The sequence below is a fragment of the Trichomycterus rosablanca genome, chromosome 9, assembly GCF_030014385.1.
Source record: "Trichomycterus rosablanca isolate fTriRos1 chromosome 9, fTriRos1.hap1, whole genome shotgun sequence".
In the NCBI taxonomy this organism is placed as follows: Eukaryota; Metazoa; Chordata; class Actinopteri; order Siluriformes; family Trichomycteridae; genus Trichomycterus; species Trichomycterus rosablanca.
The window spans coordinates 23582474-23703244 of NC_085996.1; the positions used below are offsets into that span (position 1 = coordinate 23582474).

Consider the following 120771-nt stretch of genomic DNA (forward strand, 5'->3'; position numbering starts at 1 on the left):
AGTAAGACAATGCCAGGGCTCATTCTGCATGTAACAGTGTGGCTTTGAAGATACACAGTAGATACACAATAGATACACAGTGCTTGTCCTTGCTGGCCTGCCTGCAGTCCAGATCTGTCTCCTATTAAAAATGTATGGTATGTGGAGAATCAGACAACACCGTCCACAGACTGTTGAGCAGCTGAAGTCTTGAATCAAGCAAGAATGAACAAAAATTCCACTCGCAAAACTGCAATAATTAGTGTCCTCAGTTCTGTGTGAGTGTGTTGTGTTATGAATGAGCACAGTCCATAGTTTATTTGGCCAGGTTTCCATGTGGTGTTTGAACAACCGCAACAGTAATTCTGATTAAGTGATAAGTAAATTTAATTTAAATGAAAATTTCTTCAGAGTTATTTCTATTATTTATTTCTATTTCTATTTGGAGTTATTGTTAATGAGGATTAAATTTCCTGTTTAAACAAATGTAAAGATCCAGATTACACTTTTATAATATTTGCTTTTTATAAAATCTCTATTTTAACAAAACTAAACAGAGATGTACTAGTCTCCATGACTATCATAAATACTGGGATTTATGAAAAACAGGATGATGGGTTACTGTAATGGGTAAAGGTAAAAAATATGAACAATTGTAATCATTGTAGTTGACTTTTGGAAAGTATTGCACTTGTATTGAAGTATTAAAATCTATTCCTCAAAGTCCTGTATAGACACAGATAATACTGATTCATCTTTGAATGTATAAATTTAAAAGATCCTCTTTATTAAAACACAAATGTTCAAGGCCTGATGGTTCTAAAAAATGCTCACATCTGAAATGACTGAGCAGTGAGAACATTATCCACATATGTGTGTCCATAAGTGTCAACCAAAAAGTAAACTGGCAAAGAGGACTGTGTCTAAGCCAGATCCCTGATAATATTGTGCAGTATCTCAGGATCTACACTCACATCTTACCCAGCATGCATAAATATCATCTTGCAACAAGTTATTCTCTTTGTGTGTATGTGGCACCATCACTGCAACCGTTCTTAATAACACACTGGAGAAATAAGAGATGAAGCTCAGATCGGTAGAACCCCACTGGGAAATATCCTCCAAATCTTAAAATGAATAAATAATCTGAGAATTCCCCTGTAAAACGATTATCGCCTTTAGATGCGAGCATTGGATTTTATGTTGTTCAGTTTTGAGGATTACCTTACTCACAAGGTTGCTAATTACGCCACTAGCATAACTGTAAATGTCAGCATGATTATTTATTTGTAAGGATTTTAACGTCATGTTTTACACACTTTTGGTTACATTCATGACAGGACAGGCATTGATGGAGGGTTTGGCAGACTTTAAACCAAAAATGCATTGCAAATAATACCCTAGAGCCTGTGATTTTCTTTAGTGGTAAACTTGCCTTGCATGCCTTGCTTTAGCTGCCTTGGACAACTGTAAATGCTGTTGTTGTGATGTACGCACGTCTAGGTGGCACAGTAGTGCAACTAGTGAAATGGGTGCTGCCCTGCAATACTAAGTTCTGAGGAATTGGGTTTAATCCTTGCATCACTGTCACTGTATGTAAGAAGTATGTTCCTGTTTGTCCAGAGTTTTTTTTCCAACTCTGAGTATGTGTTATCCAGCAATGAATAAGTGCCATGTTCAGGATGTATTCCTTTCATGCAACCAGTTATTTCAGGTTAGGTAGGACCCACCACTACCCCAACCATAATAAAGCTGTTAGTAAGGTTAGGTTTTGAAAGCAACGCAACAACAGTACAACAACTTACATGGAGTTTTCATCAAGCAGCATCAAGTGCAGAGCACATATTCAATTAATACACAGACCACTCCTGCTATATCGTTTTACATCAAACTCAAAGTAAAACTTGAAAACAGACATAAAATGCACTATGCACTTAGGCATTTGTAATACCGCTATTTACATAACGTTCCCCACACTATTCCAAACATTAAACCTGTTTTAACCCTTAAACATCCATCTGCCAAAGGGCTTCATGGGTTGCCAGACTCCCACGGCCAATGACACATGCAGGGGAAATAATATAATACATATACGAGGGTGTTTCAAAAAGTTTCTGCACTTTTTAAACTCTATTTATTAAGGATTTCAAAACAAATGACATCACTTTTCTAAATAGTCACCTTCCGATGCATTTTTTCCAGTGTCATCAGCAAAAAATGTTTTTGGTTGAGCGCATAGCAGCGCTGCTTTCACATCATCATCACATGAAAATCTTCTTCCCCTTATAGCTTCTTTGAGTGGTCCAAAGAGGTGGAAATCAGATGGCTCTAAATCCGGACTATAAGCTCTCTCACTGTCTCTCAGACACGACCAGTTACTACTCCTCGCATCCTCACCACTTCCAACGAAAATATATAAGTGCGGAAAGATCCCTGATATATATATATACACATGTACATACTGTACATATACATACTGTATATTTACACATTAAATAATTAAAAATATTAAACTCAAGCTGAATGAAAGCACATGCCACAGTGCAAATATTTCTACTTAAAGGTCTAATTTAAAGTGCCCGATGCTCCCTCAGACAACAACCTCTGACTGACCTTTGATTGATGTTGAAGAGGAGTGGGAGTAATTTGTTGGTAACATTTCCTGTTCCTAATTGGTTTTTACATCTTCCTTCTGCTCTACTCAATAATCTCTCTATCTCTGGCCACAAAATGAAGCTTTGAAAACAAAGACATTTTACCACTCCCTGAAATGACTCACTGAAAAAAGAACTTATGTGATGACAGCGATAAACAGAGATGGTAAAACCTTTAAAAGAAAATGGTTAAAATCCATTCCAGACTAAAATTAGCCCTTACCCCTCTATTTTATTCCTTTTTACCATGCAAACACACTTCTGCTTTTAGTGATTAAACACTTAATGAGCTTGTTTTTAATGTTTTTTTTGTTCTGTAAAGAGGACTGCAGCTTTTTATAGCTAAACATCTAAGATCATTGTTTGGAAAAAGAAGAATCTATTTCACCTTGCTCTGACCTCTTTGACTCCCAAATACAGTATTTTTGTTTCTTTTGTGTTCCACTATCCATGTTGTTATAGTCTGCTTGTATTAATGGTGGGGTAAATTGCCCTATTGTTTTTTTCTCGATTTATGTGTTGTGAAGTTCCTCATACTAAGTGTACCATATCACACAACAGCTACTAACCTAAGTATGGTCATAGACAATGTTTACACACAAGAAGATATTCTTGTACATTTACATTTACATACACCGATCAGCCATAACATTAAAACCACCTCCTTGTTTCTACACTCACTGTCCATTTTATCAGCTCCACTTACCATATAGAAGCACTTTGTAGTTCTACAATTACTGACTGTAGTCTATTTCTCTACATACATTTTTAGCCTGCTTTCACCCTGTTCTTCAATGGTCAGGACCCCCATAGGTATTATTTAGGTGATGGATCATTCTCAGCACTGCAGTGACACTGACATGGTGGTGGTGTGTTAGTGTGTGTTGTGCTGGTATGAGTGGATCAGACACAGCAGCGCTGATGGAGTTTTTAAATACCGTGTCCACTCACTGTCCACTCTATTAGACACTCCTACCTAGTTGGTACACCTTGTAAATGTAAAGTCAGAGACGATCGCTCATCTATTGCTGCTGTTTGAGTCGGTCATCTTCTAGACCTTCATCAGTGGTCACAGGACGCTGCCCACGGGGCGCTGTTGGCTGGATATATTTGGTTGATGGACTATTCTCAGTCCAGCAGTGACAGTGAGGTGTTTAAAAACTCCATCAGCACTGCTGTGTCTGATCCATCCATACCAGCACATCACACACTAACACACCACCACCATGTCATTGTCACTGCAGTGCTGAGAATGACCCACCACCTATGTAATACCTGCTCTATGGTGGTCCTGTGGGGGTCCTGACCATTGAAGAACAGGGTGAAAGTAAGCTAAAAAAAGCATGTAGAGAAACAGATGAACTACAGTCAGTAATTGTAGATCTACAAAGTGCTTCTATATGGTAAGTGGAGCTAATGGAATTGACAGTGAGTGTAGAAACAAGGAGGTGGTTTTAATGTTATGGCTGATCGGTGTACATACAGTGGGGCCAAAAAGTATTTAGTCAGCCACTGATTGTGCAAGTTCTCCTACTTAGAAAGATGAGAGAGGTCATTCATCATAGGTACACTTCAACTATGAGAGACAAAATGAGAAAAAAAATTCCAGGAAATCACATTGTAGGATTTTTAAAGAATTTTTTTGTAAATTATGGTGGAAAATAAGTATTTGGTCAATAACAAAAGTTCAACTCAATACTTTGTAACATAACCTTTGTTGGCAATGACAGAGGTCAAACGTTTCCTGTAAGTCTTCACCAGGTTTGCACACACTGTAGCTGGTATTTTGGCCCATTCCTCCATGCAGATCTCCTCTAGAGCAGTGATGTTTTGGGGCTGTCGTTGGGCAACACGGACTTTCAACTCCCTCCACAAATTTTCTATGGGGTTGAGGTCTGGAGACTGGCTAAGCCACTCCAGGACCTTGAAATGCTTTTTACGGAGCCACTCCTTCGTTGCCCGAGCGGTGTGTTTGGGATCATTGTCATGCTGGAAGACCCAGCCACTTTCCATCTTCAATGCTCTCACTGATGGAAGGAGGTTTTGGCTTAAAATCTCACGATACATGGCCCCGTTCATTCTTCCCTTAACACGGATCAGTCGTCCTGTCGCCTTTGCAGAAAAACAGCCCCAAAGCATGATGTTTCCACCCCCATGCTTCACAGTAGGTATGGTGTTCTTGGGATGCAACTCAGCATTCTTCTTCTTCCAAACACGACGAGTTGAGTTTTTACCAAAAAGTTCCATTTTGGTTTCATCTGACCACATGATATTCTCCCAATCTTCTTCTGGATCATCCATATGCTCTCTGGCAAACTTCAGACGGGCCTGGACATGTACTGGCTTAAGCAGGGGGACACGCCTGGCACTGCAGGATTTGAGTCCCTCTCGGCGTAGTGTGTTACTGATCGTAGCCTTTGTTACTTTGGTCCCAGCTCTCTGCAGGTCATTCATCAGGTCCCTCCGTGTAGTTCTGGGATTTTTGCTCACCGTTCTCATGATCATTTTGACCCCAAGGGGTGAGATCTTGCGTGGGGCCCCAGATCAAGGGAGATTATCAATGGTCTTGTATGTCTTCCATTTTCTTACAATTGCTCCCACAGTTGATTTATTCACACCAACCTGCTTGCCTATTGTAGATTCACTCTTCCCAGCCTGGTGCAGGTCTACAATTTTCTTCCTGGTGTCCTTCGACAGCTCTTTGGTCTTGGCCAGGGTTGAGTTTGGAGTCTGACTTTTTGAGGCTGTGGACAGGTGTCTTTTATACAGATAACGAGGTCAAACAGGTGCCATTAATACAGGTAACGAGTGGAGGACAGAAGAGCTTCTTAAAGAAGAAGTTACAGGTCTGTGAGAGCCAGAAATCTTGCTTGTTTGTTATTGACCAAATACTTATTTTCCACCATAATTTACAAATAAATTCTTTAAAAATCCTACAATGGGATTTCCTGGATTTTTTTTTCTCATTTTGTCTCTCATAGTTGAAGTGTACCTATGATGAAAATTACAGACCTCTCTCATCTTTCTAAGTAGGAGAACCTGCACAATCAGTGGCTGACTAAATACTTTTTGGCCCCACTGTACTTGTGCAAGTTATTTAGCAGGTTAGTTTAATAAATCACAACAAAACACATGATATCATACTAAATTACATAATATCAACAGTGTAGGAATAAATGACATATTATTAGGTATACAGTACAGTTTAACACATACTGGTTTGGTATTTTGTTCCACACTCCAACCAAACGTTCCCCTTTGCAGTAAAAACAAACAAACAGCACAAACAGTTTCTGATTAGTGACATCATAGTATAGTGGGGTTACATGAAGCTGGCAACCCAAATGATGGTTTAAATTTGTGTTGCGGTGTTATTGTTAAAATAACTAATAGATCTGCAGCTGAAACCTTTGGTACTGAAGCAGTAACTGAATTAAGGAAAATCCAAGGCACTCAGGTTGTGCAGAGGTAAAACACACTAGCTAACTCAATGGTTTGAAACTCAGCTGCCATCCAGCAGACTGGGTGCCTACATAAACAACAATTGGCCGTTGTTCAAGGGGGTGCCGGACGGGACCTCATAACTGATGCAATTATGATCTCTGCTGGCTGATTGATGGCGCCCGCACAGAGACGAGGGATAATGCGTTGATCAGGGTGTGGTTGTCCGTACACAAAGCTGATCCGTATATGAATTCGCCTTGTGCAGGTGAAAAGATGCAGTTGGCTACTGCACATGTGTCGGAGGGGGTGTGTGTTAGTCTTGGCTCTCCTCAACATCAGAAGAGAGGAAGCATAATGCAAGGGGTAATTGAATACTAGTTTGGGAGGAAAATTCTATTTCTCATGTGTAGTGTACAATGCTCACAGTGTATGCTCACAGTGTCAGTGTTGATGTGTTGTTTTGATTATAGGGGACTGGTGTGGCTATTTCATCCAAGACGTAGGCATTTTGAGAAATCTATTTTTTAATTAAACTGTCCACTTTCTGCAAGACCAGTGAAGTTCCAGTGAAGCAAAATAGCAACAAAGCACAATACTACAACTTAAATAGTTTTAAGTAGTTTTCCCACCCAAACATACTTCTGGCCAAATAGCGCTTTGTCTTTCTGACCACAATGTTGTTAAGCTTTAAGGTGCTGATTCTGGCAAAGTAGCTTAATGTAAAGCTACAGTAACTTGACTGTAAACTGTGGCACCTGTATCCCAGCCAGTCAAAACCCCTAACACATGCCAACACACCACTAACACACACCGACACACCACTAACACACATTAACACACCACTAACACACACTGGCACACTTAAAACACACACTCACACACCACTAACACACACCGACACACTAATAACACACACTAACACAACAAAGACTCAGGAACAAGAGAAACCTGCAAACGCAATTACAATTAACCAAATTACACAAAGACTCAGAATGAAATATCTGAATTATTGGGAAACTGAAACTAAAGTCCAAAGTAAAATGCAGTGTAGCACAGTATCCGACCCTAAACTAAGAAACACCTTGACGAGGTACAGCATGAGCACACACGACCTGGCCGCGGAGATGGGGTGACACACCCGGTCCTGGCTGCCCTGGGTGACCATGTTTTATTCTATTTTATTTTATTTTTCTTTGCACCTGTAACTGTTTTGTTTATATTTGTTCTTATTGTTATTTTTCTTTTCTCTGTAACTGAGCTTTGGCAATACGAATGTCCTTCTTTGTCATGCCAGTAAAGCTTCCTTTGAGTTTGAGTTTGAGTTGAGTCTGTATTCATTTTAATGCCATTATGTTCACAATTTTCAGATTATTGTTAAGGATTTTCTATGCACCTGCAAAAGTGTCCACCACCTCACTTCTCCACTCACTCGCCAGGCACTAAACAGAGCTTTCTCAAAGTAAAAACAACTTGAATGACACGCTTTTTCCACTGTATTGTGCCAGCTAATCAGCTATAAGGGCTGGGTTCTTTTACTTTAGTAGAACTGTGTAATTACGCGTGGAAAACAAATTGATTGACGTGTGCCCTCTGACCTAATTGGCCTATTGATTACAGTAGGTTTGTATGACCCAGTAGCCTCACGAAAAAAAAGAATGAGTCAGTAATGAATTAAGTAAGTGATTATACAGTGGCTGACTCACCCAAAAGTTTTTACCAGTTTATACCACTTTCCCTCTATCCTGTTATTTCATTTATCCACTTCTGTCCAAAAATGTTGTTGTTGATACATAAACTATAGTGTGTCATATTTCCAGAAATAAACACACTAGGGTATGTTTCTAGCTCAGTGATATACATCCTAACTATACAGTTGGGGGGGATTAAACACTCGAATCACTCTTGAATTATTTGTATTTTTGCATCAAACTTATGTAACAGTAAGGAAGATATTAAGATCTTTCTGCGATTACCTACATAAATTGCCCTCTTCAGGGCTTGGTTGGGTCACAACCCTATTTACTGTATATAATCCGTATGCAAATTTCTTCTGTCACAGAGGGTTATGGGTAGTGTGTTGTTTGTGCATTCCTTAGCATGTAGTTGTAAGAGGACCTTGACATTTTTCTTCTAATAACTTTTGTCTTTCACTGTGTCCTTGTCCAATGCCGCTACCACACCCAATTCATGCCCACCAACACCAAATCCAAGGAGATCTATGTTCACCAGTTTCACATCATTGCCACAATAGCAGGATGGAGTAAGTTGGCAAAGGCACTACAGGTAGCAACTGCCTTGAAGGGTCCGACACTTTAAGCATTGTTGGGTCTTCCATCAGAAGTCAGCCTTTCAGAAGCCATAAGTACTGCTTCTTGCAGAAGAGGTGGAAGCCATACTGGGCAAGTGGTGATGATGCCAAGAGAACTGAGGTAGTGGAGTGTGGTTCAGATGATGGCGAATCAGCCCACGGTTTCCACACACTGGGCAAGTGGTTAGGGCCAGCTAGACAATCCTGGGTACCGCTGCAGCAGCTACAAGCGGGGGGAGCTGATGGAGAGCGTGGCAGTAGACATTTTGGGCCCTCACACATAATGGACTATTTCACAAAGTGAAAGACCCTGGAGTGACGGGCTCTCAAGAGTGTCGTTGTGTAGGGGTGGGGTTTGGAATATCTACTGTCTATGACTGTGCACTTTTTTTAGGCTACTGCCTGTTGGTTGTGTGTGGGTAAAGCTAGCTGGGCTAGATAAATGCTAGATAGATATTTACGTAGCTATGTTAAAGAACATCTTTTCTTCTGTGTGACTCCTGTTCTGGCTAATAAAGCAGGGTTAACCCAGACCAGCATGGCAGTCTCAAGCCTTTGTGCTATAATGTTTGTGCAGAGGTATTTGTTATTATGATTGTGTCCTTTTAAGTAGTTTTTTCAGGACACTGCGCTTTTAAGGAGAAAATAATATAATAAGATATCAACAATATAAAGCAATATATAGCTAGGTCATTATTTTAATAAGTCTCAAAAAATAAGTGACATGGCTTACATTAAAAAAATTACCAGCAGCAGAGTTTATGTGCATTTTTATAGTGTATCTATAGCTTACACTTTTCACAAAGTCGCCCAAAGGTTCATATTTGTTTTTCAATCTGGACTGTGAATAATTTAGATGTTTAATAATGATATGAAAAAATATCACAGTATGTGTTTTAATATGACAAATAGGTGTTGCCATTTTTTGGGCAGTTAATGCATAGATTCAGATTGTTCTTTTTTAGCTAGATGGGTTTTTACTGTATTCTGTCCCTATAAAGCAGTCTAGCCTTGTCTCTATTAATGTGTGCTTTAGGTTCTGTTCTTGTTTGTTTTGGTTTTTATACCAGCTGTCCTTAGAATGCAGCTTTGTTCCACATAAGTGCTGAAATGCATCATGTACAAAACACAATTTGCCAACGCGCTCTAAACAGTCGTATTCCTCGGTTATAAAACAGATAAATGCCTCTTACGTGCTGAATCGTAGCTACTGCGGCTGTATTTTAGAAAGTTGTAATGTTAGTAATTGATGATAAGTGACTATAGCGCAAACTTTATTTTGAAACAAAGGATGCACAATTGTGCCCAAACGATCAGAGCTGTTTTCTTCACAGCTAACATACAACAAACATCAAATACTTACGGTGTCATTAAACCCTGGTAACAGCTTATAATCTAAGGCTCTATGCTTTAACTGTTTAACAGTTATGTATTTTGAGTATGTCAAGCTTATTTCCATAAAGAATAATAAAAAATAAAAAATCCTGCCATCATCCTTATTGTTAAAGCTAGAGAGGGAAAAAACCTGTCTCTGACATCATTCTTTCTAAGACCCACTGACAGGAGGTAATTAACCTTATCAATATGGCAAGCAACTGACATTATTTCCTTCCTGAATCATACTGAGATTGAAAAGATTGATAATTTTAAAGCATGTTGAACAACTATTCATTCTAATCAGGGTCATGTGTGAACACACACTTAGGCTGCATTCACATGATGAGCTTTGTTCACTGCGAGGCAGGGTGCATATTGCCGCTTACCACAGTGCAAGTCTTTCACATAATACTGTACATGGCAAAACTGTTTTCTGATGGTTGTCCCAATGAGCATCAAGCTTAAAAACAATATGCTACATTGAAGTATTGGCTGAAAATGTACATGCAGTTTTGTATGAAATGTATTGTATTTCAAGCAGTGGTAATTATGGAGACATCAGAAAATAAAAGTGAGTTTATGAAACTCAAATCAAAATTCAATATTATTAAAGAGGTACAGACTTACAACAAGTAATTCCAGGATTAGTAAATGCAGAATTGAAATCTATAATGCAAACCCGTTCTTCTCATTTGACAGTTTACTTGTTTACTAGTTCCAGAACAATTCAGAGTTTGTAAAACAGTGAGAATCAGTTTCTTGGCATATATCAGCATATACTGTTTATCTGCATGAGACTGTGGCAACACTGGGCAGCTTCTTCAGCGACAGGCTTCTTCACCTGCGTTGCTCAAAGGAGAGATACTGCAGCACCTTTCTTCCTTCTGCTGTAAGGCTACAAAACCAGCACCGCCCCAAGCACAGACAATTACCATCACAATAACTCATATGGTTTTATATTTGCACTAATTTTAATGTTAATTAAACCTTAACAATGTGCAATAAATTTTTTTGAGTTATGTGCAATACTTGTCATACTCTGTACTATTCCATGGGCAATACTTTTTCTAATCATGTGCAATACTTGTCAGACTATGTACAGTTCACTTTATAAAACAGTGCAATATATGTCTTCTGCTTTTCAAAGACTGTGTTTCTTTTGTAATTTGTATTTTTGTATTTTTTATCTTTTTTATATACCCCTTGTAATTTTTTATATATGCTTACATTTCTTACATTTCTTCTGTTGTATGTATAAAACTTTTTATATCTGTATATTTTTGAAAGATGCTGTAACGTTACAAATTTCCCCTTGTGGGATAATAAAAGGCTATCTTATCTTATATTTATCATATATCATTTATGTTTAAGACGAAAGTTTAAATATCACTACTTTGTGACGCCAAGCCACAAAAGGTTTTTTTTTACATTGTAAGTGCTTAACAGAGTGTTTAATTATTACACGAAAAGTACAAAAGTTGCACGCTCAGGTGGCACAGCAGTAAAACACGCTAGCACTCCAGAGCTGACATTTTCGAACTCGTCGTTTCAAATTTCAGCTCTGCCATCTGGCAGGCTGGGCACCTATATGAACAACGATTGGCTGTTGTTCATACACATTGGGAGCTGGACGGGGATTGCACATAACTGAAGCAATTACGACCTCCGCTGGCTGATTGATGGCGCCTGCATGGAGTCTAGGGATAATGCGTTGATCAAGGTTTCGGCTCTCCATACACATAGCTGATCCGCATATGAACTCGCCTCATGCAGGTAAATGCAGTTGCAGTTGGCTACTGCACACGTGTCGGAGGTGGCCAGGGTGGAGATCAACATCAGTAGAGAGGAAGCATAACACAATCGGATAATTAGATATGCTAAAGTCGGGAGGAAAGGGGGAGACAATGCATAAACAAAATAATTTAAAAGTACAAAAGTTGCGGGTGGCCATGACTGCAACATGCCCACCTGCCATGCCCATGTTGGCTTGAGATTGAGCTGCAGACTGAAAGCATAGATCTCTTTAAACTGCACTTCAAAAGCATTCTTTCAGCCTCCAACAGTGATAGGCTTTTTATAAATGGCTTTCTACAAAACTAATTGCTGGGTCCTCTCATTTTTTGCATATTTAAATGTTGTCTGTTGCTGTTTGTGGGTCGTTACATTGTGGTTCGTTTACATTGAGACTAGAGTCAAATTCAACAACCTGCCTGGTCATTTTGTCCTTTCTTCTTCTTCTTTTGCTCTTGTGGGGCGATTGCCTGGCTTGTCTGTGTTTCTTGCTGATCGCAGGGAGTTCAGTGACTATGCTGCTGTAGGCTGGCTTTTTGTCTGGCTTGTCTATTCTTGTGAGGGTTGCTGGTTGAAGCCCCTCCACTGCCACTGTTGGAATCATAAGCGAGACCCATAACCCTCAACTGCTTGGAATTTATTGAGTAAAAACTGTTAGTCACTTTGGATAAAAGCATCGTTAAATGTCATAAATATAAAAATTAGGTCAGTTATTATTTTTACTCCATTTATTTAGTGGCGTTTTAGCCACAGTATTGTTCTGTTTTGAGTTTACATTTATGGCCTACTTTGCAAGGTGCTTACCAAGCCATGAGGCATGACGATAATAGTGCAGCGGTTTAACATGCTAGCACAACAACTCTAAGATTTCAAACACTTAAGTCCAAATTTACTGTGGCTGTGTCTAAGGAGGATGGTTTAACACTATGCAGCATCTACATGAGAGATCATAGATTCACAGATGGTAGTACTGTCTCCATATGCAATAATGAGAGGAGATTAAATAGTCAATAACATTGTGCCAATGTTGAAGGACACATTTTACCATTTTATTGTCTAAGGACCTCCTCGGTCGGGACGGGGTAGGTAGTTACAACTAGGGAATTGAATATGACTATATACTGTATATATTTTCTTTATGCATTTTCTCCCCTTTTTCTCCCTTTTAGCGCATCCAGTTGCCTCATTGCATCATGCTTCCTTTCCACCAATGCTGATCCCTGCTCTGATTGAGGAGAACCAAGCTAACCCACGCCCCCTCTGACACGTGGGCAGCATGCCGTATGCATCTTATCACCTACACTTTGACGAGTGCAGTGCAGCTTAACTGCGTGTACGGAGGGACACACCCTAAGAGCACTCTTTTCTCATCTCTGTGCAGGCACCATCAATCAGCCAGCAGAGGTCGTAATTGTATTAGTTATGAGAGAGAGACCTTATCTGGTTTAGTCCCACCCACATAAACAACAGGCCAATCTTTGTTCATGTGGCCGCTCAGCCTTAGCCGGCAAGGCAGAGCTGAGATTCGATACGATGTATTCGAGATCCCAGCTCTGGTTCCAGCGTGTATTTTTTAGTGCTAAGCCACCTGAGCGGCCGAATATGACTTTATTTGAAGGAAAAGTGGAAAAACGCAAAAACAGAAAGACTGCCAGGATATGTACTGTATATCTTACACTAGTGTGTGTAAACTCAGTGTATACCATAAAATGGCCAGGATATGTATTGTGTATACTATACTAGTATCCTATACTAGTGTGTGTAGGGCTTTACCTATTTAAAAGTTAAAATTTTTTGAGTTCGGTTGACACCAATAATTGTTATGTGTAGTAATGTAACACAGTGAATCAGCCACCCTAAAATAAACTTACATAATGTACTTAATGCCCAAGGTTCATTTCTGCAAATGTCATTTTGAATAACAAATGGTTGAATCAAATATAACTTTTTACTTTTCTTGTGCTACAATTGGTGCTTTTTTTCCTAATTTGGTTATAACAATAATCAAGAAGCACTCTAATTGTCATCAATGACTTCAAGCACACACACACTAATTATGCAGTGCTCATATGTAACTATTTTTTTGCTCTCAGATTTCATTTTATGCTCCACTAATTGCTTATAATTTTTCCATTCCCTTTTGTGATGCTGAAATGATAGTTTAAGCCATTTTAAAATGTTCCAGTCATCAGGTTTTAAACGTGAACATCCTTTCCTGTCTTTGTTGTTGTTCACGTGTCTAGGAGGGCTAACAAAAATTCGACATGGGCTTTTACTGCAGGAGGATTGTGTATTTTATTACCAGTTATATACTGGTTGCTATGTGTATACAATCAGGTCTCATTTCACATTTTATTTTAGCCAAATTAGTCTCCAAGCATGTAAGGAGATTTTTTTTCAGCTTCTCTGTTGGCAATATCTTAGTTTAGAGGATAGCCCTACCTCTAAGTAAATATACATAAGTTAAAAACAATTCATACCCACAAACAGCTATATACACAAAAATACAGGTGACAATTATTTCTGCTAGACTTTTAAATCACAAACCTGCTAAACCCATACATTACAGTGTAAATAGCACTCAATTTCACACCATCAACACAACAGCTTCTCTTGGTGTGACCCCAGTTAGCAGTGATTTCCCAAGAGTATTGCCCATATTGAATGGGTTATTTTTGTTTAAGAGTAGGTGAAGAGTCCATATATGGGCTACCCAGCAAAAACAAAAAAGGTGGGACAGGGGCATAATATAGTTTATATCAGAATATATCGGCATACACACACGTTTTACAGTATTTCTGACCTTATCGTTCTCTACAAAACATAACACCAAAGTTGCATTGCAAAAAATATTTATTAACCTCCAACTCACTATAGAACAATCCATGCTGTTCCTATTTTTTCTCCTTGATTTTACGCTGCACATCAGCGCACAAACTTTGATCGCTCGCTACTTGTTGACGTGCATTTTTGGACGTGATATCATTAAACCCCTCATCACTTCTCGCATGTGTTTTCGTGACAAAATGTAGTTTGGGAGACCAGACAAGCTCGCCTGTGATTCCAGTTGGTGATAGATTGTGTAGTGTGAAACCCCCTAATGCCGATCAGTCGTGTAGTGTGAAAGCCACACCAACTTGAAAGACTCCTGATTACAAGAGATTCAGTTGTGTAGTGTGAACTGTACAGCAACCTGACGACTTGGAAAGTCGTGTAGTGTGATCTTGGTATTAGTAGAGAACATCTAATTGTTTTACAAGGCAAATGAATGAAATATCGTTTATAATAATTTTTCAAATTCTATTCATTAAATTAGTTTACTGGAAATACTGATGCTGATACCTAGAGACAAGCTTGGACAATAAAACGAAACACTTTTTTAATACAACATAAAAATCAGTCTTGGCTAGTGCAGGCCTGGTTATGCCTAGTGTACACTACATGATTTTTGCCCTGATTATCGCTTGCCGACTGGTTGCCGCTAGATTTGCCGGCTCGAAGGCAACTCAGCGTTCGCACGGCGATCTCTATGTGTCAACTGTTCAACGACTTGATCCGAGCGGCTTGCTGAGCGCTCGCCAACTGAAGAGAGATATCTAGCATGCTAAATATATGGATATCAGTTGGGCGAATGGCAGGGGAGGAGTTGGGACAGGGACATAATATCATAATAATGTGGGACAGGGACATAATATAGTTTATATCAGAATACATCGGCACACACACATTTTACAGTATTTCTGACCTCATCATTCTCTACAAAACATAACACCAACGTTGCATTGCAAAAAATATTTATTAACCTCCAACTCACTACAGAACAATCCATGCTGTTCGCGTAGCCCAGTCCACTCAGATTCATTTATTTTTTCTCCTTGATTTTACGCTGCACATCAGCACACAAACAACTTTGATCACTTATTGTTGACGTGCCTTTTTGGACGTAGTGTAGTTAAACCCCTCGTCACTTCTCACGTTTGTTTTGGTGACAAAACGTAGTTTGGGGGACCAGACAAGTTCACCTGCGATTCCTCCTAATGGTAGATTGTGTAGTGTGAAACCCCCATTGCCGATCAGTTGTGTAGTGTAAAAACAACGACTGAAAAGACTCCCGAGTGCAGGAGATCCAGTTGTGTAGTGTGAACTGTACAGCAATCTGAACAACTTGAAAGTCGTGTAGTGTGAACTTGGCATTAAACGTTAAATTAAAAAATCTGGGCTTGAGCCTTGAATCAGACATGTGCTTAGCTAAAGAGCTCTCATACCATGATTCCTTTACCTGTTACCAATTTACCTGCGTACTGTGGAATGTTTTAAAACCCTGTAACTTCAATATTTTACAAACTTTTTACTATTATTTTGCTTGTCCCAACTTTTGTCCCAACTGTGCTGAATCATAGATTCTTCTTTTTATTGCATTTTACAAAATGTGCCAATGTTTCTGGAAATTGGGTTTGCAGTTTGTGCCCGGGCATCCCATATAGCATCAGATCCATGGCAACTCTGACCAAAATAAGGCGATTAGTAAAATAAATAAAGGAGCGCTTACATTATGTTTACAAATTGCAGTGGCTGTTAAATGTCAGCTTTTGTGAGCCTAATTGTCTTGAAGTCATACCAATTATGCTAGACATAACTGAGGTTTAAAAGTCTATTTTTATTTATTAGAATTTTACATCATGTTACCAGGACAGGTAGTTACACAAGATTCATCAGTTCAAGTCTTTCATTTCAAACACTGTCATGGACAATTTTGTATCTCCAATTCACCTCACTTGCATGTCTTTGGACTGTGGAAGGAAACCGGAGCTCCAGGAGGAAACCCACACAGACACGGGGAGAACATGCAAACTCCATACAGAACTACTGCTATTTTGACCTCTTACAGCCTATAACCCTTTGGCAGAATAAGACATTGTGAGCACATGTACCACTAGAGGCCCTTATCACTTAAATAGAAAATGACCTCCATCTGTACTCATGAAACACTTTTAAAGTAACAGTTTACTTATTAAAGCTGGAAGCGACAGGCTTGTGATGTGTAAATGGGTTATCACATGGCATTACTTGGTGCTGTGCGTTGATCATTTTGTTCACATTTTGCCAACAAAATATTAAGGTGAGGAGTTACCCATGTATCTTTGCCATCGTCCTAAAGAGTGTAAAAAGTTTGAATGAAACTGTGAGGTTGAGGTCAGGTAGTGGGTAGCATCTTTGGCGAAGTAACTGGAGCATAAAGGTATTAATGGCAGAAATAATGGGCTGCTGCTGCTGCTAAGAGTTTATTGAAAGGACATGGAAAAGTGGAGATTTTGACTATGCTTTCAACAGATAGACAGACAGTAAAATTGTCTTCATTGTGCATTATTCAGACCCATCTCATAGACACATATAATAATAACTACAAATGACCAAATTGGGCTTTTAATATTTTTAGGGCAGCACATTCTCAATACATCTGGGCTGTTAGATCACTCTCCCTTTAGGTAAATGAATGAGTTGGGGTAGACAGCCTTCTTAGGTGAACAAGAGATGATTTATGTTGATTATGATATAAAAAAAAAAAGCTAATAACAAATTATTAGATTAAATAAAAAAAGGCTAGTGACAAACAATTAGCCTATTCATAGACCTAGTTATGAAAGTCAGCTCACAAAAGATTGATTCACATAATAAATAAACTCTGTGATTATATGAATAGTCTGCTTACAAAACACATATTATACTACTGATGTAACATGAAAGGTTTATCTAAAGACAGTGGCAAAAGGGAACTGTACATACTGACATGAGTAAGTGGTTCACCCTAGTAAAACAAAACTTTCAACAACATGTTTGTTGAATCTACTAAGTATTTACCTGACAAATTTTTGTTTGGTCACAATGGCAAATATGCAAACTAGCTTCTATAATTCTCTTAATTCCCTTAATTTAAATCTTAAAATCTAAATGTTTTCCAGCAGCTGAGTAAACTTAGATTTTTCCAAGCACATACAATTACACAGATTACCAAAACATTAAGACCACTCCCCCAAATTGTGCATGGACTATTTTGTAACAGCAGTGCAGGTCAGGGTCAGAGATATAATAAATGTTGGGCAGATGGAAGTTACTCATAGTACACATGTTGAATGCAGCAGAAATGGGCAGGCATAAAAACCTGAATTACTTTAATAAGGGGCCAAATTGTTATGACCCAACAACTAGGCTGAAGTATCTTAGAATTAACACAGGCTGCTGTGGTGAGTACCCACAAACAAGGTTCCCACAAATCAGGGTGGGACAAACCACAAATCACCGACAAGTTGTTTGACAGTCTAGTGTTACTGGTGTCAGAGGACATTAAGACTGTGGCGTCTGGTCCAAACCAACAGAAGAGCTGTGAACAAAGCAGCGAGGAGCAAATGTGGAGATTATTCAGTGTGGCTGTCCTGTTTACAAGCAGGAATCAGCTTTATAAAATATGAATCAGCCCATTGATCCCGAAGTTATACAATGAGGGTAAAATCAATAGAAGAGGTAAATCTGATCCAGAAGTTGAAGGGAACAGACCATTGTGATCAGTGACAAAAATATATAATATGATACCAATGGCCAAATAATCATAAATTAAATATTATAATAGACTGAATGGCTAAAAATGACAGTAGTGGAAAAGACAACCAAGAATTTGATGGCCAGTGGCGGTAGAACACACCAGCGCCAGAACCAGAAGTCCCATGTTTACCCAAGAAATGCACTGTAGAATGATGCACATCACAACGTACAAAGGTTCAAGAACCTGCTGGTAATGTTTTCACCTTAGAACCTAAACACTTTCATGTAGGTGCGTTGACATCTCTAAATTGCCCCTTGGTTTAAAAAAAAAGGGTGTTGGATTTTTTACCTTTTTGGGTTGTGTTCTTGACCTGCATCTAGTGTTTTCAGGTGGACTGTGGATCCACTGTGACCCTGACTGACATAAATTGGTTTTTGAATGATGAAAGATGAACAAATGGTGTGGAGTCTGGCCATTGTTGTGTCTCCCAGCTTTGAATAACTGTAAAATAATGCCTCTTAGTGGTAGCTGGTGATTACTGCAGTGCATATTTACTGCCGCCAGCTATTTACTACTTAGGGTTTATTTTAATTCTTTATTATATATATTTAATATTTTATAATTAAAAAAAAAAAATTGTTTCACATAACAGGTGCACATAACTTCTGCTGCTAATAATGTGTAGTGATTTGAAGGCCAGACTGTGTCTAAGGTAAAACTGTAAAACTGTAAAAAGTTTCTGTAAAACATTTTTTAAACATTTTTACTAGAAACAGGTTGTTTTTACCAACTGCTTAATCTTGGTCAGAGATGCAGTGTCCAGCACCACCCATAAACACGGCAAGGCAGCATAACACCCTGAACAAGGCAAAAAAAATAATGAGACACCACAAATAAATAACATTAAAACTTAGTAAGTATTTACTAAGTACTTACTAAGTATTTGACAATAAATAGTTAGCTTTTTACAGCATTGTGTTTTAATTTTGCCCAGTATTTTTGGCAAATCATCTCCAATTTTGCACCCTTAAATTAAAGTAGTAGATAGTCAGAAGATTAGCTAAGCTGTAAGCACCTTAACATTTTGAGAAAAAGTTCTTTTGGCTGTATGTTAGGTGTTTCTCTCAAGATTTTAAATTCTTCTCCAAAATTCTTTATGTACATTACAATGTACATTCTTTATGTACATTACATTACATCAATGTTTTCTTTACTGATGCTTAATGTCCCTGCATTAGTTATGGTGTTGTGGGCTTTTTGTAATATAATAAAATATAGTAGTAGCCGCTCAGGTGGCGCAGTGGTAAAAACACACACTAGCGCACCAGAGGTGGGATTTCGAATACATCGTATCGAATCTCAGCTCCGCCATCTGGCTGGGCTGAGCGCCCACATGAACAACGATTGGCCTGATTGATGGCGCCTGCACAGAGGCGGGGAAAGAGGGTCTGTCTCTCCCTCTATTCGCATATATGCACTCGTACCTTTGGGCGATTGGGCGAAGCACCACCAAAGGGTGAAAGGGAAGAAATTTTTCTATCACAGCTGTGACTGTTCTGGACAGTCTGTCTTGCCTGGGATATCGTAGTCCAATCAGCGCCGAGTTGTGTTCCGTACAGTACCGCCCCTTTCGGGGCAATTTCAGTCTGATTGAAAATCGCCCCGGATTGCTCTGATAGACTCTCATGTTAAGGCTCTTTTTTTCGAACTGCAGGCGCTGCAATACAATCTGAATGGGTTCCGGGAGGGCTCGCACTTACGTGCTTGCGTCACACGTAACCTGGTGTTGCGATCTCGTCACCATGACTACCATTACCTCAGTTCGGAGCAACTCCATCGTGTAATCAGGATAAATTAGCAACTTAAGAATTAGGGCCACCCAGACCAAATCTACAAAGGGGGGGAAATCATATAAGTTACAAGTAAATTACAAGTAAGTAATGTAATTTTTAAATAGTGAATTGTGATTGCACTTATTGTATCTCCCTGATTGTTTAATTGTACTTCTTTATTCATTGCACATCAGCCCCGATGCCAATATTTATTCTGGATCTGCTGCAACTAAAATAAAATGCTATCTGATGAAGACTGAATGAAATTGTTAGTGTGAAGGCTTTACTTCATTTTATGATTAATGGTAAGGCTGCTCTCTTTCCATGTTCAAGAGATTTGGCAGGAGTCGCCACTGATGCACTCGTCTAATGTGGATGACAAAATGCGTACGGCTGCTGCCCACGTGTCGGAAGGGGCGTGGGCTAGCTTCGTTCTCCTCAAATCAGAGCGGGGGTCGGCATTAGTGGAGAGGAAGCATGACGCAAAAAGTCGGGAGAAAATGTATAAACAAATATATATACATACGTATATATATATATATATATGTATGTATATATATATATATATATATATATATATATATATAAATTAAAATTAAATATTGTATTAGTATTAGTATCTAAAATACTATCTAGTGCACTATGTAGGGAACCTAAATCCGTTAACTAACACGCTACCTAAAGCATTATGTAAGAAACACAAGTTTTTTTATTTAATTTATCTATTATCTAGTACACTATCTAGTGCACTAAGTATGGAACATACATTCTTTTCTAATATACAATCTAGTGCACTATGTAGGGAACATAAATCAATCATCTTTCACACCCTCTAGTGCACTATGTAGTACACATTTGTGACGGGAACAGTTAGCTTAGTAGCTCAGTTAGCAGCTCCTAAAAGTTGTTATTACCCATATCCTTTGGTGTGTGCGAGAGGTTTTATAGTTTGTTTGTTTTTTTGTTTTTTTGGCTTGGGGGGTCGGGGTCGAGGTCCGGGGGTACCTCCCTGAAATGAGTTTTTGGGATGTCTGGTTTCGTCGCGACCCTGACCAGCGGTTTGTGAAAGTGAATGAAGAAAACCCGGTCCAGCGGTATAGACACTTTTTCAAACGTCTTCGTCAATGTTCTCACACTCCAAGTCTACAGATGGCGCTGTACCAGGAAGTGGATCTGCTGAGCTCGGACCAAAAGCAGCTGTTGTGGTGCAGACTGGGCTGTGTTTTAGTAATGAATAATGTTTTTGTAAAAATAATTATGTAAAATATTATTTAATACAAAAGTAACGTTTAAATACATTATAGTCTTTACTGCGCAGAGCTCTTTTAAGGTAAGCTCCTGTCATTAACCGCAGTTTAATAAAGCTTGTTAAAATGGCCTTTCCTGTATCCGCTATTGCTAAATGTATTCATCTTGACGCTTATTGTTGTGTTCAAATGTCTGTTCCACATTAACATTACTAAATACCCTACTGGTGCCATTACTGTACTATTAATACTTTACTGATACTATCCTAAAGTACTGTTAAATACAGCAGTTTGGAAGAGAGGTAGACTGTCATAACTAAGCTTCTCATTATAAGCAGTGTCTGACAGATGACTTCTCAGTGCAGAATTTAAACAAATACGAGCTGTTACTGCTCATACCTGTATATTAAGAAGCTGTCAGGTTTTTTAACCAGTCAGTTATAATTGGTATATCTATTAATGATAGCCTTTGTTTTGATTATGCAATAACGCGTTTGCATTTATGGTTTGGTGTTATGACGTCACACTCTGGCTGTCCACCTTATGCCCAGCGTCACTCTAGCTACCCAACAAGCGCCTTCTCTATTGTAGAATTAGTGTTAAGTTGTTGTGTGCTGGAATACCACAGGTATACGTTTAAATGTTGAGGTAAAAGAACAGAAAGGGAATGAGGTCTGTTTATTTTTTACAGACTGTTCATGATTAACTTAAGTAAGAATGTACCAGTCTGTATTACAAACAGCACCACATGCTCACAATACAGATTAAAATAAATAAATAAATGTACACACTTCAAGAAAAAAACATACATAGAAAAAAACATTTAATAACTTTTTGTAATAATGATGTCTCACTAGTGGCTATGAGGGTGAATTCATATCAGTCTTTCAGTTCTTTAACTATTGGCTTAATACAGGGGTTGGACAATGAAACTGAAACACCTGTCATTTTAGTGTGGGAGGTTTCATGGCTAAATTGGACCAGTCTGGTGGCCAATCTTCATTAATTGCACATTGCACCAGTAAGAGCAGAGTGTGAAGGTTCAATTAGCAGGGTAAGAGGACAGTTTTGCTAAAAATATTGCAATGCACACAACATTATGGGTGACATACCAGAGTTCAAAAGAGGACAAATTGTTGGTGCACGTCTTGCTGGCGCATCTGTGACCAAGACAGCAAGTCTTTGTGATGTATCAAGAGCCACGGTATCCAGGGTAATGTCAGCATACCACCAAGAAGGACAAACCACATCCAACAGGATTAACTGTGGACGCAAGAGGAAGCTGTCTGAAAGGGATGTTCGGGTGCTAACCCGGATTTTATCCAAAAAACATTAAACCACGGCTGCCCAAATCACGGCAGAATTAAATGTGCACCTCAACTCTCCTGTTTCCTCCAGAACTGTCCGTCGGGAGCTCCACAGGGTCAATATACACGGCCGGGCTGCTATAGCCAAACCTTTGGTCACTCGTGCCAATGCCAAACGTCGGTTGGTGCAAGGAGCGCAAATCTTGGGCTGTGGACAATGTGAACCATGTATTGTTCTCTGATGAGTCCACCTTTACTGTTTTCCCCACATCCGGGAGAGTTACGGTGTGGAGAAGCCCCAAAGAAGCGTACCACCCAGACTGTTGCATGCCCAGAGTGAAGCATGGGGGTGGATCAGTGATGGTTTGGGCTGCCATATCATGGCATTCCCTTGGCCCAATACTTGTGCTAGATGGGCGCGTCACTGCCAAGGACTACCGAACCATTCTGGAGGACCATGTGCATCCAATGGTTCAAACATTGTATCCTGAAGGCGGTGCCGTGTATCAGGATGACAATGCACCAATACACACAGCAAGACTGGTGAAAGATTGGTTTGATGAACATGAAAGTGAAGTTGAACATCTCCCATGGCCTGCACAGTCACCAGATCTAAATATTATTGAGCCACTTTGGGGTGTTTTGGAGAAGCGAGTCAGGAAACGTTTTCCTCCACCAGCATCACGTAGTGACCTGCCCACTATCCTGCAAGAAGAATGGCTTAAAATCCCTCTGACCACTGTGCAGGACTTGTATTTGTCATTTCCAAGACGAATTGACGCTGTATTGGCCGCAAAAGGAGGCCCTACACCATACTAATAAATTATTGTGGTCCCTAAAACCAGGTGTTTCAGTTTCATTGTCCAACCCCTGTATAAGGCTTTAATATTCACACATAAAAATAAAAGAATCACCAAATCCAGATCAGATGTCCAGTTTCCATATAAGAATATTTATTGATTCATACAAGCAATTTTAAGGACATACGATAACATAATCAGGTGCTCGGGTGGTGCAGTAGTTACGTCAACCCACCACTGCTGAGATCTGGGTGTTGAATCTGAGTGGTGCTACACACAGACATGATTGGCGGGATTGGTGTATTGGGATGGGTATTGTTGCCTTGCACCCTGTGTTTCTAGACCCTGACCAGGATTAAGAGGTTGAAAATGAAATCAACCAGCTGTTATTAGTTGATGGTTTTACCAATAACTGACAAGCATCTACACACATTCATCACATGAAAGTGTAACATGCATCAAACATGTTTTTAACTACAATTTACTGTTTTTCATTAAATAATGTGGCATAATGTAAAACATTCAACATGAACATTTAACATTTCCAATTTTGTTGTGCAAGTGTACAAGTACAATGTGCAATGACAATAAAGGATTCTTATTTGTATTCGTAATAAACACTGAGCAGAACCAGTTTAGCATTAACACAAAGTAGGTAGTGAACACTGTTTCAAGCGCTATTCAAAATGCATATTATAATGCTCTTTCTGACTGTTAGTGTTGTAATTATACGATTATAAGCAGTGTTTTACCTTTATAGTGACGACATGGCACACAATCGCCGCATCATTTTTGTAAAGAAATAAAGTTATACACGGATCCACAGTGCAGAGCTTAATGTGCAAATTCAATACTGACACAAAACACTTCACTGTTTGTAATGTTAATGTGTAATAGTTCTGTCATTATGTTTTCCTGTTTGGGGTAAAACGGGTAAAACACACAAGAAAACTCAAAATAGAATTTAGCTCTTAATGCAGATGAAGCACCAGCTGTTTGAAATGAATTCAGATGACATTTTTAACTGACAGCATTAACAGAAAAGCAATTTCTTCATCACTTATTGGTTGACTGGTTAACCATTACCATCCCTAAATGCAACCATACAATTATAACATGCTTGCTATTTAGCCAGTGTTTCTGTCATGTTTTTATTTTTAGCAGTAAAGATTGTGGTGAATTAAAGACTCATTGAAAGAATGTGTATAACATGATTACCAGAAGGACTGTAAACAAGAAGGCTCGGCTCTGTGGTTTTTTAAATGCTGTAATATAGCTGTTATATTGCTGCCTACATGTTTTGTTTCTAGGTAGCAAGATGACCGCCATAAAGCACGCTCTCCAGAGGGACATTTTTACTCCGAATGATGAGCGCTTGCTCAGCATCGTCAATGTCTGCAAGGCAGGGAAGAAGAAGAAGAACTGTTTCCTGTGTGCCACAGGTATACCAAAAATCTACAAAACTATTCACATTTGCCTTTTTACTTATCAGGGAATCAGCATTGGTTATAAAGAGTTTCGAACTGGGATGTTGTTCTTGTCAAACTGCAGGTGAAGTACAGAGAGTCACTGAAACAATCTGGATTTACTTTTGTACTAAAATGATTGCCAAATTCTTTCAATCATTAGCCGACTGTTATGGTCGACTGTTAATAGATCATGCCCACCTAAATGTATGTACATTAATTGATTATTTTATAAGCTGCATCTACCATACAGATAAACTGTTGCTCTGTTATCAAATAATCAATGAATGTATGTACCAGATCAGTTTACCTAATAAATTGCTTGGTGAGTGTATATATATATATACAGTGTATCACAAAAGTGAGTACACCCCTCACATTTCTGCAAATATTTCATTATATCTTTTCATGGGACAACACTATAGACATGAAACTTGGATATAACTTAGAGTAGTCAGTGTACAGCTTGTATAGCAGTGTAGATTTACTGTCTTCTGAAAATAACTCAACACACAGCCATTAATGTCTAAATAGCTGGCAACATAAGTGAGTACACCCCACAGTGAACATGTCCAAATTGTGCCCAAATGTGTCGTTGTCCCTCCCTGGTGTCATGTGTCAAGGTCCCAGGTGTAAATGGGGAGCAGGGCTGTTAAATTTGGTGTTTTGGGTACAATTCTCTCATACTGGCCACAGGATATTCAACATGGCACCTCATGGCAAAGAACTCTCTGAGGATGTGAGAAATAAAATTGTTGCTCTCCACAAAGATGGCCTGGGCTATAAGAAGATTGCTAACACCCTGAAACTGAGCTACAGCATGGTGGCCAAGGTCATACAGCGGTTTTCCAGGACAGGTTCCACTCGGAACAGGCTTCGCCAGGGTCGACCAAAGAAGTTGAGTCCACGTGTTCGGCGTCATATCCAGAGGTTGGCTTTAAAAAATAGACACATGAGTGCTGCCAGCATTGCTGCAGAGGTTGAAGACGTGGGAGGTCAGCCTGTCAGTGCTCAGACCATACGCCGCACACTGCATCAACTCGGTCTGCATGGTCGTCATCCCAGAAGGAAGCTGACGCACAACAAAGCCAGCAAACAGTTTGCTGAAGACAAGCAGTCCAAGAACATGGATTACTGGAATGCCCTGTTGTCTGACGAGACCAAGATAAACTTGTTTGGCTCAGATGGTGTCCAGCATGTGTGGCGGTGCCCTGGTGAGAAGTACCAAGACAACTGTATCTTGCCTACAGTCAAGCATGGTGGTGGTAGCATCATGGTCTTGGGCTGCATGAGTGTTGCTGGCACTGGGGAGCTGCAGTTCATTGAGGGAAACATGAATTCCAACATGTACTGTGACATTCTGAAACAGAGCATGATCCCCTCCCTTCGAAAACTGGCAGTTTTCCAACAGGATAACGACCCCAAACACAACCTCCAAGATGACAACTGCCTTGCTGAGGAAGCTGAAGGTAAAGGCGATGGACTAAACCCAATTGAGCACCTGTGGCGCATCCTCAAGTGGAAGGTGGAGGAGTTCAAGGTGTCTAACATCCACCAGCTCCGTGATGTCATCATGGAGGAGTGGAAGAGGGTTCCAGTAGTAACCTGTGCAGCTCTGGTGAATTCCATGCCCAGGAGGGTTAAGGCAGTGCTGGATAATAATGGTGGTCACACAAAATATTGACACTTTGGGCACAATTTGGACATGTTCACTGTGGGGTGTACTCACTTATGTTGCCAGCCATTTAGACATTAATGGCTGTGTGTTGAGCTATTTTCAGAAGACAGTAAATCTACACTGCTATACAAGTTGTACACTGACTACTCTAAGTTATATCCAAGTTTCATGTCTATAGTGTTGTCCCATGAAAAGATATAATAAAATATTTGCAGAAATGTGAGGGGTGTACTCACTTTTGTGATATACAGTGTATCACAAAAGTGAGTACACCCCTCACATTTCTGCAGATATTTAAGTATATCTTTTCATTTGACAACACTGACAAAATGACACTTTGACACAATGAAAAGTAGTCTGTGTGCAGCTTATATAAGAGTGTAAATTTATTCTTCCCTCAAAATAACTCAATATACAGCCATTAATGTCTAAACCACCGGCAACAAAAGTGAGTACACCCCTTAGTGAAAGTTCCTGAAGTGTCAATATTTTGTGTGGCCACCATTATTTCCCAGAACTGCCTTAACTCTCCTGGGCATGGAGTTTACCAGAGCTTCACAGGTTGCCACTGGAATGCTTTTCCACTCCTCCATGACGACATCACGGAGCTGGCGGATATTCGAGACTTTGCGCTCCTCCACCTTCCGCTTGAGGATGCCCCAAAGATGTTCTATTGGGTTTAGGTCTGGAGACATGCTTGGCCAGTCCATCACCTTTACCCTCAGCCTCTTCAATAAAGCAGTGGTCGTCTTAGAGGTGTGTTTGGAGTCATTATCATGCTGGAACACTGCCCTGCGACCCAGTTTCTGGAGGGAGGGGATCATGCTCTGCTCAGTATTTCACAGTACATATTGGAGTTCATGTGTCCCTCAATGAAATGTAACTCCCCAACACCTGCTGCACTCATGCATCCCCAGACCATGGCATTCCCACCACCATGCTTGACTGTAGGCATGACACACTTATCTTTGTACTCCTCACCTGATTGCCGCCACACATGCTTGAGACCATCTGAACCAAACAAATTAATCTTGGTCTCATCAGACCATAGTTTGCTGAAGACATGTCAACAAAGGACATGGATTACTGGAACCATGTACTGTTTGCGGGCTTTCTTGTGTAGAGACTTCAGAAGAGGCTTCCTTCTGGGGTGACAGCCATGCAGACCAATTTGATGTAGTGTGCGGCGTATGGTCTGAGCACTGACAGGCTGACCCCCCACCTTTTCAATCTCTGCAGCAATGCTGACAGCACTCCTGCGCCTATCTTTCAAAGACAGCAGTTGGATGTGACGCTGAGCACGTGCACTCAGCTTCTTTGGACGACCAACGCGAGGTCTGTTCTGAGTGGACCCTGCTCTTTTAAAACGCTGGATGATCTTGGCCACTGTGCTGCAGCGCAGTTTCAGGGTGTTGGCAATCTTCTTGTAGCCTTGGCCATCTTCATGTAGCGCAACAATTCGTCTTTTAAGATCCTCAGAGAGTTCTTTGCCATGAGGTGCCATGTTGGAACTTTCAGTGACCAGTATGAGAGAGTGTGAGAGCTGTACTACTAAATTGAACACACCTGCTCCCTATGCACACCTGAGACCTAGTAACACTAACAAATCACATGACATTTTGGAGGGAAAATGACAAGCAGTGCTCAATTTGGACATTTAGGGGTGTAGTCTCTTAGGGGTGTACTCACTTTTGTTGCCGGTGGTTTAGACATTAATGGCTGTATATTGAGTTATTTTGAGGGAAGAATAAATTTACACTGTTATATAAGCTGCACACAGACTACTTTTCATTGTCTCAAAGTGTCATTTTGTCAGTGTTGTCCCATGAAAAGATATACTTAAATATCTGCAGAAATGTGAGGGGTGTACTCACTTTTGTGATACACTGTATATATATATACACAGGGGTTGGACAAAATAACTGAAACACCTGTCATTTTAGTGTGGGAGGTTTCATGGCTAAATTGGACCAGTCTGGTGGCCAATCTTCATTAATTGCACATTGCACCAGTAAGAGCAGAGTGTGAAGGTTCAATTAGCAGGGTAAGAGCACAGTTTTGCTTAAAATATTGCAATGCACACAACATTATGGGTGACATACCAGAGTTCAAAAGAGGACAAATTGTTGGTGCACGTCTTGCTGGCGCATCTGTGACCAAGACAGCAAGTCTTTGTGATGTATCAAGAGCCACGGTATCCAGGGTAATGTCAGCATACCACCAAGAAGGACAAACCACATCCAACAGGATTAACTGTGGACGCAAGAGGAAGCTGTCTGAAAGGGATGTTCGGGTGCTAACCCGGATTGTATCCAAAAAACATAAAACCACGGCTGCCCAAATCACGGCAGAATTAAATGTGCACCTCAACTCTCCTGTTTCCACCAGAACTGTCCGTCGGGAGCTCCACAGGGTCAATATACACGGCCGGGCTGCTATAGCCAAACCTTTGGTCACTCGTGCCAATGCCAAACGTCGGTTTCAATGGTGCAAGGAGCGCAAATCTTGGGCTGTGGACAATGTGAAACATGTATTGTTCTCTGATGAGTCCACCTTTACTGTTTTCCCCACATCCGGGAGAGTTACGGTGTGGAGAAGCCCCAAAGAAGCGTACCACCCAGACTGTTGCATGCCCAGAGTGAAGCATGGGGGTGGATCCGTGATGGTTTGGGCTGCCATATCATGGCATTCCCTTGGCCCAATACTTGTGCTAGATGGGCGCGTCACTGCCAAGGACTACCGAACCATTCTGGAGGACCATGTGCATCCAATGGCGGTGCCGTGTATCAGGATGACAATGCACCAATACACACAGCAAGAATACACAAGTGAAAGATTGGTTTGATGAACATGAAAGTGAAGTTGAACATCTCCCATGGCCTGCACAGTCACCAGATCTAAATATTATTGAGCCACTTTGGGGTGTTTTGGAGAAGCGAGTCAGGAAACGTTTTCCTCCACCAGCATCACGTAGTGACCTGGCCACTATCCTGCAAGAAGAATGGCTTAAAATCCCTCTGACCACTGTGCAGGACTTGTATATAATAATAATAATAATAATACATTTAATTTGTAATGCACTTTACATTTGTGTACAAATCTCAAAGTGCCACAAGACAAAGACATCACTACAATTAATAAATAAATAAATAAATAAAATAGCTACAATCACTACATAAATTAAAAATTATTCATAGGTTCTGCTAAAAAGAAAGGTTTTGAGTCTCTTCTTAAAAGTCCCAATCGGCTGTGGTGCCCTCAAATGGTCAGGGAGGGATATGTCATTTCCAAGACGAATTGACGCTGTATTGGCCGCAAAAGGAGGCCCTACACCATACTAATAAATTATTGTGGTCTAAAACCAGGTGTTTCAGTTATTTTGTCCAACCCCTGTATATATATATACAGTGTATCACAAAAGTGAGTACACCCCTCACATTTCTGCAAATATTTTATTATATCTTTTCATGGGAAAACACTATAGACATGAAACTTGGATATAACTTAGAGTAGTCAGTGTACAACTTGTATAGCAGTGTAGATTTACTGTCTTCTGAAAATAACTCAACACACAGCCATTAATGTCTAAATGGCTGGCAACATAAGTGAGTACACCCCACAGTGAACATGTCCAAATTGTGCCCAAAGTGTCAATATTTTGTGTGACCACCATTATTATCCAGCACTGCCTTAACCGTCCTGGGCATGGAATTCACCAGAGCTGCACAGGTTGCTACTGGAATCCTCTTCCACTCCTCCATGATGACATCACGGAGCTGGTGGATGTTAGACACCTTGAACTCCTTCACCTTCCACTTGAGGATGCGCCACAGGTGCTCAATTGGGTTTAGTCCATCACCTTTACCTTCAGCTTCCTCAGCAAGGCAGTTGTCATCTTGGAGGTTGTGTTTGGGGTCGTTATCCTATTGGAAAACTGCCATGAGGCCCAGTTTTTGAAGGGAGGGGATCATGCTCTGTTATAGAATGTCACAGTACATGTTGGAATTCATGTTTCCCTCAATGAACTGCAGCTCCCCAGTGCCAGCAACACTCATGCAGCCCAAGACCATGATGCTACCACCACCATGCTTGACTGTAGGCAAGATACAGTTGTCTTGGTACTTCTCACCAGGGCGCCGCCACACATGCTGGACACCATCTGAGCCAAACAAGTTTATCTTGGTCTCGTCAGACCACAGGGCATTCCAGTAATCCATGTTCTTGGACTGCTTGTCTTCAGCAAACTGTTTGCGGGCTTTCTTGTGCGTCAGCTTCCTTCTGGGATGACGACAATGCAGGCCGAGTTGATGCAGTGTGCGGCGTATGGTCTGAGCACTGACAGGCTGACCTCCCACGTCTTCAACCTCTGCAGCAATGCTGGCAGCACTCATGTGTCTATTTTTTAAAGCCAACCTCTGGATATGACGCCGAACACGTGGACTCAACTTCTTTGGTCAACCCTGGCGAAGCCTGTTCCGAGTGGAACCTGTCCTGGAAAACCGCTGTATGACCTTGGCCACCATGCTGTAGCTCAGTTTCAGGGTGTTAGCAATCTTCTTATAGCCCAGGCCATCTTTGTGGAGAGCAACAATACTATTTCTCACATCCTCAGAGAGTTCTTTGCCATGAGGTGCCATGTTGAATATCCAGTGGCCAGTATGAGAGAATTGTACCCAAAACACCAAATTTAACAGCCCTGCTCCCCATTTACACCTGGGACCTTGACACATGACACCAGGGAGGGACAACGACACATTTGGGCACAATTTGGACATGTTCACTGTGGGGTGTACTCACTTATGTTGCCAGCTATTTAGACATTAATGGCTGTGTGTTGAGTTATTTTCAGAAGACAGTAAATCTACACTGCTATACAAGCTGTATACTGACTACTCTAAGTTATATCCAAGTTTCATGTCTATAGTGTTGTCCCATGAAAAGATATAATGAAATATTTGCAGAAATGTGAGGGGTGTACTCACTTTTGTGATACACTGTATATATATATATATATATATATATATATATATATATATATATAATAATTTTGCTTTGTCACAGTTGTTTGAAGTCATTGTCCTGTTTGTGTTTTAGTGACCACAGAGCGTCCTGTGCAGGTCAAGGTGGTAAAGGTAAAGAAGTCGGACAAAGGAGACTTTTACAAGAGACAAATGGCATGGGAGCTTCGTGACTTATCAGAGGTTGATGCCAAAGATGCCACCAAGGTTAGAGCGTAAATGTAAAATAATTGAAAAAGGGAGTTCTCAAAGCTGTAACTATATTATATGTATCTGAAATGTTTTCCACAACTAATATTTTACTTCACTGTTATTGTTATTATTTAATCAAAGTTCCTGGGTTTGTGTGCAGTTTGACTCATATTGGTGACCGAGTGTTTCTTATAAAGGTATAAACGGGAGCTCAGGTGGCGCACTAGCACACCAGCGAAAGGATTCTGAACACCCGGGTTTGGGTTTCGGCTCTGCTGCTGGTCGGCAGGGCACCATCTGGCAGGAACAATTGGCAGTGCCAGCAGCAGACAAGATTGGCCACTGAGTCTGCTGTGTGGGAAAAGGCCTGACTTAGTGAGTGGGTTCTTCTGTGGATGTGCCCCCTCTGCTCACCTGCTAGGGGCGGGGTCTCGCAGTATGCATGAGGGGAGCCAGGTACACCTTAACTGGTCAGCAGAGGTCTTAATTGCCCAGCGATGGGGAACCCTGTTTTAGCCATTATCCCTTCCCCTACAGACACACAGCCAGTAGTGTGTCTATGTAAGCAGAGCTGAGATTCTACCTCAAGAACTTGAAATCAGCATGTTTTACCGCTGTGCGACCTGCGTGTCCATATACCTCACTCTTTTTGTTGATCTTCCTTTGCCCTGTGCCTGTAGGAGAACCCAGAGTTTGACCTGCACTTTGAGAAGGTGTATCGTTGGGTGGCTAGCAGCACAGCGGAGAAGAACTCATTTATCTCCTGCATCTGGAAACTAAATCAGCGCTACCTGAGGAAAAAGGTGGAATTTGTCAATGTTAGCTCTCAGCTGCTGGAAGGTAAAGTTTCTTCAAACCAAAAGCTATTGTATATTGCTATTGTGCATGTGAATATTGATTTAAATGGTTCTGATTTGTAACTATAAGGATGCATGTAGTACGAGCTTAGTAAAGCATTCAGTGCATGCAGCATAGCTGGGAATGATTTGGAATTGTTATTAATGCAGCCAGAGTTCTTTAAGAAAACACATAACACTTTTCTCTTCATGTATCTTTTACTAAGTGGCTTTATAACCTTGCTCTGTTCTGCACTCTTTTCCTCAATTCTTTCACTGGCCAGAGCTTCCAGAAGGTTGGTACTCTACCTGCTGTTCCACAGTCATTTTCATTTCCATTCATATTTTTATTTTCCGTTCTTTCTTTCATGAGTGATTCATGAGGATTTTCTTCTGTTTGATTTTAACTTAATTTATCTACACTTGTTTTGACATTGTTATGTGCATATAATTACTGACTCTGTATGTGAGTGTATGTATTTGCATTTACATTTATTCATTTTGTGTGTATGAGTAAAAGAGTAGGTGTAAACATGTACATTTCCTAACATTTCAGTTAATACTGATCAAACAAAGGATGCACCAACCCAATTTGTGGAGGCAACATTCATAGCAAAGCTGTATTGGGGCAATAACCAGTTATGAACTAATATTGAGACAATATTGACTTTATTGACCATATTGTTTATGGAATCAGTTATCTAAATCTTAAGAGACTTGGACTCACTCACACTGTCCAAAGCATGATTAAAGACTTGGTTCTTTGACAGAACCAGTAGCAGCAGTGTATATAGAGTTGCAATAGAAATAGAAATAATTAATTTTAAGAAAATAAGGATAAAATAACTTTTCTGCAGAGCTAGATTTGGCCTACTGTTGTCTGTATGACCTACAGTTGGGTGACAACATGATTAATCTATTGGAACTCAATAATCACCCTTAATTTGCTTCAGCTGTGGTGTGTTATATAATAGCCATCTATAGATTAACATGTTCCATGTATGACAGCCATGGTAAAAACTAAGGAGCTGTCACAAAAACTGACCAAAAGGGCAGTGGGTATAAGAAGATTTTTGAGACACCATTGGGAGTATTGTATATGATGCTGCACCAAACCTGCCTGGCTGTGGGAGGAAGTCCAAATCTGCATCCAGGGCCTAAGCAGTCTCATCAGGACAGTAAAGAAAAACCCAAAAGACGTACAGGATGACCTGATGAATGCTGGGACGAATGTGTCAGTCGCAACCATAAGAAGTCACTGCAGAGATCTTGAGTGCTCTATTTTGATTCTCAGCTCTGCTATCTGTCCTTATACAAAGTATTGGACTGGTGCATACCTTTAACAAAGTGACCAACATACACCTTGACCCTACACATAATACTGTCCAATTAACTGTGTGTGTGTGTGTGTTGTAGATGCAATAACAGATTATTAGAATCATTTGCCGTAGCTGTCCTGCAGTTGTTTCATAACTCATGCCTTTTTCACAGAGTCAGTCCCCAGTGGTGAGAGCCAGAGTGTTGCCGGTGGCGATGAGGATGCTCTGGACGATTACCAGGAGCTGAATGCTCGTGAGGAGCAGGATATCGAGAACATGATGAGGGTTTGTGAGTACGCCATCTCCAATGCTGAGGCCTTTGCTGAGAAACTTTCTGGCGAGCTCCAGGTCTTGGATGGTGTAAGTATCTGTGATTAAGACTCATGGTGTTCATCACTGTTTTTTTCAGCATGCTTTTTCCCATACACATTTCTCTTAGATAACTGTTTTCCCAACTTTTCAGGCCAACATCCAGTCGATCATGGCATCAGAGAAACAGGTGAACATCTTGATGCAACTTCTAGATGAGGCACTGGGTGAGGTGGACGCCATTGAGGGAAAGCTGCTAAGCTATGAGGAGATGCTGCAGAGTGTCAAGGACCAGATGGACCAGATCTCCCAGAGCAACCGCATCATTCAGATTAGCAACACTAACAATGGGAAACTCCTTGACGAAATCCAATTTCTGGTGGTAAGAGACTATAGTAGGCTTGGGATAGGGGCATCAAAATGACAGAGGATAGACAAAAACACCCACTATTTGCACTATGCTCTTTTAACTATTCCACAACAAGGTGCCATTTCTAAAATCAAAGTAATCAATGTACTTTCTTGACTGTCATGTCATACCCATTCCCTGAAAGGGTATGTATTCTTTCAGTTTTTGATTTGATTTGAAATCAGATTTATGACTTTCACATTATTATGGGTGGTTAGGTGTAGATTGGGTGCTGAAGTGGTAAACTGCGCTAGCTCAGTACCACTAGGATCCAGGGTTCAAATCCAGCGGCGCTATCGGGCGGTTAGGCATCTACATACAGACATGATTGTCTATGTCTGAGGAAGGGGGATGGATGAAGCCCCATGTTGGATTGGTGTCCTTTCCTGGTGGTGTTACTAAATTGTGCCTAGTGATTCTGTGGTAGCCGGACCCAAAATAAAACCAGGTTAACATTGGTGGTAAAACATGAAATTTAAGTGAAATGTGACAAAATATGGTAAAAATAGCAATTATATCACAGCACGTTAAAGTCCACAAAAAGTCAAGAGGTGTAAATTCTTTCTAAAGCCACTGTAGGATGGTCAGTAGGTAGTTTAACACACTTTTTGATTGTTGTTCTCTCTAGAACTACATGGATCTATCAAAAGGACACATCAGAGCTCTTCAGGAAGGTGACCTGTCCTCACCCAAAGGGATTGAAGCCTGTATTAATGCCTCTGAGGCTCTGCTGCAGTGCATGAACATTGCTCTCAGACCAGGTGCGTGTACAATATGCATTCAGAAAAACCCTCAGTAAATACAAACCCTATTTTCATAAAAGTTGGGACATTTTGTAAAGCACAGTGAAAGAAAGAATCTGTGATTTGTTCATTCTCTTGAAATGTTATTTAACTGATAAAAGAAGAAGAATGTTCTCACTGATCAACAACATTGTAAAATTCAAATTTAGAATTTGATGCCTGCAACACACTCCAAAAACTTGGAACTGAGATGGGTTTACCCCTGTGTTCCATTACCTTTTCTATTAATGAGACTTTAATGGTTTGGGAGGTGAGGACACTAATTGTTGCAGTTTTGCAAGTGTATTTTTTTGTTTTCATTTTTGCTTGATACAGGACTTTAGTTGTGCAACAGTTAGTGGTTGCCATTGTCTGATCAGGCAGGCTAGTCAAGCACACACATTCTGAGTCTCAAATGTTGGCTCTTGCGCCTTTCACTGATAACAGTCTGGATGGTCCTTTAAGTCATTGGCAATGAGAACTCGGTGTCCATTTTTCTCGAAAACAAGCTGAACTGTGGAATAATCTGACCACTGCACACGTTTCCACTGTCTTTTAGACCATCTGAAATGAACTTGGGCACAGAGAACTCTGAAGCATTTCTGTATACAATTGCTGTATGTATTTTGCTTTGTCTGATACAGTTTCAGGTTGCAGTGGAACACTGTGTTAATTGCTGAAGTACTACTGAACTCATGTTGGTATATTTATCACAGGAGCATGATGGTTTCTCATGCGGTGCTGTCTGAGAGCTCAAAGGTCACCCAAAATTAAGAGCAGTTTCTGGCTTTGCTCTACACATACTGAGATCTCTCCAGATTCCCTGAATGTTTTCACAATATTATGAACAGCAGATGGTTAAAGACTCCAAAATTCTTTTTAAAATGATTGGCAGTTCTTTTCTTGGTGAGCCACGACTCATCATTGCTTGTAAAGACTGATCCGTTGGCAGTCTTTTTGTGGAACACTTTGTGGAAAAATGTCTGTAAACTCTTATTTTGCCAACTTTTTTGGAGTGTGTTGCAGGCATCAAATTCTACTACTTTTATCATTTAACAAATGAATTAACAAATCAAAAACTCATCTTCTTATTGCATTTTACACAATGTCCCAAACTTTTTCCTAATGTTGGTTGCAAAGGTGAACCATATTAAGAAGCACCAACATTTACCAAACACAAGAGCAATTAATCTAATGCAACACCTTATAAACACTTGAATTAAATGATGTATAAAGCCAGAGACAAGTGACAGAATGGTATTTTTAACTAATCATCTAATCAAATGTTACACTTTGTAAAAGTTACAGCCGTTGTTCTGTTTGTCTTTTACTGTTATAATGTGAAATAGTCACCACAAAAGGTGCAAGTAGGTCATTTGATAAATGGCGGTAAATTCCTAGGCTAGACTGCATTTATACATAAAAAAGAAGCTTAGCTTGTGAACATGGAAACTTAGTGTACATCATGAAAAGATTTAAACTGGAGTTGTTTTCTTATTGGTTTCAACTGTTTGTGTGTATGTGTGTGTGTCAGGTCATGATAAGCTCTTGGCTGTAAAACAGCAGCAGCATTTGTTCGCTGATCTGAGAGACCTTTTTGCCAGACGCCTTACCAACCACCTCAACAATGTCTTTGTGCACCAGGTAACACAAACTGTCCTGTATTGTCTCTGTACCTCGTTATAATGTTCATTACCTCAGTGTGTTCATATTTTTATTTTTCTTGATTATTTTCTCACTGTTTCTATTTTTTCCTATGACATTAGTGTTACCACGTTTCTTTTTTATTTCTACAGCTAGTTTGCTGATCTGATTAATCTTTTCCACTCTTTGAAAGTCTGCTGTTGTTCTGTAACTGTTCTGTCTCTTTGTGCACCCTCGCCTCACCCTGTCAGTTCAACCACTTCAGTCACTTCAAAATGACCATCCCTCAGTTCTATAGGTCTTCCTGTCTGTCACTCCCTGTGAGTACACCCTCCCCTCTTTGACACGTCCAGGCTAACCAGACTTGCGACCTCTACATCACTCATCTAACTACCATTGAATGCTCTTGCTTCCACAGAAGCATGTGTGTGTTCATCTCAGGATCCCTACAAGATCATAAACACACCAGTAACAGCAGCAGATTCTGCTGAATGTCATTTTCTCTCACTGTGTGTTGTGAAGGGAAAGAGCTCTGCATTGTTTTGCTGTAGTGGGAATTGCTTTTATCCCTCTGGTCATGTTGTTTGGCTTTATATCATGGCATGGTGTGTTTTTGACCTACAGCAATTTTCAAATGTCTGGGTAAGATTTTGAGGTAGCATGATGCTGGATTTGGGAAGGACAAGCATGTTTGCCAGTGTCAGTAAAGTAACTTGATTCAGTTCCAGAGAATCAGAGTTCGTACAGATAATAACAAATCTTTTTTATATTTACATTTGCAGCATTTAGCGGATACATTTATCAGTCCACATACAATCCAAGCAATAACAGGTAAAGGGCCTTGCTCAGGTTCTCAACCATTGCAACCTGGCTGTTCATTAAACCAAAGGCCTTCTAATTACTAGTCCTGCACCTCAACTGCTGGGCTAACACAATCCAAAACAACACACACACAAAATAATAACAAAGTCCTTAAAAGCTGTAGTTGTTTTTATGTTTGCATTGTATATTTGACTGATTATAGACCTCTTGAAGACTGATATACTGAAATACCATCCAAAGGACTATGTGTGGCACAATGGGTGGCAGTAAGTCACTCTGAAGACAAAACAATGAAATGAAAAGAAAGATTCTAACATTAGGCAATAAAAAGTAGCAGCACAGACGTGTCAGTGTACATGCTGGAAAACAGAAGTGTTTCACGGCTTTGTATTATGTTGGACATGAGATTATGAGAAGAATCAATTCATTAGAAAAAAAACAATCTGGTTTGAAAAGGTTAAATGTAAAAGAGGAAACGGCTGCTCAGGTGGCGCAGCGGTAAAAACACAAGCTGGAACCAGAGCTGGGATCTTGAATACATCGTATCGAATTTCAGATCTGTGTGCCGGCTAGGCTGAGCGGCCACATGAACAACGATTGGCCTGTTCAGATATGGGTGGGATTAAGCCGGATGGGGACTCTCTCTCATAACTAATGCAATTACGACCTCTGCTGGTTGATTGATGGCACCTGCATAGAGATGAGAAAAGAGTGCTCTCAGGATGTGTCTCTCCGTACACAGTGCTAAGCTGCACTGCACTCGTCAAAGCGTAGGTGATAAGATGCATACGGCATGCTGCCCACGTGTCGGAGGGGGCATGGGTTAGCTTCGTTCTCCTCAATCAGAGCGGGGATCAGCATTGGTGGAGAGGAAGCATGATGCAATCAGACAACTGGACACGCCAAAAAAAGGGAGGAAAAGGGGAGAAAATGCATAAAGAAAATATAAAAAATGTAAAAGAGGAAGAGGACAGTCAGCAACAAGATGAAATTAGAGGAATAATGAATAAGCCATTAACAGCACCTAATAATAATAATAATCTTTACCCAATATTTTTTTAGATGCAAAAGATCTCATCAAGACATTTCTTTAATATCGATTAGGTTAGATCAGCAAAGCTGAAGCACTCGGGTGATGCAGCAATCAATTATACTAGCCAACTACCGCTGGGATCCAAGGTTTGAATACTCAGCTGTGCTATCGGCCAGTCAGGCGTCTACATACAGACATGATTTGCTATGCCTGAGGGGGTTGAGCGACCAAGGCCCCGCAATAGATTGGCTTCCTGTTTGAGGTGTATTACTGCATTGCACCTAGTGATTCCGGGGATATGACACATGAAAAAGCTTTCTAATGTAGATGTTAATGATGTATAAATTTAAAGTGGTGCAACAGAAAATATCTGCCCAATCATCTGGAAATTTTGCAGTTGCTCTTTAGAGCAGGGGTGTCAAACTCATTTTCACCGAGGGCCACATCAGCATTGTGGTGGCCCTCAAAGGGCCGATTGTAACGTATCCTGCTTTGAATGCAGTCTGCTGTTTTTCTTGGAGGCTGAATTCTGTGTTTGGTGTCAAAATGTCAAATTTATACAGTATATTTATAATGCATATCTGCATTAATATTGTCCTCTTTTACCACAGACACGCCTCATAACACAAGAAACTTGTTTTCATTTTCATTAAAGTTTATGTAGGATTGTACAGTGTATTTTAAGACAATTGTTCTGCCCTTGCTAGAAGTTTTCCCCTTTTCTCAGCTAGACAGACCCCTCCAGAATACAGTTATGACAGTTTTATTTGCTTCCCAACCGTACACTGTGTGCATCAGAATAAAGTCAAACTACAAAATACAACCAATAAAAACAATAAAAACTTAATACAGTACAAGCACACAGCTGTAGTTACAGTAAGTGTTACATCTGGTACAATATGAGATTCAACCAAACGTAAAATAGCGCTAACAAGTTAGCATTTTTGTAACGATACTAATTCCTATAGTAACGGTAACAACTGTATTTAATTACGGAATTACGGTAAATTTGTAACTGAAACGCTGTAATATACTCGCTACACATTTACAAACAACTGAGAATGTAAACGCCACTACTTACAGACGATGCTTCTGTATTATATTGCAAGATAATTATTATTTATTTATTATTATTGTTTACGTTACTGACTACGCTACCCCGCGTTCTTTTGCCGTAAAAGTCACATGGCTTCTTAGCGAAGGTCAAAGTTATGCCAAGTTCACACTACACGACTTTCTGATTTGTCGGGTCGCTGTACAGTTCACACTACACGACCGAACCTTTTGCACTCGGTCGTTGTATATTTCACACTACACGACTGATCGGTGATCACCAACTGGAATCGCAGGCGAGCTTCTCTGCTCTCACAAATATCGTTTTGTTACAAAAACACACGCAAGATGTGACGTAAGATTTAATGATACCACGTCCTAAAATGCACAAGTAGCGAGCGATCAAAGTTTGTGCACGTAAAAACAAAGAGAAAAAATTAATGAATCTTAGTGGATTTGGCTTGGGTTGTTGTGTAGTGAGTTGGAGGTTAATAAATATTTTTGCAATGCAACGTTGGTGTTTTGTAGAGAACGATAAGGTCAGAAATACTGTAAAACTTGTGTGTAACACCTGTGTATTATGATATAAACTATATTAAGCCCATGTACAGCTTTTTACACTCCTCCCCTGCATTTCTTCTCACGCTGTATCTTGAGTTCTCATTGGCTGTTCGACATAGCACTCATTGCCAGTCAGGAAACACCCATTCAGATATCTGACATGCTAGATATCTCGATCCGGTCGCCGAGCGCTCGGCGAGCCGCTCGGATCGAGTTGTTGGTTAGTTCACACTTAGTGATTAAGAGCCGAGTTTTGATCGCCGAGTGAACGCCGAGTTGCTCCCGAGCCGGCAAATCTAGCACCGACCAGTCGCCGAGCGAAAATCAGGGCCAAAATCGTGTAGTGTGAACTAGGCATTAGTTGCCATGACTACGATGTCACCGGTTGCCGCTTAAAGGCGCAGGTGTCCCATTAAATTATAAGTGCGTCTCTGTAACGACTCGAACCATCATCAACAATCGTACGTCGTTTAAGCTCTCGCGGGCCACATAAAATGACGTGGCGGGCCGGATTTGGCCCGCGGGCCTTAAGTTTGACACCCCTGCTTTAGAGATACCTCAGCGAGCAAGTTAAAGGGAGTCTAATATTTTTCTGAGGTTAAAAAGTCATGACTGTCTACATAGAAAGTGTTAAAGCTGAATTGTACATCAGTAAAGCTGTACGAATTCTGAAAGACTAAGGAATGTTAGTTTAGTGTAACTGCTTGAAGTTTTAACTGAATCATCATAACAGCATCCTTTGTGTTTCCATTAACAAATGATTTCCTACAGTGTTTATTTCATATGCTTTCATATTGACTTGTCTGAACAATCCTTTAATGTGTGGGGTTTTGTGTGTGTGTGTGTGTGTGTGTGTGTGTTTGTGATTAGGGACATGATCAGAGCTCCACACTCTCTCAGCACACAGCAGATCTGACCCTGCCCAAGCACAGCCCGCTACACAGAGATCTGCTCAGATATGCCAAACTAATGGAGTGGCTGAAGAATACACAGAGAGAGAAATACGAGGGCCTGTCCAGAGTAAGTGTTCATCATCATCATTATACTCATCATCACCAACAGACTATGGAATATTCCTAGAATAATTATTATTGCACCTTTACTCAAATTTAAATTACACAATATGATATGAAAATTCCTGACATAATGGTAAGAATGTGAATGAGACGCTAGATGGCGCCCAGGCGACCGGTAGCAGAGCTGAGATTCAAACCGAGGTGTTCAGAATCTCGGCGCTGGTGTGCTAGTGGAATATCCCGCTGTGCCATCTGGGTGCCCTTTCAAACTTTTAAAGATGTTATCAAGGACCGAGTTCAAAATCTCCTCTCTGTAAAAGCCTCTGTGATTGGACTGCATGAAACAGAGGAGAGTTTTTTCCTCTTTTTAATTTGTATATGGTCCATAATAAAATGCATTTAGGTCTGGACCTGGACTGGAGTCTGTCTATTGAGCATCCCTGACCAATGTTATCTAAGTCAAAGTAATTACTCCCTTAACAGTTGAATTGTTTTCCATTTAGACCATTTCTAAAGGGCATTTAAGTCTGAACTGCTCATTTAGGGTCCTGCCCCAGTGCAGGGTTCAAGTCAGAACTTTGACTACTCCAGAACCTTAATTTAGTTTCTTATGAACCTTTAAACTGTGGGCTTCTTGTGTTTTGGACCACTGTCTCGTTAATAACCCAATTGCATTTAGATCTGCATTTGAGCTTTAGATCACTGACTGATCACATACATTACTTTTCAATATTTTTTGCTAGAAAGCAGAATTCATAATTTGATAAATAATGGCAAGTGGCCCAGACCCTAAAGCAGCAAAGCATTCCCAAACAGTACAACACTGCCAGTCCACTTTCTGCATGTTTTAGGAAAGAGCACTAGAGTACTTTGAGAAAACCCACATGGATACAGGTGTGGAAAAACTTCTCACAGACAGTGAGAGCTGGTGGGGTTAGAACCCATGTTGCTTTGTGAACCTTAAAACATTGTCAACAAAGTTATGCACCTAAACGATATGGCCAAAAGTATGTCGACACTTGACCATGGGCTTGTTTGGCAACCCTTTCTGAAACTATGGGCATTTAAAGTTGAGCATTTAGAGTTGGCCACATTTTTGTGGCCTCTACTTATCTTGAAAGGCTCTCCACAAGATTAAGGAGTTGTGCCCATGCAGTCCATAGGGCATTTGTGAGGTCAGGCAGTTATGGTGGATGGGAAGACCTACCTCGGCCTGCTCTTTTTTCCACACCACACCAGTTTTATGGACCTTGCATTTTTTTTCCACAGGGACACAGTCAAGCTGGAACAGGAAAGGGTCTTTAACTGTTGCCACTTATTTTATATAATTAATTGTATACACATTAGCAATAAGCCATCATTGGTTATCAGCTTCATAAAACACTGAACAATCCTTTATTGGATATTATACAACAGTTAGTTCTGATCTTACAATCTGATTGGTTGAGAAGCGTTCTAACCGTGCTGATATTCGTGATAACAGCACGGCCTTTTCACACCACAACTGTATTACTCCGCTGACGCGTTGCCAGTAACGACAAGCTTCATGCACTCAGGCGACACATACTTTTCCCCGATCGCGTTTTAAATCCGTTATCTGATATACAATCTAGCGCACTGTGTAGGGAACATAAATCAATTGTCTAATATACTGTCTAGTACACTATGTAGGGAACATATATCCGTGATCTGATACACAATCTAGTGCACTATGTAGGGAACATTAATGTGTTTGTAACGCGAACAGTTCGCTTAATAGCCCTGTTAACAGCTCCTAGAAGTTCTGTTCTCACCCATATCCTTTGGTGTGTGTGAGAGGTTTTTTATTTCTTTTTTTCCCTTCGGAGGTTCTTGCCTTTTTCTTCTTCTTGTTCTTACCTCCCTGAAATGAGTTTTTGCAACTTGGGATGTCTGCTTTGTAGTGTTAAACTTTATATTCGTTGTGGAACTACTTTTTGGCGGAAGGTATTGTCAATATTAAAGCATATTTATTATGAAATTCAGGGCTTCTTTGATTTTTTTTTTTTTCTTTATTTTGTAAAAACTGTTGTATAAAAGCAATAGAACACTTGAGGTCATGTGTTATCGCGAATAACATCACGGCTGTGATTTGGTCGCAGGCACGAGCCGAAGCCATGTTCTATTGCTTAAACGTCACACCAAAAAGAATGTTGTCTTCTTGCTCTGTTTTTTTCTCTCTTTAGACCTATGTGGACTACATGACTAGACTGTACGAGAGAGAAATCAAAGACTTTTTTGAAGTTGCAAAAATTAAAATGGCAGGAACCACCAAGGATGGGAAGGGAAAGTTTGGTAAGATTTGTTTAGTTTATTTCTCATTAAACTTGTGTTTTCTGTGTGTGAAGGAGTGCGAGAGCTTGCTGGAAGAAATTTACTTTTCTTGCAGCATTGTTGAGTCTATGAAAATTGGACAGTTCTACCAGTATGAACTGAAAGTTAAATGACTAGATGCAGTGTGCACTGAATGCATGTCTACGTATGATCTACCTGTATATTCCATAGTCTTCATATAAGTAAAAGCTACCAGAGGTAATATAAATAAATATGTATTTGACAGAGAGAATTTGATCTTATGAAATGCTTTTTGAACTGATGATTGAGTAACATTGAACTACCAGATTGCTTACCATTGTAAATGCTGCTGTAAAAGCTGCAAGCCAGTGCAGTTCTGGCTTTTATTATAGTATAAAGTGCTTGTGAATAACTATACTAATCCAGCTATTTCAAACTGCAAAACCAAAAATGCACCACCAGAGATGCACCACCAGGGCTACTAACCAGGCGTTGAAGACCCCATCAACTTTTTCCCACCCGGCAGACATTGCAGGCATTGCCAATTATGCATGCTAGGGGGCGCCTAGCTGACCAGTAGCAGTGCTGAGTTCTGAGCTTGGGGAGTTCAGAATCCCAGCGCTGACTGCCCGCTCAGGTGGTGCAGCGGTAAAACACGCTAGCACACCAGAGCTGAAATTTCAAGCTCGTCGGTTCAAAACTCAGTTCTGCCATCCGGCGTTTGGCTTGTTGGCTTGTTGTTCATACAGGGTGGGAAGCCGGATAGGGACCTCATAACTGATGCAATTACAACCTCTGCTGGCTGATTGATGGCGCCTGCACAGAGTCTAGGGATAATGTGGACAGGGATTGTGTGGCCCTCCGTACACAAAGCTGATCCTCATATGAACTCACCTTGTGCAGGTGAAAAGATGCAGTCGGCTACTGCACACAAGTCGAATGTCAGTCTCGCTCTCCTCAATCAGCAGTGGGGATCAGCATCAGTAGAGAGGAAGCGTAATGCAATTGTGTAACTGGATACGACTAGATTGGGAGGAAAATTGGGAAAAATGTGAAATAAAACAGAATCCCAGCACTGGTGTGCTAGCGGAGTATTGCTTTGCGCCACCTGGGTGCCCCCAAGCTGCAACTTTATAAGGTTCTCGCTTTCTAAAAATGCTTAGTTTAACTTGCTAATCTAGTTCAGTGACGGTGTTTGCAGTGCATTTTTATTGTAAAATACTATAGGTATGTGGTGTTTTGATATATCTAGTTATCTAGTTGCCGCTTGGCTTGGGTAGCAGCTTTCAATTCTTTATTTAAGGGTGTTTAAGTAAAAAAAAAAAAAACAACAAGAAAATGTACTTCTTAGTCTTTGACAAAATGTGAATAGCAATATTGTGGGGGGTACTGGAGATTTTTTTTTGTTACTAGTTATTAGGCTTGCAAGGCAGACTCAGCCTTTGCAGTACATGTCATTGTGTGACCTTTGACCACATGTCTAACCCCTAACCCGAGTCTCACTGCATGTCATGAGCCTAACATGTCTCTGTCTCTGCCTGCCTTTCTAACTGGCCTGCAGCCACGCTTCCTCGGAAAGAGAGCGCTCTCAAACAGGAAACAGAAAGTAAGTACTGAGCAGCACCTACTCTTCAATGCTTCATTCGTTCTACAGAAAACTACAAAATATCATGTTGTCTTATTTGTGCACTTCCCTTACTAGTTCTTAAAGCACAAACAAAAGGTTTAAAGCAGCTTATGCTTATATTACATGTTACTTACACGTCTTTCATTTGATATTTCTGTGCAGAGTCTTACACTAACCACAAGAATGACTAAATACAAGCTTCATGTAATGTAATGCACTTCAGATTGTTTTCTGTATAACCGTAAATAGTGTTAAACTGGGATCCAGTACAAATAAAATACACACAGAAATATCCAAATCTTACATCTATTCTTAAATGTTCATTTACAAACGGGAGTGGTATTAAAGTCTGTGGAGACGTCCTGGAAAATAGTGCAATAATAGTTATTTATTTAATAACATTAAAAGGGCCGCTCAGGTGGCGAAGCAGTAAAAACACATGCTGGAACATCAGAGCTGGGATCTTGAATACATCGCATCGAGTCTCAGCTCTGCCTGCCGGCTGGGCTGAGCAGCCACATGAACAACAATTGGCCTGTTGTTCAGATAGGGGTGCGTTATTAAGCCGGATAGGGACTCGCTCATGACTGATGCAATTACGACCTCTGGTGGCTGATTGATGGCGCCTACACAGAGACGGGAAAAAGAGTGCTGTCAGGGTGTGTCTCTCCATACACAGGGCTGATCCGCACTGCACTCGTCAAAGTGTAGGTGACAAAATCCATACAGCTGCTGCCCATGTGTCGGAGGGGTTGTGGGTTAGCTTGGTTCTCCTCAATCAGAGTCGGGGTCGGCATTAGTGGAGAGGAACCATGACGCAATCGGGCAATTGGACGTGCTAAAAGGGAGAAAAAGGGAAGAAAATGCATAAACAAAATTAAAAAAAATAGCATTTAAACACACTGGAATGTTATCTGTGCTCTTAATAAGTTTTCTAACCAGTATAATTGTGTAATATGACAACTGTATGTGTGCAAGTGGAAAATGTTGCAGCTAGTAATAAATAATGTGTCCAAGATTTAAATAGAATTTGCTTAAAGATTTATAAATAATATATTTAAAATTGAAGCTCTATTTTCTGGTTTGTTGCATTGCAAAAGAATCTCTATTGAGAATGTTTAAATTTGAAGTTTTTAAAAAGAAAAATGTAGCTTTAGAACATTTTTATAATCTTATTGTGGTGAACAGTAAGCATCAGCACATTTTGGTCTAGATATAATCAGCAAATGTATTTCTAATCTGACCCATCTTTGTTGTGATTTAATGACATATACAGGTCCTTCTCAAAAAATTAGCATATTGTGATAAAGTTCATTATTTTCCATAATGTAATGATAAAAATTAAACTTTCATATATTTTAGATTCATTGCACACCAACTGAAATATTTCAGGTCTTTTATTGTTTTAATACTGATGATTTTGGCATACAGCTCATGAAAACCCAAAATTCCTATCTCAAAAAATTAGCATATCATGAAAAGGTTCTCTAAACGAGCTATTAACCTAATCATCTGAATCAACGAATTAACTCTAAACACCTGCAAAAGATTCCTGAGGCTTTTAAAAACTCCCAGCCTGGTTCATTACTCAAAACTGCAATCATGGGTAAGACTGCCGACCTGACTGCTGTCCAGAAGGCCATCATTGACACCCTCAAGCAAGAGGGTAAGACACAGAAAGAAATTTCTGAACGAATAGGCTGTTCCCAATAGTGCTGTATCAAGGCACCTCAGTGGGAAGTCTGTGGGAAGGAAAAAGTGTGGCAGAAAACGCTGCACAACGAGAAGAGGTGACCGGACCCTGAGGAAGATTGTGGAGAAGGGCCGATTCCAGACCTTGGGGGACCTGCGGAAGCAGTGGACTGAGTCTGGAGTAGAAACATCCAGAGCCACCGTGCACAGGCGTGTGCAGGAAATGGGCTACAGGTGCCGCATTCCCCAGGTCAAGCCACTTTTGAACCAGAAACAGCGGCAGAAGCGCCTGACCTGGGCTACAGAGAAGCAGCACTGGACTGTTGCTCAGTGGTCCAAAGTACTGTTTTCGGAAATCAAGGTGCCAGAGTCTGGAGGAAGACTGGGGAGAAGGAAATGCCAAAATGCCTGAAGTCCAGTGTCAAGTACCCACAGTCAGTGATGGTCTGGGGTGCCATGTCAGCTGCTGGTGTTGGTCCACTGTGTTTTATCAAGGGCAGGGTCAATGCAGCTAGCTATCAGGAGATTTTGGAGCACTTCATTCTTCCATCTGCTGAAAAGCTTTATGGAGATGAAGATTTCATTTTTCAGCACGACCTGGCACCTGCTCACAGTGCCAAAACCACTGGTGAATGGTTTACTGACCATGGTATTACTGTGCTCAATTGGCCTGCCAACTCTCCTGACCTGAACCCCATAGAGAATCTGTGGGATATTGTGAAGAGAAAGTTGAGAGACACAAGACCCAACACTCTGGATGAGCTTAAGGCCGCTATCGAAGCATCCTGGGCCTCCATAACACCTCAGCAGTGCCACAGGCTGATTGCCTCCATGCCACGCCGCATTGAAGCAGTCATTTCTGCAAAAGGATTCCCGACCAAGTATTGAGTGCATAACTGAACATAATTATTTGAAGGTTGACTTTTTTTGTATTAAAAACACTTTTCTTTTATTGGTTGGATGAAATATGCTAATTTTTTGAGATAGGAATTTTGGGTTTTCATGAGCTGTATGCCAAAATCATCCGTATTAAAACAATAAAAGACCTGAAATATTTAAGTTGGTGTGCAATGAATCTAAAATATATGAAAGTTTAATTTTTATCATTACATTATGGAAAATAATGAACTTTATCACAATATGCTAATTTTTTGAGAAGGACCTGTATAACACAAGGTGCTAAGTGCACTCGTGCTGTGATCACATTCTGCTGCTACATGAACAAAATCAGCTGATTGGAAATGTTTCAAGTTAAAAATAACTGCTGTAACACTATTATGCTTTAAAATGTGTTAAATAATGCTAAAGGACAAGTTGCCACTTTCTGATTTAGCACTTTGTTTGATTTAGTGTTATTTAAATAGCCAGTATGGACTATGTGAATATGAATATGTAGCCCATGGGAAAAGGACATTGAAAATGAAGAAATCTAGGGCGCTTAGATGGCACTGTGGTCTAGCCCACCACTGCTGAGATCACAAGTTTGAATCTCAGCTGTGCTATCGGCCGGCCGGGCACCTGCACAGATATGATTGGCTAATGTCTGAGGGAGGGAGGTCTAAAATATAGCATGTACAGTGTATCACAAAAGTGAGTACACCCCTCACATTTCTGCAGATATTTAAGTATATCTTTTCATGGGACAACACTGACAAAATGACACTTTGACACAATGAAAAGTAGTCTGTGTGCAGCTTATATAACAGTGTAACTTTATTCTTCCCTCAAAATAACTCAATATACAGCCATTAATGTCTAAACCACCGGCAACAAAAGTGAGTACACCCCTTAGTGAAAGTTCCTGAAGTGTCAATATTTTGTGTGGCCACCATTATTTCCCAGAACTGCCTTAACTCTCCTGGGCATGGAGTTTACCAGAGCTTCACAGGTTGCCACTGGAATGCTTTTCCACTCCTCCATGACGACATCACGGAGCTGGCGGATATTCGAGACTTTGCGCTCCTCCACCTTCCGCTTGAGGATGCCCCAAAGATGTTCTATTGGGTTTAGGTCTGGAGACATGCTTGGCCAGTCCATCACCTTTACCCTCAGCCTCTTCAATAAAGCAGTGGTCGTCTTAGAGGTGTGTTTGGGGTCATTATCATGCTGGAACACTGCCCTGCGACCCAGTTTCCGGAGGGAGGGGATCATGCTCTGCTTCAGTATTTCACAGTACATATTGGAGTTCATGTGTCTTTCAATGAAATGTAACTCCCCAACACCTGCTGCACTCATGCAGCCCCAGACCATGGCATTCCCACCACCATGCTTGACTGTAGGCATGACACACTTATCTTTGTACTCCTCACCTGATTGCCGCCACACATGCTTGAGACCATCTGAACCAAACAAATTAATCTTGGTCTCATCAGACCATAGGACATGGTTCCAGTAATCCATGTCCTTTGTTGACATGTCTTCAGCAAACTGTTTGCGGGCTTTCTTGTGTAGAGACTTCAGAAGAGGCTTCCTTCTGGGGTGACAGCCATGCAGACCAATTTGATGTAGTGTGCGGCGTATGGTCTGAGCACTGACAGGCTGACCCCCCACCTTTTCAATCTCTGCAGCAATGCTGACAGCACTCCTGCGCCTATCTTTCAAAGACAGCAGTTGGATGTGACGCTGAGCACGTGCACTCAGCTTCTTTGGACAACCAACGCGAGGTCTGTTCTGAGTGGACCCTGCTCTTTTAAAACGCTGGATGACCTTGGCCACTGTGCTGCAGCTCAGTTTCAGGGTGTTGGCAATCTTCTTGTAGCCTTGGCCATCTTCATGTAGCGCAACAATTCGTCTTTTAAGATCCTCAGAGAGTTCTTTGCCATGAGGTGCCATGTTGGAACTTTCAGTGACCAGTATGAGAGAGTGTGAGAGCTGTACTACTAAATTGAACACACCTGCTCCCTATGCACACCTGAGACCTAGTAACACTAACAAATCACATGACATTTTGGAGGGAAAATGGCAAGCAGTGCTCAATTTGAACATTTAGGGGTGTAGTCTCTTAGGGGTGTACTCACTTTTGTTGCCGGTGGTTTAGACATTAATGGCTGTATATTGAGTTATTTTGAGGGAAGAATAAATTTACACTGTTATATAAGCTGCACACAGACTACTTTTCATTGTGTCAAAGTGTCATTTTGTCAGTGTTGTCCCATGAAAAGATATACTTAAATATCTGCAGAAATGTGAGGGGTGTACTCACTTTTGTGATACACTGTATGTTATGAAAATACATTTAGGAATACAAATAAAAGCATATAAGTAATATTTTTATCTCTTTCAAAACATAGATGCTGTATAGTCCAGTGTCTGTGAACCTATAACTACACCATAAGTTCAGTGCTTGTGGTGTAGTTATAGGTATTTAATTCTAGGGCAGTTGTAGCCTAGTGGTTAAGGTACTGGACTAGTAATCAGAAGGTTGCCAGTTCAAGCCCCACCACTGCCAGGTTGCCACTGTTGGGTCCTTGAGCAAGGCTCTTAACTCTCAATTGCTTAGACTGAATACTGTAAGTCGCTTTGGATAAAAGCATCTGGTAAATGCTGAAAATGCAAATGATTCCCTCTCTGAATATCCCTCTTCCCTGGCACACTCTCAGGTCTGCACGGGAGCTCAGGAAAACTGACCGGCTCCACATCCAGCCTCAACAAGCTGGCTGTTACCAGTTCCAACAGCCGACGCTCACAGTCGTCCTCTTTGCTCGACATGGGCAACATGTCCGCTTCTGACTTGGATGTGGCTGACAGGACCAAGTTTGACAAGGTAAGATGTAATTACAAGTCAGAACTACTTGGCAAAAAGTCTATGTCAGTGAACTTCCATTTGTGACCACCGTTCCACTTTGCTGATGTTTAATGTGTGCTGCAAAAAACATGTATTAATTTTCTTTTTTTTTATTGGACACATGCTGTTAATTCACTGAGTAATTCACTCAGTATTACTCATCTCTACAGCTATTTGTATTTACTTTGATGTAATCATGTCTGTCAAGCTTTTCCTTCTGCTGTTTCTGTGGACTGACGTGTTTATTTAATTGATCTCCTGTTGATGTAGATCTTCGAGCAGGTCCTCAGTGAGCTGGAGCCTCTGTGTCTTGCTGAGCAGGACTTTATCAGCAAGTTCTTTAAATTGCAGCAGCAGCCAGCATCTACTCAGGTGAACATTCATTCATTCATATGTGTGTGCATAAATGGAATTGAGAAATGTTACAGGTGCTATCAGCTGTCTTTAACTAATAACACTGGTGCATTTATCATTAGGGAGAGAATACAGATGATTTAGATGGAATTACCCACTCCAGACCAGTCAGCGAGCACAGACACTCTATGTCATCAGAGTAAGTGCCTCTTTAATACTAACAAAACATTTTATCTGTCACTTCTCGGCTGGCTTTTGAGCCATTCCACCGACTGGCCCTTAACAGGACTGAGTGAAAAACTTGGCACATGACTAAAACATGTATTTTAAGCACATTATTATACATTTCTTATGGAAAATAAATATTAAAAACATAATGAGATATGGAGTCACCAAACATTGCACGTTAAAATTTTAACTCATTATATTTCATTGTAAAGTGTAGTTAGAGAGTGGGGACATAAAGAAAATGCTTTTCTTTTTTTTTTGTGTTATAAGGAGTTTTTATTAACGTTTTAAATTGTACATCCTAAATTTGCAATTAGATCAACATGCAGGAGACTTTGCTCAATTAAAAAAATGCATTTTAACGTTAATTTATATATACATTTATACCACATCCGCAAACTACCAACACAGCATACAATTACCAAGCTACAGTTCCATATTCTCCGCAGAAGGAGATGCTATGCTCCGCTATGCTCTATTATTAGCCCTAGAATATATCCAAACAAGCAACCTTAAAAAATTCCTTATTTTTACAGACTCAAAATCATGCCTAAAAGCCTTGGAACACCTTGACACAGACCACCTCATTATTTCCGAAATACTGAGAAAAGATAAAGAATTACAAGAACAGGAATATAATGTAGTCTACTGCTGGATCCCAAGCCATATTGGAATCCCAGGAAACGAACGAGCAGATCTGATCGCCAGAACATCCACTGCAGACACGTCACCACACGACCGATTCCCCCCAGAGACGCCTTTCCAAATATCTTCACATTCTTTAAAAACAAATGGCAGAATGAATGGGACAGTAAACCACAAAACAAACTGTACGAAATAGAGCCAAAAGTAGGACAAACCTATACTAGAATGGACAGTCGACTAAACCAAACCATCTTCACAAGATGCCAAATCGGACACTCTTAGCTAACGCTCCAGCATCTCCTCACCAGGGAAGATGCTCCAACCTGCCATCGATGTAAAGAAAGACTAACAATCAAACACATACTGATAGACTGCAAAACACTAAACTCAGAAAGACTGAGGTTTTTTAATGAAAACGAGACATGAAATGTGCTTAAATCTATAGCACCAGGGAAAATAATTAATTTTTTAACATATTTAAATCTAAAACATCTTTTATAATTCGTTTTAAATGACACAAAGTGAAGAAGCAACTTGAGTATCGCTGAATAAATGACCCCAGTGTGTTGGTACGGCGCTAAAACTAATCAAATAAATAAATAAATATACATTTATACATAATTTTCCTCCAGTCTTTGTAGTTTTTTGTTAATTTTATGTTTATTATGTTACTTGCACTGAATGTTGCCAGCTAGTGTATGTAAGTTAATGTGGATATTTTAGTATTTAGTGTGTATTTACAACTGTAACGGACTATGCACCTAAGAGTTTTACTCACCTTTCACACCTGTGTTAATGTGATGTGACAATAAAACTGATTAGATTGATTTGCTATGATGTCCTTGGGATGGAAATGGCACTGATTCGGCGGAATGGCCCTTTTACTCTCGTTTCTTCTCTGTTGAGCAGGAAGGACATGGTGCGGCAGATGATGAATAAGATCTTCCACTGCATTGAGATGGAGCTGAACAGTCTGATTGCTCTGGGTGATAAGATCGACAGCTTTCACTCGCTCTACATGCTGGTGAAGATGAGCCATCACGTGTGGACGGCTGAGAATGTAGATCCTGCCTCGTTCCTCAGTACCACACTGGGCAACGTGCTGGTCACGGTCAAGAGGAACTTCGACAAATGCATTGTGAGTCAAGTCACAAATACCTGACCATGAGCTTGTTGGACTTCCCATTCCAAAACGATGTGCCGAGATAAGACGTGCCTTCCCTTTGTGATTACAACAGCCTCCATTCTTTCTGCAAGATTTAAGAATGTGGCTGTGGGGATTTGTTAACGAAAATTGCTTCGTTAACCTTGTTTGTTTTGAGAATATGTTTGTGTTTGTATTAGTAGCAGTTAGATGTGGTAGAAGTTAAAAGTTGTGGTAGTAGTAATTAACTGTAGTAGAAGCAGTTAGTAGTAGTCAGTAGTTGAAGTGGTAGTTAACTGTGATAGTAGCAGTTAGTAGTAGTAACAATTAGTTGTAGTAGTAGTTGTTGTAGTTTTAGTTAATTGTGATAGTAGCAGTTAGTTACAATAGATATTTGTAGTAGTAGTTAACTGGTAGCAACGGTTAGCTGTGGTACTTAATGTTTTATAGTAGTAGTTAACTGGTAGCAGCAGTTAGTTGTAGTAGTTAATGTTTAATAGTAGTAAACTGGTAGCGGCAGTGATAGTAGTACTTAATTGTAGTAGTAGCAGTTAGTAGCAGTCAGTAGTTGTAGTAGTAGTTTACTGTGGTAGTTGTAGTAGTAGTTGATTGTAGTAGTAGTAGTTAGTTGTAGCAGTAGTAGTTAACTGTGGTAGCAGCAGTTGTTGTAGTAGTAGTTAATTGTAGTAGTAGCAGTTAGTAGTAAGTAGTTGTAGTAGTAGTTAGTTGTAGCCGTAGTAGTTAACTGTGGTAGCAGCAGTTCTTGTTGTAGTAGTTAATTGTAGTAGTCAGTAGTTGTAGTACTCGTTTACTGTGCTAGTAGCAGTTAGTTGTAGTAGTTTACTGTGGTAGTAGTAGTTAGTTGTAGTAGTATTTATACTAGTAGGTAATTGTAGTAGTAGCAGCAGTTAGTTGTAGTCAGTAGTTGTAGTAGTATTTTACTGTGGTAGTAGCAGGTAGTTGTAGTTTACTGTGGTAGTAGTAGTTAGTTGTAGTAGTAGTTATACTAGTAGTTAATTGTAGTAGTAGCAGTTAGTTGTAGTCAGTAGTTGTAGTAGTAGTTTACTGTGGTAGTAGCAGGTAGTAGTAGTAGTAGTAGATAATTGTAGTAGCAGTTAGTTTTGGTAGTAGTATTCCAGTTATTAAAAAGCTCACTAGTGATGTTTGCATGTTGTGTTCTCAGTCTGGACAGATCAGGCAGATGGGGGAGGTGAAGATCTCGAAGAAAAGTAAAGTGGGAATACTGCCCTTTGTTACGGTCTTTGAGGAATTTGCAGAACTGGCTGAGACGATTTTCCGTAACGCAGAACGAAGAGGTGACCTGGACAAGGCGTACGTCAAACTAATCAGAGCTGTCTTTACGAACGGTAAGTCTCCTGGTCAAATCTGATATATGATAAGAGTTTTTCTGGACAAACTGATCGACTGTTTTATTCATTTTTAAATAGGTTGAGATGTGATTTTTATTTTTTGTACACACTTTTCTGCTGCACAGTTTGTAAGCTACAAGTCTAATATACATTATTATTATAAGTCTAAGTAACATTATTGTGTATGTGTCTGTGTGGAAACAGTGGAAAAGGTGGCCAATGAGAGTCAGAAGACTCCTCGTGATGTGGTGATGATGGAGAACTTCCACCACATCTTCTCCACTCTGTCTCGCCTCAAGATCTCCTGCCTGGAGTCGGAGAGAAAGGAGGCCAAGCACAAATACACGGATCATCTTCAGTCCTACGTTATTAACTCACTGGGTCAGCCACTGGAAAAACTTAATGTAAGCTTTAGAGGAATTTTCCAGAACACTAGATTGACTTAGTTGAGAACTGGTATTTATCAAGATTATCATTCGTATAATGAATTTTAATCAGCGGTCTATATTGACCAAATACTTTGTCCACATTTAGAGTTACCCCTTTCAAACAGAACTGCACAAAGGTAACAAATGCATTGTTAATGTGTGTGCTGCAGCACTTTTTCGAGGGAGTGGAGGCACGTGTGGCTCAGGGTGTGAGGGAGGAAGAGGTGAGCTACCAGCTGGCCTTTAACAAACAGGAGCTGAGAAAGGTGATTAAAGAATACCCAGGTAAAGAGGTAAAGAAGGGCCTGGACAACCTGTACAAGAAAGTGGACAAGCACCTGTGTGAGGAAGAGAGTCTTCTACAAGTAAGAAACTACACTACACACACAAGCCAAAGTCTGTGCTGTCTAAAAAGCAGAGAAAATTCCCTCGCATTATTAAATAATATGATATGGATCATGACCATAAACAGAATACACATTAAGACAGAGATGGAGTTGCATGTAAGTCGCACACACAGCGACTTCAGACTCGACTCGGACTTGTTTTAAATGACTGGGATTCGTCTCATGACTCGCAAAAAAATTACTCATAAACAAACGAGTCCCTAGCGTCAGCATGTGTTAACATTAGTTACGTGTGACAATTTTTTAATATATACAGTGCCTTGCAAAAGTATTCAGCCCCCTTGAACTTTTCAACCTTTTGCCACATTTCAGGCTTCAAACATAACTATATGAAATTTTAATTTTTTGTGAAGAATCAACAACAAGTGGGACACAATCATGAAGTGGAACGAAATTTATTGGATATTTTAAACTTTTTTTAGAAATAAAAAACTAAAAAGTGGGGCGTGCAATATTATTCAGCCCCTTTACTTTCAGTGCAGCAAACTCACTCCAGAAGTTCAGTGAGGATCTCTGAATGATCCAATGTTGACCTAAATGACTGATGGTGATAAATAGAATCCACCTGTGTGTAATCAAATCTCCGTATAAATGCACCTGCTCTGTGACAGTCTCAGAGTTCTGTTTAAAGCGCAGAGAGCATCACGAAGACCAAGGAACACACCAGGCAGGTCCGAGATACTGTTGTGGAGAAGTTTAAAGCCGGATTTGGATACAAAAAGATTTCCCAAGCTTTAAACATCTCAAGGAGCACTGTGCAAGCGATCATATTGAAATGGAATGAGTATCAGACCACTGCAAATCTACCAAGACCCGGCCGTCCCTCTAAACTTTCAGCTCAAACAAGGAGAAGACTGATCAGAGATGCAGCCAAGAGGCCCATGATCACTCTGAATGAACTGCAGAGATCTACAGCTGATGTGGGAGACTCTGTCCATAGGACACAATCAGTCGTACACTGCACAAATCTGGCCTTTATGGAAGAGTGGCAAGAAGAAAGCCATTTCTCAAAGATATCTATAAAAAGTCACCTGGGAGACACACCAAACATGTGGAAGAAGGTGCTCTGGTCAGATGAAACCAAAATCGAACTTTTTGGCCACAATGCAAAACGTTATGTTTGGCGTAAAAGCAACACAGCTCATCACCCTGAACACACCATCCCCACTGTCAAACATGGTGGTGGCAGCATCATGGTTTGGGCCTGCTTTTCTTCAGCAGGGACAGGGAAGATGGTTAAATTGATGGGAAGATGGATGGAGCCAAATACAGGACCATTCTGGAAGAAAACCTGTTGCAGTCTGCAAAAGACCTGAGACTGGGACGGAGATTTATCTTCCAACAAGACAATGATCCAAAACATAAAGCAAAATCTACAATGGAATGGTTCACAAAGAAACGTATCCAGGTGTTAGAATGGCCAAGTCAAAGTCCAGACCTGAATCCCATCGAGAATCTGTGGAAAGAGCTGAAAACTGCTGTTCACAATCGCTCTCCATCCAACCTCACTGAGCTCGAGCTGTTTTGCAAGGAAGAATGGGCAAAAATTTCTGTCTCTCGATGTGCAAAACTGATAGAGACATACCCCAAGCGACTTGCAGCTGTAATCGCAGCAAAAGGTGGCGCTACAAAGTATTAACGCAAGGGGGCTGAATAATATTGCACGCCCCACTTTTCAGTTTTTTATTTCTAAAAAAAGTTTAAAATATCCAATAAATTTCGTTCCACTTCACGATTGTGTCCCACTTGTTGTTGATTCTTCACAAAAAATTACAATTTCATATCGTTATGTTTGAAGCCTGAAATGTGGCAAAAGGTTGAAAAGTTCAAGGGGGCTGAATACTTTTGCAAGGCACTGTATATCGTCGTCAGCATGTGTTAACATTAGTTACGTGTGACAATTTTTTAATATATATATCGTCGATTTCTCACGGCACACTTATGTGCCGCGGCACAGTGGTTGGGAAACACACAGATGATGTGTTATTGAAACACTTGATTGGCTTTCTAGCGAAATCGTGTTTTACTTCACAACCAGGAAAAGTTTGGAGGTTTTTAATTATAAGCACATTTACAAAATAACGGATTATATTCCTAATGGGACAACACAAGGTTATAAATTGAATAGCATCTGGATGAACATAAGCTAAGGTAAGCAGTGGTTATGATTTTTTTGCTGTGTTTTGGATTTTACCTGCTGTGTCGTGATTTATTGTGCGCTTTTGTTTAGCAATGAAAACAAAACGTATCAGTTTAAGCTTTTAACTGGTACTTTTTTGTTACGGAAATTACATTCATTTGCACAATGACTAGGAAAGTAAAGGCACTAAGTAAAACGGCAAAATACAGTTGCTAATCTGTTGTTTTTTATCTGAACTTACATAGTTATTATTTCTATGCTACATTTCCAATATGTTTTGTGTATATTATATTGACTCGTGACTTGACTCGGACTCTAGCCTAAAGACTCGTGATTTGACTCGGACTCTAGCCTAAAGGCTCGTGATTTGACTCGGACTCTAGCCTAAAGACTCGTGACTTGACTCGGACTCTAGCCTAAAGACTCGTGACTTGACTCGGACTCTAGCCTAAAGACTCGTGACTTGACTCGGACTCTAGCCTAAAGACCCGTGACTTGACTCGGACTCTAGCCTAAAGACTCGTGACTTGACTCGGACTCTAGTCTAAAGACTCGTGACTTGACTAGGACTCTAGCCTAAAGACTTGTGACTTGACTCGGACTCTAGCCTAAAGACTCGTGACTTGACTCAGACTCTAGTCTAAAGACTCGTGACTTGACTCGGACTCTAGTCTAAAGACTCGTGACTTGACTCAGACTCGGTATTTTGTGACTTGTGAACATCTCTGCGTTAAGACTATTTGAACTGAAATTGTAATTGTAATTTTGTCCACTAGGTGGTGTGGCACTCCATGCAGGATGAGTTCATCCGGCAGTATAAGCACTTTGAGGGTCTGATAAACCGCTGTTATCCCGGCTCAGGCATCACCATGGACTTCACCATCCAGGACATTCTGGAGTATTTCTCCAGTATCGCCCAGTCCCACTAAAACCAGCAAACTCGAGATATAGAAAGTTGTGTGTGTGTGTGTGTGTGTGTGTGTGTGTCTGTGTGTCAATTAAAACTAAAGGGAGTGTGTTGTCATGTCTGTTTAGAATGTTAATGCAGTAAATCATATACTGTGTGTACATTTACTAAAATGCTACTTTTGCCAGATCAAACTGCATTATGTAATACTTAAACACTATTGTCAAGCATCAAAATCAATGTATAGATTTGAGACTTCTGCTGCCCTCATGCTTTTTTATGAGTTCCTAATAACTTTCCTCTGGACTGCCATGGTCGAATTCTATGATTTATTGATTTTTAATAAAATAAAAAATACAGCATGCACATAAGTTATAGCATGTAATATTTTATGTTTTATATTTGTTATATTTAGCAAGTAAAGAGAAATTATGTACTAAGATAATTCCAGGGATGTCCAAACTTTTACATAAGACTACAAGAGCTTTGAGTATGTCAGTGTGAAGGATGATTACACCAGTCAAAATTAGGTAATTATTTTCTGTTTATGTAAATTCTTATAGTATGAATCATTAATTCATGGATTCTGACCTGCACCGCTAGCAGTGCACCTACATTTTGACTTTGCAAGTAAAAATTAAAGCATTTGACAGGCATGTGAAGGCAGCATTCATAGAAGCTCTATTTAGAGGTCTTCACTACTGATACATTTCACATGACTAAACATTTGCTAAACCATTCATGCTCAAATATAATACGGATTAATGATGATCACCTTCTTTTTGCACTTGCAATGAATTGCTGATGCCAAATGTAAAATAATTTAAAAAAAAAGGTTTCATACTCGTGTCACAGTTTATTAATGCATTTTGTACATACTGGTCGGCTTTAACTTAATGCATGTGAAACGCCTAGGCTAGCGGCAGGTGTGATTTGAAAGTTTTAGAGTGCACTAGTCATATGCAACTATACACACACTACATTGGGAGGGAATTACCTAGATGACTGCTGGAATGTTTTAAAACCCTCTTAGTGAATAAAAACATGTTGACATTATTTGTATACTTTCACACATACAGCTGAGGTCAAAAAGTTTACATATACAGTACTAATAAGGGACATGTACAGTATGTCAAGGCAGTTTTAAGACTTTATGACTTCTGCAACTGTTACTTTTACTAACCAGATGATTAAAGGATGTACTCCTCTACTTACAAATCTACATACAGCACATCTGACAATTAGGCATACAATATATGGCTAAAGTATGGGGACACCTAACCATAGGCTTGTTAAACATCTCATTTCAAAACCATGGCATTAATAATTTTATACACCCTTAAGAAGTGGGTGTGGTTGCAAAGGGTGTCTACCTGCAAACCAAACCAAGGATGGTGAATTGAATCAACATAACATTTTTGTGCAAGTATGTTTATAAAATATTTTAATGACTTACTATACATGTAATTACTTGTACAAACCCAGATTCTCTGAATCAGTTCACAATATTATGTATGGTAGATGGTGAAAGTTCTGAATTATTTGCCATCTTGTGTTGAAAATTTTTCTCTTTGAACTGACTGACAATTCTCTCACAAAGTTTGGCACAGCGTGGTGAGCCATGACCCAGCTTTGCTTGCACAGGCTAAGGATTTAGTGGATTCTCTTTTTATACCCTGTCATGATTCCCCATACCTGTTACAAATATCCTAACTTTTCACGTGGGCATACATTGGAAGCATTTTAATTTATTTTAAAGAATAATTTTTTTTTACATCTTTTAGCAGTGAATGTGGCTATAACACTTGCACTTGAACTCTTAATTGGGAGAGGTGTCAATAAACATTTACATTTACATTTTCGGCATTTAGCAGACACTTTTATCCAAAAATCCTGTGACAGTATTTTTGTCTACACAACTGAGGGTAAAGGACCTTGCTCAAGGGTCCAACAGTGGCAACCTAGAAGTGGTGGGGCTTGAACCAGTGACCTTTCGATTACTAGTCCAGTACCTTAACCACTAGGCTACAACTGTTCTAAAAGAAAATAATCAGATGTCTTTTCTAATGCATTCATGACGTTCTTTAAAGAAAGTAAAATGAAATACAGACAAAGAATTCTATATCTGCTGTTAGAGTCAAAACTTATTTTAAGCACTTTAAAATAGAGTTGCCAAATTTAAGCCATGTGTTATGGATGCTTCAGTCACCGTTTAATTCTAAACCTATAACACCTGGCAACCCTATTAGTAAGTAAATAAGGTGCATTTATACAGCATATGGTAAGCAACAGAAAAACAGTATGTGCAAATTTTGCATCTGGTACATGTAATAGAAGCAGTAGTGTATCTTCTTATAAACAATATATACAGATATATAAGAATAAATATAGAAATAAGTATATTGTTATAGTTATAAATATATACAATGTAAATATATTTTATATTTATACAATGTATATACTATATATATATATATATATATATATATATATATAATAGAATATGACTATAGACTGTGTATCAGATATAGAATATATCAGACATAGGTATGGATGAGTACAGTAGTGGTAAAATACGGATGATAATAATAATAGCAATATATGTAGATAAAATGTAGACTATAACCCATATATACATACAGGTATGAATACAAGAATATTATATATTGTCATATGCCAACAATGCCAACTTGGAAATCACTTTTCCGTAGTAAGACCGCGTGACGCTACAGATGCGGTAAATAGAGATTACTCCGAAACATCTGGACCTCACCTCAGAGCTGCAAAGCTGCTAATCCATGCACCACCTTCTGGTCTGCAGAAACTTCATTTCCCATAATTCCCTTTCAGCACTCGTACTCTCTTCGGGACTCAGAAATCCGAACTCGTGTGGAAAGAACTCGGGGTAGTTGTGCCACGTTCACTGTAGTTGGGGTAACAAAACAAACTCGAGGAGTAGGTGGATTTGTTCATGATGCCGGGACGAAAAGCGCTAAACGGTGTAAATACGGGTGCTGGAGCCGGAGGGGGTAAGAGTGGTTGTACGGTGCAGCGCTACAGTATAGCCGCTGGAAGCTCCCTCTCGAGCCGCCGCCGCCGCTCCGCCCTGCTTCCCTCCGTCCTCACATTCGCCGTGATCGTAGCATCTGGAGGCCTGTTACTGCTCATAGAGAAGGGCATGTTAAACACCATGCACCCTCCTGCTCCTCTCTCTAACTCCAGAAAACCTGAGCACCGCCGGTCAGTTGTGGACGTGGAGTCACAGGTAAGCAAGTTCTCACCACACATTCCAACTCCTGCTAGTACATGAAACAAAGCTGGAGATTCTCTTCTACACAGCACCAGCTTTACAAAGTTTTACATTTACACTATATATTGGAAAAGCCCATCATTGTTTTGCTGCGTTTTACAGGGTTTTATTATAACCCCAAATCAGAAAAAGTTGGGACAGCATGGAAAATGCACAGTTTCTTACATTTACTTTGACTTTTATTTCATTGCAGACAGAATGAACCCAATATATTTCATGTTTTATCTGCTTAACTTCATTTCATTTATTAATAAACATCCATTCCTGCATTTCATGCCTGCATCACATTCCAAAAAAGTTGGGACAGTAAAGCATTTACCACTTTGTAATGTTGCCATTCCTTTTCACCACACTTAAAACACGTTTGGGCACTGAGGATACCAAGAGATTTAGTGTTTCAGCTTTTATTTTGTCCCATGTCTTAAGATGTGCAACAGTACGGGGTCGTCGTTGTCGCATTTTTCGTTTCAAAATTCTCCACACATTCTCTATTGGGGACAGGTCAGGACTGCAGGCAGGCCAGTCCAGTACCCGTACCCTCTTCTTCCGCAGCCATGCCTTTGTAATGTGTGCAGCATGTGGTTTTGCATGGATGTCCCTGGAAAAGATGACGCCTTGAAGGCAGCACATGTTGCTCTAAGATTTCAATGTACTTTTCTGCATTAATGCTGCCATCACAGAAGTGTAAATGACCTTTGCCAAGAGCACTGACACAGCCCCATACCATGACAGACCCTGGCTTTCGGACTTGTTGCTGATAACAGTCTGGATGGTCCTTTTCGTCTTTGGTCTGGAGCACATGGCGTCCATTTTTTCCAAAAAAGACCTGAAATGCTGATTCATCTGACCACAATACACGTTTCCACTGTGTGATGGTCCATCCTAGATGCCCCCGAGCCCAGAGAAGTCGACGCCGCTTCTAGACACTGTTAACATAAGGCTTCTTTTTTGCACAGTAGAGTTTTAAGTGGTATTTGTCAATGTAACTCTGTATTGTAGTGCTTGATAAAGGTTTGCCAAAGTAATCCCTCACCCATGTGGTTATATCAGCTATTGTTGAGTGGCGGTTCTTGATGCAGTGCCGTCTGAGGGAACAGCTTAAGCTTGCGCCCTTGGTCTTTACACACTGAAATTCCTCCCGATTCCTTGAACCGTTTAATGATATTATGCACTGTAGAGGGAGAAATATACAAATCCCTTCCAATCTTTCTTTGAGGTACATTGTTTTAAACATTTTGTTGGGGTGAAACCTGTTGTTCTGGTGCAGCGATGGTTTACTCGTGCTCTGGTCGTTTCGGTTGACAAATATCCACACATCCAAGAGTTTAAAGCGAAACCATACCTTTAATTTCCCTTTTTTCCACTGTTATATTCATCAAACAAACACAACTGCACGGTAAGAAAACCGTGTGCTTCTACACCTGCCGTGGCTTTCCCCCCTGGCTATTCCCCCCTCACTCCTATAGAATCGCGTGTCTCTTAAAGTGACAGTACTAGTTTACACTAAAAGAAAATTTAAAGCACATAAACACACATTTATCTAGAATTAACTTAATTGATACATAAACAGTAATATAAGCAATATTACTCCAATATGTAATGTTAAACCAATTACCAAAACCCTAAATTACTATTAATCCAACCAAAATACAAAATACATCAGTTAAAGTATTTAGCCCTTACACACCCGGCCCCTAATTGTATTCTATTAATAGAAACAATTATCTTACATAAAGGGAATAGCCTTATAGACATTAAATATATGTACATTAAAGATAGTCTCTGCAGTTAATGACTGTCTTCTGGTGTCAGAGGTTGCCAGCACTTGACACACCGTAGGAGTGCAGTCTTTACCACTGCCTCATTCAGCTTCTTGAAGAAGGCAAATTTTAGTGATAGGTCTATCAAGCTCACTAGTCTTAGTTTTGACACGAACTCTGCGCACAAGTCCATGTTCATCCTGCTGAGTATGGATGACTCTACCCATCACCCATGAATTTCTTGGCGCAGATTCATCTACAATCAGAACAATGTCTCCAGGAACATAATTCCGTGACACTCTTGTCCACTTTTGACGTTTCTGCAACTCGGGCAGATACTCTTTCACCCATCTCTTCCAAAAAATGTCAGCCAAGTATTGCACCTGCCGCCATCTTCTTCGAGCATACAGGTCATCCTTTTCAAATAGCCCTGGTGGCATAGATGACCTAATTTTTAACAACAGAAGATGGTTTGGGGTAAGTGCCTCCATGTCGTTTGGGTCATTAGAAGGCGTGGTGATAGGCCGACTGTTCAAGATGGCCTCTGCTTCACAGAGGAATGTGTGTAGGCCTTCTTCATCCAAATTCTGCATCCTTATAGTGGTGTTAAGAACTTTCCTGATGGAACGGATCATGCGTTCCCAAACTCCACCATGGTGAGAGCCAGTTGGTGGATTAAACATCCATTTAATGCCATGCTGTAGCAGAGTATTCACCAATTTAGAGGTGTTCCATTCTTGAATAGCCTTTTTTAGCTCTCGCTCAGCACCAACAAAATTAGTGCCATTGTCAGAACGCATTTCTAACACCTGGCCACGTCTTGCAATGAAGCGTCGTAAGGCATTGATAAATGAGTCCGTATCCAAAGATGCGGCCATTTCAATGTGAACAGCTCGCACCGTAAGGCATGTAAAGATAACACCATATCTCTTTATTTTACTCCTTCCTCGCTTTACATCAAACGGGCCGAAGTAATCTACACCTGTTTTGGTGAATGGCGGTTCATCTGGCAGAACTCTGTTTGTGGGTAAGTCTGCCATTTGTTGTTGACCAATACCACCTTGTAGTCTCCGGCAGGTTATGCACTTTGATAAGACCCTTCTAATCAAGGCAGTAGCATTGAGAATCCAGTACCTTTGACGTAGTTGAGAGAGAACATGATTACGTCCACCATGACCTATTTCCTTGTGGATCTCTTGCAAAATTAATCTAGATACTTTATGGTCCTTTGGTAGAATAGCAGGGTACTTGGCTTCTTCTGGTATGGCTGCTCTACTAAGCCTCCCACCAACTCTGAGAACGCCATCAATCAACACTGGATTAAGCTTGCATAGATGACTGCCTTTTCTAATATGCTTGTGCATTCTAAGAGCCAAAATTTCTTCTAGAAATTTCTTTTGCTGGCAATAACGTACGATTTCTTGCTCAGCTCTCTGTAGCTCTTCCACTGTAAGAGTTTTCTTGACAAGTTTCCTTCTGAAGCTTGACATTTCCTTCTTCAACTCAGTCTGTGAACTCAGTCTTAATTCCTTTCTCTTTCTAGATAGGTTGAGTAGTGTGTTTTTTATTCTAAGAAGCCATGCCGTAGCCTTTTTAAGACGTAGCCATGAGGAGAAGTACTCAATGAGCTGCTTCAGTATATCATTTGTTTCTTCAACTGTGACAGCATTGACTATTACATTTTTCTTTACCTCTGGGTCTGTTGTTGTTGGCTTGTCTAGGTGAATAGACATCACTGGCCATTCATTGGCTGGCCTTAAAAGAAAGTCAGGCCCTAAAATCCAGGCTTTATTCTGCATGAATGCACCTACTTCCTGTCCTCTTGATGCGTAATCTGCAGGATTCTGGTGAGAGCAGATATATTTCCATTGAAACACCGCAGATGTCTGAATAATGGCTGACACCCTGTTGGCCACAAAAGTGCGGAATCTTGTAGTTTCGTTGGCGATATACTTCAGTACAGCTGTGCTGTCTGTCCAAAATACAGAGTCCCCTAGTGGAAACTGTATCTCCCTTTTTAGCATGCAGTCCACTCGTGTTGCTAAGGTTGCTGCGGTGAGTTCCAGTCGTGGTATGGTTGTGGGTTTGAGAGGCGCTACTCTAGCCTTTCCTAGAACAAAGGCACAGTGCATCTGATTGCGACTGTTCTGTAGGACTAGATAAGTGACTGTGCCATAGCCCACTTCACTGGCATCGCTAAAATGATGCAGCTGAGCGGACACTGGCGCTCCAAAGTGTGCAGGCTTAAAACACCGATCAAGTCCAAACTCACCAAGCAGCTGTATGCCCTCTACCCACTTAAACCATTGCTGAACAAGGTTGTCTGGCACAACATCATCCCACTTAAATCTTGATCTGCTCAATTCTTGCAAGATGTTTTTTGCAGGCAAGATAACTGGTGCCAAGATCCCTAGAGGATCATATACTGAACTCACCATGGATAGGATGCCTCTTCTAGTAAGAGGTTTGTTTTGGATGACAACTCTAAACTTGAAACAGTCCGACTGGAAGCACCATTGTACTCCTAATGCTCTTTCTATGGGAAATGGATTATGATCCAGATCGAGGTCTTTGATGTCCTTTGCCTTTTCTTCATCTGGCATCTTAGCCAGAACTTCTGCGCTGTTGCTTATCCATTTTGTTAGCCTGAAGCCTCCAGCCTTGCAGATTTCCTTCAGACCCTGATACAAAGACAATGCCTGTTCGAAAGATGCAACTGATTTCAGACAATCATCAATGTAAAAGTTGTGCAAAATTGTGTCAACTACAGAAGCATCAAACATGTGCTTGTTGTCTTCAGCACATCGCCTCAAAGCGTAGCTAGCACAACTTGGAGATGAAGTGGCACCAAATAAATGCACTTCCATCCTATATTCTTCCAGGTTCTGATTAACATTACCGCCTGGCCACCACAAGAATCTGAGCAGGTCAGCATCATCAGAAGGAACCTTTACCTGGTGGAACATGGCCTCCACGTCAGCCATCATTGCCACCGGTTCTTGGCGGAACCGTGTTAAAACTCCAATCAAAGTGTTGCTGAGGTTGGGCCCTTGAAGAAGTTCCTCATTTAAAGACATCCCTTGATATGATGCTCCGCAATCAAACACCACACGGATTTTGCGTTTTTTGGGATGATACACTCCATGATGTGGAATGTACCACACCCTTCCATCTCTGCGGTTGATGTCTTCGTTAGGAACCTTTACCGCATAACCTCTTGTGATCATATCGTTCATAAATGTGATGTAGTCCTCCTGAAATTGAACATTTCTAAGAAGCTTCTTCTTCAAATTTAAGGCCCGCTGCTCAGCAATGGCACGGTTGTTAGGCATTTTAACCTCCTTGTTCTTTAAGGGCAGGGCAATACAATAGTGCCCATTCTTTAATTGGGCTGACATGGCCACTTTGTCCAAAAAAAGGAGATCATCCTTTGACATTTCCGCCTGCTCATCCTGTCTACCTTCAGGAAAGTCATACTTGAACTGTTGACTCCACAGTTCTTCTAGCCTGGCCACAGATATTCGATTTGACACTATGTGTGGTACACCAGTTTTGGTCCTTATGCAGCTGTCCTCTCTTATTGGTCCATTAACCGTCCATCCTAACATTGTTTTTACGGCATAAGGTCCATTCTTTACACTGTGGATTACCTTTTCTGGTTCCAATGCCTTTGGCACATTTGCCCCTATTAGCAGTTCTATTTCTCCATCTATGCTTGGAATATGAACATCTTTCAGATGAGGCCATCTGTCTATTTCTTCCTGACTTGGAATGTTAGCTTTACTCACTGGAATTACCTTTTGTGAAAACACTTCAGTTAACTCAATGAAGTTGTCACTAAGAAGGCCACTTACTTCCAAGTCTGCAACAGCATTACTGTGAACAATCCTTTGCTCTCCCATAGTGGTCAAGAGAATATTAACCTTTCGTCCACAAAGGTTAAGCTTATTCATAAGGCGTTCAGTGCAAAAAGAGGCATTGCTACCAGGATCCAGAAAAGCATAAGAAGTGACTATCTTGTTGCCCTTCTTTGCCTTTACTTGTACTGGGACGATGGCAAGGACACTATCTGTGCTCCCGGCCCCGTTACTGGCTTTTTTGTCTGTTATGTCCACAAAACTACTGATCACTGTGGGGTTCTCCTCATCCTTTGGCTGCTCTTCACAGCGTACAACTTTCCTTTTGTTTTTTATATGTAGAAGTGTGGGATGTGTTCTTGCACAGAGCTGGCACTGCAATTTCTCCCCACATGTCTTACTCATGTGTCCTGTTTTAAGACAACTAAAGCACAGGCCTTTGCTTCTGAGAAAGTCCAACTTTTCTTTATGCAAAGATTTCTGCAGCTTCTTACACTGGTCCAATATATGTTCACCTTGACAAAAGATGCAAGGCTTACTGAATGGTTTAGAAGGACTGTTAGGACCCTTTTTACTGGGAATTATACCAATATCTGTACTTTGTTGATAGTCCAACTTGGTCACTGTGGTAGTGAAACTCTTTTTACTACCCATTCTATCTGACTTCATGTTTGAAGGAGATCTTATCTGAGTTTTGAATCTGTCCTTTAGGTCTCCAAACACTGGGTCTAAAGCAATCTTTGCTTGTCGGGTAACAAACCTCACTATGTCTTTAAATCTAGGTTTGCGCTCCTGTTTTTCTTGTATTTCGCAGGCAACGCCTCTCCACTTTTCTCTCAACTTATATGGGAATTTGAAAATTATTGCACGCATGTTGGCAGCATTATCCATCTCATCCATATAATCTAACTCTGCCATTGCATTTTTGCAGCTAGTCAAAAAAAGGGCATAGGAGTTGAGTGCTTCACTGTCATCTGCTTTGATGTCGGGCCAGTGTAAAGCCTTATCCATGTATGCTACAGATATTTTGTATTCATTTCCAAAATGTTCCTTTAGGAGACGTTTAGCTTCACAATAACCCTTGTTTGGGTTCATGTGAAAACAACTCTGCACCACCTCTCTAGGGTGCCCACTGGTGTATTGCTCCAAAAAGTACAGTCGGTCACTGTTATTTTCTGTTTTGCTCTCTACACCATGTTCAAATGCTCTAATAAAGAGTATGTATTCCAAAGGATCTCCTTTAAATGTGGGGATGTTTTGTGGTGGTAATGAAGAGAGTCTTTGTTGCCTAACCAAGCATTCTGTAATCTCATTTTGTCGCTGCATTACAGTACACAGAGTCTCTGTATTTACTGAACTGTTAGATGGAGCAGCATCCTTAGTGTGAAAATCCGTTTCATTAATTCCAGAAGTAGGTTCCCTCTTCATTACAGTTGGCACTGCACCTCTGTCACTTTGTGTAACGCTTGGTTCCCGTGACCCCTTGTATTGTTGTAAAACTTTAAGTTGTGCGTCAGTGACAGCAAGTGCAGCCTCTATCTCCAGCTGCTCTTTCTGAGCCCTTATTTTAACCTCCAATTCCTCCTTTTCAGCTTTAACTTTCAGTTCTTGTTCCTCCAAAGCGTGTTTTTGCCTTAGTGCTGCTGCTTTAGCCAATAGTGTTGCCCTTTCCAACTCTGCCTGTAGACGTGCAGAGGACGCTACCGACGATGTTGCAGAGCTCCCAGTACTTGCTCTAGACTTCCTAGACGTTCTAGAGGATGTAACAGAAACACTATCTCCAGGGCACACGCCCTCATTAATCTGGCGTGCTTCTTCCCTACGTTGGGGAACAACTTTAATCCAAGCATTGACCTCAGTTATGAATTCACGAAACGATGTGGCTTTAGGCTCAAACCAACATTGCTGATCCTGTTTCATTTCCTCTTCAGATGAGATCTGGCATAACAGCCCCTTTACAGAAGTATTTAGGTTGTGAAAGTCTTCAAACAGCTGGTTAAACTCAACTTGCAACTTGGTTTTAACCACGTCCACATTGCTATCATCATCCATTAACTGAAGCATTTCATTTTTCTTTCCAGTTAACTGGCTTAACTTAGCCCTCCTTGCACTCGTTTGCCTTGCTAGAGCATCCTCTCTAGCCTTAACTGTTAGCTTCACTCGTCTTTTTTCCACTAAAGCTGAATCGTCAGCCATAGCTCATTAGCTTTACACCTGTTGCTTAGCTGATACAGTAAAGATGCACTTACTTGAACAGCTTTCCACTCACAGACAATGTGAAGCAGGTTTTCTTACTTTATGTTGGGGTGAAACCTGTTGTTCTGGTGCAGCGATGGTTTACTCGTGCTCTGGTCGTTTCGGTTGACAAATATCCACACATCCAAGAGTTTAAAGCGAAACCATACCTTTAATTTCCCTTTTTTCCACTGTTATATTCATCAAACAAACACAACTGCACGGTAAGAAAACCGTGTGCTTCTACACCTGCCGTGGCTTTCCCCCCTGGCTATTCCCCCCTCACTCCTATAGAATCGCGTGTCTCTTAAAGTGACAGTACTAGTTTACACTAAAAGAAAATTTAAAGCACATAAACACACATTTATCTAGAATTAACTTAATTGATACATAAACAGTAATATAAGCAATATTACTCCAATATGTAATGTTAAACCAATTACCAAAACCCTAAATTACTATTAATCCAACCAAAATACAAAATACATCAGTTAAAGTATTTAGCCCTTACACATTTTAATCATTTTCTCACGCATTTGTTGACAAACTGGAGATCCTCTGATCATCTTTGCAAAGACTTCCTGGATGCTGCTTTTGTACCAAACCATGATTACAATCACCTGTTGACATCACCTGTTTGGAATCACATCATTATTTAGTTTTTTCACCTCATTACTAGCCCTAAATTGCCCCCGTCCCAACTTTTTTTGGAATGTGTTGCAGGCCTGAAATGCAGGAATGGAGGTATATTAACAAATGAAATGAAGTTGAGCAGACAAAACATGAAATATCTTGAGTTAAAACTGTCTGCAATCAAATAAAAGTCAAAGTAAATATAAGGAACACTGAATTTTTATTTTATGTGCATTTTATATACTGTCCCAACTTTTTCCGGGGTTGTATTTAAATTTGGGGTTGTATATAAATAAACGTTACGTTTGGATTCGTCAGTGTTCCCATCAGTTGACCGGACACTTATTAATGTAACACCATACCATCTGCTTATTTATTTATTAGGATTTTAACGTCATGTTTTACACACTTTGGTTACTGAGGTTACAGAAACGGTAGATACTCGTTACACAAGATTCATCAGTTCACAAACTTAATGTTGAACACAGTCACGGACAATTTTGTATCTCCAGTTCACCTCACTTGCATGTCTTTGGACTGTAGGAGGAAACTCACGCAGAAACGGTGAGAACATGCAAACTCCACACAGAAAGAACCCGGACCGCCCCACCTGGGGATCGAACCCAGGACTTTCTTGCTGCGAGGTGACAGTATTTTTAAACTGTGCATTATATTAAGATGTGAAACAGGATGTAAAACTATTTATCACAGCAAATGCAAAAAAGAGGAAATCAGAAAGGGCGTTTATTTCTTTACTGCACTGAAAGCCTTTACTTTTCTGAAAAGGTTTTCCACAAGATCTAAACTGTTGTGAGGTCAGGCAATAGTGTTGGACAAGAAGACCCGGCTTGTTACTGTTTCACACCTAAAGGAGTGGACTCAAGGACTCGAACTTGTTTTTGTGGACCTCACCTCAGTTCAAACAAGAATAGGGTCTTCCCAAACTGTTGTCAGCTGGAAGCATAACATTAATTCTATGCAGCCCTTAGCTATGGGTGTGGCTCCAAAACCTGGATTTAGTAATTAGGAGTGGTGTCCATATACATTTTGCCATATAGTAAGTAATACTATGACTCCAGTCTATACTGTTTGGCACAAATGCTGTTGGCCAAAACCATGAGGGGAACACAAACTGCTTAGTAGTGAATCACCCCTTAGTTACAGTCTGTTCTAGTTGCAGTCAACATTTAAAGAGTTTTTCAATTTAAAGAGAACTTGAGAGAAAATGAGAGAGATCCTAGCATACATCTTTTTTATCTTGTGTCTACCAGTGACATCTTTAGTGTAAACACAGTCTGCTTGATACATATTTGTTTATCCATTTTTCCTCTGACTTAGTGCTGCTGCTAGATGGGTTTTATTTAATTAGACATTTCCTGAGGAGAAACTGTGCTGTGGCTTGGCTGTGGTACAAGAAAACTTAACAAAATGAAGTACAGTATATTAAAGGCTGTACTGAAAATAATGGCCAATGAGTCCCAGCCATACCAACTATTATTAAGTAAAAACATTATAAACACTTATATTAAGTGCATAAATCCACTTTAAATTCATACATTCAACATTTGACTTTAACTACTTACAAATATAAACAGAAAAGGATGTGTTTATAACATTAACCAACCATGGTACAGGAAAAGACATTTCACAAAGACATATTTGACAGTAACAGTAATAAATAACGTGGGTAGCACTGTAGCACTGTAGCCTCACAGCAAGAAGGTCCTGGGTTCGATCCCCAGGCGGGGCAGTCCGGGTCCTTTCTGTGCGCAGTTTGCATGTTCTCCCCTTGTCTGCGTGGGTTTCCTCCCACAGTCCAAAAACATGCAGTCGGGTTAATTGGAGACACTGAAATTGCCCTATAGGTGAATGTGTGTGTGTGTGTGTGTTTGTGTGAGTGTTTGTGTGCGTGTACCAGTTAAAAGCTTTAATACGATACGTTGATACATTTTGTTTTCATTGCAAATCACGGCACAGCGGCCAAAATCCCAAACACAGCAAAGAAATCCATAATACTGCTTACCTTAGCTTATGTTCTTTCAGATGCTATTAAATTTATAAGCGTGTGTCCCATTAGGAATATAATCTGTTATTTTGTAAATGTGCTTATAATTAAAAACCTCCAAAACACAAACTCGTTAGAAAGCCAGTCAAGCGTTTCATTGACACATCATCTGTGTGACACTGCAAACTAAATACATGCAAATAACAGCATTTCTGATTGGTTCAGAAAGTGGGGTTCTTACAATCATTAGCGCCAATTCTGTAGGAGTGTGTATATATACAGGTCCTTCTCAAAAAATTAGCATATTGTGATAAAGTTCATTATTTTCCATAATGTAATGATAAAAATTAAACTTTCATATATTTTAGATTCATTGCACACCAACTGAAATATTTCAGGTCTTTTATTGTTTTAATACTGATGATTTTGGCATACAGCTCATGAAAACCCAAAATTCCTATCTCAAAAAATTAGCATATTTCATCCGACCAATAAAAGAAAAGTGTTTTTAATACAAAAAAAGTCAACCTTCAAATAATTATGTTTAGTTATGCACTCAATACTTGGTCGGGAATCCTTTTGCAGAAATGACTGCTTCAATGCGGCGTGGCATGGAGGCAATCAGCCTGTGGCACTACTGAGGTGTTATGGAGGCCCAGGATGCTTCGATAGCGGCCTTAAGCTCATCCAGAGTGTTGGGTCTTGTGTCTCTCAACTTTCTCTTCACAATATCCCACAGATTCTCTATGGGGTTCAGGTCAGGAGAGTTGGCAGGCCAATTGAGCACAGTAATACCATGGTCAGTAAACCATTCACCAGTGGTTTTGGCACTGTGAGCAGGTGCCAGGTCGTGCTGAAAAATGAAATCTTCATCTCCATAAAGCTTTTCAGCAGATGGAAGCATGAAGTGCTCCAAAATCTCCTGATAGCTAGCTGCATTGACCCTGCCCTTGATAAAACACAGTGGACCAACACCAGCAGCTGACATGGCACCCCAGACCATCACTGACTGTGGGTACTTGACACTGGACTTCAGGCATTTTGGCATTTCCTTCTCCCCAGTCTTCCTCCAGACTCTGGCACCTTGATTTCCGAAAACAGTACTTTGGACCACTGAGCAACAGTCCAGTGCTGCTTCTCTGTAGCCCAGGTCAGGCGCTTCTGCCGCTGTTTCTGGTTCAAAAGTGGCTTGACCTGGGGAATGCGGCACCTGTAGCCCATTTCCTGCACACGCCTGTGCACGGTGGCTCTGGATGTTTCTACTCCAGACTCAGTCCACTGCTTCCGCAGGTCCCCCAAGGTCTGGAATCGGCCCTTCTCCACAATCTTCCTCAGGGTCCGGTCACCTCTTCTCGTTGTGCAGCGTTTTCTGCCACACTTTTTCCTTCCCACAGACTTCCCACTGAGGTGCCTTGATACAGCACTATTGGGAACAGCCTATTCGTTCAGAAATTTCTTTCTGTGTCTTACCCTCTTGCTTGAGGGTGTCAATGATGGCCTTCTGGACAGCAGTCAGGTCGGCAGTCTTACCCATGATTGCAGTTTTGAGTAATGAACCAGGCTGGGAGTTTTTAAAAGCCTCAGGAATCTTTTGCAGGTGTTTAGAGTTAATTCGTTGATTCAGATGATTAGGTTAATAGCTCGTTTAGAGAACCTTTTCATGATATGCTAATTTTTTGAGATAGGAATTTTGGGTTTTCATGAGCTGTATGCCAAAATCATCAGTATTAAAACAATAAAAGACCTGAAATATTTCAGTTGGTGTGCAATGAATCTAAAATATATGAAAGTTTAATTTTTATCATTACATTATGGAAAATAATAAACTTTATCACAATATGCTAATTTTTTGAGAAGGACCTGTATATATATATATATATAATTGTCACACATAACTAATGTTGCTGATTTTTGTTGTCCACAAGTCATTTTATGCGAGTCACGAGTCGAGTCCGAGTCATTTGAAACGAGTCCGAGTCGAGTCTGAAGTTGCTGTGTGTCACAGACTCGAGTCCCCATCTCTGGTACATATAAACATTTTAATTATACTGATTAAACACACTTATCAATGCCCAATAATTTAAATATAAAGATTGTTTACTTATATTCATAAGCCAAATGCAATGTTAAATTAGATGTCCAATGGGTTCAGAAAAATCCACTTGTCTTTTTGCCCTACTCTGTGTAGTGGATAAGATTTTGAATACACATACATGCCATTGCTAGACATCAGTTTACTCTTAATCACCGTTTTAGAGAAAAGTAAAGTATTAAAAACTAAATACTGAAATATTTTATTCATAAAAGTATTCAGATCCTTTGCTGTCTCACTCTAAACTGCCTCCAAATCGCAGCAATAGCATTTTACACATGTCCCAAACTTTTTAGAAATGGGGTTTGTAAATTATTTAATTCAGTATTCAGTGGTACCTTGAAACTCGACGTCAATTAGTTCTGGGAGTGGCGTTGAGTTTAAAAGACATTGAGTTTCAGGGTATTTTTTCCCATAACGATGTATGAGAAACCTGTTAATGCGTTCCGTGGTCTCGTGGTAATGCATATATTTTAGGCTTATGTAAAATAATGGGGTTTTTGACACTTATACACTGAAAATAACACAAATATAATATAAAAAACACTGAAATACAATTAAAAACACTTAAAATCAATGAAAAAAAACAATAAAACCTGCACTTCAAAAACTTCCTTATGCTTCTTGATTAAGAAGAAAATCGATTTTGCGCTGGCTCAAGCGGCTAAACAAAGCTCTAAGCACTAAACAAAGTGGCTGTTCATTGTTCATTTGAAATTATATGACTACTACTCGGATATGACTACAGTCACCTTCCTTTACGATGCATTTTTTCCCAGCGTCATACCAACTTTTTAATGTCATCAGGAAAAAACTGTATTTGGTTTAGCACGTAGCCAGTGACAAACCGCTGCTTTCACATCATCACATGAAAATCTTCTTCCCCTTAAAGCTTCGAGTGTCCGAAAAGGTGGAAATCAGATGGCGCAAAATCCGGACTTTAAGCTCTCTCTTAGACCAATTACTACTCCCGCCCTCAGTTTCCAACTAAAATATAAAAAATACATATATATCGTATTTTATCATGTAATACTATATCGAGAGGCAGTATTTAGTCATGTTACAAAGTTGTGCAATGCCAGAGCTTTCATGTTTATGATCTCCTTTACCTTAGATCATGCAGGACATCCGTAACCGGACCATCCGGGCCATGTGTGGCCAGCAGAACACAGCACAGAGTGTGTGGTCGCTCAGCCCACTACAGAGGAAGACGGTGCTCCAGCACATCCTGGTGAATGAGAAGTATCGTTTCCTGTACTGCTACGTACCCAAGGTGGCCTGCTCGAATTGGAAGCGCGTGCTGAAGGTGCTGAGCGGCGCGCTGACCGACGTCGGCGTCCACGTCCAGATGGACCACCACTCGGACCTGCTCTTTCTCTCAGATTTCTCGCCCGATGAGATCCGTTACCGTTTACGCCACTACTTTAAGTTTATGTTTGTGCGTGAACCTATGGCGCGCCTGCTCTCCGCATACCGCAACAAGTTTGGCGAGATCGAGTCCTACCAGCGCAAGTACGGTGCCGAGATCGTACGCCGGTACAGGAAAGGTTTCGCGAAGAAAACGAAGGTGGCCGGAGACGACGTGACGTTCACCGAGTTTGTGCGCTACCTGCTGGACGAGGAGCCTGAGCACATGAACGAGCACTGGATGCCCATGTATAACCTGTGCCAACCGTGTGCCATGCAGTACAACTTCATAGGCTCGTACGAGAGACTACAGAGCGACGCCGAGTACGTTTTGGAGCAGGTGGGTGCTCCGCAAAATGTGCGCTTTCCAGACCGGCAGACGTGGTATAGACCCGTTACAAAAGAAACACTGCATTATTACCTGTGCATGGTGCCACAGAAACTGCTGAGGGAACTTTTGCCAAAGTATATTCTAGACTTTTCTCTCTTTGGATATCACCTGCCAAACATCACCACCGAGTACTGTCGACACTAGCCAAAACTTGAACAAGCCATAGACTTTTGCCAATGTTTACCTTTATACACTCTGATGTTCTGTGAAGTTACAGTATTGTGTTGGGGTGTAATGATACTCATATGAACATTTAAATTTAGGTCAGATATGACACAAAGAATCAAATACAGTTACTAAGCCTGTCACAATGATGACATTTAAGCTAACAAACAAGTAATACTAGTTGACTTGTACTTGTAAGCAAGTTTAACTTTCACATACAGTGGTACCTTGAAACTTGACGTCAGTTGGTTCTGGGAGTGGTGTTGAGTTTCAAGGTATTTTTTCCCGTAAAGATGGATGGGAAACCTGTTAATGCGTTCCATGGTCCCGTTGAACTGCATATATTTTAGGCTAATGTAAAATAATGGGGTTGTTTTTAACACTTATATGCTGAAAACACAAATATAAAAGAAACGCTGAACTACAATTGAGAAACAGTTAAAAATCAATATAGAAAAACAATAAAACCTGCACTTTACACCTTTACTTCTTTATTGTTTCCTTATGCTTCTTAATCGTGGAGATGCTTGATCTTGGAATACCGTATTCCGTTCAGTAAAGGCGTATTCACATGAGAAGCTGGCTGTGCCGTTATTTCCTTTAGAGTGTGACTTATTGTACTAAAACAACAAGGGAGGAATTTCATTAGTGGAGAGAACTTATGAGCAGTAATAATTAAGAGAAGTTTAGTGTTTCTATGTCGTTCTTTTAATACATCGTCACATCAATCTGATTTTCACAATTTCTCAGCACCCCGAGCTATAACACAAGTTTAAAATTGAAACAAGAGGAAAATGCAGCTAAACACAGCATAAATACATGTGGAGCTTTCAAACTGGATTTGACGGTTATTCCACACAAATGCAGATTCGTCTCATATTCTCACTGATGTTTTGCTCAGGCCAAGCGCTGCACAAAGCGGCTGTACTTTGTTAATTTAAAATTAACAAGCTGAAGATGTTGACTTTAAGGGTACAGGATATGTTGCTGTATTGCCCCCTGTGATTTGGCCATCCCACTTTCTTCCTCAGACGGCTGTGTAGACAACCAGCCAGCCAATAGCACAGTTGAGCACGGTTGATAGCATTGCCAAGTCACCCGAGCGCCACTGCAGTTTGATAATCATGAAATGATTTTGACAGACCTGACATTAAGATTCTGTAATGCTCTGCCATCTTTTCAGTCTCAACACTCCTGGTTACTATAACTTGCACATTGTTACGTCTAGGGTAAATAAGAGCCATCGAAAACAGCACCTTTGTGTGTTCTACATCAGAGAAAGGTTCACTGATGGAGGTTATTTAAATTTATTCTGGTGTTCATCAAAGTACTCTTGATTAATTGTAGCTGTATGTGTGGGGGCAGCAATGCCCCGTTATATGGAAACATGTTTAACAGCCATTCAATCAATAAACTAACGTTTTTTTCCTAGATAGCTGCAAAAACTGTTAAGCTTCCCCAAACATCAGTTGACAGGAGACATTGTGGTTTGAGGAATAATTAGGCTCTTTCAAACATAAACTGACTTATCAGACAATATACACCTTTCTGCTGCTCAGGAGTCCAAGTTTCATGCTCTTTAAAATCAATGGTATTCTGACTTTGTAAACTTTATGTATCATTACACCCCTGTATTGTAGTATTAGGTTTTTAATATTTGATCAGGTATTTCTATTGTACAGAATCCAACATGTATGTGATCATGACCCGAGTGGCATGCTCAAAAGCTATTTAAATTATAACCACTATTTAGTACTGCAAGTCCAGTCCAATCAAGCAAGCTGTCTATTGTATAATGAAAGAATGAATAGTATTGCCATATAGATGGTGGCATTTCACCATGTTGTGCTGGGCACAAACCAGACTGTATACTGCATCAAGATGCACAAGATTCTGTAGCCATTACTAAGCTTTACATTTTTATGATGTCATTTATAGTAGATACAGTTGCAAACAGAAATATTCAACCCTATCACCTTAAAATATTATGGTCTTGTCTATAGAACTCAAATGGACAAATTTTGAGTTTAAATAAAAAAGTATCTGGTTCCTTTGGCAAATGCCCATGTGCACTATTATTCAACCCCCAGTCTCAGAACTTGGTGGATCATCCTTTTTCCCTTGATGATCTTTAATAAGTGAGTGTTAACAAGCTTCTGACACATCTCTTATAGAATCCTCATTGATTCTTTTAAGGGAAAAGCTTCCAGATTATTGAGGTTTGATGGATTTTGTGCTGGAACTGCTTTCTTTAAATCCCACAAATTTTCAATGGGATTTAAATCTGGAGACTGAGAAGACACTCCAGGATATTCCAGAACTTAGAAGTGTGCTTGGGATCTTTGTCTTGCTGGAAATTCTAATTATCACCAAAGTTCAGTTTCATAGAACGCATCACAGTCCTCCTCAAAAATATTTTTGTGAATAAATGATGCCATTCATACGGTCAAGATTGCCAAGATTTCCTGCAGTACAGAAACATCCCCACATCATGACAGCTCGATTATGGGGCTGGAATTTCTCTGGACATAAACTTTGTTCACTTTTTTCTTGTGTCAAACAAACCACTGTTCCATATGGCCAAATGGTTCCAGTTTTGATTTGTCACTCCATAGAACTTTGTCCCAGAACTCTGCAGGCTTATATTCCAGGTGACCTTTCCTGTGCTCCTTGGTCAAGAGTGGTGTGCGTTGGCCACATGAACAGCGATTGGCCTGTTGTTCAGATATGGGCGGGATTAAGCCGGATAGGGTCTCTCTCATAACTAATGCAGTTATGACCTCTGCTGGCTGATTGATGGTGCCTGCACAGAGATGAGAAAAGAGTGCTCTCAGGGTGTGTCTCTCCTTTCACAGTGCTGAGCTGCACTGCACTCGTCAAAGTGTAGGTAATAAGATGAATACGGCATGCTGCCCACGTGTCGGAGGGGGCGTGGGTTAGCTTCGTCCTCCTCGATCATAGCAGGGATCAGCATTGTTGGAGAGGAAGCATGATGCAATCGGGTAATTGGACACGCTAAAAGGGGAGAAAATGCATAATATATATATATAAATTTATAATATATTTATTACATATAGCTTTTTTGCTCCAGTCCCACCTAGGGGTGATAGGAGACAATAACACCCGAAGTTTGTTGGAAATGGAAGCAGTGGTTTTATTGCTTTGGTAGCGATCTCTAATTATTCTTTCTGTGCGGCCCGGTAATAAACAGCGCACTGCTCTAAGGCTCTGGGTGGTGTTTATAACACATCACAGCTGAAGCAAATTAAGGGTAGTTATTAAGTCCCTGTAGTGTAATCATATTGTAACACAACTTTAGCACAGACTACAGTACTACAGTACACTACTTGTTATATTAAAAAATATCCTGCTACTCAAAAATACTCATCATAAATATATCATTTATTTTCTTTACCTCATTTGCTGTATCATTCTACATCATTTAAAGAAAAATCAAGCTCTGCAGAAAAGTTTGCAGTGATAAATTCTTGTTTTCTTTAAGGGGTTAATTATTTCTGATTGCAACTCTAGCTGTGCTGTTTTTAAATGCATTTAAGTTTTAAAAGGGGTTACCATATTACCAAATGTTAGAGGACGTGTCAGCACCCAGCTGACCAACTGTGTCCCTCTTTCTACTAACAGTATTTGTCAGTGTAAAATGAATGATCATATGCCATTTATTATTTATGTGTTTCATTTTGTTCATGCATTTTTGTATTTTCTGTCAAGTTGTAAAACATTGTGAACTATTTGACCAAAAGTTTGTAGACATCACCTTAATATTACATGTCAAAGCGCTTGGGTAGAGCAGCGGGAAAACACGCTAGCCCACCCATAAATTTAGATTTAAAAATCTGATTGGCTGTGTCTATAGGGGAGGGACAATGGCTAGGGTTCCTTGTCACTGGGGCAATTATGATCTCTGCTGACCGTTTCAGGCACCTGCACAAAACCAGCTAATCACGGATGGCGCGTGATGCTGTGCTTTGTGAGGCCCCGTCCCTAGTAGATGAAAAGAAGCGGCACACACTGGAGGGAACACATGGCAGCCTTGGCCCTCCTCGATCAGAGGTGGGACGAGAGAGATGAGCTCCAAATTTGGAAAAAAGTACACATTTTGGTGAAGTTCTTTCTCAATGTGGAGAAAGAAAGAACTGAACTGTTGCCACAAAGTAGCATGCAGAAAATTCTTTATATAAAAAAAATCCCCTCCTTTGTTTAGACCAGGGGCAGGCAATGCAATTTTGCAAGGGGCCACATGAGGAACTGGGACTGTTGTGGAGGGCCAGATCAATATGCTAAACTTAATTCTGCACAATATTAATTGTATCTCTGTCTAAAGGCAGTAAATTGTATAGTTCTGATAAGCTGTTACTGGAGGAATAGATGTTACAATCAGGCAATGCAAATGAGAAGCAGGCAGAATAAAACCATCAACATTTAACTATTTTATTAACTTTCTTGAAAACAGTTTTGAACAAAATAAAAACCTGGATTTTAAAATGTGCACAGAGTGCTATTGCTATTTTATTTGTCTAATGACCTCATCTGCTGTTTTTCAGTTTTTTGTTATTGTTGGATATTATTTTTAGAAATCACAAAGCTGGTCTTGTCTGCTCCAGTCCTGGATGTGTAAAACTATGAAAAAAAATCTTGTTGCTTTTGCAGTCCAGATGTGAGCGCTCAAGTTCTTGTATTTCTCTGTGTGTTTAGTACCATAATGGAATCCTTAAACACAGCGATCTGGTTGCCACAAACTGAATAAACAGCTTTACATCTGACTTAAGTAAATAAATACCTAGTAGTCCATGTCTTGTTGAAACATTTTGTATCAATCGCACTCACAGTTCCATTGGCCACATTACAGTGAAGCTGAATAAACACACACGCATCGGCGGACAAATTTAAGTAAACTGGAAAAATCCCTTTAAAATAAAAACAGTGCTATTGTATTACATGTATGATGTACACTTATTTACGTCTTATTTCATATTACCACTGACCTCATGCGGGCCGGTTGTGGCCCAGGGGCTGTATAATGCCCAGGTGTGGTCTAGACCAGGGGTGTCAAACTCATTTTCACCGAGGGCCACATCAGCATTATCAAAGGGCCAATTGTAATGTATTCTGCTGTGATTGCAGTCTGTTTTTTTTCTTGGAGGCTAAATTCTGCATTTATATTGTCCTCCTTTACCACAGACACAGCCTCATAACACAAGAGACGCACCGGTTTCTCTTCCTGAAGCACAAACTTGTTTTCATTTTTATTAAATTTCCTCCTGCTTAATTTTCTTACTTATCTTCTTGTACATTTTGGGATTATGTGTAAATATTTCTTAACATCATCTACTGGCGGGCTGTGTCACTTTGCAGGTCACAAAATCAGCATGCATTTTGAGAGATGCAGTTAATGTAGGATTTTACAGTGTATTTTAAGACAATTGTTTTGCCCTCATTAATAGTTTATCCCCCTTGCTCAGCTAGACAGACAGACAGACAGACAGACAGCTCTCTTCAGAATACAGTCGGGTTTATTTGCTTCCCAGCTGTGTGATACACTGTGTGCACCAGAATGAAGTAAAAATACAAACAATAAAAACAATAAAGAACTTAATACAGTAAAAGCACACAGCTGTAGTCAAGTGTTACATCTGGTACAATATGAGATTAAACCAAACGTAAAATAGCGCTAACGAGTTAGCATTTTGTGTAAAGATACTAATTGCTATAGTAACGGTAACAACTGTATTTAATTATGGTAAATTTGTAACTAAAACGCTGTGATATACTCACTAAACATTTACTAACAACTGAGAATATAAACGCCACTACTTACAGACGATGCTTTGGTATTATACTGCAAGATAATTATTTATATTTATTACTATTGTTTACATTACTACCCGCGTTCTTTTGCCGTAAAAGTCACATGGCTTCTCAGCGAAGGTCAAAGTTAGTTGCCATGACTACGATGTCAACAGTTGCACTTAAAGGCGCAGGTGTCCCATTAAAATATAACTGCGTCTCTGTAACGACTCGAACCATCACAACAATCATTACAGTCGTTTAAGCTCTCGCGGGCCGCATAAAATGACGTGGCGGGCCGGATCTGGCCCGTGGGCCGTGAGTTTGACACCCCTGGTCTAGACCATCCCAATAAAAAGACCCAACTCATTATTCCTTTTGTTTACAGCTTGCACTATGGTACCCAACTATAGCATCCTCCCCAGCATCCACAGATCCCAGATTTGTCCAATAGACTATCAGAACGTGCAAAGTAACTTCATTCCAGAGTAGGATTTTTACAGCTCCACTGTCCAGTGACTGTGATTCAGCCCAGCCAATAATTTGCGTTTAGCATTGTGATCTCGGGCAAGTGTGCACTGCAGCAGTGAGTGATGCCATCAAGAATAAATAGTTTTACATTCTTTGACCCTTAGCTGACCAGTTTTGTTTGCTTGTGTGGCATACTGTTGAGACCAAGTGTTTGCTCTTTAAATTGTGATTAGCATAACATAAATGTACCTAACTGTACACCTTGTAGAGAAAGGTGTGGGTAAAACTTTTGGCCATGTCATAAGCCTGATAAGTCAAATTTATTAATATAGCACTTTGTACAATGAACATGGTCTCAGAGCAACTTTACAGAATCCAGGACCAACAGACAAAAACCCCTATTGAGCAAGAAGAGGGCGACTGTGGCAAGGAAAAACTCCCTTAAAAATTACAGGAACAAACCTTGAGAGGAACCAGACTCAGCAGGGACCCATCCTCTTTGGGTGGCCTAGAGGGTACAAATCATACAAACACAAAATTGAAGAGTTGAAAAGTGAAAGTTGTAACTAGCAATAAATAATTGGAGTTCTTCCTTGTTCAGTCCAGTCTGTGATAAAGTCCATTGTAAGTTCTGGACATTTTTGGTGCAAACACACCAGGTTCCCATCAAATAAGATGGTAAGTGGTTTTGTTGAGCTCAGTGCTTAATGGTTAGTGTTTGTATTTTGAAAGTTTACACTGATGGTAATATTCCTAACCTACTTTTATTCAAAGCAGTAAAATTTGCAGAGTAAATATGTTTTATTACAGTAGCACTAAATATATCCAGGCAAAAGGATCCTTCCTGTTTCTACATTCTTAGCTGAAATCCTGCTGCGGAATGCAGTCTCATCCAAAAAAGAAAGATTATCTTTACCCTAAGAAATGAGGCGAAGCTTTTAAGACTGTCCAGGTTTTCTTTTTAAACTGTGGGGAATGAGCCTCAAAATAATCCATCAGGCTAATCTAAAACAGAAGCGCTCGCCAAAGTCATGATTGGACTGACACAGGATGAGATAGATTTCAAGTTAATACGCCTCACTTCCTTCCACAAACAGCAGGCTGCACGTCTCAGCAGCCTCAAGAACTGACACTTCCATTAAAAAAAGACTGACTGATAGATAAATAAATTAAATAAATACTTAGTATAAAAGTTAGTGTAAAATGCACATTGCATCAATATGCTTTTATCAGCTCTTTCAATATTCCTAATCTTGCATTACTTAAGAAATTGAGTGCACAAAAACCAAGTGGACAAAAGTTGAGATGAATGTTAAAAGCTGCAGTGCCACAACGATGTTCTTATACAGCGGCCCCCAACCTTTTTTGCACCATGGACCTGTTTCATATAAGATATAATTTCACAGACCGGCGGGGGCAGGAGGATTTAAAATAAAATTATACGACAAGCATAATAAAAAAGAAACAGTGCATAACAATACTAGTCACCAATTATGGAAAATCAGTGGGAACCCTGAGCTTTCTTTGCTGCAATGAGACGCTCCAACCTAGGGGTGATGGGAGACAATAACTCCTGAAGTGTGTTCCTAATGTCCAGTCTACTCTGTAACTTGGTTTGGTTGCCATCACTGCAGAAAATCCCTCTTCACAAAGATAGGATGTTGGAAATGGAAGCAGTGTTTTCATCGCTTTTGTAGCGATCTCTTATTATTTATTCTGTCTGTGCGGCCCGGTAATAAATGGCCGATGGTTGGGGACCACTGTTCTTAAACTAATAGACTAAAGAGAATAATCATTGAGTCAAGTAAAAAATATCCTGGCTAGCATAAATGTTAAGTCTCATTACAAATCATCACAGGTTGTTACGACAAAAATCAACTGGCTTGAACAGTCACTAAATATTATCTGATTGGCCACTATGAGCCAGCAGAAAGATCCAAGCAGATCAGTTGGTAGCAATGCTTCAACTTGTGCTACAACTTTGAGAAAAAAATAACAAACAAGTTATGAGAAACTATATATACATTTTTATTTTAGTTTAATAAGTTATTAATTCAAATAAAGAAACAATATAAAATACACAATACAGAACACCAGTCACAGGTCTGGATTTTGACATGTAAAACATAGGCACCCTGAAGATTATGGCATATCCCATTTTACAGTACGTGTTGGTTCACATTAAAGCTGTGTACCATGTCCAAAACCACTATTTTTTATGAAAATACCGAAATGTATCAAAAGTTCACAGGATAGAAATTCATTGCAAATTCCTTGATTTTGCTAATACAAAAATGTCTTCACATTTGATAAACAACTCATTCGTCAGTCTCATAATAAGAAAATATTATTATGATAAAAGTTTGGCTTCGGTCATAAATAGTTTGGGCCTGTACATAAATATTGGCTCAAAGGCATCACACCGGATGAGACAGGTTGGATTCTTGCAAATAACCTTAAAGGTGTGCTGCTTAGAATGAAGTAGTTACAATGAGTACTGCACAACAACAAAATGTGTTTACTTCTTTACCTCACGCTGCTGGGTGTTTAGTACAAGAGTCCATCAGGTTTGCTTGCCGAGTAAAGTGTCTGTAACTGACACAGGTTGTAAACACTTTCAGCATTTTCAGGTGACGCTTTACCCACTTGTTTCCAAGATATTTTCTTTTTATTTAGTCATAATCACATATTGACCAATGCACATTTAAGGCCAAACTAAATTGATAAATATTTCAGAGAAGGGATCAAGTAATTCAATAATATAAACTTTTTATCAGTCCAAGCCGTTTTATGTCCATAAGTAATCATGATAAGAGGGATGAACCAGCACAAAGAATACCTTCAGACATCCGGAGTTCTTCAAACTTTGCTTCTCTCTAGACCTTAAAACTTACACTTCTGAAATAAAGCAGGTTTGGTACGTGTAAGCGAAAGAATCCACAAACAATATTAATACAGTGGTACCTTGAAACTCAAGGTTCTGGGACTGGAGTTGAGTTTAAAAGGCGTCAAGTTTCAAGGTATTTTTTCCCATAAGGATGGATGGGAAACCTGTTAATGCGTTCCATGGTCCCGTGAACTTGCATATAGTTTAGGCATATGTAAAATAATGGGGTTGTTTTTGACACTTATACACTGAAAATAACAAAAATATAATATAAAAACACTAAAATAAAAAGCTGATTCTTACAATTGTTACAACCCCGAGCTGTAACGAAAGTGAAACAGGAGGAAAATCCAGATAAACACAGATACATGTGGAGCTTTTAGAGTGAATCTGATGGTTATTCCACACAAATGCAGATTTGTCTCATATGCGCACTTTGATGACGTATTACCGCACCGCTCAAGCCGAGCGCTGAACAAAGCGGCTGTTCATTGTTAATTTGAAATTAAATAAAAAAAAATTTTAAACAATTTGAACACATTGAGTTTAAGGGAAACGTTGAGTTTAAAAGGTACAAATTTCTCAATGAAGGGCATTGAGTTTAGGGGACGTTGAGTTACAAGGTACCACTGTAAAATATAAATAAAAATGGACTAATTATCATTTTTCAGCATGGCAAAAGGATGCAAGGTAAATCAGGTATAATTAATGCACACCTACTAATATACGTTCTGTATTTCTAAACATACACACATTAAACAACTAATTCCCTGCATTGAATTGGTACAGGAGTCTAACAGCTCACTACTTGACCTCTTTACTGAAAAAAATACACATGGATTTGCATTTAAAAACAATGTTGAATTTATGTCAGAAGTGTATCCAATCAACTGACTAATCAACTGACAGTTTTTCCACTGTATTGCTTGCATTTTAATTGGCACTAATTCCTTTTCATATGAAACAATCTCTGCAGATTTTGTGACACTTTTTTTTTTTTTTTTAATAAAAATTTTTAACATTGTTTTACACACTTTGGTTACACTGATGACAGGACGGGTAATTACTGGTTACACAAGATTCATCAGTTCGAGTCTTTAATGTCAAACACAGTCATGGACAATTTTTTAATCTCAATTCACCTCACTTGCGTGTCTTTGGACTGTGGGAGGATAAAACTGAGCTCCCGGAGGAAATCCACGCAGACACGGGGAGAACATGCAAACTCCACACAAAAAGGACCTGAACTGCTCCACCAGTACCTTCTTGCTGTGCGGTGACAGTGCTACCCACTGAGCCACCGTGCCACCCTGCTCTTTAGTTTTCACCATGGTTGCAACACATCTTGAAAACTTGAATCTCTGGGTGATTTTTATAGAATGACCCCCCCAACTCACTATTGTCAATATGTATGTTGTCTTGTTTCTTATTTTACATTAAACAGAACTGAAAAACAATCTATTTTTGGCATATGTGACAAACAAATCATTGCTTTGCTTATGCATTTACTCGCACTAAGCAGAGTCAGCTATAAAACATGAATACTTACTTTTCTGGGGTTTTAAGAGTGTTCTGGTGGTTGTAGGACAGACCGTTCAGGGGAAGGTGGACGAGGACTGAGTGAGGTACTGAGAGGGGAAGAGCTACGCAATGAGGTAAAAGACACACCCTGTCTGCGCATCTCCTGAACTGCCCTTTCCCTGAGAACATAAAAACCCAGTTAAACATGGTTGGTAAATTTGCTTGCAGTAGCACAATATATATGACCAAAAAGATTCATTATTCCTGACTAAACTTAGACATTTATTTTTAAACAGGATAATCAACTTCACCCAGAAAATGTGCTGACCAATAATAACATTCTTCTATTTTTCCGTAGCATTATATGCACAAACAGCAGAAACATGTTTGTTCTTTTATTTTTACTAACCACGTCAAGGCGTTTGTGATTGCAGTGGGTTTGGTGCTACATGAAAACAATAGTGCCAGACAGCAATACACCCAAATAGGGCAACAATCCATCGGAGATAATCACACACACTATGTACTCTTTCGCTTACACCTAAGGACAATTTAAAGCAGCATGGTTTTAAAAAAAATGGGAGGACACTGAAGGCAACCCATGTGAACGAGGAGAACTTTCACATTGATGCCATGTAGCAGACCAAAGTGACTTTCAGTTGCAACTGAATACACTTCAAGCACCCTAGAGTTAAGAGCCTTGCTCAGGGGCAGAAACAAGAATCGAACCCAGGTCATCAGGACCCATGATGCTGTGACATAACCCACTCACCCAATACTGATTTTATTTAAAACTATCCTTTCAACTGATGGCTCTGTTGGTCCACATGCATTAGGTGGCTGTGACTCACCTCTCGAAGCGCTCGGTTGTCAGCTGTCTTTTCAGCACATCCATCTCTGTCTGGAGCTGAGAGACCTTCCCACGCAGCTGTGAAACTTCCCTAACATGACCCGCCCTGAATCAACCAAACAAACACAGACCTTCAGCAAGATCCCTTCTACTGTCAGACAAGACCTACACTTAAGCTTATGTACTGTTTGTTTGTTTAATGGAATTTTAACGTCATGTTTTACAATTTGGTTACATTCATGACAAAAACAGTAGTTACTCAGTACACAAGATTCATCAGTTCACAAGTTTAATGACAAACACAGTCATGGACAATTTTATATCTCCAATTCACCTCACTTGCATGTCTTTGGACTGTGGAAGGAAACCGGAGCTCCCGGAGGAAAACCCATGCAGCCATGGGGAGAACATGCAAACTCCACACAGAAAGGACCTGGACCGCCCCTCCTGGGGATCAAACCCAGGACTTTCTTGCTGTGAGGCAACAGTGCTAACAACTAGGACACCGTGCCACCCAAGCTTCTGTACTGCAAGTGACTTTCAAAAGAACTTTTTTATTAATGGTAATTCGTAACACACCTCTCAATTTGCATACATTAATCTGATTGTGGCAATCAACAGATAAGTAAACATACATGTTTTTGTCATCAGTTGGTGACATATGGCATAGGAGTCCAAAAAAGCTTGCAATAGTTTTAAGTTTAACACTAAAACATTACACATATGTTTTTGCATTTTCCCTGTTTCTCCCAATCTAGTCATATCCAGTTACCCAGTTGTATCATTTTGCTGCAGTCCCGGAACAAAGACACAATCCCTCCAGCCTGCCCTCCCTTAGACACTTAGTCAATGATATCTGTATAGACACCTTGACTACCGCTAGCAGAGCTGAGATTTGAACTTCAGAGCTCTAGATCTCAGCAGTGAGCTTGCCTGCTCACTAATGTAAGTTTTTAGATTCTCACAATAATGCCATTTTTATATATTAATTACTGATCAGGATTGAACATGATTTCAGTTCATTCGGTGTCCCTTACGTTTTGTTGTCAGCAAGTGCCAGGCGGTCTTTGAGCACCTTTAGCTCTGACTCCCTCTCACTAGCACTGAGGTGGTTCTGAAACTCTTTTTGGCGGTTGGTAGAGAGTAGGGTCTCGAGATTCCGTACAGCCACCTTTTCACTGGCTAGCTGCTTCTTTAGAAGCTCCATCTCTGAGCGCACGTCTTCCAGCTCGCCTGTTCCCTGAGGTCAGTAGAAATACATGCGTAAAGCTTATGCCTTGTTTCAGAGAGTTTACTAAAAAAGCAGACATAAATCATGAGAATCTACACACAGGGCTTTTCTCTCCCTCTCTCACCCTCTCTAGCTCCATGCTTTTAGTGGTTAGCTGGCGTGTGGTTAGCTCTTTGCTAGAGTCCAGTTTCACACAGAGCTCTCGAACAGAGGCAAGATCAGCTAGCACTGAGGCCTTCTCTGCCCGAACTGACTGCAGCACCTCCTCCAGGCGAGACATTGCCCTCATTAAAGAGGATACCTGAGCCTCATATACCTGCAGAGCACTCATGTGCTGCACACACAAAAAAAGAGAGAATCAAATTGCAACTGTAAGCATAACATTTTGTACCGCATCCAACATACAGAAGGGAAAAACTGACTACACTACCAACAGCTAATTTAATTTAAACAGTAAACTAGTAGTAATTAGATTTACCACTTTTTAAATTAGATTTACCAGGATTCTCCACTTTTGTGGTGGTGGTGTTTAGGTTTTATTGATGCACACAACTGTACAACAGAAAATCTTTTTTTTTTTTTAATCTTTATTAGCCTCTATGTCCTGGTTAGGGCTGCAATGAGTCCAGCTTCCCATAGTGGGCTAGCGTACTGTACCACTGCGGCAGCCAAAGGTCCCCATAAGTATTTTTCAAAATGATTCTATGAAGGCCGTGAAATAGATTTGTAAAAATCTGATCATTTGAAAATCCTTTTGATGACTGTTAATGTATTACAGCCACACCGACCAGACATAACATTATGTCCACTGACAGGTGAAGTGAATAACACTGATTATCTTTTCATCACATCACCCGTTAGTGGGTGGGATATATTAGGCAGCAGGTGAACATTTTATCCTCAAAGTTGATGTGTTAGAAGCAAGAAAAATGGGCAAGCGTAAGGATTTGAGCGAGTTTGACAAGGGCCAAATTGTGATGGCTACACGACTGGGTCAGAGCATCTCCAAAACTGCAGCTCTTGTGGGGTGTTCCCGGTCTGCAGTGGTCAGTATCTATCAAAAGTGATCCAAGGAAGGAACAGTGGTAAACCAGTGACAGGGTTATGGGCGGCCAAGGCTCACCGATTCACGTGGGGAGCGAAGGTGCGAGGTCTGATCCAACAGACGAGCTACTGTAGCTCAAATTGCTGATGAAGTTAATGCTGGTTCTGATAGAAAGGTGTCAGAATACACAGTACATTACAATTGCAGGGCTGTTTTGGCAGCAAAAGGGGGACCAACACAATATTAGGAAGGTGGTCATGATGTTATGACTGATCAGTGTGTGACAAATGGTAGGGTTTCACAAATGCTTACATACATCTTCAAAAAGAACAATGAATGAATGTTTTTTGCTCCTCTGCTTACTTACCTCCTGAATCTCTCGGTCCTGCAGAGAAAGTTTCTCTCTAAGGTGCCTGCGCTCCGTGTCAGATGAGAGCAGCTCCAGTTTGATGGAGTTGTTAAGACCTTCAGCCTGCTGCAGTTTTTGCTCTCGCTCCTCAGCGTCCAAGTGTGCAGAGCGAAAATGCTCCAGCATCTCCCTGTTCTCCTGCTCCTGTTAAATGATCAGCACATTATCTGCTCTTTGCCTTTAAAGTTATATTGTTATTAGTAATCTGTTAGAGGCATATGGCAATACAAAAACATGCTAGGTGATTCAAAATTATATAACGTTATTTATGAAAAAAGTACATAATGCGTAGTTTAGACTTTTTTTTTACTCAGAATCCATGAAAATGCACAATTACGCGAAGTATTAATTCCCCCATATTTCCCTCATATATTCTCTTGTTGCTACATTCTGCACAGGCGTCCCTTCCGCCAATCAGGGTCCTTACACAGTGTATGAAGACCCACCCACACATAGTCCGGCCACCACCCTGCAGATACGGTGGCCATTTAGTATCTGCTGCAAGCACTGCCAATTACGCCCGCCAGATGGCACCCAGCCGACTGGTGGCAACACCGAGTTTCGAACAGAGGAGTTCAGAATCTCGGTGCTGGTGTGCTAGCAAAATATCCCGCTGAGCCACCTGGGAGCCCAAATTCGTCTTTTACAGAATATCTCCAGACTGTCCAGCATTCTAGGTTCTCTCCTCTTTTACGTACATAAAAAAAAGATGTCAAACACTACACTCAATTATGAGGAATCCATTCACTATATTGAGATGTGCAGAAACGTATGAAGGTTTACCTTAGTCGCCATAATTTTCTCGATCTTGGCCACCTCAGAAATGTAGGAGTGAACTCTCATCTTCAGTTCGTCCCTCTCTCTCAAAGCTGCTTCCATTTCTCTATGCACTGCCTATACGATAGCTCAGACAAACAGAATGTATAAGTGTGTGTGTGCTGGATTCTACTGATCATTAATATGATGAGATTATCTGCACATTTGACCAATACTAATTCATTCCTTCTTTCATACCAGGTGTTCTCTGGTCATGGTGGCCAGGTCGTCCTGTAGTCGGCGGTTTTCTCTAAGTGCTACCTCTCTGTCTCGGCTTACTACCGTCAGTTCTTCCTGCGACTGGTCTAGCTGTCTGCGCAAACTAGCAATCTCCCGCTCACGACTACTCAGCACCCCCTTCAGCTGACTGCAAATACAGAATACTTTTTTAAAACCACAAAAGGATCTTCACTGAGACAAACAACCACAAATAAATGTGCAAACTTCATGCAACTAAGATTAAATATCTACAAAATTAAATTGATTAAAAAATACAAGTATATACGTGAAAACTTACTCTAAAGAGCTCTCCATTTCTGTTATTGTGAGTCGGACCTCTGTAAGGGTCTTCTCCTGAAGAAATAACAAGAGAAAGATTTAAAAACTCACTACGAGTCTAAGGCTGGTGACTCTCACTTATGCCCCTTTTACACTGTATAGTACCCTGTGGTACAAGAAGTTTTTTCTTTGTTCTATTTTAGAATTTTACCCAATTTTTCTCCCAATTTAGCCTAGTCAATCTGCTGCTGGGGACCCCTAGTGGTGCCCATGGAGGGGGTGACTTGACTGACACACGCTCCCACGCTCTATTGATCCCTTCTTATACACCCACACATTGGAGGATTTGCGCATGAGGCCGGCTTCGCGCACTGAGAGCCACGCCCCGACCTCTGTGCTCCTCCACCACTGTGCAAACACCCTGGGCAGCCAGGTTCCTTTCACAGCCCCACCCCTCTGTTAAATCCGGTAATTTCCCACCAGACTGGAGGCCAATTTGTCTGCTGTAGGCATTGGCCAATTATGCCTGCTAGAGTGCGCCCAGCCGACCGGTAGGAGAGCCAAGACTCAAACCTGGGAGTTCAGAATCTCTGCGCTGGTGTGCTAGCGGCTAATCATTGCGCAAGAAGTTTTTTAAATGTGTGATCCCTTATAAAGTGGTTGTTTTCATCGCCAAAATGACCACTGTCCTTACATTTTCAAAAATCTGCATAAAAAAAGGCAATTAACATTGTCCTGTGTCAAAATAAAAACAAAAAGATACATTATATGAACAAAAGTATTAGGACTCCCCTTCAGATTTTTAAATAAATGTGTTTACAAGGAAATGACTTTCCAGTCTACAATTGTTGTGTTTATTTAAAATTTTCATTTAACACATACTGTTTTCTTCAACACTCTTTAAATCCTTTAAATTAAATAATTGTAAAAATATGAAATTGAGTATCACAACACTGCATCTGCCCTGTCAGAGTTTGAACATAAAAATATAAACATTTAATTAATTAAGACTAGGGTACCTTCTTTTGTAATTGCTCCTGCAACAGGACCATGCCCTCAGCTTTCTGGTCCACTGCCTCCTGCAAAGCATCTTTCTCATGATCCAGAGATGCTATAGCAGCCTGCAGGACTGCAACCTCGTCTTTTTTAGATGAACCGTGCTTACTCAATTCGGCTAGACACACACACAAACCTATTTTAGTAAAAAGTGCTTTTCGAACACTAGCTACATTTACATGAAGCATAACAACTCATTAATAATCAATCTGCTGTCTCAATTAGAATAATAAGATCCCCCTGGACAGGGCATCAATCCATCACAGGTTTTTGGGCAAGCCGTCAAACCTCAAATTCAAGCATGGATCTACTACTATGCCTCTTGAGTGCCTACCTCCTAACAAACTTCTGCACCTAAATTTTCAAATTCATAAACATTTCTTTTTACCTTGAATTATCTTCAGTGTTTAAGCTTAAATTTTGATTTTATATTTAATTGTTTGTATCCAGAGAGTGTAAAACATGACATTAAAATGCTAATAAACAACATTCATGACAGGAACGGTAGTTACTCATTACACAACGTTCATCAGTTCACAAGGTTATATCAAACACAGTCTTGGACAATTTAGTATCTCCAATTCACCTCACTTGCATGTCTTTGGACTGTGGGAGGAAACCGGAGCACCCGGAGTAAACCCACGCAGACACGGGGAGAACATGCAAACTCCACACAGAAAGGACCTGGACCTCCCCATTATATTTAATTAAAAATATTAATGTATTTTTATTGCCTTTTATTTGCACCTGTTAAACAACAAATGAGTAACACTAACTTCCTTTTAAAAATCATTAGCTTTTTACTATTATTAGTAACTTGGTGATGCATTACATTGTACATCTATGCATTTAGCAGATGCCTTAAGTGGCAGGCTGGTGGTAGTAGGCTTGAAACTTCAACCTTACAATTAATAGAGCCTCAACCACTGAGCCATCATGGACAGTATTACTTTAAAACCCCTATCCCAACCTAAACCTACTGTTTATTATAATGCCCATGTTAAAGTACTGCTCAGGGAGTTAGTACTAGCAATGCTTAGTAAGTAATATAAAATAAAACACATTCATGTGTTAGTGTAAAAAGAGGAGATACATACCAACTTTCTCGTCTAATTTGTCCAGTTGCTCATGAGCTGCCTGTAATTCGCTGTTTTTGACAGACAGTCTGTGCTGAACATCAGAAAGAGATTTTTCCATCTGCTCCTGCAGCAGCCTACACACAAAAATATGTTTTACTCTCCAGGGATCATGGGGATTTTAAAAAAAGCTACTTGTAGTAATAAAATACATTCATTGCCTGAATTAGAGAAATGTCTGGAGAGCCTCTAAAATATGCACACAGTTCATCTACAGGGGTTGGACAAAATAACTGAAACACCTGGTTTTAGACCACAATAATTTATTAGTATGGGGTAGGGCCTCCTTTTGCAGCCAATACAGCGTCAATTCGTCTTGGAAATGACATATACAAGTCCTGCACAGTGGTCAGAGGGATTTTAAGCCATTCTTCTTGCAGGATAGTGGCCAGGTCACTACGTGATGCTGGTGGAGGAAAACGTTTCCTGACTCGCTTCTCCAAAACACCCCAAAGTGGCTCAATAATATTTAGATCTGGTGACTGTGCAGGCCATGGGAGATGTTCAACTTCACTTTCATGTTCATCAAACCAATCTTTCACCAGTCTTGCTGTGTGTATTGGTGCATTGCCATCCTGATACACGGCACCGCCATTGGATGCACATGGTCCTCCAGAATGGTTCGGTAGTCCTTGGCAGTGACGCGCCCATCTAGCACAAGTATTGGGCCAAGGGAATGCCATGATATGGCAGCCCAAACCATCACTGATCCACCCCCATGCTTCACTCTGGGCATGCAACAGTCTGGGTGGTACGCTTCTTTGGGGCTTCTCCACACCGTAACTCTCCCGGATGTGGGGAAAACAGTAAAGGTGGACTCATCAGAGAACAATACATGTTTCACATTGTCCACAGCCCAAGATTTGCGCTCCTTGCACCATTGAAACCGACGTTTGGCATTGGCACGAGTGACCAAAGGTTTGGCTATAGCAGCCCGGCCGTGTATATCGACCCTGTGGAGCTCCCGACGGACAGTTCTGGTGGAAACAGGAGAGTTGAGGTGCACATTTAATTCTGCCGTGATTTGGGCAGCCGTGGTTTTATGTTTTTTGGATACAATCCGGGTTAGCACCCGAACATCCCTTTCAGACAGCTTCCTCTTGCGTCCACAGTTAATCCTGTTGGTTGTGGTTTGTCCTTCTTGGTGGTATGCTGACATTACCCTGGATACCGTGGCTCTTGATACATCACAAAGACTTGCTGTCTTGGTCACAGATGCGCCAGCAAGACGTGCACCAACAATTTGTCCTCTTTTGAACTCTGGTATGTCACCCATAATGTTGTGTGCATTGCAATATTTTGAGCAAAACTGTGCTCTTACCCTGCTAATTGAACCTTCACACTCTGCTCTTACTGGTGCAATGTGCAATTAATGAAGATTGGCCACCAGACTGGTCCAATTTAGCCATGAAACCTCCCACACTAAAATGACAGGTGTTTCAGTTTCATTGTCCAACCCCTGTACATGCACAGCTTAAGCAGATCACAATATTCTAATCATCAAATTTACATGCACTAATTAATATGATATTGAAAAGCTGTGAACAGTTGAGATGCAGTAGCATGTTTACATTTTAAATGAAGTCGGTTATAAATCTGCTATTTTATTAACCAATTAACATAATTATCTTTACGTGTACTATATACACACACACACCTGCTAACTGAGGAAAAAAGTATTTAAACACTTCATACATTTATAGTGGATGCTGGTCTCTTCAGTCATCATTATTGTTTGTTTTGAAGCACACTATGTGACTTGTGTCCAGAGACAGCTACTTGTTCCACAAACTGTTATACTGAGCCTGCTGTAAGCAAGCATTAGCAAATGAAGTAATAGAAATCCAGTACAAATCAAATAATTGATGTTATATGCTCTTATTAACCGACATTATTTAGCTAATATTTGATTTCTCAAAATCAGATGCCATCTGCACTTTGTTTTCAGTTATCAGGGTATGCAGTTTACATTATCTTCGGACTGTCTTTTGACTTTGTGTTATCCCTGACTTTCTGTTTTTTCTCTAATGATAGATGCTGCATCTAAAGATGAATGAGAATGCTGGTTTTGTTTTAAATATAAAATGGTTCAATAAAATCAAATCAATCAATTAATCATGTATAACTATAGAAATTGGTTATGATAAGATTCATAATTTACAGATAAACCAACTTATGAATAACTAGTGAATGAGTGAATATTTGGTGTACCTTAGTGCGCTGCTCTCTGCCCTCTGCTGAGCCATTTCCTCTGCATTCTTAAGCAGAGCAGCTGAACGAGCTTTTAGTTCTTCATTAACAGCTTCACGGCTTTCCTTTAATACAGCCACCTGAGTGCGCAAATCTGCTCTCTCCCTTCCCAACTACCGTTCACACACAACACACCCAAGACATTATAAATTCAATCAGAACCAGATTATGTAGTATAAGCATCACAATCCTTAACCTTAAAAAATTTGTTACAGCTGTATAGTTACTATTTACTCATCCTTTATTACTAGTACTGTTATTACTAATATATACATTAACTAATCTTTATTATTATTATTATTACTGTTATTATTATAATACATATTCTTTTTTTTTTATTAATATGCTTATTGTTATTATTGCTATTATGTATATAGTACTATGTACATAGATATGATTTCATATATGTAAATAGCTATAGTATAACTTTATATTAATATTAATCATAGGTATATGTTACTAATATTCTCTGTTTTTTGCACAATGCTACTACTTGCACTTCTGGTAGATGCTAACTACATTTCGTTGCCTTGTACCTGTACTGAGCAATGACAATAAAGTTGAATCTATCTATCTATATAGCGCCTTTCACAATCCCAAGGACGCTTTACAAAAACAACAAATAAACAAACAAACAAACAAAAGAAAAAAAACTCTAAGCAGAATAATGGGAAGTGTACAGAAAAGTTTTTAGTTGGGTTTTAAAAGAAGAAAGAGGAACAGTCACGAAAAGATATTGGAAGAGAATTCCAGAGTTGAGGGGCAGCAGCACTGGATAATCTGCCACCCACAGATGACAGTTTAAATTTGAGATTAGACAGAAGTCCAGTGCCAGCTGATCTGAGGGTGCGGGAGGGAAACAAAGCAGCTCACTCAGAGAGAAAGGAGCGAGACCATGAAGAGCTTTAAATGTTAAAAGAAGGATTTCATATTTGATTCGGCAGATAACTGGTAACCAATGAAGCTGCTGAAGAACATGTGTGATGTGTGCAGTGCGCTTGGTGAATGTGAGGACTCTAGCTGCTGAGTTCTGGATGTACTGAAGACGGTTTAGCAGTGTAGCAGGGAGACCATGGAAGAGAGAGTTGCAGTAGTCAAGACGAGAGAAAATGAAAGCATTGACCAACATTTTGGCATCAGTGTCAGCAAAAACTGAGCGGAGCCGTGCAATATTACACAGATGAAAGAAAGCAGTCGTGGTGAGAAGTTTAAAGTGGGGATTAAATGTCAGGGTGGAATCAAAGAGAATGCCAAGGTTTTTAACAACTTGAGCAGACCTTAGAGGTACACCATCAACCGCAATAGTGAAGTTGGTGCATTTTGCTAGCTGAGTTTTTGAAGCTGGTGTTAGTTAGTGAAGCTGGAATACATGGGAACTGTTAGCCCTTTGATGCGCTCGGTTACAGTCAGAATAATGGACCATGCTGGGCTTAATGCAATTAATTTGAGTCGAAACACAGCAAGACGTGGTAAAATAAATAAAAGGAGTCGAAATTCTTCTGCTGCACACACCAAAGGTGACACTTAGTTCATGTGCCTAGATCTTAGATCTTGTGATGTCGTCATGTGTTTGGTTCGTTCAGATGGCTACGATTCGTATTGCGCTCACACCAAAATGTATCGCACCAGAATGCGTTTAACAACAGACCGAGACCCCCCTTTGCTGAAGCACTCTCGGTCCGCTTATTTGATGCCCACCAGAGCAATCGCACCAGGGTTCGTTTTAATCAAACCAAAGTAAAGACACAACCTAAAAGATAGCCGCATCACAAAATGTTAACAATTCGAAAGGAAGCTTTTACACTTACTGTAACAAACTGCACTAACAGAGCAATAGCACCAGGGTTTGTTTTATCAAACCAAAGCTGAGAAGTATAAACACAGCCTAGCCTTGTCAACAAATGTTACAAAGACATTTATAATTTCGAAAGAAATGCACTATGTTCTCAAGTCCTCTGTTAAGTCTATGAGATACTACGGCATTAAAATATTCTTTATATTACTTATTAAATAAATATTGATTGCTGTACCATCTGAACAGTGTTTTCCAGCTCCAGCATCCTTATCTCCTCATACTCTCTGTCTGTCAGAGCTGAGGTCTGAGCTACCTGCACAAATTACAAACACACACAAGAAATTACTGGAAATGTGACAATCTTTGAAGTTGTTTGTTAAAACTCAGTAAGTCACCATTAACACATTTACATTATCTGTATGGGCTAACCAAAAGTGCAAAGCATAAATGGTCTAAAAAAACAAAAACACAAACTTTAAGTCTCTCACGAAGAGTGTCTCTTTCTGCAGTAACTTTGAGGAGCTCCAAATCTGCCTGATCACTCTGGCCACTCTTTCTCTGCTGTTGCTCAGTAGAAAACACCAAGTCCCTACGAATAACCATCAGCTCCTCCTGGGCCTAAAAATACACACACACACCACTGAGTAAACACACCTTATACACAAACAGTAACTTCTCAGTACAGAATTGCAACTGTTTATATTAGCTTTTCAGAATTCCACTCTGGGAAAGTGTTCTGCTGAGTGATTTCTTAACCAGTTTTTCAGTTGCCTACTAATTATACTAATTCGTCTAACGTGCTCAGGTTCTCCTTTGAATGACCGCTAGACCTGGCACATGCCCAAACACTCAATTTTTCCAGTTAATCGCATTTTTTGTATGCCATTTAATCAGCAGCTAAACCTTTGAGACAAGCCTAACTATCACATGGTCTAGCCCGGGGGTGCCCAAAACGTGCACACTGGTAGATCGCGCCTCATTCATACAGGTCAAGGTCAGGTTGACATGAAATGTGGCCACGGTTTCTTTCATTTGCGGTTTGTTACCATAGGTACAGCTCAGCCCGCCTAAAGCACTGCTAATTTAGAAAGTTTTTCATTCATCAGTAGCCAGTTTGCTCCATTTTTGCATTTTTTTCCTTTTGTAACCAACACTGTGAAGATGAGTGTGCAACCAAGCACAAAGAAACCAAAAACGGTTCGATTCGGACAAGAACACTGCAAAGACAGCTGTTTCGTTCATACTCGGAAGAAGCTGAAGGAGAATATTCAGATCTCATGTTACATACGGAAATTTTAACCCTACAATCTGACGTTCATATGAAGTAAAGGACCTCTGCTGGACGATTTTGGAACTTGCTGGCTGAGGAAAAATATCCAAACATAAGATGTTTAAAGATGTGTAGAAATGTGTCAGGTTAAACTTTTACTTGTTGATATTGAGCACCGAGTTGGTCTCTCTCTGATGTGAGAAGTTTGACTTTAATCTGGATGTCTTCCATCTGTTTCTCAAAGCCCAGCAGCATTGCTTGCAGTTCATCTCGCTCCCTTACAGCACGAGACAGCTCAATATCTGCACGCTCTTCCTGCATACAGACAGCACACAGAAAAGAATTTCAGCTTATTTAGATTTTTAAGACATACACAGTGGATTCAGAATGCATTCAGACCCAATTACTTTTTGTACACTTTGTGTTGTGGAGTTGACCTTGAATGAAAAAAAAAGTATTAATTTCAGGTGGGACAGTGGCGCAGCTCATTGTGCAAGTGCTGCCAAGTACCAGGATCCTAGGGCCATGAGTTCAAATCTGTAATAGCTGGCGGTGTAGAATTTGGTGTTTGCTTTTTGTTTTGCCACACATTCTATATTTCTCACACCTCCAAAAAGCATGTTCGTTTGTTTGTTTGTTTTATTGTTTAACGCCATGTTAACACATTGGTTACTTTCATTTTATTATTTTCGTATGCGAGTCCTCAGTTTTATATTCGTGAATTTTCCATGTATGTTTTCAGATGTTTGTCCAAAAAGCATGTAGATAAAAAAAAAAAAAACTGGCTGAATTTTCCATAGGTGCAGGTGAATGGGTGAATCTGTGATGTCATGCCCTGCAAGAGTGTATTTCAGCTTTGCACTCTGATTGTTATCAGAGTAAAGCAATAATTTAATATAAATTAGTGTATTTATGTATGAATAAAAGGGTGTGTGGTATAATTTTAAATATATAGCAGGGTTTGATCTTTAAAAAACAAAAAAGATGTTTTTTTTGCTCATCACCCTAGGATCTCACCTTAGCAGGCCAGCTTCCCCGACCTCTAGGACTCCTGATTTTGGATGGACTAAGGGTAATGTCGTCAGCTCCTCCTCTTGTCCTGCGGTACCTCTCAGCCTCCTGTTTGTAGTGGTCCCGCTCTTCCTCCAAGCTCTTTACAAATGCATCCAATCGAGATGGAGAGCGATCTTTGCCACATATTCCATGTTGAGCACGCATTCGCTCCAACTCTAGAATAATTTCCTTATCTAAAACACATACAGTTACAAACTGAAAAATGAATAAGCAGCATAAATATTTTGTACATTGTCCATTATCCATTGGCTGGTGTTCTATTGTACATAAAATATTAATAAAATTCATGGTTATTTTACATCTAATGTGAATGTCTTCTCTGCACATCTACTTCACTACTAACTCACCAGCTTGTGTCATTCTCTCTACTTTGTCCTGCAGTCTTCTCTTTTCCTCCTCTAGAAAATTTATTAGTCCCTCCATCTTCTCATTCTGCTTCTGCATTTCAGACAGTTGGTCCATCATACTGTCCTTCTCATGATTCCATTCTGCTAGGTCCTGAAACAACAATCAAAAGCCTTAATCTTAATTATCAATAGAAATGCTGTCAAGTCAGGATCTAAACATAGTCGTTCAGAAGAATATGACTAACAACCTTTGCCAGGCCATAGAAAATAACTTAAGCTCAGTATTCTTACAGATGGCAGAATAACAGTTGATTCAAGGTTGATGTTTGCCCTGTAAAATATGGACCACTTTCACATGTTGAAAGCAAAGGTAGGCTAACATGAAAGCCAGCAATGACATCATATAATTTGCTAGGTTGGCCCATATTTGAGCAAAAGCTGACACATTACCAGGTAACATGACTGTGATTTAGAAATGAAGGCCGTGTATGCAGTTTGTACAGTGAACAAAATTCGTTCTTAAATTAATGCAGTTTGGTAATGCAGTAGTTTACAAGCCAATCAGGTGCAAATAACCAATACAGTGACAATAACAAAAAAAACATGCATGTTAAACTAACTTATGTACTGTAAAGGTTTTAGGTTTTTAACATATATGTATGTAGTCACACTTTTATCAGAATTGCCACAAATTAAGAATGCAGGCTGTAACAACAATCACATAAAAGTGCACTATTAGTTCCATCCATCCATCCATCCATTATCTTCCGCTTATCCGGGGTTCGGGTCGCGGGGGCAGCAACCTAAGTAGAGAAACCCAGACCTCTCTCTCCCCAGCCACCTCTTCCAGCTCAACTGGGGGGATTCCGAGGCGTTCCCAGGCCAGCTGGGAGATATAATCTTTCCAGCGTGTCCTGGGTCTTCCCCGTGGTCTCCCCCCAGCTGGACTTGCCTGAAACACCTTCCTAGGGAGGCGCTCAGGAGGCATCCTTACCAGGTGTCCGAACCACCTCAACTGGCTCCTTTCCACGCGCAGGAGTAGCGGCTCGACTCCGAGTCCCTCCCGGATGACCGAGCTTCTCACCCTATCTCTAAGGGAGAGCCCAGACACCCTGCGGAGAAAACCCATTTCGGCCGCTTGTACTCGCGATCTCGTTCTTTCGGTCATTACCCAAATCTCATGACCATAGGTGAGGGTAGGAACATAGACCGACCGGTAAATCGAGAGCTTTGCCTTATGACTCATGGTGGTGAAGAAAGAGCACTATTAGTTAGGAGTCAATATTAGATGCTTTTCACATGTGTAATCCATTTCTGTTCCTGCACTAGAAGATAATGGCAATTTAACAGACATATGTTAAGCTAGCAATGCTCTGTAAAAATCTATACAGCAAGCTGCCCACACAGCAACAGACTGCTAATTTCACAGCCTATTTCACATGACAGCGTTGTGAACTGCAGTATGGTGCACAGCATATGTACCTGTCGTGATTTAGAGGCGACCTTTTCCAGCTCCTCAATTTGTCTGTGCAGCCGCTGGATTTCTTTCTGGGGGCAGAGGTATAAGTAGGATGAACAGATCAGCGACAGTAGTACTTCATTCAATCTGTTTAAAATTCTAAAAATTCACAATGTGTCGTTTAACACATTGCTCAGGATAAATCCACCATAATTCATCTGCTGCCTCTATAAACTTTCTAGATGGCCACTACTCACAGCATTGTTAGAGTGTAGGGATTTGTTCAGTTTATAATTATTTTATTAGGCAGCTTCCATACACACAACTTAACTGTGTTTATATTTTTTCCAGCTGAATTTTTTGAATGTATCCGTTTCGATATTCTCTTCTTACCTTGGCCTCCTGCAATTCTATGTCTGCTGCCTCAAGCACCATCTCTTTGTCTTTCTCCAACTGCTGTGCAAGCTGGTCTATTTGGGTTAGTTCATTGCACAGTTCCTGGTTCCGGACGCTCAAATCAGCCACCTCATTTTTCTTTTTCTCTTGCAGACCATTCACCTTCTGCTCCAGAGTCCTGTTTGTCTCCTGCAGGTACTCAATCTGACAGAGATAAAATATGAAGACTAAAATGCCATTCTGAAACAACAGCTGTCCATTAGATGTCCAGATTTCATAAGCAGCAGTCCTGCTAAAAACTGTCGAGGGGTCTCAATAAACCTTCAGGTGCAAACATAGCTCTGCATTTTTCCTTTTACAGGCCAAACATAGTCATTTCCAATATCTGATAGCAACTCCCCCACTGCTCTAAAGACACCCCCCCCCCCCCCCATCGCCTACTATGTCTGTAATGTAGACACTCACCAGCTGATAGCACCACTGGGGGTTTGAAGTAGACCCTAGTAGTGGGTTAGTGTAATTTACCACCACATAAGCCAAACACCCTAAAATACAATAAATTAAATAAAAACATAACTAGAGAAGCGACATGTTTTTTTTTTCATAACAGCTAATTACATTTGAAATGACAAGTGGAGATTTGCTGTTCTGGAGGAGCCTTTGTACTTTATCTTTTCTGTACACACTTGGTGACATTTTTTTATATCTATTACATTGCCAGATTTACATATCAAATACAGTAAATTTAGCATGGAAGACACTACATTTCATAAGTACATTTAAAATAATTTAAAAAATTAAAGGAATTAAAATAAGTGCATGTATTAAGGCAGCTGACTTGGTGATAAGCACCTGTTTTAGATTTTAGGGTTTTTTGTGTTTTACAGTGTCCCTGGTATTAACTCTTTCCTTTAATTTCTCTGCTTTGGAACATGCTGCAGATATCAAATTAGGAACTAATATATACTGTATATACAAAGATCAGTTGATTACATAATGTATTAAATATTTTTTCATTGTGCTGTTTTCAAATTAATAGCAGTGAAGAACATATACAAAACTGCTCTAAAGTTTTATTTGCAATTTACCCTCTTTCATGAACTTTAAATCTGAAAATGTTGCTCAGTAAGTACAGTTTCTCACCTGTAGGTTCAAGTGAGCAATAAGCTTTTCATTGCTCATGTTTTGAGCCTCCAGAGAGAGAACGTCATATGGTCGCCCACCATCCAAAGCTCGATTCAGACGCTCAACCTCTTTATCTCGCTCCTCCACCTATCCAAATGACAGAGCACAAACAGCTTTTTTTTAGCTAGATGCCATTTGTGTGCAGGGGCAATAATAACTGAACTGCTGATAATATAAAAAGTGTGTTCTATGGTTAAAACGTATAAAACTCAATGTGCCCACTCTCAATGCGCATGTACAAGTGTAGTTTACAGACACACTCAGAGATTTTAAACTTAACAGGAAAACTTTACTCTGCATTTATATAATTTAAATAAAGAATGAGAATGTTTTGAGTCACAGTCTGAAGCGGATGTGTATGTACATGTTACATATTTTTGTTTGATGAAATTTGTCCCTGTTTACTTCTATTTATTTAGTATTTTATTATGATTTTAACATCATGTTTTACACTTTGGTTATATTCATGACAGGAAAAATAGTTACTCATTACACAAGATTAATCAGTTCATGTCAGACAGTCATGAACAATTTAGTATCTCCAATTCACCTCAATTGCATGTTTTTGGACTGTGGGAGGAACCGGAGCACCCAGAGGAAACCCACGCAGACACGGCGAGAACATGCAAACTCCACACAGAAAGGACCCGGAACGCTTCACCTGGGAATCAAACCCAGGACCTATCATTCTTTGATAAGCATGTTTGTTAGCCCTTGTAATGAACTGTTTGCATCAGGAAGCTGAACTATTATGTTCACTATGTTACACAGTTTATTAATAAATAAAGCATTTGTTGTTATAAAACTCTGATGTGTTTACATTTTGGGACACTATAGTAACCCTTTATTAATGATGGCTGGTTAAAAATTTTTTAAAAAATATGCATGCTTAATTTAAATAGTTCAAATAGGACTGAAAACACACCTGTGTGTTAAGGTGTTTAACTCCACCCTGGGCTCTTTCTAGATCCAACTTTAGTGCAGTCACCTCTTGCTGTAGCTCCTGGATCCTAAAACAAGTGGAAGACCTCATCCACTGAAACTATTTTACAAATTATATATATAAAAAAACTAAAAGCCAAAGAGACATTAGATTTCCTACAACAAGCAGTGGTCTAGTTGTAGACGAGACAAATGTTCCAGTACCTGTCATCAGCAACCTGGAGAAGGTCAGCAATGTACGGGTCATCCGCCTGTGCCACCACTGAAGGGCTGGGATTAGGTGAGGGAGGAAGCAGCTCATCGATCTGCATTCGTTGTCGCCTGAAAGGAATTGGCCTTTTCTTTCCTCCTAATCAAACCAACCAAATGTTACCATTGCACATGTGTTAAAATAAACTTAAAAAGCAGTACTTCAGTGCCAAATTGTTCCCGGTTAATGATCTGATCTGATCATTTACAGAAGCTGTACAACATCTAATTTTGTGGTATGACTTAAGCTTTATTGGAAAATAGGAAAAAAACATTTATTTACTATTCCTTCCTACAGATAAACAAATGATATTATGACTAGAAACAGAGTAAATAAATAAGACTGAACATAAGTAAGCATGGCTGATCACTTGAACACTAATATAAAAGACAGTAGACTAAAAAGCATAGTAGATAAGCCATCCTACCCGGCGTCTGCACAACAGCCTGCATGTTCTTTTCTTGGAGCTGCTGAATGTGTTCCGTTTTAGCTTTGCTGTCTTTCTCCAGGGCACGCACCTTATGCACATACTGGTTGTTGAGGAACTTCAGATCTGAGGTTTCATGGTCAAGTTTCCTGATGTATGCCTTTAGCTCTAAGGACATAAGAGAAACGACATCAGATGTGGTTCATTATGTTCTAGCGAAAAGTGTGAATTTGTATGGTATAGTCAAAAACAATGGTGGATAAAGTACCTGAAAGCATTACTTGAGTAAAGTACAAGTATATTACCAGAAATTTACTTTGATACAAGTTAAAGTCAAAATATTACTTCAGTGACAGTATTGAAGTATCTGATGTTTAATGTACTAACTTACTAATGCAATGTAAGTATCAAAAGCAATTTTCTGATATTAAATGTACTTAAGTACTGAAAGTAGAAGTACAAGTTGATGCTGTTAATAAAAACATGAGCGGTCAGAATTTAAAAATATGAAGATTGTTCTTTTAAGCCTGTAAACCAACTTAACAATGGAGCCGACATTACAGCTACAGAAAAACCAGGTCTTTACAACATTCACAACATAAGCATTTATAGAACAAAATACATTTCCTTTCTTCCCTCTGAACATAATCGGTGCCAAATTATGATTACAATTACCTGTTTGTCATTATTTCATTTTTACTAGCTCCAAATTGCCCTATCCCAACTTTTTGAGAATGTGTTGTAGGCCTGAAATGCATGTATATGTACAGTATATTACCAGTTGAAACAAAGTAGACAAAACATGAAATATCTTGGGTTCATATAAGATGGAAAGAGTCAATATAAATGTAAGAAACAGTGTGTCGTTTTTATTTGCATTTTCTATACTGTTTATAGAGTTTAACAAAACGTACAGCGCTTTTAGCCCTTTAACACTAAAAATAACACACATCATATAAAAACTGTAAAATGCGACAAAAACAGTTAGAAATCATAAAAAAAATACAATAAAACCTGCACTTTACCTTTACTGGAGGTGTCCATGGCCTAATGAGATGGTGGAAGAAGAGTAGTGCAGAGGAGGGGGTTACAGGTGTTGCTTGGAAGGATAATCCCCTTCCATCAACACATCAGACACTTGGACTTGGATTATTTCCCTTTTTAGTATTTTTTCTAAGTGAACTACCCCAGGTACAGGCTCTGGCTCTAACTTTGTCAACCAGTGATCAAGATTAGTTTGTTCCTGTCTTGTCCTCAGAACGCCTCTGAAGTAAGAGACCGCCTGATCATTCAGTTGGTTGCAATTTCTAGTCGTCAGAGCCTGGTCAGGATGATATTTTAACAGGAAGTTTTGAACGTCATTCCATTTCTCACAAATTTCTACGATTAGGGAAGTTGGTGCATCCTCCCTTACTACCTCCTCCTCACTTGAACACCACTCAGCCAACTTTTGTAGGTCCTGCAGCTCCGCTGTTGTCAGCTCTTGCCGATGTTCATCCACTAACTCCTCAACATCAGCTGCATCCACCTCTAACCCCATGGTCTGACCCAAGGATACGATATCCTGCACAACTTCACCCTCTCCGATGTCACTTGCAGCCTCAAACTCTTCAAAGTCTTGTAGGGTCACTGCTTCTGGCCACAGATTTCTCCAGGCTGAATTTATTGTCTTGTATGAGACCTCATCCCAGGCTTTTGTGATGAGTTGCAGGCCGCTCAGGATGTTAAAATGCTGCGTCCAGAATTCTTTGAGGGTCAACTGGCTGTCCATGGTGACTTCAAAGCACTTCTGAAAGAGCGCCCTGGTATAGAGCTTCTTAAAGTTGGAGATCACTTGTTGATCCATGGGTTGGATGAGCGGAGTAGTGTTGGGGGGCAGGAACCTAACAGTCAGGAATCTGTTCTCCTCCAGGAGGTAATCATCGGCATTTGGAGGATGGGCGGGCGCACTGTCCAAAAGCAGGAGAGCTCTTATAGGCAAATGTGTGTCCTGCAGGTATTGTTTAACAGTGGGGCAGAAAACTTCATTAAGCCACTCGCTGAAAATTTGCCTAGTGACCAAAGCTTTGGTATTGGCCCTCCACATGACTGGCAGCTTACTTTTTTGAACACTGTTTTTCTTGAAAGCGCGTGGGGTTTCACTATGGTAAACTAGCAGGGGTTTTATTTTCAAGCACCCACTAGCATTACCACACAACACCAGGGTAAGCTTGTCTTTCATGGGCTTGTGGCCGGGTAAAGCCCTCTCCTCTTTCATAATGTAGGTTCTGCTGGGCATTTTCTTCCAGAAAAGCCCAGTCTCATCGCAGTTAAACACTTGCTGGGGAACAAAACCCTCGGTCTCCACGTACTCCTGGAATTCTTTCACGAATTTCTCGGCAGCTTTTTTGTTGGCATTGGCTGCTTCGCCACGCCTATTAACAATATAAATGCCAGTCCTTTTCTTAAAATTATCAAACCAGCCGTGACTGGCTTTGAACACTTCAACACTTTCACCACTCGGGCCTGGTCTGTCTTTCAAAAGATCAGCGTGTAACAGTTTTGCTTTTTCACAAATCATGGTTTGAGAAACGCTGTCGCCGGCTAACTGCTTTTCATTAATCCACAACAAAAGCAATTTTTCTACTTCTTCGATTGCTTGAGAACGATGTTTACTTAGTGATTTCACTCCTTTCGCAACATCAGCATTCTTGATCGTTTCCTTATATTTCTTAAAGGTGGAAATAGTCGATCTTGGAATGCCGTATACCTTAGAGAGTTCAGTAACGCTAACACCGCTCTCGAATTTCGCTATGATCTCCTTCTTTACTTCTACTGTAACGCGAGATATCTTCCTCTTTTGCTCAGCACTATCGCTTTTCACCTTCTTAGGAGCCATGATGAAGATTAAGGGCACGATAAACCGCTAAAGAAGAACTTCACTGAGCGAGAGCTAATGCGTGACGAACGCTTACCCCTTTGTGTACATCGCACACCGCTTAAATGCGCAGTGCCGGGTTTAAATCGCTGACCACTTTGCTGCGCAGTGCAGCCTACGCGAGACAAACTAGTTCTCGCACGCGCGTCAAGTTTAAAGCTACAAATTCCTCGACGAAGTGTTTGTTTGTTTGTTTATTGGAATTTTAACGTCATGTTTTACACTTTGGTTACATTCATGACAGGAACGGTAGTTACACAAGATTCATCAGTTCACAAGATTATATCAAACACAGTCATGGACAATTTAGTATCTCCAATCTACCTCACTTGCATGTCTTTGGACTGTGGGAGGAAACCGGAGCACCCGGAGGAAACCCACGCGACACGGGGAGAACATGCAAACTCCACACAGAAAGGACCCGAACTGCCCCACCTGGGGATCGAACCCAGGACCTTCTTGCTGTGAGGTGAGGGGCCGCCCCCCCTCGACGAAGTGTGTCGAGTTTTAAAGATTTCGAGTTTAAGGGACACCAAGTTTCAAGGTACCACTGAAGCAAGGCCAAATAGAGTACTGTAATTGTCAACATCTTTGTAACAAGTTACGAGGGTTCTTCAAAAAGTTTCCGCACTTTTAAATTTAATTTTTTTTTAAAACATCACTAAAAATTACATCACTTTTCTACATTTCCCAGCGTCATACTAACTTTTTAATGCCATCAGCAAAAAAAATGTTTTTGGTTGAGCACATAGCCACAGATGCACCGCTGCTTTCACATCATCACATGAAAATCTTCTTCCCCTTAAAGCTTCTTTGAGCGATCCAAAAAAGTGAAAATCAGATGGCGCTAAATCTGGACTATAAGCTCTCTCAGTCTTTCAGACACAACCGATTACTTCTCCTCCCGCCCTCACAGTTTCCAACAAAAATATAAAAGTGCGGTAACTTTTTGAAGATCTTTGTAATCCTGGAATACCGTTGTTCATAATTTTGTAAAAAGAAAAACATGTTTGTTTATGCTTAAAAGCTTATGCTTTTGTTATATTGATTAGTACGTTAAAAGGCAGAACAGAAACAGCACTAGGTAGTGGTAGTGGTGGCAAGTAAAAACACTTTCTAGCATGGCCCAAAATTACCCAAAGGTGTTCAGTTATGTGCCATCCTGGAAGAACTATAAGTTCACTAAAAAAAATAATAATAAAATTTTATTTGAAAAGTGCCTTTCATGACACCCAAGGCACACTGCACTGCACAGCACAATAAAAAATAAAGAAAAATCGAAGAAAAAATACAAATAAGAATAGACATTAACAAATATGGAAACGCTAAACATGTGGCACAGTTCTGGGTCACCAAAAAGCCAGATGGAAAAGAGGGGTTTTGAGGTGAGTTTTGAACACGGCTGCAGATGAACAAGCACATAACTCTAGAGGAAGACTATTCCACAACTTGGGGCCAGCAACACTAAATGCCCTGTCCCAAATGTACACAATTTAGCTGGACTACCTGTGTACCCTGAATGGGCTGCAAGTACTGCCTCATGCTACCAATAGTGACAAAACACTCGCAAAACACAAAAATAAAAAGAAATCAGTGGCCAATCTGTGGCCACCAAACCTTTTGGGGGTTGACCTGCTGATGCATATCCAGTGCACCTGTTGTTACTTTCATTTGCACCAAAGCGAAATAAATCGATTTGCAATAGATTGATATAGATATCTACGAAATTTAACTACGTTTAATACTGTGATTATTAAGTGTTCTACTAATTTTTTAACAGTGCATTTACCTCTAGTGATTCGATCCTTCTCCTCCCTTAATTTCAGAAGACCCAAATGCAGCTCGTTATTCTCTCGAACCAGTCGAGCATTCTCCGTCTTATACGGCTCCAACAAGGCATCAAGATTTCGACTTTCTTTTTCTGTCTTTCCAGCCGAGAGTTTGGCATTTCGAAGACTTTCAGTAGTGTGGACTAAGTCACTGGACAGAAAATTCACAGAATAATACAAATTTTCATGTCACTGGGACTTCAGAAACACTAAACAATTTAATTCTCACTCAGAACAAGTAGATAATACAACAGTAATAGTCACTTTTTATTGCTTAGATTCAGTTCAGTTGAAAATATTTCTAAAACAGATCTATATGATTATTGATGCTCATTACATAGCTTACGTGCACTTAAGAAATTAAAATAACTTACCTAAAAAGCTTTTCAACCAGTGGCAGGGACTCAATGCCTAATGGCTGTCTGTAACCAAGCTGATCTAGACGTTTTCGGAGATTAATGAATTTTCGCTCAGCATTAGAACTCATCATGGCACTCTGACTAACCTGTAGATTTTAAGACAGTTAAAATAAAACTAAAACATACTACATTAAAGATGCATTATTTTAACCTTTATAAAAATAGTGTGAATTCGTGAGTATTTGCTGTTTTAATTGATTACAACTTTCGTTTTGGATATAACCAATTTCCCTATGCACACTGCTGACACAAGCCACTTGAACAACAGCCTTGCTGGCAGAGAAGGGCCGGGGGTTAATGCATTTCTTCACCAACATGCTTCCCTCACTGGCCAGCTGGGAATACTTACAGAGTGCTTTAACACTGGGAGCCTCACTGTATTTCTTTACCCCTCATGCTGGCACACTGACCAGACTGTAGGAGTCACAGCAGCAAGGAGGTAAATCCTTATCTGGCCTGTCTAGACATGGGCAGTTGTGTCTGTGCCTGGCTTTGGTTGGCAAATTGTCTAATTTTGTATTTGTATTTTACTTGTACTATCATTCAGATATGTTTAAAAAATAAAAAGGTAAAAAGTATTTAGACAGTGTATTAAAATATATAAATATGTCAATGTTACATAAATCTAGTAATTAAATATTAATTACTATAGTAAGTAAATATTAATGCAGCAAATAGAAAAATTGCAAATATTATATAAGAGCTTTGCAATTTGTTTGGAAGATTGTCCTCAACGAGTAGCAATCATGGTGAAGGTGGAGCTTCCTAAAGTTCTAAGGGACAAACTAATACTCTTTTGACTGAATGGGCACAAATTCCCACAGATATACTTCTTTTTCAGAAGACTGGCTGGTGTTATAGCTAAAAGACTATATGTTTTTGAAATGGGATATTCAACATGCTCATGTCCAAATACTCTTGGTCTTATAGCTTGGAGCCCTGATAGGGTGGCATGGTGGCTCAGTGGGTAGTACTGTCGCCTCACAGCAAGAAGGTCCTGGGTTCAGTTCCCAGGTGGAGCGGTCCAGGTCCTTTCTGTGTGGAGTTTGCATGTTCTCCCTGTGTTTGTGTGGGTTTCCTCTGGGAGCTCCGGTTTCCTCCCACAGTCCTACATGTAAGTAAGGTGAGTTGGAGATACAAAATTGTCCATGACTGTGTTTGACATTGAACTTGTGAACTGATGAATTTGTGTAACGAATAACTACTGTTCCTGTCATGAATGTAACCAAAGTGTAAAACATGACATTAAAATCCTAATAAATATAAAAAACAGAGCCCTAGTAATTGTCCACTACAGTTTTGTAACAAGTTACTTTGTGATGCTGGAATACTTTATTCATATTTTTTATTAAAACACATTTGCTTATGCTTTAAAGACATAGGTTTTTGATCAGTACGTCAAAAGGCAGAACAGAAACAGAACACTATGTAGTGGCAGTAAGAAAAAGCTCTTTCTAGCACAAAATGACCCAAAGTTGTTTAGTTAAGTTGATATTCACAGGCCAAAGCATACAATTTACATATTTTTTTTATATTTGTCAAACTTATTAGTAACTTTTCATGCTCTGTAGATAGGGGCATTCTGGAAGAGACCACTCCATTGTTGCCATTCCTTGGGATTTTTCCCAAGATCTTGGGATTTGGGGGATCGACTTGGAATTTGGGGATTTTACCGAATAATATTGGGATTTGCACTTAAGCAAATAAAATCTGCATTCAATTTTATGGTCTACAGTCACAAATAAGGAATGACAAAAAGTGCTACTACTAAATAATAACCTCTGGTTGTCGCTGGTCATTTCTACGGTTACTCTACATATACTTATTTACTTCGTACATTTTTTTGGATGCAAGAAAATGTCATGTCTGTTGTCATTCGGGCATTTTACTTCTGTTTTTTAGTAATTGTTGTTTGTTTGTTTGTTTATTAGAATTTTAACGTCATGTTTTTACACTTTGGTTACATTCATGACAGAAACGGTAATTACTCATTAGTAATCTCATTTCATCAGTTCACAAGGTTATATCAAACACAGTCATGGACAATTTAGTGTCTCCAATTCACCTCACTTGCACGTCTTTGGACTGTGGGAGGAAACCAGAGCACCCGGAGTAAACCCACGCAGACACGGGGAGAACATGCAAACTCCACACAGAAAGGACCCGGATCGCCCCACCTGGGGATCGAACCCAGGACCTTCTTGCAGGAATAAATCTGCATCAATCGTCAAAGTGTAAACAGTTTAAAATCTGATTCGATGACTGCGATCACAGTGATCATTGTGAAAATGGATCTCATATTTTTACTTCGTCAGTTAACTTGGGATTTTTTGTTTTTGTGAATATTTGTAAAAATATGTTCACAATCTTCACAATTTTGTCGTTTTCAGTTACTTGGGATTTTTGTGGCAAGATCTTGGGAATTCTTAAAATAGAGAGTGGCAACACTGGACCACTCCTATTAGGACCTTAAGGTTCCAGAATATTTATTAAATTATTAGAATATATTTGCCATGATTTTAAATAACATGTCTCTGTAAGTGGACCCCAACTTCTTTCAGTAATATGCACTCTTTATGTGTCCCCATTTAGTCACCTTTGTACAGATTACAGCATTTAAGAATACAGTTTAAAAGCTTAATACACTTGCAAAAGGCATGTAATGACCTGCAATGTATTAAGCAATTCAGACTATACATTTAGTAGTGCACTTAATTCTATCATGTATTTAAGGCCTGACCGTTTAATTCTTATTAACTTAATTATAATTAACCACCTAACACAATAATTAAAAACAATTAACTTTAGTTTATACAAATTTTAAGCACTTACCTGATAGCTATGATAATAAGCTATCTGTCAGTTAGCCACGCAAAGCAGACGCTGACTAGTTAAAGGAACAGAAAATTAACGTCAACATTAGCATCTTAGCTTAGCTTAGCTAGTTCTGTTTACAGTGAACCAGCCAGCACGAGTTAAATTGTAAAAGTGCTAATTCACCGTGTCTCTGAGGTCGTACCTCACTATCACAAACAGCGTCCTACACTAACATGAACTTATTTAGAGGTTTCTGGTGAGGTGGCTAATTATTGCAGTTTCCTCCTTCGTTACAGAGAAGCTATGTTTTCCGCTAACGCTAAAGCACTGTTTGAAAATGGCGCCCAACCGAAAACACCGTTACCATAGAAACGACAGTCACACGAACTAGCCATGGTGAAACAGCGACATCAGGCGTCTATTCTATGTAAACAAAACATTTTTGATACAGTACATCATTCCTTGTCGTTAAATCGCTTCATACCTGAGCGGTAGAGGTCGTAGTGTGTCCTGAGCTTAACTTAAAACTCTGTGCCCGTGGAGGCAACACACTCTGGATAAAAGCGCCAGCCATTGCAGTGCATTAAACACATAGCAACTCACTCTTTCCTAAGGTCTGTTATATTAGCAAAGCCACCTACAGGCATGTTTTTGGCAGGTGTGAGAAAAACCTTGCTTTACGGTGGGTAGCACTGTCTCCTTGCAGCAAGAACAGCCTGGGTTTGATTCCCCAGCCATACAGCCAGTGTCCTTTCTGTGTGGAGTTTGCATATTCTCAGTGTGTCCAGGAGGGTTCTCTTTGGGTCCTCTGTTTCCTCCACAAGTCCAAAGACATGAGGTCAGGTTAGTTGGAGTGTGTGTGTGTGTGTGTGTGTGTGTCTTCTGATGGACTGGCAACTTGTCTAGGTGTTTACAGCCTTTCCTATGTGTACCATGTTATAGTACAGTGGAGCACCTCTGGGTGTATGCTGTTATCACATACTGTGTACCATGTTATAGTACAGTGGAGCACCTCTGGGTGTATGCTGTTATCACATACTGTGTACCATGTTATAGTACAGTGGAGCACCTCTGGGTGTATGCTGTTATCACATACTGTGTACCATGTTATAGTACAGTGGAGCACCTCTGGGTGTATGCTGTTATCACATACTGTGTACCATGTTATAGTACAGTGGAGCACCTCTGGGTGTATGCTGTTATCACATACTGTGTACCATGTTATAGTACAGTGGAGCACCTCTGGGTGTATACTGTTATCACATACTGTGTAGACAGTTATAGTATAGTGGAGCACCTCTGGGTGTATACTGTTATCACATACTGTGTAGCCAGTTATAGTACAGTGGAGCACCTCTGGGTGTATGCTGTTATCACATACTGTGTACCATGTTATAGTACAGTGGAGCACCTCTGGGTGTATGCTGTTATCACATACTGTGTACCATGTTATAGTACAGTGGAGCACCTCTGGGTGTATACTGTTATCACATACTGTGTAGACAGTTATAGTATAGTGGAGCACCTCTGGGTGTATACTGTTATCACATACTGTGTAGACAGTTATAGTATAGTGGAGCACCTCTGGGTGTATGCTGTTATCACATACTGTGTACCATGTTATAGTACAGTGGAGCACCTCTGGGTGTATACTGTTATCACATACTGTGTAGACAGTTATAGTATAGTGGAGCATCTCTGGGTGTATACTGTTATCACATACTGTGTAGACAGTTATAGTATAGTGGAGAACCTCTGGGTGTATGCTGTTATCACATACTGTGTACCATGTTATAGTACAGTGGAGCACCTCTGGGTGTATGCTGTTATCACATACTGTGTACCATGTTATAGTACAGTGGAGCACCTCTGGGTGTATGCTGTTATCACATACTGTGTACCATGTTATAGTACAGTGGAGCACCTCTGGGTGTATGCTGTTATCACATACTGTGTACCATGTTATAGTACAGTGGAGCACCTCTGGGTGTATACTGTTATCACATACTGTGTAGACAGTTATAGTACAGTGGAGCATCTCTGGTTGTATACTGTTATCACATACTGTGTAGACAGTTATAGTATAGTGGAGCATCTCTGGGTGTATACTGTTATCACATACTGTGTAGACAGTTATAGTATAGTGGAGCATCTCTGGGTGTATACTGTTATCACATACTGTGTAGACAGTTATAGTATAGTGGAGCATCTCTGGGTGTATACTGTTATCACATACTGTGTAGCCAGTTATAGTATAGTGGAGCACCTCTGGGTGTATACTGTTATCACATACTGTGTAGACAGTTATAGTACAGTGGAGCATCTCTGGGTGTATACTGTTATCACATACTGTGTAGACAGTTATAGTATAGTGGAGCACCTCTGGGTGTATACTGTTATCACATACTGTGTAGACAGTTATAGTACAGTGGAGCATCTCTGGGTGTATACTGTTATCACATACTGTGTAGACAGTTATAGTATAGTGGAGCACCTCTGGGTGTATACTGTTATCACATACTGTGTAGCCAGTTATAGTATAGTGGAGCACCTCTGGGTGTATACTGTTATCACATACTGTGTAGCCAGTTATAGTATAGTGGAGCACCTCTGGGTGTATACTGTTATCACATACTGTGTAGACAGTTATAGTATAGTGGAGCATCTCTGGGTGTATACTGTTATCACATACTGTGTAGCCAGTTATAGTATAGTGGAGCACCTCTGGGTGTATACTGTTATCACATACTGTGTAGACAGTTATAGTATAGTGGAGCACCTCTGGGTGTATACTGTTATCACATACTGTGTAGACAGTTATAGTATAGTGGAGCACCTCTGGGTGTATACTGTTATCACATACTGTGTAGCCAGTTATACTGTAGTATAGTGGAGCATCTCTGGGTGTATACTGTTATCACATACTGTGTAGCCAGTTATAGTACAGTGGAGCATCTCTGGGTGTATACTGTTATCACATACTGTGTAGACAGTTATAGTATAGTGGAGCACCTCTGGGTGTATACTGTTATCACATACTGTGTAGCCAGTTATAGTACAGTGGAGCATCTCTGGGTGTATACTGTTATCACATACTGTGTAGACAGTTATAGTATAGTGGAGCATCTCTGGGTGTATACTGTTATCACATACTGTGTAGCCAGTTATAGTACAGTGGAGCATCTCTGGGTGTATACTGTTATCACATACTGTGTAGACAGTTATAGTATAGTGGAGCACCTCTGGGTGTATACTGTTATCACATACTGTGTAGCCAGTTATAGTACAGTGGAGCATCTCTGGGTGTATACTGTTATCACATACTGTGTAGCCAGTTATAGTATAGTGGAGCATCTCTGGGTGTATACTGTTATCACATACTGTGTACCATGTTATAGTACAATGGAGCACCTCTGGGTGTATACTGTTATCACATACTGTGTAGACAGTTATAGTATAGTGGAGCATCTCTGGGTGTATACTGTTATCACATACTGTGTAGACAGTTATAGTATAGTGGAGCATCTCTGGGTGTATACTGTTATCACATACTGTGTAGACAGTTATAGTATAGTGGAGCATCTCTGGGTGTATACTGTTATCACATACTGTGTAGACAGTTATAGTATAGTGGAGCATCTCTGGGTGTATACTGTTATCACATACTGTGTAGCCAGTTATAGTATAGTGGAGCACCTCTGGGTGTATACTGTTATCACATACTGTGTAGACAGTTATAGTATAGTGGAGCACCTCTGGGTGTATACTGTTATCACATACTGTGTAGACAGTTATAGTACAATGGAGCACCTCTGGGTGTATACTGTTATCACATACTGTGTAGCCAGTTATAGTATAGTGGAGCATCTCTGGGTGTATACTGTTATCACATACTGTGTACCATGTTATAGTACAATGGAGCACCTCTGGGTGTATACTGTTATCACATACTGTGTAGACAGTTATAGTATAGTGGAGCACCTCTGGGTGTATGCTGTTATCACATACTGTGTAGCCAGTTATAGTATAGTGGAGCATCTCTGGGTGTATACTGTTATCACATACTGTGTAGACAGTTATAGTATAGTGGAGCACCTCTGGGTGTATGCTGTTATCACATACTGTGTAGCCAGTTATAGTATAGTGGAGCATCTCTGGGTGTATACTGTTATCACATACTGTGTAGCCAGTTATAGTACAGTGGAGCATCTCTGGGTGTATACTGTTATCACATACTGTGTACCATGTTATAGTACAATGGAGCACCTCTGGGTGTATACTGTTATCACATACTGTGTAGACAGTTATAGTATAGTGGAGCATCTCTGGGTGTATACTGTTATCACATACTGTGTAGCCAGTTATAGTATAGTGGAGCATCTCTGGGTGTATACTGTTATCACATACTGTGTAGCCAGTTATAGTATAGTGGAGCATCTCTGGGTGTATACTGTTATCACATACTGTGTAGCCAGTTATAGTACAGTGGAGCATCTCTGGGTGTATACTGTTATCACATACTGTGTACCATGTTATAGTACAATGGAGCACCTCTGGGTGTATACTGTTATCACATACTGTGTAGACAGTTATAGTATAGTGGAGCATCTCTGGGTGTATACTGTTATCACATACTGTGTAGCCAGTTATAGTATAGTGGAGCATCTCTGGGTGTATACTGTTATCACATACTGTGTAGACAGTTATAGTATAGTGGAGCATCTCTGGGTGTATACTGTTATCACATACTGTGTAGCCAGTTATAGTATAGTGGAGCACCTCTGGGTGTATACTGTTATCACATACTGTGTAGACAGTTATAGTATAGTGGAGCACCTCTGGGTGTATACTGTTATCACATACTATGTAGCCAGTTATAGTATAGTGGAGCACCTCTGGGTGTATACTGTTATCACATACTGTGTAGCCAGTTATACTGTAGTATAGTGGAGCATCTCTGGGTGTATACTGTTATCACATACTATGTAGCCAGTTATAGTATAGTGGAGCACCTCTGGGTGTATACTGTTATCACATACTATGTAGCCAGTTATAGTATAGTGGAGCACCTCTGGGTGTATACTGTTATCACATACTGTGTAGCCAGTTATACTGTAGTATAGTGGAGCATCTCTGGGTGTATACTGTTATCACATACTGTGTAGCCAGTTATAGTACAGTGGAGCATCTCTGGGTGTATACTGTTATCACATACTGTGTAGACAGTTATAGTATAGTGGAGCACCTCTGGGTGTATACTGTTATCACATACTGTGTAGCCAGTTATAGTACAGTGGAGCATCTCTGGGTATATACTGTTATCACATACTGTGTAGCCAGTTATAGTACAGTGGAGCATCTCTGGGTGTATACTGTTATCACATACTGTGTAGCCAGTTATAGTACAGTGGAGCATCTCTGGGTGTATACTGTTATCACATACTGTGTAGCCAGTTATAGTATAGTGGAGCATCTCTGGGTGTATACTGTTATCACATACTGTGTAGACAGTTATAGTATAGTGGAGCATCTCTGGGTGTATACTGTTATCACATACTGTGTAGACAGTTATAGTATAGTGGAGCATCTCTGGGTGTATACTGTTATCACATACTGTGTAGACAGTTATAGTATAGTGGAGCATCTCTGGGTGTATACTGTTATCACATACTGTGTAGCCAGTTATAGTATAGTGGAGCATCTCTGGGTGTATACTGTTATCACATACTGTGTAGCCAGTTATAGTACAGTGGAGCATCTCTGGGTGTATACTGTTATCACGTACTGTGTAGACAGTTATAGTATAGTGGAGCATCTCTGGGTGTATACTGTTATCACATACTGTGTAGCCAGTTATAGTATAGTGGAGCATCTCTGGGTGTATACTGTTATCACATACTGTGTAGCCAGTTATAGTATAGTGGAGCATCTCTGGGTGTATACTGTTATCACGTACTGTGTAGACAGTTATAGTATAGTGGAGCATCTCTGGGTGTATACTGTTATCACATACTGTGTAGCCAGTTATAGTATAGTGGAGCACCTCTGGGTGTATACTGTTATCACATACTGTGTAGCCAGTTATAGTATAGTGGAGCACCTCTGGGTGTATACTGTTATCACATACTGTGTAGACAGTTATAGTATAGTGGAGCATCTCTGGGTGTATACTGTTATCACATACTGTGTAGACAGTTATAATATAGTGGAGCATCTCTGGGTGTATACTGTTATCACATACTATGTAGCCAGTTATAGTATAGTGGAGCTCCTCTGGGTGTATACTGTTATCACATACTGTGTAGACAGTTATAGTATAGTGGAGCATCTCTGGGTGTATACTGTTATCACATACTGTGTAGCCAGTTATAGTATAGTGGAGCACCTCTGGGTGTATACTGTTATCACATACTGTGTAGACAGTTATAGTATAGTGGAGCACCTCTGGATGTATACTGTTATCACATACTGTGTAGACAGTTATAGTATAGTGGAGCATCTCTGGGTGTATACTGTTATCACATACTGTGTAGACAGTTATAGTATAGTGGAGCACCTCTGGGTGTATACTGTTATCACATACTGTGTAGCCAGTTATAGTACAGTGGAGCATCTCTGGTTGTATACTGTTATCACATACTGTGTAGACAGTTATAGTATAGTGGAGCATTCCTGGGTGTATACTGTTATCACATACTATGTAGACAGTTATAGTATAGTGGAGCATTCCTGGGTGTATACTGTTATCACATACTGTGTACCATGTTATAGTACAGTGGAGCATCTCTGGGTGTATACTGTTATCACATACTGTGTAGACAGTTATAGTATAGTGGAGCACCTCTGGGTGTATACTGTTATCACATACTGTGTAGCCAGTTATAGTACAGTGGAGCATCTCTGGGTATATACTGTTATCACATACTGTGTAGCCAGTTATAGTACAGTGGAGCATCTCTGGGTGTATACTGTTATCACATACTGTGTAGCCAGTTATAGTACAGTGGAGCATCTCTGGGTGTATACTGTTATCACATACTGTGTAGCCAGTTATAGTATAGTGGAGCATCTCTGGGTGTATACTGTTATCACATACTGTGTAGACAGTTATAGTATAGTGGAGCATCTCTGGGTGTATACTGTTATCACATACTGTGTAGACAGTTATAGTATAGTGGAGCATCTCTGGGTGTATACTGTTATCACATACTGTGTAGACAGTTATAGTATAGTGGAGCATCTCTGGGTGTATACTGTTATCACATACTGTGTAGCCAGTTATAGTATAGTGGAGCATCTCTGGGTGTATACTGTTATCACATACTGTGTAGCCAGTTATAGTACAGTGGAGCATCTCTGG

At 40.1% G+C, this 120771-nt stretch overlaps 3 protein-coding genes across 17 annotated transcripts; 2 read left to right on the forward strand and 1 right to left on the reverse strand.

The window, feature by feature from the left end:
* The first annotated feature begins 21168 nt into the window (after positions 1–21168).
* Positions 21169–59513, forward strand: exoc1 (exocyst complex component 1). 4 transcript variants are annotated; one of them, XM_063002109.1, is made up of 20 exons: positions 21169–21253; positions 24588–24719; positions 31516–31646; positions 32312–32471; positions 33959–34146; positions 34250–34477; positions 35133–35265; positions 36821–36930; positions 37182–37250; positions 41270–41419; positions 43620–43728; positions 45290–45334; positions 50647–50810; positions 51102–51203; positions 51308–51384; positions 52968–53196; positions 54386–54569; positions 54777–54976; positions 55171–55365; positions 58324–59513. In XM_063002109.1, exons 2-20 carry the CDS (start codon positions 24596–24598, stop codon positions 58474–58476), a joined length of 2751 nt encoding a protein of 916 aa, XP_062858179.1. In that variant the 5' UTR covers positions 21169–21253; positions 24588–24595; the 3' UTR covers positions 58477–59513. The 4 variants fall into 4 exon arrangements, with proteins under 4 accessions (XP_062858179.1, XP_062858180.1, XP_062858181.1 ...); XM_063002110.1 differs by lacking the exon at positions 45290–45334 and having other exon boundaries at positions 58324–59512; XM_063002111.1 differs by lacking the exon at positions 37182–37250 and having other exon boundaries at positions 58324–59512.
* Positions 59514–61428: 1915 nt separating this feature from the next.
* On the forward strand, positions 61429–76288 carry chst14 (carbohydrate (N-acetylgalactosamine 4-0) sulfotransferase 14). Its single transcript, XM_063002489.1, has 2 exons — positions 61429–61719; positions 75461–76288. The coding sequence occupies exons 1-2, from the start codon at positions 61429–61431 to the stop codon at positions 76286–76288; spliced, it is 1119 nt and encodes a 372-aa protein (XP_062858559.1).
* Positions 76289–76792: 504 nt separating this feature from the next.
* On the reverse strand, positions 76793–113656 carry cep135 (centrosomal protein 135). 12 transcript variants are annotated; one of them, XR_010013721.1, is made up of 30 exons: positions 113595–113656; positions 113427–113481; positions 110550–110680; positions 110136–110326; positions 105430–105597; positions 104957–105101; positions 104736–104820; positions 103769–103897; positions 102623–102829; positions 102253–102318; positions 100771–100921; positions 100367–100596; positions 99509–99664; positions 98554–98697; positions 98315–98392; positions 96246–96397; positions 93996–94111; positions 92862–93016; positions 91862–91917; positions 91543–91711; positions 91312–91422; positions 90487–90672; positions 89175–89408; positions 88881–89083; positions 87845–87949; positions 87022–87172; positions 85425–85483; positions 85116–85180; positions 83048–83093; positions 76793–76929 (listed from the first exon to the last, which is right to left on the reverse strand). XR_010013721.1 is itself a non-coding variant. In XM_063002115.1 (27 exons), the coding sequence occupies exons 3-26, from the start codon at positions 110663–110665 to the stop codon at positions 87034–87036; spliced, it is 3468 nt and encodes a 1155-aa protein (XP_062858185.1). In that variant the 5' UTR covers positions 110666–110680; positions 113427–113481; positions 113595–113656; the 3' UTR covers positions 84590–85483; positions 87022–87033. The 12 variants fall into 12 exon arrangements, 3 of the variants coding, with proteins under 3 accessions (XP_062858185.1, XP_062858184.1, XP_062858186.1); XR_010013720.1 differs by lacking the exon at positions 85116–85180; XR_010013722.1 differs by lacking the exon at positions 83048–83093.
* Between the last annotated feature and the right edge of the window lie 7115 nt (positions 113657–120771).

Excerpts from the sequence above, each read along its gene's own strand:
- exoc1 (XM_063002109.1), top strand. The coding sequence starts at position 24,596 with ATGACCGCCATAAAGCACGCTCTCCAGAGGGACATTTTTACTCCGAAT. Across the intron at positions 32,472-33,958 it reads TAGCTCTCAGCTGCTGGAAG|AGTCAGTCCCCAGTGGTGAG; the intron begins GTAAAGTTTCTT and ends CCTTTTTCACAG. Across the intron at positions 54,977-55,170 it reads AGCCACTGGAAAAACTTAAT|CACTTTTTCGAGGGAGTGGA; the intron begins GTAAGCTTTAGA and ends TGTGTGCTGCAG.
- chst14 (XM_063002489.1), top strand. The coding sequence starts at position 61,429 with ATGCCGGGACGAAAAGCGCTAAACGGTGTAAATACGGGTGCTGGAGCC. Across the intron at positions 61,720-75,460 it reads TTGTGGACGTGGAGTCACAG|ATCATGCAGGACATCCGTAA; the intron begins GTAAGCAAGTTC and ends CCTTTACCTTAG.
- cep135 (XM_063002114.1), bottom strand. The coding sequence starts at position 110,665 with ATGATGAGTTCTAATGCTGAGCGAAAATTCATTAATCTCCGAAAACGT. Across the intron at positions 96,398-98,314 it reads TGGAAAACACTGTTCAGATG|TTGGGAAGGGAGAGAGCAGA; the intron begins GTACAGCAATCA and ends TGTGAACGGTAG. Across the intron at positions 87,173-87,844 it reads ACAACCGAGCGCTTCGAGAG|GGAAAGGGCAGTTCAGGAGA; the intron begins GTGAGTCACAGC and ends TTATGTTCTCAG.